The sequence below is a fragment of the Jaculus jaculus genome, chromosome 9, assembly GCF_020740685.1.
Source record: "Jaculus jaculus isolate mJacJac1 chromosome 9, mJacJac1.mat.Y.cur, whole genome shotgun sequence".
NCBI classification, from domain to species: domain Eukaryota; kingdom Metazoa; phylum Chordata; class Mammalia; order Rodentia; family Dipodidae; genus Jaculus; species Jaculus jaculus.
Window position 1 is genome coordinate 134,854,824 of NC_059110.1, and position 120,580 is coordinate 134,975,403.

A 120,580-nucleotide genomic window follows, 5' to 3' on the forward strand; every position below is an offset into this window, starting at 1 on the left:
AGCCGCGGCGTCCGATTCAGTCTTGCTTGTTCTGGACATCGCACTGACCGCACCTGATTCCAGCTCAGGGCCCTGGGAAGGCTCAGCGTTGGTCTCAGAGCCGTCTCCTCATCCCCTTCTCTCTCTTCTCAACAACCTGCGACACGAAGGCAAAGTGGGCATGTGTCTTAGAAGCCAAATCGGGTCAGATGCAAGGAATCCACATGTCCACAGCCGTGTCCTGGGTTCGCCCTGGGCCTCCAGGACGGCCTCATCGGCTGCTGATGGAAGGCCACGTTCCCCGCCCCACAGCCCTGCACGCCGCCGGTGACTCAGGGCGCCTCCATCACTGAGCAGCTTCTTACCTCTTACCATAAAATCTACTCCCTGCTGGGTGTGGTGGCGCACGCCTTTAATCCCAGCACTCAGGAGGCAGAGGTAGGAGGATTGCTGTGAGTTCGAGGCCAGCCTGAGACTACATAGTGAATTCCAGGTCAGCCTGGGCCAGAGTGAGACCCTACCTCAAAAAAAAAAAAAAAAAAATCTACTCCTTGGCCTGCCCTTGCTCTCTTTTTGGCTGTCTTGCTTGTTACGCACCCCACTCTTTCTCTTCCCTCTCCCTTCTCTCTGTCTCTCTCTCTCTGGTGCATACATCCTCCTTTTCTCTCTCCTTCTCTTTCTCTTCCCCACCTTTCCCCTCTGCCCTATTAATAAAGTCTTAGATTCAAGCTTTGTCACTCCCTTGAATCTCATATATGTATTTTGTCAACATATCAACCTGCCTATAAAATTTTCCCCAAGCTTAGCATTTTGTTTAGGTAGGCTCTAGCCCAGGCACTCACTCTGCAGTCCCAGAGCAGCCTTGAGGTCACAGTGATCCTCCTACCTCTGCCTCCCCAGCCAAACTTAGCTTCTTGAGCTGTTTCCCCTTTTGCCCCATACTTTTCTGACTGCTCTTTCACAGCTGGCTTACATAGGTACCAGGGAATTGAACCTGGGTCCTTAGGCTTCACAGGCAAGTGTCTTAACTGCTAAGCCATTTCTCCAGCCCTCGGTTTTTTGTTTTTTTTTTTTTTTTTTGAGACAGTATCTCACGTAGCCGAGGCTGGCTTGGGATTCCTATGTATGTATGATTACCTTGAGCTCCTGAACCTCCTGCTTCTACCTTCCCAGTGCCATGATTACAGGGGTACACCCCCATACTCAACCGGGGATTGAACCCAGGACTTAAGAGTAGGAAAGCACTCTACCAATGATTTATGGGCTTCCTACATGCTAAGCAAGCCCTCTACCAATGACTCTGCCCCTAGCCCCAAATTCCTCCTGCCGATATTTCTCCTCAGGGTTGGGGCCTTGGTAGCTCTCCTGCCCTCTCTCCCTTCTTTTTGCCCCATTTTCTCTTTCATCCTCTCTTCCTTCCCCTTCCTTCTTTTTCAGGTACTAAGGTTTGAACACAGGGCCTTGCATATGCTAGGCAGACATTCTATCATTGAAAGACACGCCCTGCCTTGAAAAGTTAAAAAGTTAATTTGTTTGTGAGTAGAGAGGTTGAAAATCAATATTGGTGTGGTAAGACAAAACCTCCAGCCACTACTCATGAACTCCAGAGGCATGTGCCACTTTGTGCGTCTGGCTTTGTGTCGGTATTGAGGAATTGAACCTGTCAGGGTTTGCAAGCCAGAGCCTTTAACCACGGAGTCATCTCCCCAGCCCTAAATTTTTTTGAGACAGAGTCTCACTAAATTTCTTAGGCTGACTTCAAACTTTTTTATTTTTATTCATTAGAGACAGAGAGAGGGAGAGAGGGGGGGTGGAGAGAGAGAGAAGAAGTGAGAATGGGCATGCCAGGGCATTTAGCCACTGCAAACAGACTCCAGACACATGAGCTGTCATGTGTATCTGGCTTATGTGGGACCTGGAGAATTGAACCTAGGTCCTTTGACTTCTCAGGCAAACGCCTTAACCGCTAAGCCATCTCTCCAGCCCTGTTTTTAGACATCGAGTGTCCTATAGTCACCCACTGGCAGTATTTAAGTTCCGTGTCCATCATACATTCAGCATCCTGTAAAAACTGACCGCTGGGGCGTTTAAGGTATATTGTGCCGTGATGGCTTCGGTGCAATGTCAGGTTACCACCAGTAGATGGCAGAACCGCAGCAGTGTCCTTTCAACAGGAGGTGAAGTGTAGGACCAGTGTTCCCAGGATTCCAGGAAAATGGATTCCCAGCCTGGGTTGGAAGGAAATTTTCAGAAGTCATTTAGTTTATCTCTGTGTTGTCAGACAAATGAGGATTTTGTTTACTTTCAAAGATGCACAGCAATTAGTTAGCTTGCTTCAGTACAAGGGTTTTGCAATGAGGGTCACAGAGAGGACACGGCTGTGGACATGTGGATTCCTCACGTCTGACCCAGTTTGCCTTCTAAGACACAAACCCACTTGGCCTTCGTTTCACAGGTTGTAAAGGAAGGAAGTAGATTGGATCACCTCTGGCCCCTCCCAGTTCTGACACTGGTCATTAGAATACCTTAACCACCTCTTGGTCCCTCATTTAGTCCATTATCTTGTTTGTGTTCGAGGTAGGGTCTCACTCTAGCCCAGGCTGACCTGGAATTTGCTCTGTAGTTCCAGGCTGGCCTCGAACTCACAGATCTTCCTACCTCTGCCTCCTGAGTGCTGGGACTATAAACATGCACCACCACACTTGGCTACTTTTTTTTTTTTTTTTTAAACAGCACACTTCTAGGTGAGCTAGGAGCCGGAATACAAAGTCATCCATGGTGTCTCCTTTCATGAGCTTATATTCTACCTGAGGGAAAGTAACATATGTGAAAAGTTAAAAGATGTTACACAAAACAGAAAGCCAGGTGTGGTGGTGCATGCTTTTAATCCCAGCGCTCAGGAAGCAGAGGCAGGATATTGCTTTGAGTTTCAGGCCATGCTGGGGCAACATAGCCCAGGTCAGCCTGGGCTAGAGTGAGGCCCTACCTGGAAAAAACAAGAACAACAACAACAAAGACAAAACAGAGTATGTCTGAGGATTAAAGGAGAAATACTGAGCAATAGGAGATCGGAGCAGGGGAGGTCAGGGAGGGCCTCGTGGGAGCAGTACGGCAAGCTGGGGCAGAACAGGTAGGGCGCAGGGCGCGGCGCCTGCCTGCAGCTCCAGTTACTCAAGACGCCGAGGCAGGTGGATCAAAAGTTCAAGGTCAGCCTGGGCGGAGTAAGAGGCTGTTTCAAAAAAAAAAAAAAAAAAGTGGCTCTGTGGAGATGGTTTAGCAGTTAAAGGTGCTGTTTGCAAAAGCCTCATGGACCAGGTTTGATTCCCCAATATCCATGTAAAGCCAGGTACACAAAGTGGCACATGGGTCTGGAGTTTGTTTTCAGAGGCAAGAGGCCCTGGGGTGTCTATTTTCTCTTTATATGTAATATAAATATAAATATATGTATACATATATATATACACACATATATATAAATACATATATATAAATACATATACATATAAATACATTATATATATATATATATTTCCATTCATTAATTTTATTGAAAGGTATATCCCTTAGTACCAAACAAAAAGGTAATTGGTTAGGTTACCTCTCCCAACTCAAAAAAAAATTTTATTTTATTTTTATTTATTTGACAGAGAAAGAGAGAGAGAGAGAGAGAATGGGCACATGCCAGGGCCTCCAGCCACTTCAAACAAACACCAGACGCATGTGCCCCTTATGCATCTGGCTAATGTGGGTCCTAGGGAATCGAACCTGGGTCCTTTGGCTTTGTAGATGAATGCCTTAGCCACTAAGCCATCCTCCAGCCCATCAAAAAATATTTTTAAAAAGTGAAAAGCCATGGGCTGGAGAGATGGCTTAGTAGTCAAGATGCTTGCCTGCAAAGCCAAAGGACACCAATCCTATTCCCCAGGGCCCATGTAAACCAGATGCACAAGGTGCCACATGCATCTGGAATTTGCAGTGGCTAGAGGCCCTGGCATGCCTATTTTTTCCTCTTTCTCTCTCTCAAATATATCAATAAAGAATTTTTAAGAAGTGAAAAGCGGGGCTGGAGATACTGGTTAAGGTGCCTTCCTGCAAAATCCAAGGACCCGTGCTTCATCTCTCTCCAGATCCCACATAAGCCAGATGCATAGAGGTGAGGCAAGTACAAGGTCGTACATGCCCACCAGGTGGCACACGCGTCTGGAGTTCAATTGCAGTGGCCGAGACCCTAGTGTGCAAATTCTCTTTCTCTCTTGCTCTCTCTCTCTAAAAAAAGAAAGAAAGAAAAGGTGAAAAACAGCCGGACATAGTGGCTCACACCTTTAATCCCAGCACTCGCGAGGCAGAGGTAGGAGGATCATCAAGAGTTCGAGGCCACCCTGAGACTCCATAGTGAATTCCAGGCAGCCTGGGCTAGAGTGAGACTCTACCTGGCCAAAAAAAAAAAAACAAAAAAAACCAAAAAAAAAAAAACAAACAGCTAGGGATGTAAGTCAGTAGAGCGCTTGCTGAGCATGCACAAGCCCTAGGCTCAATCCATCATCAGTGAGTGTGGGGGTTGGGTGGGGGGTGGGACAAGAACCCAGAAAGGATTCCAGGCTGCAGGCATAAGGTGGCTTTCTTTCTGCCAACTGCAGTCACAATGTCTGACTTTTAGGATTTGGGTAACAAGAAAACAAAATGTTACCTGAGAAAGGGACTTGTGTGGCAAGGAGACGGGAAGAAAGAGGAGGGAGGAGCAACCCATCGCTTAGTAGGTGCACACACTCAGAAGTAGGGAAGAGAAACCAAAAACTCTGAAAGCAGGCTGGGAAGTACTCCTTCTTGTGTCGCTTGGTCTTGCTGGAGCGCAGAAGCTTTCAGAGATAGAAGACATCTAGCTCAGACCTTTCCACAAAGTCCCCATCATACATCTGGGAGTGGTGGCTCACACCTGAGTCTGAGGTACACCTGGGCTGCAGAGCGAGTCCCAGGCCAGCTTGGGCTGCAGAGCGAGACCTTGTCTCAAAACAAAGCAAAATGGAAACCCCTGCAACACGACTGCCAGCAGTTTCTTGCATACCGTGAGGCCATTCCTGGAGAGAAAAGGCTCTGAGTAATGTTCCTAGTAAGGAAGTGATACCTACATCCCTGAAACTTCTATTTGCTGCTCTGGATTTGTCTTCCAAAGTGACCCAGTAAAAATAAGACCATTTCTGGGGCTGGAGAGGTGGCTTAGACGTTAAACGCTTGCCTGTGAAGCCTGAGGACCCGGGTGGAGGCTTGGTTCTCCAGGACCTACGTTAGCCAGATGCACAAGGGGGCGCACACGTCTGGAGTTTGTTTGCAGTGGCTGAAAACCCTGGCGCGCCCATTCTATCTCTCTCTCTGTCACTCTCAAATAAATAAATAAGAATGAACAATTTTTTTTTTTTGCCTAAGTCAAAAGGTAGGCTGGGTGCAGTGGCAAACATCTTTAATGCCAGCAACTTGGGAGGCAGAGGTAGGAGGATCTCCATGAGTTCAAGGCCACTCTGAGACAACATAGTAAGTTTTCCAGGTCAGCCTGGCCTAGAGTTGGGCCCTACCTTGAAAAACAAATCAAAACAAAACAACAACAACAAAAAAGTTGGTATTTCTTCTTTTCTCACCAAGTACCAGGGCCGTGCCTGTTCTAGGCTGTGCTGTTTGGTTCGTGTGGGCACTTGCTGTCCAACTTGTTCTGTGTTTTGTCTCAGGTCCCCCTAAGCAGTGCATTTTCATGTTTCAGAGCCAAAAATCAATCTTGATAGTGAAGATAAAACTAAAGTCCAGGACTGGAGAGATGGCTTAGCGGTTAAGCGCTTGCCTGTGAAGCCTAAGGACCCCGGTTCGAGGCTCGGTTCCCCAGGTCCCACGTTAGCCAGATGCACAAGGGGGCGCACGCGTCTGGAGTTCGTTTGCAGTTGGAAGCCATGGTGTGCCCATTCTCTCTGTCTCTCTTTCTCTCTCTGTCACTCTCAAATAAATAAATAAAAATATTAAAAAAAAAAACTAAGGTCCAAATAGAGGTTGGGGGGTCCTGCTAATGTCACACTGCCAGTACAAAGCACTATGCTGGCTCCTTCCTCCGTGGCACTGGACATAAGTTAAATTATGCCTATTGGTTTTAACATTTATCTTTTAAAATCTCATTTAGGACTTAGGTCTTACTTGTTTTTTAAAACTATATTCATTTATTTTTATTTAGAATATATATTTTATTTTAGCAAAAGCCAGTGAGTGTGAGAGAGAGAATTGGCATGACAGGGCCTCAACCATTGCAATTGAGCTCCAGCGGCTTGCACCACCTAGCAGTTATGTGCAACCTTGTACTTGCCTCACCTTTGTGTGACTGGCTAATGTGGGATCTGGAGAGTAGAACATGGGTCCTTAGGCTTTGCAGGCAAGCGCCTTAACCGCTAAACCATCTCTCCAGCCCATATTTATTTATTTATTTGTAAGCAGAGAGAGAGAGAGACAGAGAGAGAGAGAGATTGAGAGAGGAGAGAGAAAATGGGCATGCCAGAATGCCACATACCACTGCAAACGAACTCCAGATACATGTGTAATTCTGTGCATCTAGCTTTTAAATAGGTCCTTGGGAATTGAACATGGCTTGTTAGACTTTGCAGTCAAGCACATTAACCATCTCTCCAGCCCTGTATTTTAATTTATTTGCCAGAAAAGAGAGAGAATGGGCATGTCAAGGCCTCTAGTTGTTATAAATGCAGTTAGGCTTTGCCTGCAGGTGCCTTAACCTTTAAGGCATCTCCCAGCCCTTCTCGGCTTGGTTTTGCCGCTCCTCTCACCGTTTAAGTCCACAGGTAGCTCAGCTGTCCCCCTCCCTGCGCATCTAACGCGGTGCCGCCACACCGGCTTTCCGCAGCCCCTCAGCCGCTCTGGATTCCATCCCTCACCTGCTCCCTGTTTGTTTGCTAATTACACTGTTTGAATTTCACTTGAAAAAATATTTGTTTATGTGTGTGTGTGTTTGCACCAGAGTCTCTTCCCCTGCAAATAAACACCAGATGCTTGTGCCATTTTGTGTGTGTGTGTGTGTGTGTGTGTGTCTGGGTTCATGTGGGTGGCTGGGGAGTTGAGCCTGGGTGGGCAGGCTTTGTAAAGAAGCTGTGTTACCCAGTGAAACATCTCCCCAGCCCCCGACTTTCCTTTTTCAGAACCGTTTCCTCTTTTCCCATTAGGAAGAGGTTCTTAGCCCGGAGACACTTGTAGGCATATTTATGCTCTTTGTCCAGAAAAGGGTTAGTATTTGTTATCATGGTTCTCAAGGGGTCAGAGACACCAAAAAAGGTTGGGAAAGGGCTCTTTAGAGCCTTTGTGGGGTTCTGTTTATCTTTTCAGTGAATGTTTTGACATTGCATCTGGTGAGGCCAGTCTTCCTCCAAGGCTACCATGAACTTGACAGCTTCCCCCTGCCTTTCCCTGTGACTCCATCGCACCTCCCTCACCCCATTCCTTAGAGGCACCCTTAGGGTTAGAGGGACAGGGCCATTAATTACCTCTGCATTGCCTGTGGCACCACTTTTGACGCCATGAGCATACTCACCAACTTCCTTTGAATCATTTTGTGGTAGTTTGCTTTTTTGTTTTTCAATTTTAATTTAATTTAATTTTTTTTCTTTTCACAATTTTTATTAATATTTTCCATGATTATAAAAAATATCCCATGGTAGTACCCCCCCCCCCCCGCACTTTCCCTTTTGAAATTGTGGTCGTTTGTTTTGTCTGAGATGGAATCTTACAATGTAGCAAAGGCTGGTCTGGAACTTGCAATCCTTCTGCTTCCGGTTCCCGAGTGCTAGGACCTCAGTGGGCCCCGCCACAGGCGAGGAGGGTGCAGCACCATCCTCAACGCTGTGGTCACCTCCCTCTCTAATTTCCCGTCGTCAGATTCCAGAGGCTTCCACCCTTAGGCAGGCGTGTTTCTTGCTCATTTTCTTTTTAAAATTTTATTTTATTATTAATTAATTTGTGAGAAGGGAGAGGGAAAACAGGTGCACCAGGGCCTCTTCCTGCTGCAAATAAAACTCTAGATGTGTGCACTACTTTGTGCATCTGGCTTTATGTGGGTACTGGGGGACAGAGCCCAGGCCAGCAGGCTTTTCAAGCAAGCATCCTTAACTGCTGAGCCATCTTTCCAGCACCCTCTGCTCACCCTCTTCTTGGTCAGAAACTTACATGCACCTTCTCCAACCAGTTTCAGTTTTCTTTAGCATGTAGTCCATTGTCAAATGAGAACAGGCCTGCCCTGCAACCACAGTTGCACTGGGCAGGTTCACATAGGCAGAATTCTAAGCATTTAGGGGGTGGCCGTGAAGGTCCCGAGGTCCGCGTGAGGACCCAAGAGGCAGATGAAGGGAGTAACTCTGCTGGATAGCGAACTCAACCCCTGTGGAGGTTCCGGGAGTCTGAGCTCCAGAGGGGGAGAAGGGCACGACGTGGAGGAGAGGAAGGGATGAAGGGGTGAGGCAGAAGGGCTCTGGTGGGGGAGCAGGAGGGGCAGGCATGCGCCCCCGTCTGTTCCTTCCTCAGCTCTAGCTCTGGCTTCCAGGCCAGGGCTGAGCAGGGCAGGTCTTCCTGGGCTGGAAGTGGCCAGAGCCACGGGGAGGTGAGACATGCTGCCGCTGGCCCCGCTCCCAGTCAGCCCCCCGCTTTGTCATCTCAGGGAAAAGCTGAATCCAGGGACCCGGTGTTTTACCCAGTGCTTGGTCCAATGCCCAGCTTTTTCCGGTGCTGTATCAGGATCCAGCCAGGCATAGCTGGTGACTTCTTGTAATAGCCAAGACAGGAAGTGGTCAAGACCTGGAAATAGAACAGTCTGTGGGGGCGGGAGGGTAAGGGCTGAGCCAGCCCTGGGTGCCTTCTGGGGCCCCTGGCAAGGAGTTCTTGGACTTGGCTTGGGCTTTGGGGATGCCTGAGATCACTTCTTTACGGACTTTTCAGTCTTATCTCAGAAACCGGAAATCTAAGGGTGCTTTATCCTTCATAGGAACTTTCCCCACTGCTCAGCAATGCTGACTTGAATTATTCAGGGTTGCCTGGAACCCTGAATCCACACTTTACAGTGAGGGAGACAATGAGTTGTAGGGTCAACACTGAGTCAGACTGTACCACCTTTGCCACTAACTACCTGAATCCTCTTCAGCTAATTATCCGCTCTCTCTGAGCCTCCATTTTTGCTCATGTAAAACCAAGACTCACTTGTTTATTTTTATGTTCACTATACCAAATGTAACATAAAAAATATTCAACATAGAATCTTGCATCTAGTAACTGCAAAACATGGTAGGCAATATCATAATAATAACAATGTCTTTTTATCCTTCCAATCCTCAACTTCTACTTCTACAAAGTGAGTTGTAATTAGATTAAGGGAGATGATCATTACTATGTAGCGACTAGTTTATGTTAGATGCCCTCAAATTCTAATTCATACCCTCAGGAGAAGCTCCAGCAAAGAGAACCTGGGTGAGGAGCTTATTACGGTGAGGGAAGTAAAACTTCACGATGAGAGAACAGGAGGCGGTTCCTTGCCTAGGGGAATTCTGTGGCGCTTTTTTTTCATTTTATTTATATATTTCATTATATATATAATTTATTTATTTAAGAGAGAGAGGAAGAGGCAGATAGAGAGAAGGAAAGAATGGGCACGCCAGGGCCTCCAGCCAATGAACTCCAGATACATGTACCCCCTTGTGCATCTGGCTTACGTGGGTCCTGGGGGATTGAATCGGGGTCCTTGGGCTTTGCAGGCAAAAACCTTAACCACTAAGCCATTTCCCCAGCCCTTTTGTGTTTTTCTTTTCTTTTTAAGGTTCCGAGGGCCAAACCCTGGCCCTTGTGAAGTCTAGTGAAGTGCTCTACTACTGAGCATACTGCCCAGCCCTGGAGACTACTCCTGAAGGGATAGAAGTGTCAACGAATTGGGGAGCCCACTGAGCAGGTCCTGCTTGCATGCAGAAGCTGGCGAAGTGGGCTGTGGGCGTGGCTTAGTGGTCAAGGGAGCTTGCTTGCGAAACATGCCAGCTTGGGCTCAATGTCCAGCACCTACATAAGGCTAAAGGCACAAAGTGGCACATGTATCTGGCGTTCACTTGCAGCAGCAAGAGGCCCTGGTGCATGCCCATACTTACACATGAATAAATAAAATATGAAAAAATAGCCAGGCATGGTGGCACATGCCCTTAATCCTAGCACTTGGGAGGCAGGGGCAGGGGGATCCCTGTGAGTTTGAGGCTCACCCTGAGACTACATATAGTAAATTCCAGGTCAGGCTGGGCTAGAGAGTGAGACCATACTTCAAAAAACCAAAGATATATATATATATATATATACCAAAAGCTGGTGTAGGGTCAGAAAAAATAATGCATCCTGTAGATAGTGGCTACAATGAGGCCTTTTGTTTTTTTTCAAGGCAGGGTCTCACTTTAGCTCAGGCTGACTTGGAATTTTCACAATGTAGTCTTAGGGTGGCCTCGAACTCACAGCAATGCTCCTAGCTCTGCCTCCCGAGAGCTGGGATTAAAGATGTGCACCACCATGCCGGCCTCGGCATTTGTTTTTAATTAACCCCTGGGATCACTGACTCATTTGAGAGGCTAGTGAAAGCTAATGACCATTTTCATAGTAAAAATATACATTACATGAACTTTTGCATGTTAGAGGGGTTCACAGATATGAAACTCATCCAGGGATTTCAGGTAAATATATAATAATAATAATAATATTGTTATAATAATAATGATGTTGTTGTTATTATTTTCGATTTACCTGAATATTATTATATTATTGTATGTGGTTCAGGAAGTATAAGTAGTCTCCTGTTGGGACCTTGGGATGAGGACGGACTTGTCTCAGCAGCACTAGCTAAGCCTGGGGAGCAGCTTGGTTGGCAAAGGGGCGAGGGCCCTGTCAAGGGGCGGTCAGCTTGGCCAGGAGGAACAGTGCTGTAGTCTAGTCTACCCCCCTCCTGCCTCAGTTAAGCCAACATTGGTCTTGAGGGGAGGGGCAGCTAAGGATGGGCGACAACGCAGAAGCAATTGATTTTCTGACTCGTAGGCAGAACCTGGGGCTAAAGTGAGCATTGTGTCTGTCAGCTTCTCATCACTCTAAAGAAATGCCCGAGGCAGGTAACTTTATAAAGAGAAAATATTTATATTAAAGTTCCCAATGATGTTATTTAAAAATATATCTTTTAAATTGAAAAAAAAAAGGATAACATAATGGTAACATGACTACTGTCTATATGCTCATATATTAAAGTTCCCAATGATGTTATTTAAAAACAAATCTTTTACCATGGGATATATTTTATAATCATGGAAAATGTTAATAAAAATTAAAAAATAAATAAATAAAATAAAATAAACAAAAAAAAACAGGAAGCATTGAGAAATAAGGAAATTAACACCAAATGATCAGAGATTAAAATTATTATGAGGAATAAGAAATGACTAAATTATGTTAATGTAAAACTGACAAGTAGAAAAAATAAATTTAAGCAAACACTAAGCTACAACTGTGGATCCAGTCCTTTTTCAAAGCCAGCCAATGGACTGGAGAGATGGCTTAGCACTAAAGGCACTAGCCTACAAAGCCTAAGGACCCAGGCTTGATTCCCTAATACCCACATAAGCCAGATGCACAGGGTGGTACATGTGTCTGGAGTTTGTCTGCAGGGGCTGCAGGCATACCCATTCTCTGTCTATCTGCCTCTTTGACTCTCTCTCTCTCAAATAAGTAAATGAATAAATAAATAAAATATTTTTCAAAGCCAAAAAAAATCTTTTAAATTGAAACAAAAAAAAAAAAAGAGAGAAAATATTGCCGGGCAGGCATGGTGGTGCATTTGGGAGGCAGAGGTAGGAGGATCGCTGTGAGTTGGAGGCGACCCTGAGACTACATAGTGAATTCCAGGTCAGCCTGGGCTGGAGTGAGATCCTACCTTGAAAAACAAAGAAGATATATATAGAGAAGATATCTTTATTTAGTTCATAGATCTAGACCTTCAAAGGCATGGCGGCTGCCTTTGGCTTGGTTCTAGTGAGGACCTGGTGGCGGACAGTAGATGGTAATGGTGAAGCACCTATCAGAGTGAGCAGACATGTCTCCAGTGGTGAGCTCTGGGTGAGCCCAGGCTTGCTCCATTTGTAGCAATCCTCAGGGAGAAATACCAAAGGGGCTTCAGGAGAACTGGTCACATGTGAAATGCCACATGATCCCAGTGACCCAGTGACTTCCTCTTCAAGGACTACACTGCCCCCCAATAGCACAGAGCTGAGCACCAAACCTTTAACACAGGACCCTAAGGGTAGGGGCACAAGTACAGAAGCCATAGTTCATCGTAGGAGGAAGGAACTCAAGTTTGTTGAACATTTACTGCACAGCAGTTGCTGTGCTAAGTGACTTGCATTATTTTATTTATTGTTTTCACTCCAGCCCACATTATACAGAGAAGGAAACAGAGAGTTAGGGTTCTTAAGTAACTTGGTGAGGTAACTTAGCTAGCACATTGTGGAGCACAGATTCAAATTCTGTCATTTTCAACTAGTGTGTCTTTTTAAACATTTTATTTATTCCCACGTGTGTGTGCATGCCAGGGCCTCTTGCCACTGCACCTGATGCTTGCACCACTTTTTGTGCCTGGCTGACGTGCATGGCTTGCCAGTTGAACCCAGGCAACAGGCTTTGCAAGCAAGCATCTTTAAGCACTGAGCCATTTTCTAGCCCCTAGTCTGTCTTTTTTTTTTTTTTTTTTTTCAAGGTAGGATCTTGCGGTAGCTCAGGCCATCCTGGAATTTAGTATTTACTATGTAGTAGTCTCAGGGTGGCCTCGAACTCACAGCGATCCTCCTACCTCCTACTTCTGCCTCCCGGGTGCTGGGATTACAGGCGTGCGCCACCACGCCCGGCTAGTCTGTCTTTTAAGAAGGTGAATAATGAGTGCTTAAGAGGTCTAAAGTACAAGTTTGGATTCACTGTGGTAGGGACCTAAGGAGAGACCAGGGATTGAGAGAGAGCAGTACAGGAATTCGGGGGCCAGAAGCTAAGCGGCAGCCCCGTGTCAGAACGAGGCCTGTCCTTGGCTTGGGGAATGAGTGGGGAGGAGGAGTAACTGTTTTGGGATAGCGCACGCACTTACGTACTCATAGCTTGAATCCTGGCTTGGCCAGTGTGGTGGTTTGAAGGTGAAATGTCTTATAGCCTCATGTTTCTTTTCTTTTGTTTTTTTCTTTTGAGGTAGGTTCTCACTGTCGCCTAGGCTGACCCGGAATTCACTATTTAGTCTCAGGCTGGCCTCAAACTTGCAGTGATCTTACCTCTGCTTCCCAAGTGCTGGGGTTAAAGGCATGTGCCACTACGTCTGACAATCTCTATATTATTATTATTATTATTATTTGAGGTAGGGTTTTACTCTAGCCCAGGCTGACCTGGAATTCATTATGTAGTCTCAGGGTGGCCTCAAACTCACAGAGATCCTCCTATCTCTGTCTCCCGAGTGCTGGGATTAAGGGCGTGTGCCACCACGCCTGGCTTCGTGTATATTTTTAATTAATTAATTAATTTGACGAGAGAGAGAGAGAGGGTGGGGGGAATGGGTATGCCAGGAGCTTTATCCACTGCAAATGAACTCTAGACACATGCACCACTTTGTGCATCTGGCTTCCGTAGGTACTGGGGAATTGAACCTGGGTCCTTAGGCTTTGCTGGCAAGCACTTTAACTGCTGAGCTATCTTTCTAGCCCTTGCCCCTTGAGTGCTTGTTCCCCAGCTGGTGGCAGTTTGTGAGGTGGAACCTTGTGGTGAGGTGTATGACTGGGGGGTGGACCTTGCCGTCGATTAGCCTAGCCCTGCTTGGTGTTCACAAGCTCAGCTCACTCTCCCTGCTGCTTCCCTTGTTGATATGTGACAGTGTGAACCAGCTTCCTGCTCATGCTGTGCTTTCCCTACCAGATGAAGCTTCCTGTCAAAACTGTAAACTAGGGGCTGCAGAGATGGCTTAGTGGTTAAGGCGCTTGCCTGCAAAGCCAAAGGACACAGGCTCGATTCTCCAGGACCCAAGTAAGCCTGATGCACAAGGGGGCGCATGCATCTGGAATTCATTTGCAGCGGCTGGAGGCCCTGGCATGCTTCTCTCTCTCTCTCTCTCAAAAAAAAAAAAATAAAAATAAATAAATAAAATATAAAAAAACCCTGCAAGCTAAATAAATCCTCTTCAGGAGCTCCTTCTGATCAGGTGTTTTGCCCCAGCAATGAGAAAGTAACTGCTACAGTTTTTTTTTTCTTCCCAAGGTAGGGTCTGGCCCTAGCCCAGGCTGACCTGGAATTCACTATATAGTCTTAAGGTGGCCTTGACCTCTTGGCAATCCTCCTACCTCTGCCTCCTGAGAGCTGGGATTAGAGGCGTGTGCCACCATGCACAGCTACTACAGTCTTTTCTTTTCTTAAATTGAAGTCGTAGGGTGCACGGTGAGCTCAATAGGTAGAGCATAAGACTCTTAGAATTGAAGTTGTGTCATGGCTTTCCTGTTTTATTTATTTGAGAGTGACAGAAAGAAAGAGAGAGAGAATGGGTGCACCAGGGTCTCCAGCCACTGGAAATGAACTCCAGATACATGTGTCACCTTGTGCATCTGGCTTATGTGGATACTGTAGAATTGAGCCTTGAACTGGCGTCCTTAGGCTTCACAGGCAAGTGCTTAACCACTAAGCCATCTCTCCAGCCCTGCTATAGTCTTTTGAATAAGGAGCTGGGATAGACAGTTCTGTGAGTTTCGCTTCTTTTCAGCAGGGCAAGGAAGGCCCCCTAAAGATGGGGGAAGAATTGTGACTTCACTGGGAGACCGCAGCTGATTCCCCAGGCTTTGCTACTTCATCTTGAGCGTCCTGCGAGCCACCCGGTACCCAGCAGCCGCTGCTTAATGATGCTCGCCGTGAGCGACTGTTCCTGCTGAGCCAGGCTTGCCACTGCCAAGCCTTCTTAGACAGACTCTGGAGCCTCGAAATCCCAAGCTGTGCCATTGTTAATCAGCCCATTCTTCCACAAGCCCAAGGAACAGCCGGGTCGTTTCAATGGACGGAAGCAGAACCCGTGCTTCGTGTAGACGAAGTCGGGGCCAAGAAGCTCCGTCTTCTCGGGCTCCTTCCCCCGAGGGAAGGCCTTGCGCTGAGAGGCCTGCGCTCTCTCCGCAAGCCGCAGCGACGATGAAAACATACTCTTCGTGCTTTCCAGGTTCCAAAGGGCTGTCCTTAGCCATGGTTTCACAGACCCTTACAACCGTGTGTGTGTGTGTGTGTGTGTGTGTGTGTGTGTGAGAGAGAGAGAGAGAGAGAGAGAGAGAGAGAGAGAGAGAGAGAGAGAGAGAGACAGAAAAGTTCAGAGAGAGGGTGGGGAAAAGGGCAGAAAATAGGTAGCTATTGGGCTGGAGAGATGGCTTAGCGGTTAAGCGCTTGCCTGTGAAGCCTAAGGACCCTGGTTTGAGGCTTGATTCCCCAGGACCCACGTTAGTCAGATGCACAAGGGAGCGCACGCTTCTGGAGTTCATCTACAGTGGCTGGAGGCCCTGGCGTGCCCATTTTTTCTTTCTCTCTCTCTCTGCCTCTTTTTCTCTCTCTGTCACTCTCAAATAAATAAAAATAAACAAACAAAAAAATAGGTAGGTATTTTTATAGATAGGGAGACTTTTTAACTTTTTTTAAAAAATAGATCTTTAAATTAAAAAAAAAATTTTTTTTAAATTTATTTGAGAGAGAGATACAGAAATAGGCAGGGAGGGAGAGAATGTGCACACAAGGGACTCCAGCCACTACAAATGAACTCCAGATGTGTGTGGCCCCTGTGCATCTGGCTTACATGGGTCCTGGGGAGTTGAACCTGGGTCCTTTGGCTTTTCAGGCAAGCACCTTAACCGCTAAGCCATCTCTCCAGCCCCTAGATCTTTTCTGTTGTTTGTTCATTTTTATTTATTTATTTCAGAGTGACAGACAGGTAGAGAGAGAAAGAGGCAGAGAGGGAGAATGGGCACATCAGGGCCTCCAGCCACTGCAAATGAACTCCAGATGTATGTGCCAGGTTGTGCATCTGCCTTATGTGGGTACTGGGGAATCGAACCTTGAACCAGGGTTCTTAGGCTTTACAGGCAAGTGCTTAACCACTAAGCAATCCATCCAGCCCACCTTTTTACCTTTTTTTTTTTTTGAGGTAGGGTCTCACTCTAGCTCAGGCTGACCTGGAATTCACTATGTAGTCTCAGGGTGGCCTCGAACTCACGGTGATCCTCTTACCTCTGCCTCCCAAGTGCTGCTGGGATTAAAGGTGTGTGCCACCATGCCTGGCCTCCTTTTTACCTTTTTTTTTTTTTTTTTTTTTTGGTGTGTGTGTGTGTGAGAGAGAGAGAACTGGCAGGCCAGGGCAACTGAAATTGAACTCCACATGTGTGTGCCACCTTGTGCACCATCACTTTGTGCGTCTGGTTTATGTGGGATCTGGGAGATTGAGAGAGAGAGAGAGAGAGAGAGAGAGAGAGAATGAGAATGGGTGTACTAGGGCCTCCTGCCACTGTAAATGAACTCTAGATGCATGTGCTACCTTGTGCGTCTGGCTTGGAGACTTTTTCAAAGCCTCCAACTAGTCAGAAGCAGGGTGAGGACCTTCTGCCTGTGCAGAGGGGGAGGTTTGTGGCGGTTTGACTATAAAGTGTTCTCCATGGACTCATATATTTGAATACGTAATCCCCAGTTGGTGGCGCTATTTGGAAGATTGAGGAGTCTTTAGGAGATGGAGTCTTGCTGGCGGAAGTGTGTCACTAGCAACAGGCCTTGAGGTTTTAGTCTAGCCCAACTGCGGTTTTCCTCCCTGTGAATATGATGGTGCACTACTGGCTGTCTGCCCTGCCATGATCACTTTCTTCTTGAAACTGTGAGCTGAAATAAGCCCTCTTCATTCTGTGAGCCGCTTCTGGCTAGATATTTTGTCCCAGCAACGAGAAAGTAACTGATACACAAATTAAAAATGGCCTTGAGGGTAAGAAGTCCAAGAAAGAACCACAAAACTGGTTTCTCCCACTTACAGTGAGGACCGTGGGGAACTGGAGTCGGGCGGCCTCAGTGGGGACAGGAGGGGACATGTATCTTGGTGTCAGCCGGGCTGGAGTTAGGTAAGCTGTGTTATGTGACTCTTGCCTCTTCAGTGCATTTTGGGGTGTTGTCTCAAAGGACGTGGATGGGGTTCCTGAGAGTGACACCTGAGATTGCCCTTTGGCCTCCACATGCGTACACACATGCACCTGACACGCACACGTATGCATGTACACACACTCACACACACACACAAATACGAGATTCTTTTACTTACTGAGGTATTGCTAGGGGATACAGAGAAGTCTGTGTACTCACGGCCTCTCATTTAGCCGTGGCAGAAGAGAAGTAAATGAATAATTACAGAATCTTGCCGGGCGTGGTGGCACAGACCTTTAATCCCAGGACTCAGGCGGCAGCGGCAGGAGGATCACTGTGAGTGTGAGGCCAGCCTGAGACTCCATAGTGAGTTCCAGGTCAGCCTGGGCTAACCCCCACCTCGCAAGAAAAAAAAAGAGTGTTAAGGGCTGGAGAGATGGCTTAGCGGTTAAGCGCTTGTCTGTGAAGCCTAAGGACCCTGGTTCGAGGCTCGGCTCCCCAGGTCCCACGTTAGCCAGATGCACAAGGGGGCGCACGCGTCTGGAGTTCGTTTGCAGAGGCTGGAAGCCCTGGCGCGCCCATTCTCTCTCTCTCTTTCTTTCTTTCTCTGTCTTTCTCTCTGTGTCTGTGGCTCTCAAAAAAATAAATAAAAAATTAAAAAAAAAAAGAGTGTTAAAATCTTGGCTTCTGACTCTGACAAAGTGAGCAATAGGGGATTTGCTGTCCCGCCACAGTAAATAACAATAACATTTGACAAAATATTTGAGGAACTACTCTTAGGCACTGAAATGAACCACAGTCCTGCAGGGAAGGGAAACGTGAGAAGAGAGCCCTGTTTGCCCAGCTCTCTGCCTCGGGTCGCTCTTTCTGGATTGCAGTGCGGGAGGGTGGGGCCCCAGAAGTTCCTGGTGGTCCACTGAGCCCAAGTGGAGATTTCAGTGCTGCTGAGGGCGGTGCAATTTGAAGGGAAGGCTTTTTAGAAGAGGAAGGAGCTAAGTGGAGAGGTGCCCTGAAGTGTTTCTCGTGGTCTTGGAGCCGGGGGGGGGGGTGGTGGTGGTGGTGGACTGGACATGCACAGGAGAACTTCCCTGTGGCTTACTGGAGGGCACTTGAGAGCCCTGCAGAGCACTAGGATTGACCCCTGGCTTAGCGACATTAGAGTTTCAGCCTGGCCACAGCGAAGAGTTTTCACTGAGCTTCTAGGTACTTACAGAAGAGCAAGAACCACGTTCTACAATACAAGTCATCCCCTGAAGCTCTACAGATGGTGAACAGGCATATGAAAGCGTGCTCCACACCAGATGTGATCATGAAAACGTAAACTGAAGCACCAGTGAGACTGGGCTACCTGGTGTTATGGTCAGAATCCCGAACACGTCTATCCACCAATGCTCATAATGGGGAAAGCTCTATGTATGGGTGCAGGGAACATATGTGAGCTCCGTACTTTCCATTCAATTTTTCTGGGAATAAAACTGTACAATTTAAAATTAAAATTTCTACAGGGCGTGGTGGCACACGCCTTTAATCCCAGCACTTGGGAGGCAGAGGTAGGAGGATCTCTGTGAGTTCGAGGCCACCCTGAGACTACATAGTGAATTCCAGGTTAGCCTGGGCTAGAGTGAGACCCTACCTCAAAAAACCAAAAAAACAAGCAAACAAACAAATAAAATTACAATTTCTGGGCTGGAGAGATGGCTTAGCAGTTAAGGCACTTGTCTACATAGCCTAAGGATTCAGGTTCGATTCTCCAGGCCTCATGTAAGCCAGATGCACAAGGTGGTACATGAATCTGGAGTTTGTTTGCAGTGGCTGGAAGCCCTGGTGTGACAATTCTCTCTCTCTCTCAATCTCTTTCTCTCTCTCTCCTCCCTCTCCCTGTCTCAAATAAATAAATAAATAAATTTAAAAAGTACAATTTCTGAAATGAAAACTCCCCTGGATAAGTTTAACATAATATTAGAGGCAAAAGGATGGATTAGAAAGCTTGTGAAGAGATTAATGATGGTTTAATGTGTGAGACAAAACATTAATAAAAATTGGATTGACTGAGGTTTGGAGAGGTGGCTTCCTGTGCAAGCACGGGTGCCTGAGGCAGCTGAGGGACTGCCTGAGTTCTGTCTCCAGGACCTGAATGAACAGAGGGCATGACCACACACATCTGCAATTTCAGACCAGAAGGGAGAGGAGAGACCTGAAAAGAGAACTGCCAGAGCTCACGAAAACCCAGTAAGCTTCAGGTCAGTAAGAGACTCTGGCTCAAATAAGAAAGCAAAGGCTAGAGAGATGGCTTATCTGTTAAGGTGCATGCTTGCAAAGCCTAAGGACCCAGGTTTGATTCCCCAGTACCCACGTAAACCAGATGCACAAGGTGGCACATGGTTCTAGAGTTTGTTTGCAGTGGCTGGAGGCCCTGGCGTGCCCATTCTCTTGCTTTCTATCTTCCTTTATCTCTCTCCCTCTCTCAAATAAGTAAAAATAAATAAGAAAGGGAGCAAGAGCGATGGAGCAGGTCACCCAACATTCTGCTCTGGCCACCACAGGAGAATGTGCCCCACTGCAGGTGAGCTCATGGGGTGCTGCATGGGCACATACCTGTGTATCCAACACACACACACACACACACACACACACACACTGAAAAAAGTCTAGGGGAAGCACTTACCTAGAATTTGTAAGACCTTGGGATCAATCCCCAGCACAAAAAAAAAAAAAAAGAAAAAGAAAAACTGTACCCCAGTGGTATATCAGATAATATCACATAATCTAAAATATGTTAATTGGATCTTGGTGTGGTAGTGCACGCCTTTAATCCCAGCACTCGGGAGGCAGAGGTAGGAGGATGAGTTTGAGGCCACCCTGAGACTCCAGAATGAATACCAGGTCAGCCTGGGCTAGAATGAAACCCTACCACGAAAAACAAAATACAAACAACCAACCATATATATATGCATATAATATATTGCTGGAGTTTTAGTAGAAAAAACAAGAGAATATGAGCAGAAAACGGCTATGAATTTCCTATATGTGTAGAGAAAAATAAACCACTTAAATAACATAAATACAAAAAACCCCATCTACTCACTTTAGACTAGAGTGAAGAAGTTAAAAGGTGAAGGGAAAGGCAAAAAAATGTAAAATATAAAAGTAGTCAGGGAGAATGTGGGATAATTTGAGCAACTAAATAATAAAAGTATTCGTTTACAACCCATAAAATCAAATAAATATCAGTGAGTTTATATAGATATGAATACATCAATTTAAAAAATGGAAACATAAGGGCTGGAGAAATGGCTTAGCGGTTAAGCGCTTGCCTGTGAAGCCTAAGGACCCTGGTTCGAGGCTCGGCTCCCCAGGTCCCACGTTAGCCAGATGCACAAGGGGGCACACGCGTCTGGAGTTCGTTTGCAGAGGCTGGAAGCCCTGGCGCGCCCATTCTCTCTCTCTCTCTCCCTCTATCTGTCTTTCTCTCTGTGTCTGTCACTCTCAAATAAATAAATTGAAAAAAAGAAAGTATTAAAAAAAAAAGTTAAAAAAAAAGGAAACATAAGTAACATATTTTCTCTACATAAAACAAACACTAATTTCTGCAGAAGGAAAAAAGGAAATGAAGAGTCACTACCGAATAGCATGGTAATACGTGCTGCAGTTAAGAGCCACGGACCACGGGGCTGGGGCGGCGGCCCGGAGGACGGAGCCCGTGCGCACAGGCAGCAGTACCAGGTTTGACTTTCCAGACCCCACGTAAACCTGGAAGCTGTTGCAGGCCTCTGCACTTGCAGAATGTAATTATAATTCTTATTATTATTGTTTCTAGGTAGGGCTTCACTCTAGCCCAGGTTGGCCTGGAATTCACTATGTAATAGTCTCAGGGTGGCCTCAAACTCACAGTGATCCTCTGACCTCTGCCTCCCAAGTGCTGGGACTAAAGGTGTGTGCCACCACACCCAGCTTTTTTAAAAAAGTATTTTAAATTTTTTATGTTTTTCATTTGACAGAGAAAGAGGGAGAGGAAGAGGGAGAGGGGGAGAGAGAGAGAGAGAGAGAGAGAGTGAGAGAGTGAATGGATGCGCCAGGGCCTCCAGCCACTGCAAAGGAACTCCAGATGCGTGCGCCACCTTGTGCATTTGGCTAATGTGGGTCCTGGGGAATTGAACTTAGGTCCTTTGGCTTTGCAGGCAAACGCCTTAACCACTAAGCCATCTGTCCAGCCCCCCTTTTTTCAGGGAGGGTCTTGCTCTAGCCCAGTTGACCTGGAATTCACTATGTAGTCTCAGGGTGGCCTCAAACTCAGTGACGTTCCTACCTTTGTCTCCCAAGTGCTGGCAGAATGTAATTCTTACAGCAAGATGGGAGATGGAGACAATTTCCCAGGAACTCAGGGACCAGCTAGCCTGACCAGCAGAGTGGTGACCAGCAATGAGAACGAGAAACCCTGCCTCAATTGTGGAAGGAGAGAACCCCTCCCCCCCACAAAAATGCCACATACAAACAGCCATTGATAGATGCTAAAGTTATTGGGTGAAATTATGAAGAGATACATTTGCACAGAATTAAAATACCTCCCCATAAAATATGTGTTAATAATGAAGAGAAAAATGGTTTCACTCTTTGAGAATTTGCTCTTTACAGATAGCAGAGAATACCAGGGAGACCCAAGGCTCATCATAGTGACAAGAAGAGAAAGTCAAGTGCCTGCCACTGAGAGAGTGTCTCTTATCACACCCACCATGGCACAGGAAACATTGCAGACGAAGCTGCAGATTAGGTATGAGTGCTGCTCTCGTGGCTCTCTTGAGAACCTCCTCCAGGGAAATGGTGGTATACACTGAGGAGACTCAAAACTCAACAAAGCAGGGCTGGAGATTTGGCTCAGTGGTTATAGGTGCTTGCCTGCAAAGCCGAGTGGCCTGGGTTCAATTCCCCAGTACCTACATAAAGCCAGATGGACAAGTGGCACATGCATCTGGAGTTCCTTTGCAGTGGCAAGAAGCCCTGGCACACCTGGACTCTCTCTTTCTCTCTCTCTCTCTCTTTGCTTGCAAATAAATAAATAAATCACAAAAAACATCAAAGCGGAAAGTAAGAGGATATCAAAAAGTTGAACACTTAAAGAAGTCTTCTAACATGTCCCCCGAGGCTCAGGAGCAGAAGAGGGGTGTAAAGTATGTAAGAGACACAGGGTGGGAGTGTGGGACACTGTCCCCCCAACATGAAGCACCTAGTGCACTCATGACCACAGTGATAACTTACAGTGTTCATACACTAACATTCCCAATAAAATTATATAAAACGATAGTTTTATAATGAATAGGCCTGGCAAACACTTCTTTAACTATGCCATCAAAATTAATCTTACGGGCTGGAGAGATGGCTTAGTGGTTAAGCGCTTGCTTGTGAAGCCTAAGGACCCCGGTTCGAGGCTCGGTTCCCCAGGTCCCACGTTAGCCAGATGCACAAGGGGGCGCACGCGTCTGGAGTTCGTTTGCAGAGGCTGGAAGCCCTGGCGCGCCCATTCTCTCTCTCTCCCTCTATCTGTCTTTCTCTCTGTGTCTGTCGCTCTCAAATAAATAAATTAAAAATTAAAAGAAATTGTATGAGTCTTGTGTGGTGGCACACATCTTTAATCCCAACACTTGGGAGGCAGAGATAGGAGGATCATAGCTAGTTTGAGGCTAGCCTGGAACTACAGAGTTCAGTGCCAGGCAGCCTGTGCTAGAGTGAGACCCTACCTAGAACCTCCCCCCACCAAAAAAAATTAATCTTATAAATAATAGACATGTCAACATCACTGTGCCCCACCAATAAGATGTAGCGAGAGGACCCATACTTTTTTAATGGTACTCTTGTCCAGAACATCTCTATAAAAAATCATGAGAAAACAGGAGACAAACTCATCCCGAGGGACAACCTTACAAAACAAGTGGCCTCGACTTTTCACGAGTGTCTAGGTGATGAAAGAGAGACCGGGACTGTCCAGCCGCCTGACCAGTCTCTTAGGCAGTTGTACAGAGCGTCTCTCTGGCCTGGAATGCTGAGATGGCCCCCCCCCCCTCCGCACTGTTGGAGCGCTTGCTTCTGTCTGTGCCTGCAAGCGCTCATTCATGCCTGCTTCACAGTGGCTGCTCTCTCCTCGGCCCCCCAACAGCTGGCAGCTCCCAGGCTCACAGTGGCCAGACCTTGCCATCCAGAATCGTGTGCCCTCCCAGTTCAGGTTTCTGGGAATAGGCTGTAATTGGAGTAACCTACAGCGAGTGCACACACACATGTCTGTTCATCTGTATCTAGAAAGCATGTCACAGGCAGAGGACACGGCCACCAGGAGCTGCCCTCGCCTCCTTAGGGCTTGGAGGGCTGGGGAGAGCGAACAGTTCTCAGAGGAGAGGAGCTGTCCATGCACACCAGGCAGTGGCTCTGCATCTCTGCCCAGCCTTCACTGTGCGGGGTTGTGCAGCCGTATTTAACCACTGGGAACACTACCCTTTCATTTTTCCAATGTTTATCAAGAAAGCAAAACTGTCACAGATTGAAGGAAAGTTACAATTATGTGATATTGCATTTGGGATCAGAAGGACATTAGTGGGAAAATGGGAAAAATTCAAATTCTATAGGTAGATTTGTTCATTGTGTTGAATCAATATTCTTTTCCTTTGTGTGGTAATAGTCATGTGGTAATATAAGATGTGGACATTCGGGGGATGCTGCTGAAGGGAACTTTTTTTTAGTATTTGTAACTTTATTTATTTATTTATTTATTTATTTGAGGTAGGGTCTCACTCTGGCCCAGGCTGACCTGGAATTCACTATGTAGTCTCAGGGTGGACTTGAACTCAATGCGATACTCCTACCTTTGCCTCCCGAGTGCTGGGATTAAAGGCGTGCGCCACCACACCCGGCAGTATTTTGTAACTTTCTATAAGTATAAACACTTCCAAAATAGAAAGCTTGAAGAAAACACAACCAGAATGAGAAGACAGGGAAAATAATATCAGTGATGGGAGACTTGTTATGGAGAAGGGGGCCAAACCGTGGGCCGTTTTAGTTACGGCTTGAATGTGCAGGGCCCCATGGGCTCAGATGGTGGCTCACTCTTGAGAGGCTATGGGATGTTTAAGAGGTAAGGCTTGCCTAGGGGTAGTGGTTTGATCCTCCCTCTGGTCTAGCTCTTTGCTTCATGTTCAGTGTTACCAGTCGTCTCGTGTTCTTTCTTTGCTATGGCGGACTGAAATTTCCTGAAATCATAAGCTGAAACAAACCTCTCCTCTATGAAGTTGTTTCTGTCAGGTATTTTGTCACAGCCACGAGAAAAGCAATAATGCAATCTTAATGTACTGGGAAGGGAAAATACCCCTATTAATCCAGGAATCTATAAAAAGTATTAAAATAAGAGGAAGTAGGGGCTGGAGAAATGGCTCAGTGGTTAAAGGCTCTTGCTTGTAAAAAAACTGATGGCTTGGGTTTGATTCTGCAGTACCCATGTGAAGCCAAGCTGCATCTGGCTTTATGTGGGTACTAGAGAATTGAACCTGGGTTCTTTGGCTTTGCAGGTAAGTGCCTTAACCACTAAGCCATCTCTCCAGCCTTCTTCTGCTATTTTTGAGACTTATCTTGGTATTTAAGAGGTTTTAGGAGGAAATGCCCACCTCTGCCCCAGGATGAGGCTGAAGGAAAGGAATGTCAGACAGGACTTCATGGGAAAGATGACATTTGAGATGTTGTGAAAGATAAGTGGAATTTTCCAAGTGGAAAAAGGAAGGAAAGTCGGTCAGATGGAAGGTTTGGGGGTGACAATTTTCTCTTGGGTTAAGGGTGAGTGGCGATGGATCGTGGCTATTTGTCATGCTTCAGAGAAGGCCAGGAGCTACAGAGACTTAAGCTTTTGGCCTCACATTTAAAATACATCTTTTAATTTAAAAAATTAATTTATTTTATTTGAGACAGAGAGGGGGAGTCAGAGAGAGAGAATGGGCATGTCAGAGCCTGTAGCCACTGTAAACGAAGTCTAGATGCATGCGCTACCTTGTGCATCTGGCTTACATGGGACCTAGAGAACTGAACCTGGGTCCTTAGGTTTTGAGGGAAGTGCCTTAACTGCTAAGTCATCTCTCCAGCTCTAAATTTTTTTTTATTTTTTTTTGTTCATTTTTATTTATTTATTTGAGAGTGACAGAGAGAGAGAGAGAGAGAGAGAGAGAGAGAGAGGCAAATAGAGAGAGAGAGATTGAATGGGCGCGCCAGGGCCTCCAGCCACTGCAAACGAACTCCAGACGCGTGCGCCCCCTTGTGCATCTGGCTAACGTGGGTCCTGGGGAATCGAGCCTTGAACCGGGGTCCTCAGGCTTCACAGGCAAGTGCTTAACCGCTAAGCCATCTCTCCAGCCCCAGCTCTAAATTTTTTAAAAAGTATATTTTATTTACTTATTTATTTGAGAGAGAAAGGGAGAGAGAGAGAGGAAGATTGAAAGAGAATGGGTGTGTCAGGGCCTCCAGCAAACGAGCTCCAGATGCATGTGTCCCCTTGTGCAACTGGCTTAAGTGGGTCATGGAGAATTGAACCGGGATCCTTCCGCTTTTCAGGCAAATGAAACGCCTTAACCGCTAAGCCACCTCTCCAGTCGCACCCCCCAATACTTTTTATAAACATTTTTTGAGGTGGCATCTCATGAGTCCCAGACTCACTTCAAACTCGACAAGAAGCTGGGAAAGATCTTGAACTGCAGATCCTCTTTGCCCCAACTTCCCAGACACTGAGATTACAGATGAATACCCCAAACCAGGGTTTATGTGGTGCTATACGGATGGAACCCAGAGCTTAATGTCTGCCCCGTGACACAATCAGCTTTGGTCTCTGCCTTTCTTACTTCCAGATCGACCATTCTGGCCGGCTGCACTGGTCGGGCCTCCTCCAGGATCCTCCCATACTCAGCCTTGAATATTTTGTACTTTTTAAGGATTGCAGTCTGAGGAACCAGCGGGCAGGTGACCTCAGAGAAAAATACCGTCAAGCTGTGAATTGGAGCTTTGGAAAGGAATACACTGTCCAGAAACGTTTCTCACTGACACCAGCTGTGTGCAAGCAAGCGAGCATGTGCAGAGAGGGGCAGCTCTTCATAGACCCCTCACTTCCGCAAACTCGAGATGGGGGGTCTGGTTCTCAGGGGACCCTACAGTCTCCCCACCCCCACGCGGGAGTAATAAAAGGCTCGGAGAAAGAATTCAACTAAATGAAGGTGGGCGGGGGGCGGGGGAGGTCGGAAATGAATGGAGCTCGCCTGCAGGTTAAGTGGAAGAGAGCCTCGTCGCAGAGGGGCTGAGACTGGAGGGCTCCGGGGGCGGCGCGGGGGGGCCGTGAGAGCCGACGAGAAGAGCCCGGGAGCGGACAGCCCCCGGGGAGGACCGGGATGCGCTCGTGACCCGCCGCGGGCGAGCTGGCCGGCGGGTGCCCGTGGGAGGGGGGCGGAGGCCGGGAGCCGCGGTTTCCCCCCCGCGCCGTCCCGGGCGCAGGGTCGGGCGCAGGCCCCGCGGGGAGGAAGCGCGAGCGCGCGGCCCGCCCCAGCGTCCCACCCACCGCGTCCCTCCCGCCCCCCCTCCCGCCCCCCTCGGCGCGGGGAAAAGCGGCCGCGGCTCCCGGGCTCCCGGGCTCGCGGGGCGGCGGCGGCGGCGGGCGCGGCAGGTAGAGGCATGCGGGCGCGGCGGCGCTCCGGGCCGCTCTGGGCGGCCGTGCTGGCGCTGGGGGCGCTGGCGGGCGGCGGCGTGGGCGTCGGAGGTGAGTGCGGCGCGGAGACCCCGGCGAGCCGGCGCTCGGGGTGCGCGAGCTCCGGGCGGGCCGGGGGATGAGAGGCTGGCTCCGCCACCCGGTCCTCCCGGAAGCCGCAGCCGGCAGCCGGGCTGGGCGTGTGCCCCGGGCGCGTCTCTGAGCCCCGAGTTCTCGTGGGGTGCGGGCGGGTGGAGACCCCGGAGGAGGCGACGCGAGGCCACGCGGGGCTCTTGCCGAGCCCTGGCGCGGGGACGCGGTCTGCCCTTCTCCGGTGGGTGACTGTGCCCACGCGCTGGCTTGTCACTTTGCTTGGCATTCTTCTTCCTCCGTGTGCTGGGCTTCTTTTTTCTCCCTCTAAGTCTCTGGATCAGGGGCGCTGGCTGGGGGTCCCAGTGTTGGGGGGCGAGGGGCAGCAGTGCCGCTTCTTCTAGGACAAACTTCTGATGTGTCTTAGGATATGCAGGGAGCCAGGACAGGGGTCCCTGGCTTTGTCTCTCTCCTGCTGCTTCTCCCACCGTCAGCTGCCAACTTCCAGCCTCACCGGTGCTGGGGAAGCCCGGGCAGCCGGGAGCCGGGAGCCGGGAGCCGGGCAGCGGTGCCGTCCTTAGGAGAACTCTTGATGAGGGTCCTAGGCGGCTGAGTTTGCCCCTCCTGCAGAGGACGCACAGCGGTGCATAAGTGTACTTATAATTTTTAAACTTTTTTTTTTTTTTTTTTTTTTACTTATTTGAGAGAGAGAAAGGGGAAAATAGAGACAGATAAGAGAATGGACACGCATGTGCCGTCTTGTGCGAGTCCTGGGGAATCAAACCTGGGTCGTTTGGCTTTGCAGGTGAACACCTTAATCGCTAAGCAATCCCTCCAGTCGTAAGTGTACTTTTTTTTAAAAAAATTTTATTTATTTATTTGAGAGTGACAGACACAGAGAAAGACAGATAGAGGGAGAGAGAGAGAGAATGGGCGCGCCAGGGCTTCCAGCCTCTGCAAACGAACTCCAGACGCGTGCGCTCCCTTGTGCATCTGGCTAACGTGGGACCTGGGGAGCCGAGCCTCGAACCGGGGTCCTTAGGCTTCACAGGCAAGCGCTTAACCACTAAGCCATCTCTCCAGCTCCGTAAGTGTACTTTTAAAAAACAAATTAGACTCCACTTTTTTTTTTCCCCCAAGGTAAGGTCTCACTCTAGCCCAGGCTGACCTGGAATTCACTATGTAATCTCATGGTGGCCTCGAACTCACAGCAATCCTCCTATCCTACCTCTGCCTCTCCAGTGCTGTGATTAAAGGCGTGCGCCACCACGCCTGGCTTCAAATGGGATATATTTTTTTAAGATAAAAATGATTTAAGTTGACTTTTAAAGATAAACTATCTGAAAAATACTTTTGTTGACTTCTGGTCAAGACTCTTCTGGGAAGGTGTAGACATACATACGTAGGGGACATGGCAAGAGAGTTTCTAGAAGGAATACGGTTGTGGTTCTGTGGGAGGAATTGTTGGCAGCACAAGAACAAGCCGACCGACGTCCTTAGCCTGCACCCACCAGCCCAGCAATCACAATCTCCGATTCTGTCATGTGTGCCTTGATCAGCTGCTGCTGGCTGTTGACGGGGGGGGGGGGGGGGGGGGGGGGGGGGGGGGGGGGGGGGGAACCGCGGGGAGGCGGAAGGGTGGGGAAGTTCACCTGACATACTGGTGTTTCCTACAGATATGCTGGCTTTCATGAACTTAAAATATCTTAAAATTTTTCTACTTCGTAACTTTTAAACTGACACATAATGATTGAACAAACTTTGGTCAAGTGTGATAATGCATACAATGTACAATGATCACATGAGGGATAATTGTGTATCCTTGGTGTTGGGGACTTCCAACTCCTTTCTTAGTTATTTTGGAATATGTAATACATTTTTAAAGATGCTTTGATTTTTATTTCTTATTTGTAAGGGGGGCAAGAGAATGGGTGTGCCAGGGCCTCTTGCTACTGTAAATAAGCTCCACGTGTGTCACTTTGTGCATCTAGTTTTTCGTGGGTATTAGGGAATGGAACTCAGGCCATCAGGTTGCAACAAGCAAGTACCTTAAATTGCTGAGCCAGCTCTCCAACCCCAAGATATGCAATGCATTCCCCCCCCCCCCAGGTAGGGTTTCACTCTAGCTCAGGCTGACCTGGAATTCACTCTGTAATCTCAGGGTGGCCTTGAACTCATGGCGATCCTCCAACCTCTGCCTCCCCAGTGCTGGGACCAAAGGCGTGGGCCACCATGCCCGGCTTTTCAATATAATTTAAAAAATTATTTAAAAATGTATTTATTCACTTGGAAGCAGAGAGAACGATTGAAGAGGGGAGATGGAATGGGTGCACCACGCCCCTGCCACTGCAAATGCCACGCACATGTGCCACCTTTTGTATGTGGCTTTATGAACCCAGGCCATGAGGCTTTGCAAGTAAGCAGTGCCTTTCACTGACATTTCTCTGGCCCAAAACATAGGAAAAAAATTTGGGGGAAGGGAGGGCTGTGGAAATGGCTTAGTGGTTAAGGCATTTGCCTGCAAAGCCTAAGGACCCTGGTTTGATTCCAGGACCCACATAAGCCAGATGCACAAAGGCGCACATGTGTCTGGAGTTTGTTTGCAGTGGCTACAGGACCTGCCGTGCCCATTCTCGCTTTTTCTCTATCTTCCTCTTTCTCTCCCTGTCTTAAATAAATAAATTAACTAATTAAAATTTTTTTTTCTAGGTAGGCTCTCACTCTAGTCCAGGCTGACCTGGAACTCACTCTGTAGCTCCAGGCTGGTGTAATACATCTTAAAACGCTTTGTGGGGCTCAGTGGCTAAAGTGCTTGCTGGGCAAACATGAGCACCAGACAGAGTTCAGGCCCAAATCCCAGTACACCCCCGGTGGGAAGGGAGGTGGAGACAGGAGAATGTCTCAGAATTCTCTGAGCCAGCTGGACTGGCAAGTGGGGCGAGGAACAATGAGGGAGCCTCCATCAAACTCCGAGGAAGGTGAGGGCTGACGCCTGAAGCTGTCCTCTGACACGCGGTGGCATGAGTGTGCTTGCACCCCACACATGATCTCTCACACAGCCGAGGACCCATGGCGTGATTTCATTGTTTTGTTTTTCTAATCTTTATTTATTTGAGAGAGACAAAGAAAAATGAGAATAGGTATGCTAGGGCCTCCTGCCACAGTAAATGAATTCCAGACACACACCACTTTGTGCATCTGGCTTTACGTGGGTACTGGGAAATTGAACCCAGGCAGGCAGGTTTGCCAGCAAGTGCCTTTAACTGCTGAGCGATCCTCCTACCTCCGCCATCTATCCATCCATCCATCCATCTTCATCATCATCATCATCATTAATCTATCTGCCTATCATCTATTTGTATGTAACTATAATAGTTTGAGAAGCAAGTACTGAGTTAACAGAAGATTATGCCCAGCATGGTAGTTGGCTCACTGTTAGTGAAGGTGAATCTTATCCATGTTATTTGAGTGTCTTTCCCTCTCTCTCTCCCAACTCTCTCAAATTCCAGGACGTCTTAGGTTGCTCTGGTTCACACAGGTGTAGGGATTCATACAGGATTGTCTGCATTAAAGGTCCTTTAGGACATCTCTTCACAAATCAATTGTGATTGGGTTGCTACAGAGCGGTGGCAGGCCCCCTTCGAGAGGGAGGTTAGGAGCAGGGACTCTATGGCCAGTCTTCCAGAGTAATAAGACCCTGTAAAAGCAGTTTCTGTCGTATTTACATGCTCCATTACAGTGTCGCTGGCAGAGTTGCATATGTCCTCAGTCCCCGGGGAAGCCCATCGTGGCGTGGAAGGAACGCGGAGGGAGCAGCGCAGCAGTGGGACGGCACGGAGGGACTGTCAGGAGGAGATTTGGCTCTGGGGAGAAGAGAGGTTGTGTGAGGACAGTATTGTGTTTCAGATTTTGTCTACAAAGATGATCTTTTTGGCTTTACCAAGAAGCATCGGGTTTTGTGGCTTCCTCATATTTAAGGCTTATTTTAACCTAATTAGGTCTGAGCTGAGGTGCTCATTTCTCTTTCAGACTTTGTATCTTGGAGACTCTCTAGTTGAAGCCCTGAGGGACTCAAGTCCTGGAGGAACATGGAAAAAGAAAGGCTTGTTGGCTGGGAAAGGAATAGCTGGGGTTTAAGCCAGAAGATTGTATGCTGATTCTTGACTTTGCCCCTTATAGATGATGCGATTTTTGTAAATGACCTAATGCCTTGGATCCTCAGTTTCCTAATTTGTAAAGTGGAGGCAGACAACAATGCTTCCATGAATATGCAGGTGAGCTGAGTAAATGTCAGCTTCTGCTGTCTTTGTGCTTTCTGTCCACGGTATCCGCCATGTATTGGAGGCAAGAGCTGTTACTGTTTTCTGCGTGAGGGCAATCCAGGCTCCTAGCATGAGAATGGTGGGGTTCCTTTTCTCACACCTATGTGAGAGCAGGCTTCTCTTATTTTAACTCATTTCTTTTTGGTGGTTTAGCACATTTCGGCCCCTTTGGAATCAACAGATGAGCTCCGGGAGGAAAGAGGTCCACACATTTGTTTTTTTTTCATGAGAAAACCTCCAGTCATCACTCCACAAAGCCAGGAAGGTAAAATGTATCCACTAGACGTCAGTCTCCACAAGGAGAGGGGCATGTCTATTTTGTTCAATACTATGCTATGAAAAGGCATCTAGAGGTGATATACTTAAAAATCTTTATTTATTAGAGAGAGAGAGAGAGAGAGAAGCAGATAAATGATAGATAATGTCTGCGTGTGCTCCAGGACCTCCAGCCACTGCAAATGAACTCCAGATACATGTGCCACCTTGTGCATCTGGCTTATGTGGGTCCTGTGCAATCTAACCTTGGTCCTTTGCTTTGCAGGCCAGTGCCTTAACTGCTAAGCCATCTCTCTAGCCCAGAGGTGATATGCTTTAAGAAACCCAATACTTAAATATTGTATTCGTTCTTAAAAGATCCTGGAGTATTCCACCTGGACATTCTGGGGAATATGGTGTGTGTGGGTGTTGTTGCCATGAACCCAGGGTCTTGCGTATTCTAAACATGTGCTGTACACTGAGCAGTCATCTCAGCCCTGGAGGGTATTAAGATACGGCTGAGGGCTGGAGAGATGGCTCAGCAGTTAAGGCGCTTGTCCGCAATGCCTAATGACCGGGCTTCCATTCCCCAGTACCCACTAAAGCCCAACGCACAAGTGACACGTCTGGAGTTCCTTTGAGGTGGCTAGAGGTCCTGGAGCACCCTCTCTCTCTTCCTCTCTCTCTCTCTCTTCCTTTCTCTCTCTCCTTGCAAATAAATGAAGGAACTATTAAAAAAAATAGCTGAGTTCTTTGGGCATTTGGGCCTCTGCACAGTTGCATCATTTGGACCTCTGGTCTGAGGATGCTGGAAACTTGGGGCTTTCTATGTATCTCCCTCTCTCACTTTTCTGAGGAGCCACCACAAGAAAAACCTTTTTCCTTCACGCTCCTCAAATTTGTGAGTGTGAGGGCAGCGGCAAGAAGCGGCATAGGTCTTCTGAGGGTACCATAAGATGGACAAGGAGGAGACAGTGTGAGGAAGGGACACTGGGTGTGACTTTCCTGATAGAAATTCTTCCTCCGCAACTCCCCACCCTACTCGAGATCTGTGGTAATCATCTCCTCCCAGCCGCGGGAATCCTCCCCTTGCTGCAGGACCGGCCAGGAAGCATGCCCGCAGGAACCACAAGTCGTGAATCAGCAGACAGATAACGAGCTGGGCAGAGGGGGCACCGCACAGCTTCACGGATGAACGCTTGCCTTGTCCCTGCCCTCTCTGCTGCCCGTCCCCTCATTCGCTTTCGCCCTGCGTGGGAAGGGCTTGGTGCCTGTTGCAGCTCAGGTCGCTCATGGAAATGAACCGGGAAGAGAGGAATTCAGGGTTCAAGCAAAGTGCCTGTTCCTTCTTCATACTGTTAGCAATCATGGAAACTTTAGGCTCTCCAGCAAAATTGTTAAAATCTACCTTTCTTTTTATGTACGCATTATCCCTAGGGGAACCCCCTTATCATTATTATTATAGAAGTTGAGATCATTAAATTTTAGTCTATATATCATAAATTCACCCTGTTTAGTGTGAAAGTCCATGTATTTTGACAAATTCATAGAGCCAAGCAATTGTCACCATAATCAAAAGAGAATATTTTCAACACTCCCGAAGTTCCCCATTCCTTCATCATTCTCACCTGTGGTCCCTGGCAATCACTGATTTTTTTTGCCTGTCCCTACATTTCTGCTTTATAGAATGTTCTAGAAATGAAATTATACAGTGTATATAGCCTTTTTCACGTCTGGCTTCTCCCATTTACCATTATGCACTTAGGATTCATGCATGTGTTGCATGTATCAGTAACTTTTTATTTTATTTTATTTATTTATTTGCAAGCAGAGAGAGAAATAGAGAGGAGATAGAGAATGGGAGCACCAGGGCCTCCAGCCACTACAAACGAACTCCAGATGCATGTGTCCCCTTGTGCATCTGGCTTACATGAGTACTGGGCAATTAAACTTGGGTCCTTTGGCTTTGCAGGTAAGCGCCTTAACTGCTAAGCCATCTCTCCAGCCCATATCAGTAACGTTAAAAAAAATTTACTTATTCATTTATTTGAGAGGGAGAGGGCGAGAAGGAAGCAGATAGAGGGAGGGAGGGAGAGAGAGAGAGGGAGGGGGAGAGAGGGAGGGGGAGGGAGAAAGAGAGAATGGGCATGCAGGGTCTCCAGCCACTACAAACAAACTCCAGAACCATGCGCCACCCTGTACATCTGGGTTATGTGAGTACTGGGGAATCGAACCTGGGTCCTAGGCTTTGTAGGCAAGTGCCTCAACAGCTAAGCCATCTCCCCAGCCCCTGTATCAGTAACTTTTAGGAGGTTCCACTGGGCTGGTCTATCCTCCCAAGCTGAAATATCACCTTGAAAGCAGTGGGGCAGGAGCCAGTAAGCCCTGGAGACACCTCACCACCTGTTGAGGAACAGTTATTTAGGGCGGGGACCCAGTTTCTTCAGTGGTGCAGCTACTGGCCATTCTGTAGTAACCAGAGTAATCCTCACCAGTGCTAGAGCAGGCAAGTACATACAGTGGGACACACACACACACACAAGGATACAAAAGAGCCGGCAGTGGTGGCACATGCCTTTAACCCCAGCACTCGGGAGGCAGAGGTAGGAGGATTGCTGTGAATTCAAGGCCACCCTGAGACTATGTAGTGAATTCCAGGTCAGCCTGAGCTAGAGTGAGACCCTGCCTTGAAAAACCAACCAACCAACCAACCAAAAAAGACACAAAAGTAAGAGGGAGAGGAGATAGAGAGGTGGTTCATCAGTTAAAGGCACTTGCTTGCAAAACCTGAAGGCTTGGGTTTGATTCCCCGCATGTGGTCTGGAGGTTGTTTGCAGCAGCAGAAGACCCCAGCATGCCCATTCTCATACCCTCTTTTGGCTTGCAGATAAATAAAATTATTAAAAAAAAAAAAAGAGAGAGGAAGTAGTTGGAAAGAAGGAGGTGAACAACAGGAAGGGTAGAGGGATAAGAGAGGGGGATGGGGCAGGAGAGGTGGCTGAGTGGTTAAGGCGTTTGCCTGCAAAGCTGAAGGACCCCTGTTCGATTCTCCAGGACTCATGTACGCCAGATGCACAAGGGGCGCATGCATGTGGAGTTCATTTGCAGCGGCTGGAGGCCCTGGTGCTCCCTATTCTCTCTCTCTCTTTCTCCCCTTCTTTCTCTCTCCTGCAAATAAAAATAAATAAATAAAAACATAATCTTTAAAAAAAACCAGGGGAGCCGGAGGTGAATATGATCAAAATATATTATAAACATATATGAAATTATAAACTAGTAAGAAACTAACCCCTGGGAGATGCCACCCAGCTCTCAGGTTCTAGATTTTCTAATTGGAGAGATGCATCTGAACTGTTTAAGGCATTTAATTTTTTCAGTTGCTACATAAAGACTTGATTTTGCAACAACGAACACTTAAAAATTTTTTTTTCTCTATCCTAAGTGTAACAGACGATTTGTGGCCAAATATGGTATGTCACATACTCTGAAGTCAAAAGGCTATTAGGTAAACCTGGGGCTATTCTACTCTCTCCCTCTGTCTCTGTAATAGCTCTGACAGAAGTTACCCTCTGGGAGGGGATATGATGGAGAATGAAGTTTCAAAGGGGAAGGTGGAGGGAGGGAGGACATTACCGTGGGATATTGTTTACAATCATGGAAGATGTTAAAAACAAAAAGTTACCCTCTGGAAGTCTTAAATTCTGTTTTAAAAATTTTTTTATTTATATATTATGAGAGAGAGAGAATAAGAATGAACACACCAGGGTCTCTAGCCACTGCTAATGAACTCTAGCTAGACCATGCACCACCATGTGCATCTGGCTTATGTGGGTACTGCAGACCTGAACCCTGGTCCTTAGGTTTCACAGGCAAGCACCTTAACCACTAAGCCATCTCTTCATCTCCTGTTCTGTCTTTATGTTATGTTCCCTCAGAAGATTACTCTCTTCCTCTTGCTCCCTTTTTCAGCAGGTCGTTTTTTTTTTTTTTCTTTGTTCAGTTGATGAAAATGCTCAAATGTTTAAGGAGAGAAAGAGTGGGGCTCATCCTAAGAAAGCCAAACATTGGCGCCCTTCTAATTCAGGTGGTCACTGTCAGTCAGGCAGTGTGTCCCACTCAGACATCTTCCTGTCCTATGTCATCATGTGTGCATGCACATGCATGTAGATCCTTCATCTATAGTTGTGTTATATGTTACTTCCTTTAATGTAGAAAATTCTCAGGAAGAGAGCTGTGGGTCTGGCACTTAAAAACCCACATTGAGGGCCGGGTGTGGTGGCGCACGCCTTTAATCCCAGCACTTGGGAGGCAGAGGTAGGAGGATCACCATGAGTTTGAGGTCACCCTGAGACAACATAGTTAATTCCAGGTCAGCCTGAACTAGAACTACTTATAAACGAACAAAAACCCACCACATTGAGGGCTGGAGAAATGGCTTAGCAGTTAAGGTGCTTGCTTGTGAAGCCTAAGGACTTGTCCACTACTTTTGAGGGGCACGTTTGGTTGACTCACCGGACCTGGAGGGGAGTCTTAACTGGGACTTCACAGTTGTGAATAGGCCATACTTTCCCCTGTGTTATTCCAGAAGGAGCGCTCTGGTCAGAATTTATTTATTTATTTTTGTCCTTTTCTACTGTTATCATCAATCAGCAAATAAAAATTGCTTATATACGTAAATATAAAATATGTTTTAAAAGATATACACATTAAGGAATGGTTAACCAAAGCTATATGACACGTGCATTACTTCAGGTAGTGATTACTTACTTCTGGTGAGAACACGTGGATCTACTTGTTTCTTTTGCTTGTGTGTTGATGTGGTGTGGTGTGGTGTGTGTGAGGCGTGCACACATGTGTGCATGTGGTGCCCCATGTGTCGGCAGTGGCTTGAGCTGGATGTTGGGCGTCTGGCTGCTCCATCACTCTTCTGCCCATTCTTTCCTAAGCCAGGGTCTCTTAGTGATACAGGAGTTTGCTTTTTTTTTTTTTTTTTTCCACTTTTTTTTGTGAGCTCCAGTGATTTTCTGGTTTCTACTCTCCACAGGTCTGGGGTTACACGTGCACATGGTCACACCGGGCTGTTTACGTGGGTCCTGGGGATCAAACTCAAGTGATCTCTCAGGCTTCCTCAGTCCCTCTTGCTTGTACGAGGAGGTGTTCTTAACCACTGGGCATCTCTTCAGCCTGAAAGTCGACTTCTTTTGAAAAAGTGATTTTCAGGGCTGGGACAATGGCTCGGTGGGCAAAATGCTCGCCACGCAAGCATGAGGGCCTGAGTTCAGATTCTTGGCACCCATGTCGGAAGCTGGGTGTGAGCGGGGTGTGGTGGCACACACCTTTAATCCCAGCACGTGTGTGGTTGAGGTGGAAAGATCGCCGTGAGTCTGAGGACAGCTTGGAGCTACAGGATGAATTATTCCAAGTGAGCCTGGGCTGGAGTGAGACCCTGCCTTGGAAACTAACAGCTGCAGTGACAACAGCAACGACAAGGCTGAGTACGGTGGTGCAGGGCTGCCATCCCAGTGCTGAGGAGGCGCAGACAGAAGGATCCCTCGGGCCTAGTGGCTGCCTAGTCTAGCAAGACTGGTGAGCTCCAGGCTCAGTGTCTCAGACAAACAAACAAAGAACCCAGGGGGGGAGGGAGGGTCTGGCATGGTGGTGCCTGTAATCCCAGCACTGGGGAGGCTGAGGTGGGAGGATTGCTGTGAGTTCAAGGTCAACCCTGAGACGACATAGTGAATTCCAGGTCAGCCTGGGCTAGAGCGAGATCCTACCTCGAGAAACCAACACAAGGGGGAGAGAAATGGAGGGTACGCCCAGCATTGGCTTCTGGCTTCCACATGCACACCCTTGCGTGCACGCCCACACAGATAGGCACCTGTGCCATATGAATACTCATACACTTGCACACACAAACACGTACGCGCACAGAAGGTGACCTTCGGGCAGATGATACCTTGTTAGTGACTCTGGTCAGTATGTTGTATGACCGACTGCGTTCTGCCTCCCAAAGTGCTGGGATTACAAAGAATGACAGGCGTGTGCTGCCACACCTGGCTTACATTTTAATAGATGTTGCCAAACGATCTTCCAAAAGCAGCTGCACCCATTCGCCTTCTTACCGGGCCTTGCTAAGCAGTCGGAGCTGTCACAGCCCTGTTGCTTGCTGTTCTCGCCTTGGAGATAAGAGCTGGGGAGGAAGGGCCCAGAACTGCAAACCTGCATGCCAGGGTCACCTCCGGGTCACCACTGGACTGGGCCTCAGTCGGAGCATGGTACAGGCCTGCCTGTTCTGTACAGTGAATGAGTCAGATGGAAGGTGGGGCTGGTATGAATAAAATCTTCCAGAGCTCTGAAATGCAACATTTGACCCAAATCTCAGGCCATTAGGAAGAAATGGCCACTTGCACATTACTTGAGGAACCGAAGGCCCCGGGATGCTGTGCTTCCTGGATTATTTGTGGCCTAGTGGACACTTTCTGGGGGAATACACATTGCCAGGGATTGCATCTTGAAGATCCTGTAATCTGAAACAATTCAGAAAAGTGAAAAGGGCCGGGCATGGTGGTGCATATCTTTAATCCCAGCACTTGGGAGGGAGGCAGAGGTAGGAGGATTGCTGAGAGTTCGAGGCCACCCTGAGACTACATAGTGAATTTCAGGTCAGCCTGAGCCAGAGTGAGACCCTACCTTGAGAAACAAACAAAAAGCAAAAGGAGTTCTTGAGAGGTGAAGGGACATCCCAATATCACGTGACTAGTTCCGCGGCATGAGTGGGCTCCAGTGCTGGGGTTCCAGGCTTCTCCTTCCCATCAGAGACAAGGCTCCTCTTATGTGTGACCCCAAGGTAGAGGGAAAGACCAGGGATCTTCCTGGAGCTGGACGTGACCGAGGTGAAAAAAGGGATGGCAACTGTGCCCGTTGAGCATCTACTGTCCTTGACTCTTCCACCCGTCGTCCCAGTTCCTCCTTGTAACTCGTGTGGCAAACCTTGTGCCTATGTTGGGGAGCAGGGGGAGGGAAACACCTGTCCGGGGTTCTCAGAGCTGCTCTGATGCAGCTGGAGTAGACCTGCTGAAGAACGGCCGCAGTTATTTATCTCGAGTAGGGATATTATGACTAGGCCTCAGAGAGCACCAGAGAGACGGAGGGTGTCCTGAGGTCGAATGGCCCGCACAACGGCCAGGTGGTGCTTTTAACCTGCCGTGCTGCATGCTTTCCCCACCACGTCTGAGTCTCTTATTTTCCTGTCCCACCCTATTTACCAAGTTTCCCCCGGGCTAGGTGTGCGTTTTACACCACAGCCACTCAGAAGATGGGATTCTGCCTACAACTACCCAGAGGGTGGATTTTGTAGTCTTTAGCACATGGGTTCCCTAATTGCCCCCATTAAAGGTGATAACCAGGGATGGAGAGACGGCTTAGCGGTTAAGCGCTTGCCTGTGAAGCCTAAGGACCCCGGTTCGAGGCTCGATTCCCCAGGTCCCACGTTAGCCAGATGCACAAGGGGCGCATGTGTTTGCAGTGGCTGGAGGCTCTGGTGTGACCATTCTCTCTCTATCTGCCTCTTTTGCTGTCTAACACTTTCAAATAAATAAATAAAAATAAAAAATATATTTTTTTAAAGGTGTTAACCAGACATGATCTAGCTTCATATGTAGGGGCTGGACTACTGTCTAAAAGGCCAGTGAAAGGGGGTAAGTCTGTAGTCAAGACATTTGAACCTTGTTTAAAGGAGATCCACTTGCTCAGGCCCAAATCCTTCCTGTCCTTCTCTCATGTCCCACAGGCCATTAGCAAGTCCTTGGAATACATTAGAGTCTAAACACACCACGGACACCACTACCACGTAAATCCAAACCACTGCAGCGGTTGCCTGGGTTATTTAGTAACCTCCTACACTGGTCCTTCCCGCTGTGGCTTCCTTCTGTCTGTTCACCACCTGGCAGCTGTGCTGGGCTCTTTTTATTTTATTTTATTTTGCACATGTATATGTGTGTGTGGTGTGTATTCATATGCATGTGGAGATGTGTGTGTGTGTGTGTAGACCAGAGGTCAATGTTGGATGTCTTCTTCAATTACTCTGCACCTTTTCAAAAAAAATTTTTTTTTAATTTTATTTTTCCAGGTAGGGTCTCACACTAGTTCAGGCTGACCTGGAATTCACTATCTAGTCTCAGGGTGGCCTTGAACTCACTGCAATTCTCCTATTTCTGCTTCTCGAGTGCTGGGATTAAAGGTGTGTGCTACCACGCCTGGCTTAAATTTTTTTTTTTTTTCAAGATAGGGTCTCACTCTAGCCCAGGCTGACCTGGAACTCACTATGGAGTCTCAGAGTGGCCTTGAACTCATGGTGATCCTCCTACCTCTGCCTCCCAAGTGCTGGGATTAAAGACATGCACCACCACGCCCGGCATATTTTTTTTTAAATTTGAGATAGGGAATGGGAGGAAAGGAGGGAAAGAGAGAGGGAGGGAAGGAGGGAGGGAGAGAATGGGTACGCCAGGGCCTCTAGCCACTGCAAATGAACTCCAGACACATGCGCCACCTTGTGCATCTGGCTTATCTGGGTCCTGGAACCTGGGTCCTTAGCCTTCGCAGATAAGCGCCTTAACTACTAAGCCGACTCTCCAGCCCTGCACCTCACTTTTTGAGACATTGAACCTAGACCTAGAGCACACTGATTTGATTATTCAAGCTAGCCAGCAAGCCTGCGGGATCTTCCTGTCTTTGCCTCTGCAGTGCTGGGGTTATAGGCAAACCCCACCATACCCGACATCTTCTGTGGGTACTGGGGATCTGAGCTCAGGTTCTCCTGCCTGTGCAGCAAGCACATTACCCACTGAGCTGCCTCCCTAGCAGAGGCTGAGCTGCTTTTGGTCACTTCTGCTCACGTTCCTTCAGTGGGTGCTCCGCACAGTGAATGGAGCTCGTGCTCGCTGTGCGGGACTTCTGGCTCCCAAGGGCTGTCTGGTTCCCTGGGCCACTTCTCTCTTCTCCTCCTTTGCCTATCTAACTGTTGTCTCTCCAACAGGCTGAGGTCCACCTGGATCTGGCTGTTTTTGGAATGTTTCCCACGATTCACTTCTTGACATCAGTTTGCAATGTCAGCTTCTCAGACAGACCGATCCTGACCCCTTTCTCTTTTGCTTGCTGATCCTTTGTCCTGCTTTCTTTTCTGTAAGAGTCCACGCTTGTGTGTGTACGTGATAGGTGCAGATGCGTGTGCATACGTGTGGGAGTCCAAAGGAGGGTGTCGGCTGTCCTCCTCCATCACCCTCCCACCTTGTTTCCTGGAGGCAGTTTCTCACTCAACCTGGAAGCTCGCTGCTTCGCAGTGAAGGCTGTCTGACCAGGGATATCAAGCGATGCCTCTGTCTTCTCTGCCCAGCCCCCCAGCCCGCCACAGCACTGGGGTTACAGACATGCTCAGCCATCCTGGGCTTTTTATGTGGGTGCCGGGAATCGAACTCGGGTCCTCATGCTTGTGCAGCACGTGCTCCTACTCACCGAGCCACGTCCCCAGCTCCGGAATAATGCTTTCTTTCTAATTAATTAATTAGTTAATTACACACAAATAAGACTTTAAAAAATGATTTAGAATCTGAAATCAGATACATCCTACATCTGAAGTCTTAGAGCAGCTGAGATATGGTGGATTGACTTTTCTGCTGCCTTGGTGAGGGTCCCTGGAGCTTTTTGCTTCAGAGCATAGAAGTGTGTGCGGTCTTGAGCCTCAATCTCTCTCTCTCCTTCCCCTTCCTTGGCTTACTGAACTACTGCTACCTTCCAGGAAGAAATGAAAGCAAAATAAACTCCCATTTGCTCGTTGTAGATAAACCACGTGGGCACACGTAGAGCACTTAGCCTGAGATGTTTTGTTCTTTCATGACTCAGTCATCCAGGTGACTGCAAGGGAAGATGAGGCACCCCTGAGTCACCCGTTGTCCCGACAGACCTCATTGGCAAGTGGCCAGAGCCCAGTGGCGGGGCTGAGGCTCTCTGCTAGATGCCAGAATTCTTCTCCTGTCAGGCAATAAGAGAGATGTCAGGGTGGCCTGAGCCTTCCTCCTTTGCACTCTGACATCCTGCCTCATTGGATGATGTGTCCTCAAAATATCCGTCATTAAAAAAAAAAAAGCCGTCATTGACGCATTATGACTTCCCATGGTTCTAAATCCTTTCCTTGTTTCCTACTTTTGTTTTCCTCCATTTTTCCCACCCTGATTCTTTTCTGGTTCTGCGAATCAGGCAGATGTGCCAAACCACAGCCTTCTACTACTTTCCAGGCAGAGCTCTTGGCTGGCCTTGTCTCTCTTTATTGCTGGCGCTCCTTTCTCAGCTACTCTTCCTAGATTGGAATTTCGAACACTAATAATCCTAACTCCATTTGTAAGACAGATGTGAAAGTTGGTCATTTTGCCTCAGCTGGATACTTTATGGCTCCACGCTCCCATCTTTAACCCCTCCTTAGAGTTTACTGTTTTATACCTAGTGTCCAAAAAAATGGTATCTTTAAAAAAATATTTATTTATTTTATTTATTTGAGAGAGAGATTGAGAGAGAGATTGAGAGAATGGGCACGCCAGGGCCTCCAACCACTGCAAATGAACTCCAGATGTGTGCCCCCCTCGTCCATCTGGCTTACGTGGGTCCTGGAGAGTCGAACTGGGATCCTCAGGCTTTGCAGGCAAACAAATGCCTTAACCACCGAGCCATCTCTCCAGCCCCCAAAATGGTATCTTCCAGGAAGTAAAAAAAAAAAAGAAAAGGTAAAACATCACCAGCTTGAGGCTGAGAATAAAAATAGCAATAACAAAAGCAGCAGCCGCTCCAGCAGCTGCATTTACTGAGTTATTCTTGTGTGTGTATGCTATTGTAGTCAAGTGGGTTCCAGGGCTGGCTTATGTAGTGAACATTTATAACCAGCTGGTGAGGGACCCGCACCAGGACCAGTCCACCTTGCTTCTGTTCTGGCTGAACTGTCAAGGGTCGGGGACGGTGGGGGTTTCCTGTTGTTTTCACTGGCATTCTACTGAGGATGCCTACTTCTCCGGCAACACTGTCTGGGCCTCAGAGGCTGAGAAGAAGTACAGTCTTTATGAATGACTGGAAATGGAGGCCCAGATGTGGTCCACATGTTCAGGAGGGAGAGATGGCCTGGGAGCAGCTTCCCTTTGAGTCCGCCTTGGTCTAACCCTGGGACTTCTGATGAGTCAGCTACTTTCAAGCACCGAACTCCATAAGACTTGATTGCGGGGTGGGGGGGAGTGGTGGTGGTGATTAACGGGGTATCGTTGGTTCTTACAATGTCAACCTGTGATTCATTATAAAACAGGGATGACTCCCAGGCATGACTTCCTCAAGAACAAATCGCAGCAGCTCGGCCCGCGTCCTCTGGGGTCAGGGACTGCTTGTACACTGGGGGAGGCCTGCTGATTTTAGTTCACATTTGGCAAGGCTTTCTGTTGTTGCTACGAGTGAACAACTCATAGGAAATGCTAAGTTGAGGATGAATGGTTGGGTAAAGGGATGGACTTGGAAAAGTTTTGAAAAATAACTCGACAGTGCCTGTACCCCCCACACCTTTTTTCTCTCTTAACTTCTACCTTCTTTTGGACTTCTCTCTCTAGGGAACATTGATGGGTTTTATGTCCAGAATTATCCTTGGATGTCAATCTCCATGGAAACTCCCAAAAGGCAGGGAAATACCTCGGGCTAGGGAGCTGGCTCAGTGGCTGAAGCACTTGCTTTAAGGCATGGGGCCTCTACCCCTGTGAAGCCAGATGCGCAAAGTGGTGCGTGCATAGGACTTCATGTGCGGTAGCAAGAGGCTGTGGCATTCTCTTTCTTTCTCTGTCTGTCTCCTTCCCTCCTTACAAATGCATAAATAAAAATACTTCTTTTTTTTAAAAAGAGAGGGTGATACCTAAAATAGTCCAGGGTTAGGCTAGTGTGTAAGAGGAGACTGTCCAGGTCTTCCTGGGAGGAGAGTAACTGTGAGGCCAAGATCTGGCTAAGCAGCTCTTGAAAGGAGAGCCTTGGCTGCCACTGTTGGTTCTGAAGGCTAAGACTCTGGCATCTTTGGAAAAGTCAGCCACCTTTCGTGTATCTCAGACATCAAATGGCTGGGAACTGTCCCACTTTGATGCATTGGAGCCAGGCTTGGAACCAATTCTAGAATTGCTATCTCCACAGTTTAAACACACGCACACGCATACACACACACACACATTCTCTCAGTGGCATCATATTGGTGGTATTTTATTTTTTTCAAGGTAGGGTCTCACTCTAGCCTAGGCTGACCTGGAATTCACAGTGTAGTCACAGGGCAGCCTCGAACTCATGGCGATGCTCCTACCTCTGCCTCCTAAGTGCTGGGATTAAACGCGTGCACCACCACACACAACTTGCCCCACCTTTTTTGAGGCAGGATCTCTTGCTTCCAGTTCTTATGGCTCCACCTCCCGTTGTCACAGGGATGATGGGGTCCCTGGGACAGGTGAGTTTGCAAGCAAGTCTGTGGCTGCTGAGCAGAAGTGTTAATGTCAGTGTCCTTGGGTCTTAGATCCTCTGTGTAGTGGCTGTGAATATCATGAAAGCAATTGAAAAGGACAGATGGCCATGACGCTGGGCTTCAGATTTTCGTTTGCACAATGTAGGTATCCAACCAGTCTTGTACTTAAAGCCTTTCTGTCAGCTAGGATTGGACACTGCAGCCTGTGGCTCAGGCCTCTCACCTGCTGTCGCCAGGGCCTCGTCCATTGATGGTAATGAGACTCTTCCCATCCTCGCCATTCTCTTTCTTCCTCTCCAGTCGCCCGTGTTTAAGGTGTTGATGGTGTGGCTAGGGTAGGCTTGTGTGAGCACTTGGGAAGGTTGGGGAGGATGGGGCAGGACGATAACTTCCTGGAGTCCAATCAGGCTGACGTCTTCCTCTGTCTGTTGTAGGATCCAACATCTGTGCCACAAGAGGTGTGAGCTCCTGCCAACAGTGTCTGGCTGTGAGTCCTGTGTGTGCCTGGTGTGCAGATGAGGTAAGGAGCCTGCACCGCACCTTGCTTCCCTAGCCTCCGTGCTTTTGTGTAGGAACAGACACATGGGGTTATTTCCTTCCTTTTAAATATTTCTATTTATTTATTTATTTATTTATTTATTTGAGAGAGAGAGAGAGAGAATGGGTGTGCAGGGCCTCCAGCCACTCCAAATGAACTCCAGATGCATGTGCCCCCTTGTGCATCTGGCTTATGTGGGTCCTGAGGAGTTGAACCTGGGACCTTTGGCTTTGCAGGCAAACGCCTTAACCACTAAGCCATCTCTCCAGCCCCCCTATTTCCTTCCTTTTATTTTTTTATTTATTTATTTATTTTTTTTTTGATTTTTTTTTGAAGGTAGGGTCTCACTGTAGCCCAGGCTGACCTGGAATTCACTATGGAGTCTCAGGGTGGCCTCGAACTCATGGCGATCCTCCTACCTCTGCCTCCCGAGTGCTGGGATTAAAGGCGTGCGCCACCACGCCCGGCTTTTCCTTCCTTTTAAATACACAGTCCCTTGTCCCTTCTGAGTTGGACTAGGTGGAGCCTTACTGTTGATGGATGGTGGAGAGCTGTCACGGCGTATTGCAGTAATGACATCCAGAGGGTACTGTGACCCTCTCACAACCATTTTGGTTGTGCCTCTGGGCTTGTTGTGACCATTATTTTCTTTGTGTTGGGATAGACTATTCTAGTGAAGACAGGCCTCGGGTTTCAAAAGGAGAAATGGGAGGGGTTCTAGGTGTGGTGGGATTGCCAGCTTACTTTTTCTTCAAAGTGTTAATAGGGCAGACAGAAGGGGAATCTCACCCTTGGGAGGTGTTTAGTCAGAGATCTTTTCTCTGTTCCCTTCTCTTGGATGATTAGGCCTATATCTCTTCTGAAATGCGGTGAGGGAAGGAGCCCAGTCGGTTGGTGAGGACGAGAGGGTGAGAGGAAAGGGTTCCCTGTGTCTAGGCAGAGGGTTTGTTGTGTCTGGGGCCCTAGGGAATGAGTGTGTCTGAGGGAATGGCTATATTTGTGGCTGGGCTGGGAATTTGGAGCTGGCAAGGGCTGGTGGGCAGGGGTGGGAGCGGGCTTGGGAAGGGTGAATGTGGCCAGAGGGATGTCCAGCAGTTACAGTAGGCGGCTGAGTCACTGGCCCCAGCAGGTGGCTGGTTACCTGAGCTCCTGACCTGACTCTTCAGCTTCCCGAGCCTCTGCCCTCTACAGACTCATGACTGCTCCAGCCGGCCCTTGCTCCTCTTGTCTGCTTCTCTTCCGGATCCGCTGAGTTTCCTAAAAAGGCAACCTCCCCAGCAGACAGGGGAGGAGGGGAGACTGTATTTCCCCCCCCCCCTCGCCCCCAGCCTCAGAGGCCGGCTCAACACATTGCTCTGGTCTCTGTGCTGTTCAGCACGAGGTGGGGGGGGGGACTGAGTCCAGATGCAGCTGCCCAACATCTGGGCCACATTGACTTCATTTAGTAAATGAAACATTCCCTGAGGCTGGGGGAGGGCGAGGCCTTCTTTCCCACCCCCGCAGGTGCCCCTCCCCTCTGGACAGCAGTCAAGTGCGCTGAGTCCTCCCTTCTCGTCACACCCTCCCGCCTTTGGTCACTGTCGTGATTCTGTTAAGCTGCTTTTCTAAGGAGGCTGCAGTTTTGCAAGCATCCTGGAAGAAGGAGTGGGCTGCAGAGGGTGTCTTGTTTGGATCGGATGGCCTCTAGCTGGCTGGTGTAGAGAGGATCCAGGGGCAGAAGCCCCGAGTGCGATTAGTTAATCTAGTTAGTCAACTTGATAGAATTTAGAATCAACATGACAGCGAATCTCTGGGCATTGTCTGAGAGAGATTTTTCTAGATTAGGTTAATTGAAATGGGAAGACTCACTTTAAATGTAGGCATCACCATTCCACGGCTGGGGACTTAGAATGCACAGAAAGGAGAAACTGGCTGAGCATCAGTATTCCTATCTCCCTCTTTCTCTCTCTCTCTCTCTCTCTCTCTGTCTCTGTCTCTGTCTCTCTCTCTCTCTCTGTCTCTCCCTGCTTCCTAACTACAGCAGCACATTCATGCTCCTTCTACCATGCCTCCCTACTCCTTCCCCCATCATGATGGATTGTAACCCTTGAACTGTAAGCTGAAGTCAACCCTTCCTCCCTCAGATTGTTTTTGTCAGGTATTTGCCACAGCAATACAAATACCAACAAGAAAAGGAACTAATAAGCCAGGTGTGGTGGCACACGCTTTTAATCCCAGCACTCAGGAGTCAGAGGTAGGAGGATCTCCTTGAGTTCGAGGCCACCCTGAGGGGGGAAAAAAAAGAAAGAAAAGTAACTAATATACCTAATGTCATTCAAAGGCTGTTTCCACTTCCTCCTTCCCTCCTTTTAAACCCAGAGCCAGGAAACGGTGGCCCACAGAATCTTGGGCAACAGGGAGCATTCCTGGAGAGTGCTGTAGCCCCTCCTTCCTCCATTTCTTTTCCCTCTTCCCTGATCTGACAGGGACCAGCCAGAGCCATCATGTGAACAGACTTACAGAGATGTGAGTGTGGAATATTTATGGGTCACCATGGTGAATTTTGTCTCTGGGGCAGGCTGCACAGGGCGAGGTGCTGGCTAAGATCAAAGCTTGTGCTGGGACCAGCCTGGGGATGAGGGTGGGGTCAGGAAGTGGGCGCAGCTAGAACCAAAGCAAACTAGTGAGGGGAGGTCGCAAGCCCGCGTGAGATACTTCCCTAAGACTGGAATATAGAGAAATACTACAGTTATCAGTAAGCTGGAGGGAGGAGGGATTAGAGGTGGGTGAGGAAGTCGTGTGTGTGTGTGGGGGGGTGCTGAGGGGTGCATAATGTGTTTCTGAGCCTGGGAGGAGAAAGGTGAGAGTCCTGGACTGTAACCAGAGCATGACTGCTGTTTTTGTCCCGAGGGAGCTGGACATCCCCTGCCCAGGCTGAGTTTAACTGTTGAATGTGCTTTGGCCCTTGACATACAAATACCAAAAGTGGGGCTGGGGGTGCACCCCAGCTCTCGGCCTCCCCGGAGTTGACTTTCAGGCAATGCTGGCAGTGCCTCGGAAAACAACTGGTTGGGCTCAGCTGTCCCCGTGGTCCTCAGCGGAGAGCAGCTCTTGGGTGTGTATAGCAAGCCCTTGGCTGCGTAGTAGGAAATCATAGCCAACGTGCATGAGTGGCGTGTTTTGGGCCCATCTGTATAGGGTGTGTTCTTGGAGGATTAGATAGTAAGTAACACAGATTGGGACAGCGTGCTGTCTCTGATCTGTATACATCTAGCAGAGAGGCGGCCTTCACGAAGAGGTCCAACCTGCCATCTTGGCTGATGTGGCGCCATGCTGGAGTCTATATGCTTCGTGGTAAGGATTGCCTGAAATGCTTGTTAAAAAATAAAGGCAGTCAGGATAGACCTTGGACCTATTGCATGAGAATGGGTTGTTATGGTGGCAAGTTGGACAAACATTGCTACTGAAAGAACCTGGTGTTTTGGTCAAGGTGGCTGGAGGTAGAGTTAAGGTTGCCAGATAAGTACAGAATTAGATTAAATCACAATTTCTCATTTGGTATGCCCCAGATATTTGCTAAATTTGGCAACCCTATGGCAGAATGAAATGCTAGGGTATGGTGTATAGGCAAGAATACACATTGGAAGGTAGACCAGCTCGCGATCCAAGAATGGAACAGGAAGAATGGGGCTTGGCTCCAGCAAGTAGAAGACTCCAGCAGAACTTCCTTCTTACTTTCTTTTCTGCATCTGCAGGGAAAAGGTTTGGGGCACTATTTATAATTCTTTTTTTGTGATTATCAGAATTTCACTTTTTTTTTGTTTTTGTTTTTTCAAGGTAGGGTCTTGCTCTAGCCCAGGCTGACCTGGAATTCACTATGTAGTCTCAGGGTGGCCTCGAACTCATGGTGATCCTCCTACCTCTGCCTTCCGAGTGCTGGGATTAAAGGTGTGCACCACAACGCCTGGTCAGAATTTTATTTTTCACTTTTCTGCTGTTCTCTTTTTTCCATTTGTTTTAAACCTTGAGCACAGATAATCATCTTGAGAAATTTGCCCCAGCTTGTCATTGTAAAAAACAGTGAACATGTATAGCAATATTATAGTTACCTTCTAGTTGCTGAGTCAAAACACTCAACCAGAAGCAAGTTATGGGAGGAAAGGATTTTATTTCAGGCTTACAGTTTTTAGGGGAAGTTTTATCATGGTGGAGAAAGCATGGCAGGCCGGAGGCTGGGTATCACATCTTGGCCCAGCAGCTGGGAGGTGGAGCAAGAGTGAGCTGGCCAACTAACAGTCAGTCAGGATTGATTAACGAAGCTTCAAGGTCCGCCTCCCGGCGGACACCTCCTAAAGACTCACTCCCCACAGACTGCCACCAGCTAGTGGATAAATATTCAAAACACATGGGCCTATGGGGAACATTTCATTCAAATTACTACAAACAGTAGTGAGTGCATTTCTCCTTGTAATTAACAAAGCTGTGAATGGCGATAACTCCGAACTAAAATACCTTCTTTCCAGGCTGAGGAGATCTGGCTTAGCGGTTAAGGCGCTTGCCTGTGAAGCCTAAGGACTCAGGTTCAATTCTCCAGTATCCACGTAAGCCAGATGCACATGGTGGTGCAGGCATCCGGAGTTCATTTGTAGTGTCTGGAAGTCCTGGTGTGCCTATTCTTTTTCTCTTTAATAAATAAAAATAAAAAAATTTAAAAAGTGGTTATCAGATACCTTCTTTCCTCTGTATACATGTGCTGCATGCATGTGTGTGTTCTATGTGGTGTATATGCATGTATGTATGTGTTTGTATATACGTGGATACACATATGCATGCGTGTGAATGGAGGCCAGAGGACAGCTTTGGGTGTCACTCTCTCTGGAATGCTGTCTACCTATTCATTGGCCTGGAGCTCACCAATTAGGATAGGCTACCTAGCAAGTGCTCTCTAGGGATGCTCCTGTGTGTACCTCACCAGCGCCAGCATTGCCAGTGTGTGCCCCTGTGCCAGCATTTTGTTTGTTTTTTATTTATTTATTTGAGAGCGACAGACAGAGAGAGAAAGATTGGGCACGCCAGGGCCTCTAGCCACAGCAAAGGAACTCTAGACGCATGTGCCACCTTGTGCATCTGGCTTATGTGGGTCCTGGGGAATCAAGTCTCTATCTGGGGTCCTTAGCCTTCGCAGGCGAGCCCTTAACTGCTAAGCATCTCTCCAGCCTCCCTTTTTTTGTTTGTTCAAACGAACTCTAGATGCACGTACCACCTTGTGCATCGGGCTTATGTGGGTCCCGGGGAATTGAGTCTTGATCCGGGGTCCTTAGGCTTCACAGGCAAGCCCTTAACCGCTAAGCCATCTCTCCAGCCCCCCTTTTTTGGTTGTTTATTTTTATTTATTTATTTGTGTGCCAGCATTTTGCGTGAGTACTGAGGATTAAGCTCAGGTCCTTATGCTTGTTGGACAAGTACTTTGCTCACTGAGCCATCTAGCCGGTCCCTATACTTTTCTGTGTGTCCAAGTTATTTTTCATCCTTATCAGACTAGCCAGTTAAGACAACGCTGTCCATTTATTTGGAGCTGGGGCATGGCTCCGTGGCAGAGCACTTGACTGGCATATGGACGCCCATCCCCAGCACTGGAAAGAGAAAAAGACAAGGTTCCGAGGGCATGCTTCCCCTTCCTCCCCCTCTCAAGAGTCTACAAGAACAGTAGGTAGTTATACTTGACTTATCTTGAGACTGCATGTTGAAGTCATTTCACACAGTTTTATTTTAGTCCCTGTCCAGCCCTTTGAGTGAGATAGCACAGTGACAATTATTCATGCTGTACTTTCCCAATTCTCAGAACGGGATTAGTGGGGACTAGTATTAACAGCATGTGTCACTCCCCCAGGAATGGGTGGTAATCCACAGGCTCGCACAGCTCCCGGCCTGGAGCCTCCCACCTCTGCGTGGGATCTTCCCTTGGGTCTGGGCTATTTTTGCTTTTTGTGTAACATCCGGTCACCGAGGACTAGAACTCTCATATCCACCCGCTTTCTCGTCATCTCTCTGTAACCTGCAGACTTCCCTTTTGCTGCCTTGGTCTGGGTTATTCAGGAAGGGGACGTGGCTGCGTGTGTGGAGGACGCTGCCCTCAGGAGGCCCTCAGGGAGAGCTGGGCTGGGGAGCAAGCCTTGCTATGCGTTTGACCTCTGACGTCAGTGACCACAGAGGGAGGGAGCGAGCCAGGTTTTGTTTCTCGGCATTTAGTTGTCTAAGGAAATTTATACAAAACCTAAGGACTGTCAGCACATCTCAGCACTTCAAACCCTCTTCTAATTAAGATTGCCGTATTAGAAAACCGGAGTGAAGAAACTCCCCCATCCCCCCCTTTCCCCTCACCTCCGGGGGCTGAAGCTCTTTTGGCTGAGTCTGAAGATACCTGATGGCTCGCCGTTCTTCCTCAATGCCCCTCCCGTCCAGCTGCACCCCTCCCCCAACTCCTTTAGCCTCTCTCTTGTTCTGGAAAGGCTCAGCTTCTCTGGCATCTTGGTAATCCAATCACTGTCCTTTTTGGGAAGGTTTTCTCTGGGCTCTCAGGGCAGCTGGAATTAGGGATAAGCTATTTATTCTTTTTTCTTTTTTTTTTTTTTAAGAAACACTTCCTGGAAGTGCTTCCTGGAAGAGAAGGCCTGAGGAGAGATGGGCACATACCATGGGTAGCTGGCATGTCCAGAAGTTCTTTCCACTTGCTGTTCTGTCCCTAGCTGGAATGATGAGATTTTCCTTCTTCAGAACCATGGAGACTCTGATGTTCCTTTTGAGACATTTGTAGCCAGGAAGGTTAAGTCTCGGGCGCTGGTTTCCCTCGCGGAGGCCATTTCTCTGCCTCATACCTGAGAAGTCGAAAGAGAAAGAAGGGAGCTTCTGGCTTCTGGAAGCTCTTTTCACTTTTTGCTTTTGCTGGGTGATGTTTGGGGAGGGGGGTCGGCTTGCGCTGCGGTTCATGTCTCCTCCACGTGGACAGGGCTTCCGCTCACCCGAGGAGGACTTTCTGGGCCTCGGAGTGTGAGTGGCTCCCTGTGGCTCAATCTGTTTGCAGGCATTGTGGTGACCAGGTCATGCGCGCAGCTGAGGAGAGAGGACATTATCCATCCTTCCCCACACTTGTCACGTCCCAGTCTTGGGTCCTGACCGACCCTTGTCTGCTGTGGCTCTTCTTAGGACTGTCCCTTCCACCCCTGCTTTTCTGCCTTTTATTACATTCTTTGCAGTAAAACTTACTCTATGAGGGTAATTACAGGCAGACAACTTCATTGGCATCTTAGCTTGTCACTTCCTTTGCTCTGCAAATCACATAACTTCTCTGAGTCTTAGATTTCTTCCCTAGATGATAATGTTCCTCGTTTGTGAAGGTTCCTCCCTTGTGAAACACACGTTCTAACCTCAGCATCACGGAGCTGTCAGGGGATCGCACTGATCCATGAAAAGTGCCTTTCACAGCGCCTGCGCCCACTGAGCGCTCCGTGAACGTCACCGTTAGTTGTTCTGAGATGTTGGTGTGGACGGGTCATCCAGTGGCTTTTCGAAGGGCTTGGGCAGGAAGTAGATCCAGGGAGGTTGTTTCTAGCCTACTACATGGAGCCCTTATGGCCGGGCACACGCGCAATGCCAGCTAAGTTTGCTGAAGGTCCGAGTAGGAAGAGACTTGAAACATCATGCTGTCTAACTCCCTTTATGAAGCAGGCAAGGAAACTGAGGCCCAGAGTGACTAACGTGAGGTCACACGGCTAGCTGGCTACAGACTCCGTAATTTCGGTGCTCTTTCCGGCGCAGCATGTCTCCCATTCAGTGTTTGTGCGTTAGTGCACATGGGGCCCCGGAGGGTGGGGACGCACATCACTGCTCTTAGTCCAGAGGAAGAGGGGGGTGCTAGGACAGGCTCTGTTCGCCATCCTGGCCTTAAGCTGGTTTATTCATAACTCATTCGTGGGCTACTTATTAACATCTCGTAATAACAACTAGCATTTGCTGAGCACTTAGTGCATACCAAGCACTGTGATGTGTCTTTTATATTCATCACCTTATTTAGCCACACGTGACATTCCTATGAGGAAGGGGGTATTACTATTATTATTAATTCTGTTTGCTTTTTTTCTATGTTCTTTGACAAATTCATATGTACATATTATAAATTGATCATGTAGACCTTCCATTACCTTCTCTTATTTCTCTCCCACTCCTGCCAAACCCCCTTTCCTCCCTCATTCTAGTGGGTACACGGTTGAACAGAACAACGCCTCCTACGCCAGTAACCCTTAATGATCAATACATTCCCTGCAAGGAGCAAGGACTCAAGCCTCTCCCTCAGCCATGATGGAGTGGTAACTGGCTTTCTCTTCTGCAGCTCTCGTGAGAGTACCCACAGCTGCTGTGAGTTCATAAGTACAGTGCATATGTCATATCCAGGCGAGAGAGTTCCAGAGTCTTCCTCTCCACCCTCTAGCTCTTTCTCTTCACACTTCCGAGATGTTCTCTGAGCCTTGGGGGAGGTTGGTGTAGATGACCCATATAGGGCTGAGCACTCAGTAGTTACTTGAAAAATATGTACTGTCACTGGGCTGGAGAGATGACTTAGTGGTTAAGGTACTTGCCTGCAAAGCCTAAAGACCCAGGTTTGATTCTCCAGTACCCATATAAGCCAGATGTACAAGGTGGCACATGCATCTGGAATTCACTTGCAGTGGCCCTGCCGTGCCCATTCTCCCTCTTTCTGCCTCTCTTTCTCTCAAAGTAAATAAATAAAAGATTTTTTTTTAAAAAAAAAGGACTGGAGAGATGGCTTAGCGGTTAAGCGCTTGCCTGTGAAGCCTAAGGACCCCGGTTCAAGGCTCGATTCTCCAGGACCCACGTTAGCCAGATGCACAAGGGGCCGTACATGTCTGGAGTTCATTTGTAGTGGCTGGAGGCCCTGGCGTGCCCATTCTCTCTCTCTCTCTCTCTCTCTGCCTTTCTCTTTGTGTGTCTGTCACTCTCAAATAGTTAAATAAAGATGAACAACAACAAAAAATTAAAAAACTATGCGCTGTCTCATGAATTTGCATGTCACCCATGCTCGGGGGCCAGGCTGATCTTCTCTGTATCATTTCAGTTTAAGATGTATGTGCTGAAGTGAGCATTATTGGTTCTTTTCTTTTTATTTTTTTTTGGTTTTGGTTTTTGTTTTACAAGCTAGGGTCTATCTCTAGCTCAGGCTGACCTGTAATTCACTAGGTAGGGTGGTGATCCTCCTACCTCTACCTTTCGAGTGCTGGGATTAGAGGTGTGCACCACCACACTCGGCGTTAGTTTATTTTTAAAAAAATATTTTCACTATATATATTTTATGAGGGAAACGAAGAGAGAAAGAGAACAAACATGGGTATGCTGGGGCCGCTTGCCAAGGCAAGATTCCAGATGCATACACTACTTTCTGTGTCTGGCTTTCTGTGGATACTGGGGACTTAACCCCTGGGCCGGTAGGCTTTGCAAACAAGTGCCTTTAACTGCTGAGCCATTCCTCCAGTCTACTAGTTCTTTTTAAACTAAATTTTAGTGTGGTAAAATACATAGACCAGCATTGACCATCTTAGCCATCTTAAGCATGTAGGTGAGTGACATTAACTACACTCGCAGTGTGCCGTCCCCACCATCCATCTTCGTCACTCTTCATGACACAAAACTGGAACTTTGTGTCAATTGTGCGACTCTCCTCTTTCCCCTTAACTCCTGGCAACCACCTTTCTATCTTCTGTCTATGGTTTTGACTGATGTATGTGCCAAAGGAGGGTCCTTTTTTGAAATTTACCTGATAGAAAGAGGCTGAGAGAGAGAAAAAGAGAGAGCGAGAGCGAGTGAGCGAGAGAGAGAGAGAGAACAGCTGCGCCATGGCCTTGGGCCATTGCAAATGAACTCCAGACACACATGCATCACCTTGTGAATCTGGCTTATGTGGGTGCTGGGGAATCGATCCTGGGTCCTTTGGCTTTGCAGACAAGTGCCTTAACCTAATGAAGCCGTCTCTCAAGCCCCCAAAGGAAGGTTCTTAAATTCATGTTACAGACGAAGGAACTGGGCCTCAAAAGATGGGTGACTCGTTCTGGTATGCAGTCAGTTGGTGTTCAGTCTCAGCCAGCCCATCCGTGCATTCTTTTTTTTTTAAATTAATTAATTAATTAATTTATTTGAGAGCGACAGACACAGAGAGAAAGACAGATAGAGGGAGAGAGAGGGAATGGGCGCGCCAGGGCTTCCAGCCTCTGCAAACGAACTCCAGACGCGTGCGCCCCCTTGTGCATCTTGCTAACATGGGACCTGGGGAACCGAGCCTCGAACCGGGGTCCTTAGGCTTCACAGGCAAGCGCTTAACCGCTAAGCCATCTCTCCAGCCCCCATCCGTGCATTCTTTATCCTTTGTACCTCACTGCCCTCCCAGCTCCCAGTGTTGCCTTCCTTCTGTCACCTTGGTCTTTAGCCCCAGGTTAAGTGCTGGGATTAGAAAGGCAACAGGATGTGGCACGGTAGCACACACCTTTAATCCCAGAACTCGGCAGTAGAGGTAGGAGGATCACTGTGCATTTGAGCCCAGTGAGTTCCAGGTCAGCCTGCACTAGAATAAGACTCTATTTCAAGAAAACACAGACAAATAAAAGAAAGCTAATAGGGTACACACAGTGATGCACTTCATAAAGTAGCTAGTGTCTAATGTAGCAGCTTCCAATCATTTTGACCTTGACCTACAAAAATAAATACATTATATTTACACATCATTATTTATGTTATATTCATGCATTATATGCCATTCTCCAGTAAGTAAAAGTTTCTCAAAATAACACTTAACATTTATCGTGTATATACTTGGATATTTTCTATTTTGTTCTATTGCATTTTTATTTAGTAACCTGATTTTGAGAGCCAAGAAAGAATTATATTTCACAGTTTAAAAAATATTGGTCCAGCTGGGCATGGTGGCACACGCCTTTAATCCCAGCACTCGGGAGACAGAGGTAGGAGGATTGCCATGATTTTGAGGCCACCCTGAGACTCCATAGTGAATTCCAGGTCAGCTATGGCTAGAGTGAGACCCTACCTTGAAAAATCAAAAAACAAAAAAATTGGTTCAGCCATGCATGGTGGCACATGTCTTTAATCCCAGCACTTGGAGGCAGAGGCAGGAGGATCACAGTGAGTTTGAGGCCAACCTGAGACTACTCCAGGTCAGCCTGGGCTAGAGTGAGGTCTTCTCTTGAAAAACAAAACAAAACAAAACAAAGCAAAACAAAAACCCTGGTTCACCAGGCATCATCCTATATATTTCCTCTTCCTTGTTGCCAATCCCAATGAACAAGGCACTCATTTAGCTCATCTGATGCCTCAGTTTTCCCTTCCTATACATGTTTCTAAGGAATATATATATATATATATATATATATGGCTATTTTAGCCCCAAAGTGCCGAGTAAGTTCTAAGCCGTTGGGAGGGGCCAGGGTGTACAGGAGACGCAGAGCCGCCCTCCCTCTGACTTCAGCCCTTCCCCCTGGGATCCTGTCTTACAGGCCTTGCCTCTGGGCTCAACCCGCTGTAACCTGAAGGAGAATCTGCTGAAGGAAAACTGTGCCCCTGAGTCCATCGAGTTCCCAGTCAGCGAGGTCCAAATCCTGGAGGCCAGACCACTCAGCAACAAGGGCTCTGATGACAGCTCCCGGATTACTCAAGTCAGTCCCCAGAGGATTGCTCTTCGACTGCGGCCAGGTAGACATGGGTTCATCTTGGAGAGTGACCTGGGACATGAGATAGAGGTCTGAGTGATGTCGTGGGGATAAAGCTGGGTGCGATGCTACGCCTTTAATCCCAGCACTCGGGAGGCAGAGGCAGGAGGATCGCTGTGAGTTCGAGGCCACCCTGACTGCATACTGTATTACAGGTCAGCATGGGCAAGAGTGACACCCTACCTCGAAAAACAAAAACACAAACAAAAATCTTGGGGTAACACAGAATAGAAGTGGGGTGGGAGCGAGGATGTTGGGAGGGCTGTGGGTAGGGGGATGGAAGAAAAGGAGAGGTGTAGAGATTTGAGTCAGAAGATCTGAGTTTGAATCTTAATCCCACCACGTCCTAGATGTCTGGAAAATTACTTAACCCTTCTGACAGTAGGTTCTCAAAAAAAATGCTTGTTTCTTCTTTTTGCTAGTACCAATTTTACATAATTTACAGCTTCATTTTGAGGTGCAAAATTTAAAATGGAAGAGGTTCAAGAGACTAGAAGAGGAATAGAATTTTAGGAGGAGGGGAAAAGAGATCAAGGCTTCTTCAAGTTGTAGTTTGATCACTTATTGTTAGTGGAGAGAGAAAAAAAAAACCGTGAGACTGGAGAGATGCCTTAGTGGTTAGGGTAGTGGTTTGCAAAGCCTAAAGACCCATGTTTGATTCCCCAGTACCCACATAAGTCAGATGCACAGGGTGGCACATGCATCTGGAGGCCCTCACATACCCATCCTCTCTCTCTGCCCCTTCCTTTCTCTTTCTACTCCCTCCTAAACAAATAAATAAAATCGAGCCGGGCATGGTGGTTCATGTCTTTAATCTCAGCACTCTGAAGGCAGAGAGGTAGGTGGAACGCCGTGAGTTTGAGGCCACCCTGAGACTACATGGGGAATTCCAGGTCAGCTTGGACTAGAATGAGACCCTACCTTGAAAAACCAAGCCAAACCAAACCAAAACAAATAAACAAAAAAGGAACACAACAACCTGAAACCTTTTTGCCTTCCAGATGATTCGAAGATTTTCTCCATCCAAGTGCGGCAGGTAGAAGATTACCCCGTAGACATCTACTATTTGATGGATCTGTCTTACTCCATGAAGGATGACCTGTCAAGCATCCAGAACCTGGGTACCAGGCTGGCCTCCCAGATGCGCAAACTTACCAGTAACCTGCGGATTGGCTTTGGGGCCTTTGTGGACAAGCCTGTGTCACCATACATGTACATCTCCCCACCAGAGGCCCTCAAAAACCCCTGTTATGAGTAAGTCCCTTCTCAAGAAACCTGTGAAATAGGCAGGTTCCAGGAAGGGCCAGGTCTGGGTTCCTATTCCCATTTCTAGCTCTAGGCTTGCTTTGTTGGCCACCTTGGTGTCTCAGTTGGTAAATGGCTGTTGACCTGGAGTTTTGTGTCTTGGGATCTTTAAGAGAAAATTCATCAGCTTCTTGGTCTTTGTTACAAATACATGGAAGGCAAGAGGAAAATGAGAGGAACGTGAGGTCAAAGGCAGAGAGAAGTCTGCGTGCTTTCAGAGGACTGGCTTGGTTATCATTGTTGGATTTTTATCCTTATTACCAAGGACACAGAATTTTGGGGTGAAGCTGCAAGAAATTCAGTCCTGTTATATTGAGCCCTCTGATTGCATAGAAACTGATAAGCTCTCTGTCCTTTTTTTTTTCCCCTGAGGTAGGGTTTCACTCTAACTCAGGCTGACCTGGAATTCACTATGTAGTCTCAGGGCGGCCTTGAACTCACTGCAATCCTCCTACCTCTGTCTCTCGAGTGCTGGGATTAAAGGCATGTGCCACCATGCCTGGGGGTGGGGAGAGAGCCAGAGAGAGGGAAAGGAAGAATGGGTGTGCCAGGGCCTGTAGCCACTGTGATTGAACTCCAGGCACATGCACCACTTTGTGCATCTGGCTTTACCTGGGTACTGGGGATCCAAACTCGGTTGTTAGACTTTACAAGCAAGCACCTTAACTTCTCTGTCCTTTTGAGACATGGTTTTGCTATGATGGAGCCTAGACTGGCCTTGAACCTTCAGTCTTTCTGCCTTAGCCTCCCCAGGTGTTAGGGTTAACAGGCAGGAGCTGGCTCTTTTCTTTTTCTTTTTTTAAAATTTATTTTGTTTTTGTTTTTTTCAAGGAGGGGGTCTCACTCTGGCCCAGGCTGATCTGGAATTCACTCTGTAGTCTCAGAGTGGCCTTGAACTCATACCTCCTACCTCTGCCTCCTGAGTGCTGGGATTAAAGTCATGCACCACCACGCCCGGCTCTTTTCTTTTTTCTTCTGTGGTGCTGGGGGTTGAATCCAGGGTCTCATGCATGCTAGCCAAGTGCTCTTCTGCTGAGCTGTTTCTCCTGTGTCTCTGGCTTATGTATTAGTTACCTCTCTTGTCCCTATGACAAAGTGTTTGATAGAAGTGACTTAAGAAGTATGAGGTAATTTAGCTCATGGTTTATTAGGGGATACAGTCTGTGGTGGTTTGAATGTAACATGCCCCCATAACGTCCAGTGTTTATGATTCAGCCTCTTGCACAGTCCCCAGCTGCCGAAAGCTGTGGGAGGCGGAGACTCGCAGGAGGAGGTGTCACTGGTGGTGGCCTCGAGGCTTCTCCATTTCTGGGTGTTCACAGCCAGTTCACTCAGACTGCTTCTATCCCACTACTGTGACAAGACGTGACAGTCTTGCTACCTGCTCTGCCATGTTTTCTGTATCATGGTGAAACCTTACCACAACACTGTAAGCCAAAATAAACCTTTGCCTCCCATAAGCTGCTTCTGGTCAGGTGTTTTGTCTCAGCAGTAAGAAGGTAAGAGTTGGGCTGGAGAGAGAGGTGGCTTAGCGGTTAAGGAGCTTGTCTGTGGAGCCTAAGGACCCGTGTTTGACTCTCCAGGGCTCACGTAAGCAGAGGCGAGGCAAGCGCAATGTTACACATACCCACTAGGTGGCGCGAGGGTCTGGAGTTCGATTGCATCGGCCGGGGCCCTGGCGTGCCAATTCTCTCTTCTTTGTCCCTCTCTCTCTCTCTCTCTCTCTCTCTCTCTCTCAGTCTCTCTAAAACACACACACACACACACACACACACACACACACACACACACACACACAGACGTATATGTATATATATTAAAAAAGAAGGTAAGAGTCCATCATGGAGGTTGTTAGATGTGTCATGATTAGTAAATGAAGGGGTAGGATCTGAACCTGCTTACTCTGTTTCTTTTTTTGTTGTTGTTCTCTCTATTTTCTCTCTTCTTTTTAAATTTTTTTTGTTTATTTTTATTTATTTGAGAGTGACAGACAGAAAGAGGCAGATAGATAGAGAGAGAATGGGTGTGCCAGGGCCTCCAAGTCACTGCAAACAAACTCCAGATGCGTGCGCCCCCTTGTGCATTTGTGTTACGCGGGTCGTGGGGAATCAAGCCTTGAACTGGGGTCCATAGGTTTCACAGGCAAGTGCTTAACCACTAAGCCACCTCTCCAGCCCTGTTTTCTCTCGTCTTCTGTGTGAGTGTAGGCGTGTGCATGCTATCGTGTGCAAGAGGTCAGAGGACAGCCCTGCCCTCCACCTTGTGTGAGGGAGGGTCTCATGTTGTCCGTTGTTTCGTATGTGGCGGTGATTCTCCTGTCTTCCCCTCTTATCTTGTCACCGGAGCACTGGGCTGAGTGACGTGCACTGTGGTGTCCAGCTGTATGTGGGTTCTGGGGTCTCACTGCAGGTTGTCACACTTTATCCACTGAGCCGAAACCCAGCTCTCATTGCTCCCTTCCTTATTTTCTAGGCTGCTGGAGGTACGGTTGATGTGATGCTTCAGGTAGTTTGAAAGGCTTGGAGTCTGAATTTTCTGTAGTTGTGATTCTGTGGGGCTGGAGGTACACCTGTGTGGCAGAGCATCTGACTAACGTGCCTGAGGCCTTGGGTGTGATGTTGTTCATTGCAGATAAGAGACTAATGTGACTGTGTGACCTGGCTGGGGCACACCAGTGACTGTATTTGCCCCTCTCTCTTTGTCTCCCAACCTCATACTACATTGTGCATCTGCATGTTTACTTAAATAGTCTCTCATTGCTCCCCAGTATGAAGAATATCTGCTTGCCCATGTTTGGCTACAAACACGTGTTGACACTAACTGACCAGGTGACCCGCTTCAATGAGGAAGTGAAGAAGCAGAGCGTGTCACGGAATCGAGATGCCCCAGAGGGTGGCTTTGACGCCATCATGCAGGCTACAGTCTGTGATGTGAGTTTGGAGGGTGAGAGGGTGCCAGGAACAGTTGGTACAAATCAAAATGGGGAAGGAAGTGGCTCACGCTGGGGATTTCTTGTTGATAAGAGATAGGAAGAATGAAGCAAGGCTTTGTGCAGTATGAGTAATAAGTCACGCCCGAGGTGCAGCCCATGTTCATATCCACCCTGGGTCAGAGCTGCCATCTCCTTTGAAACATAGTCAGTCTCAGATCCTTCTTGGGGAGAATCCTACAGTCTCCCAATCAGTCTGGGTTAATTTAACCTCAGCAAAGTGGGCAGATGCTAAGGTGGCATTTCTAGCCCTGCCCCGCTGTGGATGCAGGCGGGGCTCTGGATGGGCCACGTGGCTGGCATTGGAAGAGTTACGTTCGGAGCTGAAGAAGGTAGGCCTCAGCCTTGCTATCCAGTCAGCTAGGGGCAGTGGAACAGAGAGAGTGGAAAGATCTGAACTGGAAAGTTCGCTCATGTTCCAAGGTCCCTCTCCAGGCAGGGAAGTCCTGGGCAATTTTTTCTCTACCAGTGATGTAGCTGAAGTCACTTTGTCTCTTCTCCCCTCATCGCTCCCCCCCCCCACTTTGTTGAAACAGGAAAAAATTGGCTGGAGGAATGACGCGTCCCATTTGTTGGTATTTACCACGGACGCCAAGACCCATATAGCACTGGATGGAAGGCTGGCAGGCATTGTCCAGCCCAACGACGGTCAGTGTCACGTTGGCACTGACAACCATTACTCTGCCTCCACTACCATGGTGAGATCTCCAGCGACATCCGGGGCTCCGTTCAGCACAGCCGCTGCGTCCAGGCGGGGCCTTTGCGCGAAGTCCAGAGCAGCAGCTCTCCCTCCGGGCAGGGCGCAGGGCGCGGCCCCAGCTTGCTTCTGCCCCTGGGCAAGACGTCCTCACCCCGCGTACGGCTTCGTGACCGTTAGAGATAGCCGTGCCCCCGGCACTGTCGCGAGCCCCAGCGACAGCACTGTGGCATCTAGAACAGACCCAGAGCTGCTCGCGTGGCTCAGATGGGAGGCAGCCCTTTCTTCCCCACTCTATGGATGGGCCTCTTCTCAGACCCATGCTCACTCGTGGCTCCTGGAAGGCAGAGAGAAAAAAAGACCATGTTTGTGAAAAACACAGAGAACAGGCCTGTGAGGAAATGCCAAAGGGTTCAGAGTCATTTAGCTTATAGAAGGGAAGGTCTGTGGAGAATATGGGATCATACATGAGAAGACTTCTTCTGAGTTGTTTTGTATTTTTTAGTTAATTAACCGTAGACAGTTAATTGCATAAGAGGAAGAGGGTTTACGTTGAAATAGGAGAAATTACTGTGAGCCATAAGACAAACAGCGATGCTCAGAATGCTGGCATTTTGGGTGTGTGGGGGAAGTGGGAGGTCTTCTCTTTTCTTTCCTTTTTTGAGTTTAGAGACAGGGTCTTGCTATGGAGCCTGTAACTCGATCTTCATACTGCCACCTCCTAGCTGATGGTGTTACATTAATATGCCACACTGTGCTTGCTTTTCTTCTTTCTTTCTCTCTCTTTCTTTCTATCCATCCTTCCTTCTTCCCTCCTTCTCTCCCTTACTTCCTTCTTTCTGTTTTATTTCTCTTTTTTCCTTCCTCCCTTCCTTCCTTCTTCCCTCCCTCCCTCCCTCTCTCCCTCTTTCTTGCTGCTGCAAAGCAAAGGAACAGACACCTCTTGGTGCTTCTCGCTTTGCATGGGGAACCAAACTTGGGCTCGCAGGCTTTGCAAGCAAGACCCTTTAATGGCTGAGCCACGTCTCCAGCTCTGGAGGTCTTTTTCTTCAAGATAACTGGGATGACAGTAATGATGGGGAGCAGGGTCAGGGCGTGGTGGTGCATGCCTTTAATTCCAGCACTCGAGAGGCAGAGGTCAGAGGATCACTGTGAGACAAGGCCACCCTGAGACTGCATAGTGAATTCCAGGTCAGCCTGGGCTACAGTGAAATCCTACCTCAACAAACAAACAAACAAACAAACAAACAAACAAACAGACAAAGAAGAGGAAACCTAAGCAGCAGTTGGCTTTCTTTTGGTTTCATATCTTCCTAGGCATTTGGTCCTTAAGTGAGATGAGAAAATGCTTATGGACTTGAAAATCTTAGTATTCTGAAACCAAGCATCCTTCCATTACCTCTTTATTTTCAAAACAGTCACATCAAGCCAGGCGTGGTGGTGCACACCTTTAATTCCAGCACTTGGGAGGCAGAGATAGGAGGATTGCCGTGAGTTTGAGGTCACCCTGAGACTACATAGTGAATTCCAGGTCAGCCTGTGAGACCCTACCTAGAAAAACCTATCTATCTATCTGTCTGTCTGTCTGTCTATCTCTCTCCCTCTCTCTCTCTCTCTCTCTCTCTCTCTCACACACACACACACACACACACACACACACATACACACACCAAGATATCTGCTGCCTCCTCTGCTGCTTTTCTGTTTGGCTGACTGATGGATTTTGTAAGCCACAGAGAGTAGAGGATATTGCATTGTAGTTGACTGATCTCAGTTAGTCTTGCTAAAGGATGACAGGGAAGAATTAAGGGAGACATTTTGAATCTTTCGGGAGGAGTTAGATGAGGGAAAGGGAAAGGAAGAACCTCAAGACTTTGCCATTCTTATTTTTGGGACATTACCATACGAACCTGAAAAATGGGATTCAAGTTCAACTAGGAACTGCAAATAAAACATTTCTCAGCCTTTAATCCCAGCACTCACTTGAGAGCCTGAGGTAGGTAGGAGGATCACTGAGTTTAAGGCCAGTCTGAGTCTACAGAGTTCTAGCCTGGGCCAGAGTGAGACAAACACACAGACAGTAAATAAACAGACACCTCTCAGAGTTGAGGAGATGTTCACCTTGCCTGCTTGCAAGGATTCATTCATTCAATTTCCCAGCACCCACATAAAGCCAGATACAAAAAGTAGCGCAGGCCTCTGACATTTATTTGCAGAGGCAAGAGACATTGCCTCCCCCACACACAAATAAATAAGTAAATAAATAAAAATAGTATAGAATGCGTCAGTGCTAAGTGGATGACATACCAAAGGCAATGGGCAGCCAAAGTGGGAAAGCTCATTGGGCATTGGGATGGTCAAGGAAGGCCTTCTGCTGGAGGTGGACTTGGGCTGGGGTCCCAAGGAAGGGAGAGGATTACCAAGTAGGTCACTCCGGGTGGGAGGAAGACTAAGCTGGGTCAGTGCTGAGTGGAAGAGGGGGAGGGGCAAGCAGTGGTTAGAACGAGAGCTGGGCTGAGGCATTTGCAGAAGCTCTGAAACAGCAAGGACCAGCTGAGTGCGTAACCCACAGGGCTGTGTTAAATCTGAGTTGTTTGTTTTGTTGCCAACAGCCCAGGGTTCACAACTAGGCGTGTGTGGCTGCTTTATCCTTGTTTTTAATTTTTAAAATATTTCTTGTTTATTTATTTGAGAGCGACAGACAGAAGGAGAAAGAGGCAGAGAGAGAGAGAGAGGGAGAGAGAGAATGAATAGGTGCTCCAGGGCTTCCAGCCACTGCAAATGAACTCCAGGCGCATGCTTCACCTTGTGCATCTGGCTTACGTGGGTCCTGGGGAATCGAGCCTTGCACTGGGGTCCTTAGGCTTCAGAGGCAAGTGCTTAACCACTAAGCCATCTCTCCAGCCCTACTTTATCCTTTATGCTCATTTTCTGTGGTTAGTAACACCATGTCACACACTGGGTAAATTACAAAGAACTTTATTTTGGCTCTTGCATCTGGAGGTACAATGTTGAATGACCATATCTGGGGATAGTCATCTTGTTGGCTGAGTCCTGAGACTTCAGGATATCATTTGGCAGAAGTTAGGGAGCATGTGTGTAGGGGGGTCTTTTCTGGTCAGTCTCCTCCTTTGTAAAGCCAGAAGGATTCAGTCATGATGACTTCACCCTTACAACCTTTAGCTTCCCAAAGTCATCCCCTCTACACTACAGTTGAGTTAAACTTTCTCCCTCTTTTTTAAAATTGAGAACTTTAATATGTGAACATATTGAAAATTGGTCATGTTCTCATTGGGTTATATTCTTTTTGTGTGTGTGTGTGTGTTTGTTTTTCAAGGTAGGCTCTCACTCTAGCTCAGGCTGACCTGGAATTCACTATGTATCTCAGGGTGGCCTTGAACTCACAGCGATCCTCCTACTTCTGCCTCCCAAGTGCTGGGATTAAAGGCGTGCGCCTCACGCCCGGCATGAGATGAATTTTCCTGTGCTAGGCAGTTGGCTTTCTTTTGTTGTCCTACTGATGGGTCTTGGGTCTCCCTGGTATTTACCACCATCTATAAAAAGCAGACTGTCTAATGAAGAGTAAGAGCCCATAGAGCAAAGGAGATAAATGTAGGCACTTAGAAGACTTTTTTTTTTTTGAGGTAGTGTCTCATTCTAGCTCAGGCTGACCTGCAGTTCGCTATGTAGTCTCAGAACTGGCCTTGAACCATAGTTATCCTCCTACCTCTGCCTCGAGAGTGCTAGGATTAAAGGTGTGTGCCATCATGCCCAGTTTTTTGACGGCATACATTCTCCTTTAGCTAAAGAACAGTGGGATATGCCCTCTAGGATCTATGACCTTGCAAGCCATAGGCTTCTGACTTGGTTCTCAGCACCAATTACAACATTCGGTTACCCCCGTAGCCTGTGTGCCGCTATTTCACTGGAGTGTACCTCTTGCCTGGTTGGTTGTAAATCTCTTCCCCTTTAACACACAGTCCCAAACCAGCCATTTTCACAGAGTTAGAATCCAGGGATGCATGTGAGTTGTCTCTATTAACCTTCACCTCCTCTCATTCCCTAGGATTATCCCTCTCTGGGGCTAATTACTGAGAAGCTATCCCAGAAAAACATCAACTTGATTTTTGCAGTGACTGAAAATGTAGTCAATCTCTATCAGGTAACTATGCCTTTGGGGCTTCCTGGAGTGTTTCCTGTGGTGGATGGACATGTCTTAGGCAGCCAGGCCACGCACACTTCGATTGATCAGGGCCCTAACCAGAAAAGATCGTCTTCCATCCATGTTGCGGGTGTTAAGTATTTCTCCCTGTGGCCTTTCCCCTGCAGACTCTAACCTACTGGATGGGGTGTGTTAATGGTGGTGGTGGCGGGGAGGTGCTTCAGTGAAGGTGAAGAGTATGAAAGGTTTCCTGTAATTTTGTTCCGGGAAGAAAGCCTGCCATATCTATTCCTGGCAGTGACAAGTGAAATATCCCATCCCCTCCTCTGATCTTCAGTTCTAGATGGTGTGATTTAGGTGAAAGGCCACCACCTTCTGTCAGTTACCTGTAACATCTTTGTTTTCTTGTCTAGAACTATAGTGAGCTCATCCCAGGGACCACGGTGGGGGTTCTGTCTGCTGATTCCAGCAATGTACTCCAGCTCATTGTTGATGCCTATGGGGTAAGAGTTTTGTACTGGCAATGAGCCTGCCAAGTCCACTGGGTGGCTTACACAGCAGGGCTCTGATTTGGGGGTGTAGCTGCCAGCCTTCTGGGTGGACTGACTACTGCCTTCCTGGGAGGGAGACTGCCTTCTGAGAAGGAAGGTCAGGGAGCAACGGGGCAGTGAATGGGGAGCTTCAAGGTGGAAGGGGTGGGAATGGGGAGTGGATGGACAAGCGGCAATTGTGGGGGCAGAATGAGGGAAAGCTGGGCTCCAGCCACACAGGGGAGGCGAAGTTGAGTAAAAGTTCGGAAAGAGGTTTTACTGCTTGGGGTGACCTATACGGACACTCCCCTATTACTCAGCCATGTGGCCTGTGGAAGGATGTAGGTAGCTGGTTTGGATTTTAGCCAGATTCATCTAGATACAAATGAGGGGAGAAACAGGAAGTAGCTTTCTGGAGAGTTGTGACAGCAGCTGCCAGGTAAACCTTAGCACCTGGCATTGCCAGGATGAGTCCAAGGTCACCTGATCAACTTTGCTTGGGATAGAATGGTCTTTTGATCATTTCTTCACATCCCTTTTTGTCCTTTTCTGCTCAGAAAATCCGCTCCAAAGTGGAGCTTGAGGTGCGTGACCTTCCTGAGGAGTTGTCTCTATCCTTCAATGCCACCTGTCTCAACAACGAGGTCATCCCAGGGCTCAAGTCTTGTGTGGGACTCAAGATTGGAGACACGGTGAGGTGGACTGGGCAGGGGTTGAAGCTACGGAACATCTGTGGGCACCCTAATCTTTTTCTCTCTAGCCCTTTCTTCCTGGTGGTCTTTGGAAGCTAGATCTACTGGGGCTGTCAGTCTTTTCCTCTAAGGCTTCTGTTGCCTAAGCTTTCTGCACCTGCTGAGAGAACCTCATAATCATTTAAGAGTAACCCCCACCGTGGTCCCTGGGATGAGCTCAGTATAGTTCCAGACAAGAAAACAAAGTTGTTACAGGTAACTGAAAGAAGGTGGTGGCCTTTCACCTAAATCACACCATCTAGAACTGAAGATCAGAGGAAGGGATGGGATATTTCACTTGTCACTGCCAGGAATAGATATGGCAGGCTTTCTTCCCGGAACAAAATTACAGGAAACCTTTCATACTCTTCACCTTCACTGAAGCACCTCCCCGCCACCACCACCAACATTAACACACCCCATCTAGTAGGTTAGAGTTTGCAGTTGCAGTGGCTGAGGCCCTGGTGTACCAATTATCTGTCTCTAAAAAGTAATAAATAAATAAGTAAATATAAATAAATAAAAAGCAGGAGGCAGTAGTGAGTGTCTGTAATCTCAGCCCTCCTATAGTGAAATGGAAGGCAGAGATAGGAGACTGTCCTGCAGCCCTCGAACCCATTAACCTGGTGCGTGTAGGCGGTGATGACACTGCCTCAAACGAGGTGGACGGTGAGGACGACATCGTCAGGTGTCCTTTGACCTCCATGTGCGTGGATGGCACGTGTGTTCACGCTCACATACATGAACACATATACACAAACATGAATACACATCACCTACATGCAAAGATAATAATTTAAAAAACCCGTTTTTTTTACCTTTAGCTACTAACCAGCCTTTCCCAGAGTAATGTCTTTCTTTTCTCTGCAATGTAAAATGGCAGCTTCATTTACAGAATTAAATTGAGACGTAATTTTGGCTGCTGAAAACTCAATAGCACCTGGAACAGGCAAAAATACCTACGTGCTTAGAGTCTGAGAATGTGAAATGTGAATTTTGCCCCACCGCTCCCTGCATGGTTTTCCCGACTGGTTGGTTCTCGTTGCTCTGCCTAAGGGAGGAGGGTTGGTGGATGGTAGGAGGATGGAGGGAAACAGATCTTTCTTTTTTTTAAAAAAATTTTATTTATTTGAGAGACAGAGGAAGAGGCAGAGGGAAAGAGAGAGTGGGCGCGCCAGGGCCTCCAGCTGCTGCAAACGAACTCCAGACGCGTGCGCATCTGCCTTACGTGGGTCCTGGGGAATCGAACCAGGGTCCGAAGGCTTCACAGGCAAATGCCTTAACCGCTAAGCCATTTCCCCATCCCGGGAAACAGATCTTTTGGTAGATCCCCTTATCAGTTAATTGTCTAGCCCGGGTGCCCACAGCACTTGTTTTACACCCTGCGATGGAACGTTACACAGAAAGTCCTCAGCTGCTCACACCGCGCGGTGCTGTGAGGTACAGGGGGTGCTTTGCTGAAGTTCATCATCAGTCTGGCTTGCCTAGCTGGCCAGAGAAAAGTGTGCACAAAAATCATAGGTTTTTTTTTTTTTTGAGCTTATTTATTTCATGCGCAGGACGAAAACAGGCTATTTCTAGTCTGGAGCCGTGTCTTCGTCGAGCCAGCTATGTGACCGTCACACAGCTTCCCTCGTGCAGTTTTTGCCCTGCGCATCTTGGAAGAGGGGAGGGGAGGGGAGTTCCCCGAGCAGGGAGCTCAGACCCTCAGCGGTGGGGTTCCCTGCGGGCGGGGCAGAGCTTCCTTTCCTTCAGGGCTGGCTGTGAACTCGCGCCCCGAGGTCTGAACGTCTCTCGATCCCCGTGCAGGTGAGCTTCAGCATTGAGGCCAAGGTGCGTGGCTGCCCGCAGGAGAAGGAGAGGTCCTTCACCATCAAGCCCGTGGGCTTTAAGGACAGCCTCGCCGTGCAGGTCGCCTTCGACTGTGACTGCGCGTGCCAGGCGCACGCGCAGCCGTCCAGCCCGCGCTGCAACCGCGGCAACGGCACGTTCGAGTGCGGGGCGTGCCGCTGCGGCGCGGGCTGGCTGGGGCCGCGCTGCGAGTGCTCCGAGGCGGACTTCGCGCCCTCGCAGCAGGACGCGTGCTCCCCCAGCGAGGGCCAGCCCGCCTGCAGCCAGCGGGGCGAGTGCCTGTGCGGCCAGTGCGTGTGCCACGGCAGCGACTTCGGCCAGGTCACCGGCAAGTACTGCGAGTGCGACGACTTCTCCTGCGTCCGCTACAAGGGCGAGATGTGCTCCGGTGAGCAGCCGCGGCCTCGGGGAGCCGGCGCGGGGCGCGGGGCGCGGGGCGGGCCCGCTGCGCAGGGCTGAGCGCGCTCCCTGCGGAAGAGGGGAGCGAACGAGGGAGGGAAATAGATGGTAGATGTTCCCCCCGCCTTGCCTGCGGTACAGCAAAGCTCAAAGGAGAGTAGGAAGGCGTGAGGAAGTGTTGAGGTCATGGGAGGTTCTTGTGCTTTCCTTTCCTCTGCTGAGTCTGATAATGTTTCAAGTTCCTAATGGTTTTTTTTTTTTTTTTTTTTTTTTTGAGGTAGGGTCTCACTCTAGCTCAGGCTGACCTGGAATTCACTATGGACTCTCAGGGTAACCTCGAACTCTCAACGGTCCTCCCACCTCTGCCTCCCGAGTGCTGGGATTAAAGGCGTGCGCCACCACGCCCGGCAAGTTCCTAATGTTTTTGAGTATAAGGATCAGCGTCTGTTTTGTCTTAAAAAAAAAAAAAAAGGTCAGCCTGATGATAATTAAACATTTAGTATTTATTGACAAAAAAACATGATGTGAGACTTATGGCAAAGTTAATAATGATTTTACTTGAATTTTTCTTTTTATCATGAGATTTAGCAAGTAATAGTATATGTGCAAAATATTGGAGCACATTTAACTTTTTTACAAAGATTTTTTTTTTATTTATTAGAGACACACACACACACACAGAGAGAGAGAGAGAGAGAGAGAGAGAGGCGCACATCAGGGCCTCTAGCCACTACAAACAAATTACAGATGCATGCCACACCATGTGCATCTGGCTTATGTGAGACCTGGAGAATTGAACCTGGGTTCTTAGGCTTTGTAGGCATGTGCCTTAACAGCTAAGCAATCTCTTCAGCCCACATTTAAATATTTTTTATTATTATTTATTTGCAAGCAGATTGAGATAGAGAGAAGAGAAACAGACAGAATAGGATGGCTGCGGCTGGGCCTCCAGGCACTGCAAACAAATTCTAGATATATGCGTCACTGTGTGCATCTTGCTTTAAGTGGGTCCTGGGGAATTGAACTGGAGTCTTGGCTTTGCAGGCAAGTGCCTTAACTCTAAGCCATCTCTCCAGCCCTGGAGCACATTTAATGAGTTAGTATGCTTAGAATGATATTTGAAAAAAGGTTAAATGTTCCATTTGTTTTGCCACTGATTTTGTTTCTGTTGGTGTTTGTATTCTGTGATTTAATTCATTTGGGGACAGACTCGTTGCAGGCATTTGCAAGTTGGTTGGAACTGGGTTCTAGGTATAATATGTGGTCCTCCAACAGAGAGGTTGTTTTCTGTGGTGATCTAAGACCCAGATTGGCTTCCTTTGCATTGGGGTTTAACCACTTGAGCTGATCAGTTTAGACACTCTAACATGGTGTAAATCCTAGCACTCGGGGTGGAAACAGAAGGAGCAGGAGTTCAAGGTCAGCCTCAGCTATATAGTAAGTTTGAGGCTATCATGGGCTATGTGAAATCTCATTTTCCCTCATGTTGGGAAAGAAAGAAAGAGAAAAAGAATTCAACAAGAAAAAGAAATCAGGGGTCCAGGGATTTCTCAGTGGTTAGAAACACTTTCTTGCAAAGCCCACAGCCCAGGTTCAATTCCCAAGCTACCCTTATATGCCGGATGAACAAAGCGGCACAAGCGTCTGGTGTCGTTTGCAGTGGCAGGAGGCCTTGGCACACCCATCCTCTCCCTGCACGAGCAAACAAATAAAATATTAAGTTTCAGTGTCGTTCTAAAATATGTCCTGGAAACATAAAACTGATGTCGTTTCATTGTTTGCAACATTGTTTACTTATGTCAGCAAAGCTTAGGAAAGTGCTTGCGGGGAGTGATAGCAATGTAGTGAGATGAGGAGACAGAGATCAGGTCCCCAGTGGTGAAACCAGGAATACGACAGCAGTTTGAAGTAGGATGAGGCAGGAGTCTCGTCGCATTTTAGTGTTTATTTATTCATGTCATATTCAGAGCACCAAGAAAACAGGTCAGCTTTTTAAAAAAGATTTAATTTAGAGTCGGGCGTGGTGGCACATGCCTTTAATCCCAGCACTCGGGAGGCAGAGGTAGGAGGATTGCTGTGAGTTCGAGGCCACCGTGAGACTACATAGTGAATTCCAGGTCAGCCTGAGCTAGAGTGAGACCCTACCTTAGAAAACCAAAACCAAAACAAAACAAAGATTTAATTTAGTTATTTAACAGAGAAACTGGGGGCGGGGGGGGAGAGTGAGAGAGAGGGAGTGGAGAATGGGCGCACCAGGGCTTCCAGCTGCTGCAAACGAACTCCAGACGCTTGCGCCCCCTTTGTGCATCTGACTAACATGGGTCCTGGGGAATCATACCTGGGTCCTTTGGCTTTGCAGGCAAACAACTCAATTGCTAAGCCACCCCTCCATCCCCGGAGACAGGTCAGTTTTGACTGGCAGATCTAAAGGATCAGGTTGGGAAGGCTGGGAGAAGGTTGCCCTTCTATTGGGCACTCCCACTCCTCTGCCAGAGCTGGCTGGTCCTGGTGTGGTGTGGGGTCTGTGGGAGGGATTCCAGCCCGAGTGCATTTGCTCTGGCTGCCAACCCTGCAGAGCCACAGAGGAAAGCTGTCTGGCTTGGCCTTGGGTTCCTGTGGGTTCCCTCCTCCCACAGCGTAGGGAAAGCTCGTTTCCAGTGTGCTCCGGATTTACTATCTAGTCCACCGGGGATCCAGATGGCTGTAGCACGACTTCTGCTACTTCTCCGCACTGTGTCAGGGGCTCAGCTGGCTTCACATGTGTGCCCTGTGGCGCTGCCAGCACGCCCTCAGTGACAGACAGCGTGTAGGGCACGTGTTCATCCAGTACGTGCTCTGTGCCGCCACTGAGTCCGCGTTGGTGGACAAGGGGTCGTGCCTTATTCCCGACCTCTTAGTGGGATAGCCCAGTTTATCATGGCCCCTCGTGTCGGCTGCTGGCCCGTGGTCTGCTGTCTGGTCTGTTCCCGTCTATGTTGGCCCTTCTCTTTCAGGTTGTCCACTGTCACCAGCCACCTCACCCCTGTGCCCCAGACAGCAAGTCGTACATCCTTTCTTTACCTCACACTCTTTCCCATCTGTTGCACACCTGCCTCCACGTACATCAAGTCCCCCACTGTGGGCGAGGGCCTGTGCTGTTCGCCACATGGAATAGTTACTGCTCATTAATATGCCAAAGGGTTGTTTACAACAGGAGTCAGAATCTGTGATCCCGGAGGTGAGGTGTACCAGGGAATGCCCAGAATGACCAGACCGTCCTTGGACAGTTGAGTCCTGGGCAGTTTCATGGAGGTGGTAAGACAGCTGAAGGACCTCAAAAGGAAGGCTGGTTCCCACAGGAGAGGAGTGGAACCATGAGTCAGCCTGGCTTTGGAGTAAGAATAATCACATGCCCTGGGACCTGAAACACTCCCTTCCTTCCCCTCTTCCTTCTTCCCTCCTTTCCTCTTCTTCCACGCTTTTCCAATTTTGCTCCTTCCTCTGACTTTCCTGTGAACCCAGGCCTGGCCTCCCTTTTGCTGGAGAGGCGCCAGTCCTGTGACATTACTATACTGTGGTTTCCTTTTAAGGGCTGACTCTGCCAGGACTTGGGGTCAGCCTGCTGCTCTGGCTGCCCATTCCCACTCCAAACCTCACTCCCTGCTGCCCAGCAGATATGCTGTCAAAGATCGTTTTGTTTTCCCTCACAAAGGAGACACTCGGGGGCAAGGGTCCTGAGGAGGCTGAGACCTCTGGCTGCTGCCAGGCCTCTGTGCATTCTTCTTTCCCGTCAGGAACCAGGGTAACAACGAGGCACATTGAATGCTACGGGCCACTCTGTTGGCACCCAGCTGCTGTCTGTGAGGGTTGGCTGATGATGGCTCATAACTGCCCCTTCTCTGAATGCTGATCCCAGGCTCACAGAGTTGCATTGCCCTCAGATGTTGACCAGTGACTGATAGAAAAAGGGTTACACAAGGCCAGTCCCTTTGCCTCAAGATGTGGGGGTATAGCAGTTTGCTTCTTGTTGTTGGGACAAAACACCTGACCAGAAGCAGCAGCTTATGGAAGGAAAGGGTTTGTTTCCAGCCTACAGCTATGAGGGGAGGTTTCTTTAATCATGGTGGAGAAAGTATGGCAGGAAGGACAGCCAGGTGTCATCTTCATATATCAGCAGGGACGAGGTAGAGAGAGTGAGCATATTGAGTGTGGCCAGTGGGGCTGGGCTGTAGCACCCCAAGCTCACCCTTAGCAACACATTTCCTTTAGCAAGGCTCCACCTCCCAAAGGCTCCACAAACTTCCGGAACATTGTTTAGTCACGCACACATGAGGCCATGGGGGATATTTTACATTCAAAACACCACAGTGGGGAGATATCTTAGAATTATCTGGGCATAGGATCAGACTGGGGTCAAGGGTTGAACATGTTTTCAGCGAGATCTAGAAATAACAGCAGTCAGACACTCCCTTCTGGTCCCATCTATACTGCTTAGCTTTTCATTACTGTGACCAATGCACTGGCATACATAATTTTAAAGAAGGAATATTTATATGGCCTCACAGTTTCAGAGGGTTCAGTCTATGGTGGTTTGGTCCAATATGCACGGACAGAACATCATGGCAGCAGAAGTGTGTGGTAGAGAATTGTTCACATCATGGCAGACAGTAATCAAAGAGTCTATGACAAGGAAAGGGCCATTGTTCTATTTCCTCTTTCTTCTCTTCTCTTCCCTTCCATCCCTTCCCCTTCCTTCTTTCCTTTTTCCCTCCCTTCTTCCCTCCCTCCCTCCCTCCCTTCCTTCCTTCCTTCCTTCCTTTTTAAAGGCAAGACCAATAGACTGCCTTTTTTTATGTCAGAGCAAGTGGAGGGGAATTGGTGTGCCAGGGCCTCCATCCACTGCAAACTCCAGATGTGTCTGCTGCCTTGTGTATATGTGTGGTCTTGCTTGCTTGTATCACTGTGCTTCTGTGGGACCTGGAGAGTCGAACATGAATACTTAGGCTTTGCAAGCAAGCGTCTTAACTGCTAAGCCATCTCTCCAGCCCCTATTTCCTGTTTCTGGGTCTCACCTCCTACAGTTAGTTCCCAGAACCTCTCAAAAGTGCCACCGGCTAGAGACTATGTGAGCCAATGGAGGACATTTCATATTCAAACCATAGCACCATCTGCTTCAATAATTCAATATATTTAAGTTCCTAAAATGATCTCTTCTAGAAAGTTCTTAATTATTTAAAGAAAATTTATTTGCAAGCAGAAAGAGAGAAAGAGAGAGAGAGAGGTAGAGAGAAGAGAGACAGACAGAGAGAATGGGCACGTCACAGCTACCAGCCACTGCAAACTCCAGGTGCATGTACCACTTTGTACATCTGGCTTTTAGTGGTTACTGGGGAATTGAACTCAGGTCATTAGGCTTTGCAGGCAAGCATCTTAACTACTGAGCAATCTCTCCAACCCCCTCTTCTAGAAACTTCTCACTGGTGTCAAGCCCAGTTGTCAGAATTTCCATGGTTTCTTTCTTCGTATTTTAGCCTCTCCTCTTCCGCTGGTCAGACATAAGAATACTTAGTTAAAACTGGCTTCATCTTTTACTAATTAAGGCCATTTTCTTTGTAAGTTCCAGATGTCTTTTGGAAAGATCATATAAATATAAATGGAGAAAAGAATTTGTATTGGAGGTCAGAGTGACTTCACTTTGAGCTTTGTGGACTTGGGAAAGTTATTTAACCTTTTTGAGCTACAGAATTATTGTAAGAAACAAGCAGGTTACATGCTAAAGATTGTTGCATGTATTCAGTGCTCAACAAATGTTCACGGGTATCACAATGTTGTGACTGTTGTTGGTACTCCTGGCATTGGGAATGTTCACTTGCTTGGTTGTTTTGGATAGCATTATTGTCAGTTCTCTTTAAATATTTTTAATGCTGTCTCACTGTGCTCCCAGGACCATATATGGTAATAAGGTTATTAGTTCCTCTTCCTGTTGCTGTGACAAAATATTTGACAGGAACAACTTAAAGGAGGAAAGGTTTACGTTGGCTTATGGTGAGGTCTCAGTCAATAATTGCTTGGTCCCTTGTGTAGGCAGGACATGATGGCAGCCAAAACCATGTGGACTGTTCACTTCATGGCCAACCAGGAAGTAGAGAGAGCAAGCCAGGAAGTGACCAGGGATAATATACGAAATGCAGTCTCCAAGGGATTCCCCGGTGATTCACTTGCTCCAATTATGCCTCATCTCTCCAAATTTCAAGAGGCTTGGGGAGATGGCTCAGCAGTTAAAGGAGCTTGTTTTCAGAGTCTATTCTCCTGGGTTTAATTCTGCAGCCTTGCATAAAGCCAGATGAGAAGTGTGCATGTATGAGCCCGAAGCCAGGAGAATCCCAGGCGTGCACAGCACTCGTGGGGCGTTTGTTTGCAGCAGCGGGCGACCCTGTCTCAAAGAAGGTGGTGTGTAGCCACCATCAAGCTGTCCCCTGACCTCCACACATGTGCTGTGGCACGTTTCACACCCTCTCCCCCGAATAAATTTTATTTTTTTTCGAGGTAGGGTTTCGCTGTAGTCTAGGCTGACCTGGAATTCACTATGGAGGCTCAGAGTGGCCTCGAACTCATGGCAGTCCTCCTACCTCTGCCTCTTGAGTGCTGGGATTAAAGGTGTGCGCCACCATGCCTGGCTTTCTCCAAATAAATGTTTAAAAAGTCTCAATAACTTCAATGCATGAGCCTGTGGAAGGCATTTCAGATTCAAATTTAAAACATGAGGCCAGACTGAGAAGAGTACAGGGACAGGAAAGACAGGTCGTGTAAGGCAGTCGAACCATATGCTCAACTTCAAAATTAATCGTGCCGGGCGTAGGGGTGCACGCCTCCAATCCCAGCATTTAGGAGGCAGAGGTAGGAGGATCGCCATGAGTTTGATGCCACCCTGAGACTACATAGTGAATTCCAGGTCAGCCTAGGCTAAAGCAAGACCCTACTTTAAAAAAACAAGCAAAAAACACCACCACCACCACCAACAACAACAAAAAGCAAACAATGCTGGGCATGGTGGCACATGCCTTTAATCCCAGCACGTGGAAGGTAGGTTAAGAGGATCACCGTGAATTCGAGGCCACCCTGAGACTACATAGTGAATTCTAGGTCTGTCTGGGCTAGAGCAAAACCCTACTTCCAAAAAAAAAAAAAAAAAAAAAAAATTGTGATAAATGTTTTTGCAAGTTTCTTGCTCTTTTTGTTTTTTGGTTTTTTGGTTTTTGAGGTAGGGTCTCACTCTAGCCCAGGCTGACCTGGAATTTACTATGTAGTCTCAGGCTGGCCTCAAAATCTAGGCAATCCTACCTCTGCCTCCCAAGTGCTGGGATTAAAGGTGTGATTCTGCAAATTTTGAGTGCAGATGCAGAGATAAGGATGAGTCAGCAGAGGCCTGGTGGAGGCCATGGGCTTTTGGAGTAGTTGCTAACCAATTTACTGCTGTTCATCTTTGGAAAAAAATAAAAGTCTTTCTTCTCTTTTCTCTTAGCTTCTGTCGCTTTCTGCTGTCCTCTCTCTATGACACTCTTGGGATTTGTTTAACAGCACTGGCCCTCAGAAAGCTGGCGGTAGGCTGTGTTTGTTCTCTGAGCTTCCTTGGCTCTGTGGGCTGATCCACGGGCTCCAGGGCCTTCTGTGTTTGCGCAGTCAGGGCCTCTGTGCGGCTTCCCTTTCCAGCGCTGGGCCCGAGGCTGTGCGTGGACGTCTCTGCGCCTCCATCCCCTCTGGAGCGCCGTTCAAGTCTTAGGCACTCTCCCTCAGGCTCCGCTTTACCTTTTGCAAGGTGACCCTCAGAAGAGGTAGAAACAGAATAATGGAGCTTGGTAGCTGGTTTATTGGTGGGCGGGGCCAGCTTGTCCAAATCAGATCCTGTGTATTGTTAGGATGACCTCAATGATAGGCTTCTCGGGTCTGGTTGGAGAGAGGTCAAAAGAAAGAAGACAGTTTGGGGGCTCGAGGCCCCTCATCAAAGCTCCTGACTGCCCTGTGTGGGGTGCAGGACATAGCTTAGTGTTGAGCAAGACCTTGAAGCTGAAGAGCTGACTTTGGTCCTCAGTCTGATGCTGGAAGAGAAGGAAGAGGGATTCAGGATGGGCTGGAAGGTCAGGAGGTCTGGGAGACTTAGAGCCTGACGCTCTGGCTTTCCAGATCCCACCTGGGGACACCCAAAGGGCTGACTTTGTTCCCAGTGAGTAGGGCTCCCCTTGTAATGAACCAGTTCCCACTCACCTGCAAGATCATTGTCAGTCTGTTTGGGAAGGTATGGGTTGGAACCCTCACCAGCTGGTCTGCCCTCCTGGGCTCTGTGCCTGCAGGCCACGGCCAGTGCAGCTGCGGGGACTGCCTGTGTGACTCGGACTGGACCGGCTACTACTGCAATTGCACCACGCGCACTGACACGTGCATGTCCAGCAATGGATTGCTGTGCAGCGGCCGGGGCAAGTGTGAATGCGGCAGCTGCGTCTGCATTCAGCCCGGCTCCTATGGGGACACCTGTGAGAAATGTCCCACCTGCCCGGACGCCTGCACCTTTAAGAAGTGAGTGGGCAGCTTGGGAGACGGGAGGGAGCAGAGGCCCTTTGGATTAGAACCCCTGGCTTCTCAAGGGTCTGCCTCGTACTCACCAGAGTTTCGTGGAGAGGAATCTGTTCTAGCCAACGGGCTGCTTTCCTCTGTCCCATGAAAGCTTTGTTTTGGGAAAGGTGGATGTACAGTCAGGTGTGACAGGGCTGAAACAGTACCAGCTGGACTCCAGCTGGGGCAAACCTTTTCCTAGGGTGCCATCCTGGATCCCTGTGAGTTGGAAGGAAGGTGTGGTGGTTTAAATCAGACGTCCTCCATAAACTCTTCTTAGTTTTGAGTGCTCGGCTCCCAGATGTGGCAGTGTGGGAGGTGGAGCCTTGCTGGAGGAGGTGTTGTGGGGGGACAGACTTTTGAGAGGTATAGCCAGCGCCACCTTGCCAGAGCTGGGCTCACTTTCTTGCTGCGGTTTGCCACCTGCTGTAGCAAGGAGGTGATATCCAGCCTTTGCCCTCCCATCTTGCCCCGGCCACCATGGAGTTTCCCCTTGAGACTGTAAGCTGGAGTAAACACCTTTCCTCCCGCCAGATGCTTTTGGTGGGGTGCTTTGTGCCAGAAAGGGTAGGTAACTGCAGCAGAAGGCTAAATCGGATTTACCCTGGAGCATTCCGGTGTGATGTTCTGATTTTGTGGGAGTTGCAGGAATACTGGAGTTACAGAGGGCGTTAGGTGAAACAGACATTTATTTGCCAGAATAAATTTCTCCTTTTGGAAGTCGGAGGAAGCCTCTGTCCGCCCAGGCCTGTGGCTCTGCTCCCTTGCTACAACAGGCAGAGCTAAGTTCACTGGCGTGCATCTGTATCGGCCTCATGCCTAGGAGGGCCCTGGGGTGACATAAGTGCTTTATTGGACCGGGGATGCAGCTCAGTGGTGGAGCGCTTGCCTAGTATGCACAAAGCCTTGGGTTCAGTCTCCAAGACCATATAAAGCAGGAATGGCGATTCATGCCTACAGTCCCAGCACTTGGGAGGCAGGAGGAGGAGAAGTTCAAGATTATCCTTGGCTACACAGAGACTTTGAGGCCAGCCTGGGATATATAAGACCCTGTCTGAAAACAAACAAACAAAAATCTCTGTTGTTACTGTCTTGACGTTCTTAGCAATTTTGAACAAAATTTTTTGTTGTTGTTTTTTCGAGGTAGGGTCTTGCTGTAGCCCAGGTTGACCTGGAAGTCTGTAGTCTCAGGGAACTCAGCGGCGATCCTCCTACCTCTGCCTACTGAGTGCTGGGATTAAAGGCGTTCGCACCACACCTGGCTTGAATAAAATTTTAATGTTTGCACTGGACCTCCAGTCACCTGGCCAGTTCTGACTTTAAGGCTCCCAGAAGTGATGGAGGGCTCACGGTCATAGCCACTGAGGCTTAATGTGGCGGTGCACCCCTGTGATCTTAGCTTAAGAGGCCGAGCCAACAGGATCACAGCTGAAGGCCAGACTGGGCTAGATCATAGCAAGACCTTGACCAAAAGCCCCCCCCCCAAAAAAAAGACTGTCTGCCAGGTCTAGTGTGTGGGCGAGGGGAGGTGCCACGCCTAGGGGCGCTTCCCCTTGCTGAAGTTGTTTCGGCATTCTTTCTCCTCTAGGGAGTGCGTGGAGTGTAAGAAGTTCGAGCGGGGAGTCCTGCATGAGGAAAACACCTGCAGCCGTTACTGTCGCGATGACATCGAGCCTGTGGGTGAGCTCAGTAAGTCCAGCAGGTCCTTGAGTCTCACACACCCTGGCTATAAATGGTCCCAGGTCAACCCTGGCATCTAGAAGCTCCTCTCTGTAAGGTGGAAGAGTAGTCCCCCCCAAGAGAGGCCGTTCAGGCCTGGTCAGCAGTCAGCCTGTGGCAAAAGCTGGCTTCCTGAGAGTCCCTCTTCACCCCTGTGAACGCGGGCAGCAGCCCACCCTTTCTGCTTCCTGGACACCCAGACTCAGCCAGAGCCTGTGCATAACTTGTTAAGGGTTCCTAAATTAGATAATTTACTCTACAAGGAAAGGAAGATAATGGTCTTGACTTTATAGATGAAGAAACTAAGGCATAGACCTGGAATACGGTGCCCATCATAGCTTAGTAAGCATTTGCTAAGTTTATTAAGAATGCTAAATAACACTGGGCACACACCTGTAATCCTAGCACTCAGGTGCCTGAGGTTGGAGGCTCTTGACTTTGAGTCCAAGTTGGGCTGCATTGTGAGTTCTAGGCCAGTCTTAGCTTCAGAGTAAACCCCTTTCTAAAAAAAAAAAAAAAAGAATGCATTTAAAAAAGCTTTGGGCTGAAGAGATGGCTTCACAGTTAAGATGCCTGCCTACAAAGCCAAAGGACCCAGGCTAAATTCCCCAGGACCCATATAAGTCAGATGCACAAGGTGACACATGTGTCTGGAGTTCGTTTGTAGCAGCTGGAGGCCCTGGTGCACCCAGTCTCTCTCAAATACACGAAAATAAAATATTTAAAAAGTGATAATGCCACTGGGAGTCATTGTGTGTGTGTGCGTGCATGCATGTGTGTGCCCATGTAGCACCCAACACACTTGCCTGGGCGTCTGGAGGGGATGTCAGGTAACACCCTCCAGCACCCTTTGGCCCATTCTTACTTGAGTCATAGTTTCTTGCTGATCTTGGAGCTTGTTGTCTTTAAAAAAACAAAACAAAACAAAAAACCCAAAACAAAAAACAGGCCCTGGTGATTCTGGTTTTTTGGCTCCCCATGAGATTGGGGTTTTAGACATATATGGCCGTACCCAGCTATTTATCTGGGTCCTGAAAATTGAACTTGATCAGTCTCTTAGGCCTCTTCAGGTCTTCTTGCTTGCACAAAAGTATTCTTAGCCACTGAGCTCTCTCTCCAGTTCTCAGTTTTATATTTTTATTTTAAGCATATATTTATTGCTTTGAGAGAAACAAAGAGAACGGGCATGCCAGGGCCTCCTTCTCTGCAAGTGAACTCTAGATGCATGTGTCACTTTGTGCATCTGGCTTTTTGTGGGTACTGGGGAATCAAACTTGGGTTATCAGGCTTTATAAGCAAGTGCCTTTAACCACTGAACCATCTCTCCAACCCAACCCTCAATTTTCTTTCACAGAAGAAGAAAGGGAGACTCAATGAGGGCAGATAACTCACCTAAGATCACACAGTTGGTGGGTGCTAGAAAAGGCTTTGAAACGGAATATGTAATACTGTTATATCATGCCTCGTTCATTGGAAAGAATTAGAATCAGAAAGGACCTGTGAGGGACAAAATACATCATTGAGGGCCAATCAGTGGCAGTTACCAGGAGTGACTGTTCCTTCAGATTTAGGCATCTTGCCTGATGTTAGGCAGTGTCGGGTCTCACACTTCCTCAGAAGTCCTGTAAGTTGGCTTTGGAGAAATCCTTTCTAGGAATTGACCTGTTTCTCATTCCTCCTCTGTCTCCCCCCCCCCCGCCCCAATCCCAGAGGACACCGGCAAGGATGCAGTAAATTGTACCTACAAGAATGAGGAGGACTGTGTGGTCAGGTTCCAGTACTACGAAGACTCCAGCGGAAGGTCCATCCTGTATGTGGTGGAAGAGCCAGGTGAGCGAGCCGTGAGGCTTTGTCCTGCCTTGGGGGTGGGGCGGGAGGAACTGTGTCAGGTGGGAACTTCTACCTCTCACCCAGATTGATAAGAGCTGCTGGGGTGTGGTGGCACACTCCTTCAATCCCAGCATTCAGGAGGCAGAGGTAGGAGGATTGCCATGAGTTCGAGGCCACCCTGAGACTCCATAGTGAATTCCAGGTCAGCCTGAGCTAGAGCGAGACTCCACCTTGGAAAACCAAAACAAGCAAACGAACAAGAGGCTCAAGAGCCATCTTCACGGGGAGAGACGCCAGTGCTGGTGCTAACAGCACAGAGACTTGCTAGCTGAGGAGAGGAGAGGAAGCGGGAAGTCAGGCAGACTGTCTTCAAGGAACAAGCTAGATATGCCATGGCAATTTTCAAAAAAATATTTATTCATTTGTGAGCAGAGAGAGAAAGAGAGAGAGAGAGAGAAGACAGACAGAGAAGGAATGGGCATTCCAGGGGCTCCAGCCACTGCAAACAAACTCCAGATGCAGGCACCACCTTGTGCATCTGGCTTACGTGGGTCCTGAGGAATTGAACCTAGGTCCTTTGGCTTCACAGGCAAACGCCTTAACCGCTAAGCCATTCCTCCAGCCCACTATGGCAATTAAAAAAATGTATTTATTTATGTTATTTAATTAGAGAGAAAGATACAGAGGTAGAGAGAATGGGCATGCTAGGGCCTTCAGCTGGTGCAAATGAATTCCAGAAGCATGTGCTACCTTGTGTATCTGGCGTACGTGGGTCTTGGGGAATCGAACCTGGGTCCTTTGGCTTTGCAGACTAGTGTCTTAACAGCTAAGCCATCCCTCCAGCCCCATCATGGCAATTTTTAAAGTGATACCAAGAAATGAGGAGCTTAGCAGCATGTGGCATATACCATGACATATCTAGGACTTTATAGGACATGGCATTTATCCTACTGTGAGACGTCCACTGTGAGATGTCGTCTACTGTGAGATGTCTACAGTGAGATGTCTACTGTGACATGGCTCCCATGAGTGAGCTACCTGCCGCTGCAGAGGAAGGCCTAGCTGTAAGAGGCATTGACCTTGAAGATGTATGCCAGGATGCAGTGATGGGTTTGGGGGTGCGATTCAAGCAAGGCTGCCTCGAGCCCTGAAAAGATGTTGCTTGCTCTCCAGGCCCTCTGGAAACAAGAGGCGTGAATCCATGCCATCATACACAGACCAGCCAACCACAGACTTCTCACTGACTCTAGATTTAGTTGCATCCACTGTAGCCCATCTTTCTCCATTTTCTGTTGCTACAACAGAATATCAGAAGCTGAGAGGTTTGTTCAGCTGCGTTTTGGAGGATCAAAATCCAAGATCTGGTATCCCCCCGCTTCGTCCTCTGGTGAGGAAGATGGCATCATGGTAGGAGTGTGTGTGAGAGGAAGAGAGCGGTCAAGTTGGCAAGAGGGACCAGTTATACCTTTTTTCTTTTTCTTTTTTTTTGGTGCTGGAAACTGAACCCAAGGCCTTGGCCATACCGAGCGCATACTGTTCTACTGAACTACAACCCCAACCCAGGCTTGGTTTATTTTTGAGTAACAACATGCCATTGTGAGAACTAATGGGAGTGTCATGAGATCTATGTCAATTCCTTCTGAGGGCCCTGCCCCTCCCCCGTTGACTCAGTTACCTTGTTCCAGGCCTCACTCTTAGTTTAGGGTTACTCACATCCGTGTCACCCGGGGTACTGCTGTCTCGGTGTTGTGGGGTGAGGATGGGGTGCTCTGTGTGGGATATTGTTCATCACTTCTTCCCAGAGCCCTCACTAAAGGCACCATCTCAATTTTTTTTTTTTTAGTGACTCCCAGGGGAGTTGTGGGGAAAGACGGAGTGGACCTGGGATGTGTCTGTGAAGGAGCAGATGAGAAACAGTTTGGCCACAGCTTGCTACATATTGCATAGATTTCTCCACCCCCGCCCCAGGCATACATTTGCCGCTTATTTCAGGGAGCTAGTTCCTTCTTCTTTTGGCTCGCCTGTTGCTTACCTCTTTGCTATAACAATGTTTGCTGGTGCTCTCACACAAATTATTTGGCCTAGCTTTTTAAAAAAGATATTTTTATTTTTATTTGCTAATCTGGGATGGTCTAGACAATGCTGGGGGATACTTTTCATGTTCCCTGTCAAGTACATCCTTTCTTTTTTAAAATAAAGGTTTTTTTTTTTTTTTTTTTCCGAGGTAGGGTCTCACTCTAGCTGAAGATGACCTGGAATTCACTATATAGTCTCAGGGTGGCCTCGAACTCACAACAGTCCCCCCACCTGTGCCTCCCAAGTGCTGGGATTAAAGGCATGTGCCACCATGCCCAGCTTTGATAAAGTTTTTTTTAAAAATTATTTATTTATTTATTTGAGAGCGACAGACACAGAGAGAAAGACAGATAGAGGGAGAGAGAGAGAATGGGCGCACCAGGGCTTCCAGCCTCTGCAAACGAACTCCACACGCGTGCGCCCCCTTGTGCATCTGGCTAATGTGGGTCCTGGGGAACCGAGCCTCGAACCGGGGTCCTTAGGCTTCACAGGCAAGCGCTTAACCACTAAGCCATCTCTCCAGCCCCAATTTTTTTAATAATTAATTAATTTATTTATTTATGAGACAGAGAGAAAGAGGCAGATAGGGAAAGAATGGGCATGCCAGCCACTGCAGACAAACTCCAGATGCATGCGCCACCTTGTGCATCTGGCTCACATGGGTCCTGGGTACACAAACCTGGGTCCTTTGGCTTTGCAGACAAGTGCCTTAACTGCTAAACCATCCCTCCAGCCTCCATATTTCCTTTTTCTTGTGTCGTGGTAGAGACAGAGCCCAGGGTCTCATGCTCTGGGTCAAGGTAGAGGCCCGTGTTCTGCTTCTGAGCTATGCCCAAACGAGATATTCACACGTCTTACCTAACTGTCCTGGCTCACGTCCACTTCCAGGCGTTCTGGCTGGGAGCTGCATGTACTTGCTGGGGTCCTGAAGCGAAAGGAGATTATTCTCTTTTTTTCTTCCCTAATTTACAACCTTGTGGAAGCTATCTCTGCAGAGCTGAACATGTCAATAAAGGGAGCATTACCAAAGGGCTAGGCATTGGCCAAACCTATGGGGTCAACTGTATGGAGTGAATTTCTGAGGCTGGCCCTCTTCACTTGCAGATAGGGTTGCCAAAACAAAGCAAAACAGAATCAACCCCCTCCCCTCCCCCCAAACACACACACACACACACACACACACACACACACACACACACACACACAGTATGTTCCATGCAATAATTAGTACAGGCTTAAAATAGCAATTTGTTTATCTGAAATCAAATTGATCTGGACTTCCCATACTTTGCTAAATTTGTCAGCCCTTCCCAGACTCTCCTGATCTTGGGTCGCTGTGCGTACAGCACTGTGGTTGGGAGGGGTCTCCATAGGTCACTGATCTTATATCCTGCTTCCGGAAGTCTGCCATCCACCCTGTCAGGACTGATGGGTAACAGATTGCCCCGGGAAACCTAGGATTCCATCTCTCCTGCCCACGCCACCGTGTAGAATTGAAGAGATTTCACCTTGGGGTTTGAGGGTCAGCCTTCCCCCAGTCTTCCAAAAATTTCAGTGTTTTTCCCAGAAGAACAGGGGATCTTCACTCCTGGGAATTTGGACCCTGGAACCTCACAGTCTCTCTCCAGGCGCTCCTTTAATTATACACAAGTTGTAATTTGGTGGCTTGGGAAATGGCCAGCTTGGTCTGTGGTGGAGGTTCTTTGTGTGTAGTGTGTGGTGAGCCAAGGGTATATGTTTAGAGAAGAAGGTGGGAGACAGTGTGGAACGTGGGTGTGACTTCCTCTCCAGACTCACCATCAGTACCCGAATATACCAACACCGGCTTTCTTAACGCTCAAGGTTGCCAGAGTGAGCTCACGTGTCACCCACCTGAGGGTTGTGGGAAGCCGAGCTCTACACAGTGTAATCAGCTGACCCTCAAAGGGGTAACCCAATGTCTGTCTGCTTTGGTTGTTGACTGGGTTGAACAGGAAGTTAGCTTCTAATAGGCTTAAGTTTTTAGATGAGTAGATATTGTCTTGGCTGATAGGCCTCTGGGTCTCTAAGAATGATGAAAAGGTCATTAAGTTCACAGCCCTTGGTGGCACATGCCTCTAATCCCAGCACTTGGGAGGCAGAGGTAGGAGGATCATGGTGAGTTCAAGGCCAGCCTGAGACTACATAGTGAATTCCAGGTCAGCCTTGGCTAGAGTGAGACCCTACCTTGAAAAACCAAGCAAACAAACAAACAAACAAAACAACATAAATTCACAGCCCTCTGGGATAGACATATCTGAACTAGGGCAAAAGACACAGACGCCGGGGGAAGCTAGTGAAATGGCCAGATATAAGAACAACAACCGCAACAACGGCAGCCAGTGTTTGCTGAATCTTATTCTGTGCCAGGCACGGTTGTGAGTTCTTTAAATATATTTAGCTTAGTCATTCTTCATCAAAAGTTTTTAAAGTGAGTGTGGATACATGCTCCACTTTAAAGATGAAGAAACACGGGATGGAGAGATGGCTTAGCGGTTAAGCGCTTGCCTGTGAAGCCTAAGGACCCCTGTTCGAGGCTTGGTTCCCAGGACCCATGTTAGCCAGATGCACAAGGGGGTGCAACGCATCTGGAGTTCCTTTGCGGGGGCTGGAGGCCCTGGTGCACCCATTCTCACGCTCTCTCTCTTTCTTTGCCTCTTTCTCTCTCTGTCTGTTGCTCTCAAATAAATAAATTAATTAATTAAAAAAAGATAAAGAAACAGAAAACAGGTACCCAGAAAGATTAGTTTATGAAGGTCAGACAGCAAAATATTAAGTCAAGGATCAAACCCCAGGAGTCTTGGCTCTGGAGTGAGTAGTAGCGTAGACTCAAGGACAATCACACTTTGCCATTTTTCTTTTTTTGAGGGTGGGTATGTGGGGGAGAGAAGGGAAGGCTGATGAAGACTGAAGTAGAAAACATGTTCCAGCAAGAAGAGTTAGCTGCTCCCAGCTCGTGCCTTGACGGTGGCTGTTCTGTAGCTGGAGAAATGTGGTGTTGGTAGGTGTGTGCGCGTGCGTGCGCGTGCTCATGTGTGTTTGCAGAGCTGGAGATAGAACTCGAGCCCTGCATGTGCAAGAGATTTGCCCTGAGCTACATGCCCAATTCCCAAGTCAATTTTTATTTATTTTTAAACTTTAAACTATTTATTTCAGAGATAGATAGAATTGCCGTGTCAGGCCTCCAGGCACTACAGATGAACTCCAGACACATGCACCATCTTGTGTGTCTGGCTTACATGGGACCTGGGGAATTGAACCTGGGTCCTTTGTCTTTGTAGGCAAGCACCTTAACGGCTAAGCCATCCCTCCAGCCCTATTTCTTTATTTTTTTGTGGCAGGGTCTCACTGTAGCTCACGCTGACCTGGAATTCATGGCATGCTTCCTACCTCCTCTGCCTTCCAACTGTTGGGATTAAAGGTGTGCACCACCATGTCCTGTTCCAAGTCAAGTTTCAAGTTAACACTTGGGTGAACCTTGACTGACTGGACTAGATCCAGTTTGGGGGGTTCTAGTTTAAGAACTCTGATTTAGACTACTAAAGACAGATTATTGCTGTCCTAAATATTGTTCTTTTAAAAAGAAAAATCAGGGCTGGAGAGATTTCTCAGTGGTTAAGGCACTTTCCTGCAAAGCCTAATGACCTGGATTCGATTCTGCAGTACCCACATAAAGCTACATGCACAAAGTGGCACATGCATCTGGAGGTGGGTGGCAGCAGCTAGCGGCCCTGGTGTGCCCATTGTCTCTCTCTCTCTGCTTGCAAATACGTAAACAAAATAATAAAAATCAATGAATCTGTTGCTTTAAGATTGTCTTGTTCCCTTTTGAGGCCTCTCCAGCTCTTTATTCCTTTGTCAAGACCTTATCATAACCAGTTCTGGTGGCTTCTGCTCTGCTCCTGCCTTCTAGAATGTCCCAAAGGCCCGGATATCCTGGTGGTCCTGCTGTCTGTGATGGGAGCTATTCTGCTCATTGGTCTTGCGACTCTGCTCATCTGGAAGCTCCTCATCACCATCCACGACCGGAAAGAATTTGCCAAATTCGAAGAAGAACGAGCCAGAGCGAAATGGGACACGGTAAGAGGCGGCTGTGCTGTGTTGGGCGTTTTCTTCAGTCTTTGGTTCAAGAGCCTGCAGTGGAGGCAGCAGTGCCCGTGTGGCTGGGCCCGCCCTGCACTGCTGTTTGTCATTTGCTCTGTGCTCTGAGCAGTCAGGGGCTGCTCTGACACCCCTGTCTTTATGCTTCCTGAAAGATCACCCGATCTTACAGTAACCACAGGCCGTGTAATGAATACTGATGGAGCACAAATAGGACACTAAAGAAATGAGAAGTTCATTTTCCAGTTGAGGGAAATGGGAGAGAGCTACGTCAACAACATATAATACATCATACGGTGGTAACGAAGTCAAAGCATTCTATACACAATAGAAAATTTCATCATAGCTAGCATATACCGATTATGTGCCAAGAATTGTTTTCAATGTTTTTGACATACTAGCTTATTTTATCCCTGTCATAGGCCTATGCAATGTATAATATCATTACTACCATTTTATAGGTAAGGAAAAAGTAGTTTTTGTGATATGGGAAGGGATTAGGTAACTACAGGAATTATTTTTGGGGTCAGCATCATAGATCTAGTAGTAGTAATATGTCCTCCTACTTCATTCTCTTTTCCCCAAATGAGAGCTTCCAAATTAAACTCCTGAGCCCTACCTATTTAACTCAAATTGATGTAACTCAAATGAGCACTTACTGAGAACCTTCTGTATACTTGAGTCTGTTATGCTTTTGGTTCATCTTCCACATTTTGGACATTTTTTGGATCTTTCAAGTGGTCATTTGGCTTTCCGAGTGTCCAGGGTTAAGCTGAAATTTTGCTCCAATTTGATGGTGAGCCCAGGCTTTTTGCCCAACGGTCTTAATAACCTGGGATGTTTCTGTTAGGATCGTGGAGACTATCTGCAGCCACTGTGGGACACAAGAATGCACTGGATCTTTTAAATTAATTTATTTATTTATTATTTATTTGAGAGAGACAGAGGAAGAGAGAGAGAAAGCAGGGGCTAGAGAATGGGCGCACCAGGGCCTCCAGCCACTACAAACGAACTCCAGACGCATGCGCCCCCTTGTGCATCTGGCGAATGTGGGTCCTGGGGAATTGAGCCACGAACCGGGGTCCTTAGGCTTCACAGGCAAGAGCTTAACTGCTGAGCCATCTATTTTGAAGCTACCATTATGGGACTACCTGACTTATGGGATTCATTACTTTTTTGTTGGAAAATAATTTGGGAAACCTAGTGAAGGGCCTTTTTCCCTGACAACACAGCTGTCTTGTGGATAATGCACTGGAGAGATGGAAACAAATAGGGAATTATTTCAGTGAAAGCTGGTCTTTATGTTCTGACCACCGTCTACTCCAGTCTCCTTCCTGACCCTCACTGCCACGCCCTGCCAGATGAAGGAAAAGAAAGAGTAGGGGAGGAAGGAGGAGGCAGAAGAGACTGGGCCAAAGATATTACTGTACAGCGTTTTGGGGCTGCCAAGAAGTGATGGGTGGAATGAAAATCCTTTTAGAAACACTGGCAGGATGGCATTCCTTCTCATGTCCCCTTCTCTTACTTCCTGTCTATGCCTATCCTAAGCTCCAAAGCCTAAGTGAGCATTAAGCTAGTTTCTGTAGTTTGTTCCCGAGAAGGGTGTTTTGGGGTCAGCCTCTCAGATGAAATTTAGCCATTCAGGGTAAGGGAGGAACCAAGGAGCTCACTGTAAGATTCTCTTCTGTTCTCTCTGCAGGCCAACAACCCGCTGTATAAAGAGGCCACCTCCACCTTCACCAATATCACCTACCGGGGCACTTAATGACGGAAGGTTGTCCTCAGATCTTCATTGCATTTCGCCAAAATTGCAGGGGTCTCTGCCGTCATGTTTACGGAGGACAGTGCTTGTGGGTGGGGTTTGGGGGTGGGGTGGGCTGGAAAAATGTCAGTATGTGGAAGTGTGTCCATGCATCTGTGTGTGTGTCGAGTGGGGAAATGTGTTAATTTAAGACTTGTGATGTGTCCCCACAGGCAGAGACCTTTGGTCTTTGCTCTCAGAAGGCTTCCTGAAGGGATTCCTCCTGCTTAGCTTGAGGGCGGGGGCATGGATCTGAGTAGATGTTCACATCACCTCCGTGAGAGACCAGCTTTCCTCATGGGGCCGTTCTCCCGGAAGAGAAGAGCAGGGCGGGGACGCCTCATTCCAGAGAAGGGTGCCAAAGTGTTAGCTCGCTACTGAGTTTGTCAGTTCATGGTTCTTGGGTCTGACTGTTAGCACCTGTGGTGGGAGCGGTGGACTTGGGAGCCCAGCTCTGTCGCCAGCGCCCCCGTCGCCTCCCGTTCCCTCAGGCCGCAGGTGTTCAGGGAGAATGAAGCCTCAGAGCTGCCGGTGTCTTCTGCCATCACCTCAGTCCAGCTCTGGTTCTCTCATAAGGAAGATCCTCGCCGCCTCGTTCTTTGACCCACTGAGAGCAAGGATGGCAGAGCCACTCAGGGGTCACGTGCGGCCCGGGAGACGTGCCAGAGCCCCCCCCCCCCCCCCAATCATAATCCACAGGATTTGTCTCAGTGGCAGCTCTACCTTAGAGGTTCGTGAAGAAGTGCCATCCTTAGAGCAATGCCAGGGCTCCACCTCCTGTTTCCACACTGTCATGGTTGTAGACATTTGTAACGCACTGGGGATTTCACTCGTGATCGAAGGCATTTCCTTCGAGGAAGAGTGCTTTCTCAGAGCTGGGGGTCTAGCTCTGCTCTTCGGTCCTTTCGCTGCTCTCCCGAGGCACCGCCACAGCCCAGGCCCGCTCTGTGTGCTACACCCATCCACAGGGGTGACTGCGTTACTACCTCTTTGTGTCTTGGAGGAGCATTCCCACGAGTCTGCCAGGGTGGAATGATAGGCCGTTTGGATCTACTTGTGTGGCCTATTCTCCTGTGGGCTTGACCACCTCATTCGCCAGTCTTTAATTTGGGAGGTCACATGAGCAGCTTTATCTTTTTTCTCATTGGGGTACTTGAAATCATTATGAGGTTCGCTTAATCTAAAGCACATGTATATAAATATACTTACATTATGCTTATAATTTTATTTGATGACAAAGAAGAGCATAAAAAAGCCCTGCACACTTGGGCAGGATACAGATGCTCCCCCTTGGCATCATTTTTAGTAAGTTGCTGCCCAGTTGTTGGGTCTGTAAGGGGCTCAGTCTTCCTGGAATCCTGTGGGGATGGATCTATGACACATTGGATCTTTCCTGAGGACAGACTGTTCTTTTGTCCCAGCAAGAGCAGTTGCTCCGTTGGCATTAACTTTGATTCCACATTGAATATCAACCTCCATGGCCCAAGAGAAAGAGAAAGAGACTGATAAACAGCGATCTTGCTGATCAGAAATTCTCAGCCCTGATCTCAATGTTGCAGCCAAAAACGTCTTTAATATTAATTAGGGAAAGCCACTTTCTCCTCTCTCGATTTCATTTTTCTACTTTGAAAAACGATGGGTTTGGACCAGCTGATCTTTCGGTGTCACCGTTCTAAGATGCTGGGACTTATCGTGGTATTGACCATGGAGTTGAGTGTGTGTGTCACGCCCACGCGCTCTCACACTCACACAGGGGACTGAAAGGTGTTGCTCAGAGGCAGAGCACTTGCCTAGAATGTGTGCTGCTCCGAGTTGATCCTCAGCTTTGAAACCAGACGTGTCAGCTGTTGCCAGTGTGTGGTGTCAGGTGGGCGTTGGTAACAGCAGATGTCATTCTTCCTCATTCTTAATGAGTCTCATCCCACCCCCTCAGCACCTCCCTCATCTTCTCTTCATGGGCGCATGCCCTGATGCAGCACTTCAGCTCCGATCAGTTCTTAGTTCACTTTGTACAGTGAGAAGATGAACCCCGGTGTTAACATTAGAGAGCAGGCGTGAAGTGAGGTCTGAGGCACGCGACTGAGCCCTGCCTTGCCGTCGGGTCACACTTGCTGTGTGAGGTGGGTGTACGCTACGGGGGGAATGGACAGTGGGAAGGGTGATCACAGACCCCCCCCCCCCATTTTAGATGTTGCCTATTGTGGAAGCTTTCCTACGGAGGTGGTCATGAGAGTAGCATGGAACATTTTCTTTAGATAAGGTGGTTTCTATGAGGAAACTACATCAGGGGAGGAAGGAAATGTGTAAAAAGGATGAAAAATCCAACAGAAATCTTGTCTGGCTTCTGGAATGAGGGCCACAGGCCTTGACGACCCGCTTGAGGGTAACTGTCGTGGTGTTCCCCGTGAGTGAGGAGCAGTCAGCTTTGCAGCCATGTCGGGTGAACATCTGCATAGTGGTCTGGCGTCGGGCAACGCAGTGCCAAGGGATTGTGCCCAGCTCTTGTACAGATCGTTTCTGTCCAGTCTCAGGGTCCGTGGACAGTAACAGGAAATGGGAGTCAGGTGTTTACCTCTCAGACATTCCTAGACTACCCACAGTGTTAAGATGTTTCTCTCTGTTAAGTATTCCTGGTTGAAATGACTTAAGTGCCTTCCCGACTTCCTCACCACCTCCTCTGAACTGTGCCACAGCGAATTAAATATGCGCTCGAAAAAGAATCGGCCCAAGGCTGCCCGGTGATTCCTGTGTTGTTATTTCTGTTTCCTCTGGGTTAAGAAGGGTGTCTCCATGCATCTGGCGTGCCCATTAACACCCCCCCCATGTATGTATGTATGTGTGTGTGTATATATATATATATGCACACACACACACACACTCCATGTGTGTGTGTGTGTGTGTGTGTGTGTATACTCCTCTCCCTCCCTCCTTTTCAAATAAATAAATGAAAAATCTTTTTAAAAAGCAAATAGCAGGCTGGAGGGATAGCTTAGCGGTTAAGGTATTTGCCTTCAAAGCCAAAGAACCCAGGTTCAATTCCCCAGGACCCATATTAGGCAGATGCATAAAGGGGGACACACACGTCTGGAGTTTGTTTGCAGTGGCTGGCATGCCCATTCTCTCTCTCTCTCCCTTTTTCTCAGTCAAATAAATAAATAAATAAATAAATAATATTTTTTTAAAGCAAATAACATATGCAGAGAGAGAATCACGAGTAACTATATTCAAGGAACTTGAGGATCAGTTTGACTGAAGCACCAAATGTAGGAAGGACAGCAGAAAAGATGATGTGAAAATGACAGGTAAGCTCTACATAGGAGCCAGAATTGTCAAGCTTATGTTCAAGTATGAAATACTAAAATAAAATAAGTAATTGAAAAAAAAAAAAAGAAGGGTGTCTCTGCTCTAATGGGGTTTTAAGAAAAATATTTAGAAAAATTCAAACTGTGACAGAGCGGTGACTACAGTGGGGATGGGACGAAGCGAGCTTCAGAATCCAGAGTTCTCTTTGATTTAATGTTTGTAAAATAAGAATGTAAAAAAAAAAAAGTAAATAAAATAAGAAAGTAGCCGGGTGTGGTGGCGCACACCTTTAATCCCAGCACTCGGGAGGCAGAGGTAGGAGGATCACCATGAGTTCGAGGCCACCCTGAGACTCCATAGTGAATTCCAGGTCAGCATGGACTAGAGTGAGACCCTACCTCAAAACAAAACAAAACAAAATAAATAAGAAAGTAATTCTTTTTCTAAGTTTTTTTTTTTTTTTTTTTAAACGGGGCTTTAGGAACCTGTGCAACTTCAACAAAAGACTGACAGTGTAGCTTAGGTTTTGTTTGTGGGAGTCATGAATGAGTAAAGGCTTCATGGCAAATTATTTGCAGGACCAATGACATGCCCCATTTAAGGTAATGGTTTCGAAGGTATAATCCTGGGACCAGCAACAACAATAATGCCTGCAAATCTTTTAGAAATAAGAATGAACAGGCCCCACCCCAGAACCACAGTCATGGCTTCTGAGGAACGTGGTCGGCAGTCTCACTGTGGGAACAGAATAGAGTGCGCAGCGCACCCCGCAGGTCAGCTGTCTCCTGAGACCCCTGGGTGCGGCCAGGCGGCGCAGCCAGTGAGACAGGAGGCTGCTGCCGGGGGCGTGGCATCCTGTTTTACAGTGAACTTGAAAAACAATTAGGAATGCACTCTAAAGTCACGATAAAGAAGAAATCTGGCAATTGTATAAACCAGCATGGTTGTTGTCAAGTGTTATGTACTGTGTGTGAATCTACGGGCTGTCCTTTGACAACGCAGCACGCGCTGTTTACATGCGAGGAACGTGTTGCACTACAGCATAATGGCAGTTAGGATGTCACCGGATGACAGGAACTTTTCATTTCTTTTATAATCTTACGGGGCCACCGTCATATGTACTGTTTTTTACTCATATAATTACTGAATAAGAAAATCTAGGGTGGAGCCTAGCAATCTGTAATTTAATAAACACTGCTAGTAATTCTGCTGAATGCTGTTTGAGAATAACTAATAATAAAGAAGTCAGAAGATAGACACACACACACACACACACACACACACACACACACACACACGTCCTTCCAACCTAGAAAGACATATGTACTCAGCTCACTCCATTCTGACATTCAGTGATGGCTGCGATTCAGAAAACCAAATATTCACTCGCATGAATGTCTACTTCTGATTCATTTTACAAGTCAAGTGACTGGTAGTTTGAGAAGAAAATGTCCCTCCCGCCTCATGTGTTTGTGACTAACCCCCAGCTGGCACAGCCTTTGCAGGGCAAGCACTGCTGGCAGTGTCACGGGGGTGGGCCTTGGGGCCTTTCTAGTCCAGCCCAGCTTGCCAGTGCCAGCCTGCTCGCTCTCCTTCCTGCCTGCTGGTGGGTGACGATGGGAACCGGATTACTGCTCCTGCCAAGCTTTTCCCACACTGATGAAGCTACCCTTACAAATTGTAAACCAGCTAGACGTGGTGGCGCACGCCTTTAATCCCAGCACTCAGGGGGCAGAGGTAGGAGGATTGCCGTGAGTTCAAGGCCACCCTGAGGCTACATAGTGAATTCCAGGTCAGCCTGAGCTAGAGTGAGACCCTACCTCGAGAAACCAAAGAAGAAAGAAAGAAAGAAATTGTAAGCCAGAAATAAAGCATTTGCTGTCATAAGCTGTTTCTACTTAGGGGTTTTGTTCCAGCAGTGAGAACCTAACTAGTGCTACAGCGATCTTGGAATTCTTTTTGTTTGTTTGTTTTTTTGAGGTAGGATCTTGCTCTAGCCCAGGCTGACCTGGAATTCACTGTGAAATCTAAGTGGCCTTGAATTCATTGCAATCCTCCTACCTCTGCCTCCCAAGTGCTGGGATTAAAGGTGTGTGCTACCTCTCCTAGCTAATAATGGATTTCTTGAGTTTACTCACAGTCACAAATTCCTATTAAAAACTATGGCTGGAGAGATTGCTCAGTGGTTAACACCCTTGCATGCAAAGCCTGACACCCTGGATTCGATTTTCCATTACCCACAAAAAGCCAGATGCACAATGTGGCCTCAGAGGCTAAGGTAGGAAGATCACTGTGAGTTCAAGGCCAGCCTGAGACTACATTGTGTATTCCAGATCAATTTAGGCTAGGGTGAGACCCTACCTCAAAAATAAATAAGTAAATAAATAAATAAATAAATAAAAGAATTGGGAAAAAAAAGAATAATTTTGAATGGAAATTTTACCTAAAAGCTTCAAAGTTTTTTTCTGAATGCTGCTTTCTGTGTGCATTCTTTGATGGACTGTCAGAAAATGTACAGCTGCATCAAGGAATTTTCTATTTTAGAGGTGAGGCCTTGCTAGATCACTCAGAATGGCCTCAAATGTATGATCTTCATGTCTCATCTCCTGAGCAGCTCGGGTTACAGGTATGTGTGATCATGCCCAGTTTCTGCAGCCTCTCAATGCAGACTCTTAACAGTGACTGACCAGGGAGCTTCCAAAACATCAATCTTGGGTTAGGGATGCATCATTGGTCCCTCTTCTGAGGCATCTCAGCTTCTTGGACTGAGCAGTTACTGGGTTCTCTGGTTTTCCACCAGTTAAACAGCCATTATGGAACTGCCAAGCCTTCAATCATGTAACCAGGTCTGATAAGTTCCTGATAATAATTATATATGATCTTATATGTGAATATTTATTCAATTAGTTCTGTTACTCTAGAGAGCCTGACATATAAAAACATTTGGTATCAAGAAGTGATGTCATTGCAATGGTTCCAGGAGCCACTAAGAAGCAGGGTTGAAATCCCTGTATGGAGATTCAGTAAGGCCATTGTAAGGAGCTATGAAGATGAACTGCACATTGCAATGGAGATCCAAGGAATATGGAGATGCCAAGGCTGTGGGATATCTTCCAAGGAGAGCTTGTGGCTCAGGTTAGAGTCTTCCTTAGTACTGTGGACTGTGAGCAGCCCAGCTAGAGGGGCAAAATTGGAACCCCAGAGATTTTGTCACTGGTTACAGATGCTGGACTAGGATCTGTTTGATGTTTTCCTACTGGTTATTGATCTTGCATTGATCCAGTCTCTTCTTGGTATGCCTTTTTTTTTTTTTTTTTTTTTTTTTACAATAGGAATGTTTACTTTGTGCTATTAGATATTAGAATATATAACTTGTGTTCTGATTTTACAGGGTTCACAGTTAAGAGACTATCTTGAAACACAGATGAGACTTATTTTGAAAAGCGTTAAAATTGGTAAAGACTATGGGGACTTTGGAAGTTGGACTGAATGCATTTTGCACCGTGGGATGGCCATGGAACTGGGGCCAGGGGAAGAATGTGGTGGTTTGAATATAAAATGTTCCCATAGCCTCAGGTGTTCATGATTAAGTTTCCTACTTAGCCCTCAGCCTGGAGCATTTGGGAGGTGGAACTCTGGTGGAAGAGGTGTGTCACCAGGGCCAAATATTGAGTCAAGCCCTAAGGTATGTTCTGAGCCAGCTTGAGCTCTGGCTGTTTACTCTGCTATGAAATTTTTTTTTAATTTATTTTAATTTATTTATTAGAGACAGAGAAAGCATGGGTAAGCGAGGGCCTTTAGCCACTGCAAAACAAACTCCAGACGCATGTACCGCCCTGTGCATCTGGCTTACGTGGGACCTAAAGAATCAGACCTGGGTCGGGCGGGAAGGAAGAAGGAGACCAAGCGGAGGTTTTGTCAAGGTCTCTGCTATGAAATTTAAGCCTGGAATAAACTCCCACAATGTGTATAGTAAAGACTGTATTCATGAAGTTTTATATAGAAGTAACGATTTTGTTGGGAAGTGGACATGATGCCATTCATGTGAAATCCTGTCAAAAAAAGTTTCCACATTTTATCCATCTCCTGAAATCTGAGACTTTTTATGAATCTGAGTTTAAGGATGATGAAGTAGTTTGAGTGATGGATGAATTTCAAGGCAGCACAGCACTCAGTTGGTGTCAGGAGTATTGCTGAGTTTATAGCCAGATTTAGTGATAACTTCAACAGAAAGTAGAGCAGAAGGATTTGAAGAACTTGCATTTTGGCCAGAAAAGGAACATATTTAAAGTTGAGGACATGGTTGCCAAAGGAAAGAATAAAAAGTGTAATTCAGAAGAAGCCAGGGTGAGCCTGGCGGCTCAACTCTGAAGTCCTTGCCACTCAGGAGGCTGAGGCATAAGGGTGGCAAGTAGGGCCACCCGTGGAACTTGGAGATACTTTGTTTTTTGTGGGTTTTTTTTTGAGGTAGGGTCTCACTCTGGCCCAGGGTGACCTGGAATTCACTATGGAGTCTCAGGGTGGCCTCGAACTCAAGGCGATCCTCCCACCTCTGCCTCCCAAGGGCTGGATCAAAGGCGTGTGCCACCACGCCTGGCCTTGGTGATGCATTATCTCATCATAAGAAGTAAATGGGGCCTGGGGATGCTGCTCACAGTGGCAAAGCGCTTGCTTACCTCAAAGATCCTAAATTTAATCCCTGTTATAACCCCTCCCCCCCAAAAAAAAAACAAAAGAGGAAAGGAGCAGGATGTGGTGGCGCATGCCTTTAATCCCAGCACTCGGGAGGCAGAGGTAGGAGGATTGCCATGAGTTCGAGGCCACCCTGAGACTACATAGTGAATTCCAGGTCAGTCTGGGCTATTGCAAGACCCTACCTCAAAAACAAAAAAAGAAAGAGGAAAAGAAGACAAGAACATGTAATTGGAACACTAGGAAAGATGTTTTGCAGACATCTCAGGAACTGGCTGGGCCCCTCCACTGCAGGCTCAAGGATGCAAAGGTATAAACATTTGAAAGACTGAAAAGACAGCTCTGTGTTGTCCTGCCTGCACAGGACTTAAGGGCATGCTTCCCCAAACTCATCATCCAGGGCCTCAGAAGCCGCCACAACCCTGGTTCATGGGGACCCATCTACTCAAGCTGGCAACAGACACTGGTCTCATCCATGTGATTCAAGAGTTGTGGTGGTGGTGGGCAGTGCCAGGGAAACTTGCGCTGGATTTCAAGGAAAGTCTAGGAGGCCAGGCGATGTGTGGCAAGACCCGAATCCCTACAGGGAGCCCCTGAGAGCGTGGAGCGGTGAGAGTGAAGCCAGGGCTGCAGCGGAGACCTGAGGAAGCTCGAGATGCCCGGGATACAGGCTGCTGAAGAAAGCTGCAAAGAGTAAAGCCAGCCATAGAGAGAGAGGTCAGCTCGTGTTTAGTGCACATGGCACGGCTGTGGAGCACATTCTAGCGAACAGCACAATGCTACTTAACCCCAGGTTCGGAGCGTGGAGCCGCAGGAGTTACTGTTTGCCTTGCTGGGTTTCCATCTCGCTTTAGTCCCCTCCCTCCTTACCGTACAGGTAACAACGGTCACTCTGAGCTCACGAATAGAACGGCTGCATGTCCAGGAGACAGCGTTCCAAAGCGCTCTTTCCCGCTGTCGCCACTTCCGCAATGTTCCTAGAGCTCTGGAGGGGATGGTGTCGATGTCTGATTTAGCTCTATGCAGCACTCACTTTTTCTCAGCACTTGGATGAGTTTTGAGTATCAACTAAGCAAACTTGCACACAGATTAACTTCGGCGTTAGAAAATGGACATGAGCCTCTGTAGTGTGGGGGCAGAGTGCTACGATTTAGACACAAAATACCCCCTGGAGCTCCTGGGTCCACAGTTTGACCCTGTTGCCATGGTGAGAGATGGAGCTTTGAGTCATGTTTGCATCATAAGGGCTGTGACTTAACAGATAATCCAATTGGTGGATTCATAATTTGGAGGCGTTACTGAGGAGGGGAGGGCTCAGTGGGGGGACACCCGGGAATGGTGTATGGAACCCCGCTCCCTCTCTCTCGCTTTGCTTCCCGCCCACCATGAGGTAGACCTCTCTCCTCCATCATGCCTTTCCACCGTGATGTCTCCGCTTTGCCATGGTCCTGAAGGCAGTGCAGCCGGCCAGCCAGGCTGAAACCTCAAAGGAGTTTCCTAAAATAAATCTTTCCTCCTTTAAGCTGATTTTTCTCAAGTCTTTTGTCACAGAGACAAGATACAAACACAGAAGACCTCCATTTTTCCAGACACAGTCTCATAAGATTTCTGCATAAAATCCTTTTATTTTTAATTGTGTGTGTGTGTGTGTGTGTGTGTGTGTGTGTGTGTGTGAACCACTAGGGTCTCTTGCCACTACAAATCAATACCAGAAGCTTGTACCACATTTTACATCTGGCCTATGTGGGTGGCTGGGGAGTGAACCTGGGCTAGCCAGTTTTGCAAAGAAGTGTCTTTAACTGCAAAGCCATCTTCCCAGCCCACCACATAATCTTTTTACGTTGTGTATCGTTTTGTTCAGAAAATGTTTATCGGGCTGGAGAGTTGGCTCAGAGGTTAAGTAAGGCCTCTTCTGGGATTAAAGGCGTTTGCCACCACACCCGGCATAAATTAATCTTTAACATTGCCTTTGAAAAGAACTTTAAGGAAAATGTTTATAGTTAATTGTTTGACATGTTAGTTGAATTCTCCCGTGACTCATGCACAATTGGCAGGATTATTTGGAGAGGTCAAATAATGTGATGGGTGTCTAAATATCTCTTGGTTGGCCAATGGAAATTACTAGCTAAGAAAAAGGAACAATGTTGATGGGTGTGGGCTAGACTTAGCTTTTTCTGACCCATATAACAGGCATTGAGACAGACCGACCTGCTTTCTCCTCAGTCTCTCCCATAGCTGGATGTGCTGCGTCCACCTTCTAGACAATGAGGTGCAAATGAAAGCAGTGCGTGCGTAGCAGGAGGGGCCAAAACCAGACATTGGACGTGAGGCTGCTGAACTGCACCCAAGTGGACTTCAGAAGCACTGTGGGCCATTTAAGGGAAGGAATGTGACTTTTCCTAGCCTTCTCCTTCCTGCAGGAATAGTATACAGGAAACAGCTAGAAGTTATGCAGCCATCATAGATGAGCATGTGATCTACAGGACTGCATTATTTATTTTTGCTGTATAAAAGGTTACTCCACAATTTAACAACTTAAAAGCATTATGTAGCTTCTGTAGTCGTGAATTCAGGAATGGCATGGGTAGGTGGTTCTGGCTCAGTCTGTCCAGAGGTTGGAGGTCAAACTATTTGGCTAGGGCTACAGTCAATTTAAAGCTCAAAGGAGGTGGGAGATTTTTCTCTTTTTCTATGAGGCTTACTCAGATGGCTGTTAACAGGAGGCAATTTTGTGTTTGATACTGGCAACAGATGGGCTTTAGTTTTTTTTTGTTGTTGTTTTGTTTTTTTGAGGTAGGGTCTCTTTCTAGCTCAGGCTGACCTGTGGAATTCACTCTGTATTCTCAGGGTGGCCTCGAACTCATGGTGATCCCCTACCTCTGCCTCCTGAGTGTTGGGATTAAAGGCATGTGCCACCACGCCTGGCTTCAGTGTTTTTCTTTTAATTATTTTTGTTTATTTATTTGAGAGTGACAGACAGAGAGAGAAAAGAGACAGAGAGAATGAGAATGGGCATGCCAGGGCTTCCAGCCACTGCAAACAAATTCCAGATGCATGTGCCACCTTGTGCATCTGGCTTACGTGGGTCCTGGGGAATCGAGCCTCGAAAGGGGGTCCTTAGGCTTCACAGGCAAGCACTTAACCACTAAGCCATCTCTCCAGCCCCAGACTTTAGTTCTTTACAACTTAGATATCTCCATAAGACTGTTTGAGTGTTCATGGAGTACCAGATGATTTTTTTCAGAATAAATTTCCACTCGAGAACAGGGAAGTCACAGTGCCTTTTATGATTTCAGTAAGAAGCTCACTGAATCCAAGCAGTACGTAAGAGAAGGGGAATAGTTTGCTGTTTTCAGTGTTACACCTTTTATAGGGAGAATAGCTGTCCCTTCCCAAAGATATCTACATCCTACTACTTAGAACCCGTGACTATATTACTTTGCAGGTAATAAAGGATTTTGTCTATGTAATTGATCTTGAGCTAAGGAGATTTTTCCTTCATTGTCTGGATTGGCTCAATCTAGTCAGAAATATTCTTGTAAGAACCAGGAGGGTCCAAGTTAAAGTCAGAACAGGAAAGATGATGAAAGTAGGTCAGACTGATTGACCAGAACTCAAGAAACAGATTGCATAGTTTGATTTTTTAAATTAATTTATTTTGAAAAAGAAAGAGGGAAAGAGAGAGACAGAGAGACAGAGAGAGAGAGAGAGAGAGAAAGAATGGGTGTGCTAGGGCCTTCAGCCACTGTGATTGAACTCCAGATGTGTGCGCCCCCTTGTGCACATGTTCAACATTGCATGCTTGCATCACTGTGTGTCTGGCTTACTTGGGACCTGGAGATTTGAACATGAGTTCTTAGGCTTTGCAGGCAAGTGCCTTAGCTGCTAAGCCAGCTCTCCAGCCCCACTCTTTGATTTTTATCCCTGTAAGACTCATTTTGGACTTCTGACCTCCTTATATGTAAGATAATAACTTTGTGTTATTTATGCCACTGTGTGGTAATTTTTTTTTTTTTAACAAAGAGCAAGTATTTGTGGATGTATTCTAAAACTATCACTGCCAATCCTCTGGCCACAAATTATTTATAGTTCTCCCACACTTAAACTCACTCTGGATGGATGGCTTAGTGGTTAAGGCATTCGTCTGCAAAGCCAAAGGACCCAGGTTCTATTCCCTAGAAGCCACGATAGCCAAATGCACAAGGGGGTGCACCTGTCTGGAGGCCCTGGCATGCACATTCTCTCTCTCCCTCTCTCCATCTTTCTCTGTCAAATAAATAAATAAATAAATAAATAATTTACTCCTTTGACAACTCCAAAATCTTACCCAATTATAGCATTAACTCAAGTTTAGAATCTTATTCTCTACATAGGTGCAGGAAAAGACCAATTTTCTTGGGTGTAATTCCTCCTCTACAGCTACTTAAGTATAAACCACCCAATTTGAAGTTCTGTGAGCTAACAAAAAATTATATTCTCTTTTCCAAAAACAGCTAATATAAAATTATGGGACAGATATAGAACTATAGAGACTCATGTTCCAATAGGTGGCAATAAGAAGGTACCCAGACGTCACTGGTTCAGAATACTTCTGATACACATTTGGCTACAATTTTGCAGTTGTGCATTCAAATCCTGGTAATAATTCTGTATAATTTTCTTGTTCCACCCTTTATGTCATCCTTCTTTCCTGAAAGGTAGAATATATTTACAATTGAATCATTTTCTCAGTCTGCTTTCTGTCTGTGGAAATGTGGGAACCCAAACGCCTATTTCTTGCTTGCATTTTCTTAAGTGTTTCTGACAAAATTCTCAAAAACTTTTTTTTTGTCTCACTTAAATGTTATTGGGTTTTAGTACACAAGATAAAAGCTATATCCACAAGTCCATCTGAGACATGTCTTTCTTTACCTTGTGCTTCTACTGAAGGATAAAGACTTTAAGTTTCTTGGAAGACAACTGTTTTGGGGGAGCTAGTGAGATAACTCACTTTGTGCATCTGGCTTTACATGGCTATTGGGGAATTTAACCCAGGCCAATTTGCAAGCAAGCACCTTTAACCACTAAGCAATCTCTCCAGCCCTAGTGAGATAACTCAGTCAGTAAAGTGCTTGCATTGCAAGCAGAAAACCCCAATCCGATCTCTAGTACCCAGTGTAAAAATGCTGTCTCGTGTGATGCATGCCTGCAATCCCAGTGTTCGGGAGGTGGGGGAGGACCCCTGGGGTGCATGGCCACATAATCTATCATAATAGGTGAGCTCCACATCCATAAGAGACCGTTTCAAAAAAACAAAAAAGAGAGGGGTCCTGGAGAGATGGCATAGCAGTTAAGGCATTTGCCTGCCAAAGGACCCAGGCTCAACTGCCCAGGACCCAAGTAAGCCAGATGCACAAGGGGGCGCATGTATCTGGAGTTTGTTTGCAGTGGCTGGAGGTCCTGGCATGCCCAGTCTCTCTCTCTCTCTCTCTCTCCCTGCCTATTTCTGTATCTCTCTCAAATAAATAAATAAAAATAAAATACTAAAAAAAGAGTGAGCCAGACATGGTGGTGCGCGCCTTTAATCCCAGCACCCGGGAGGGAAAGGTAGGAGGATTGTTGTGAGTTCGAGGCCACCCTGAGACTGCATAGTGAAATCCATGTCAGCCTGGGTTAGAGCAAGACCCTACCATGAAAAACCCCCAAAATAAAAATAAAAAACAGTGTCCTGGAGAAGACACTCAAGGTTGTCCTCTGGCTTCTACATGCATGCATACATGTACACCTTCCAGCATACACATGAATACACACATAAAAAATAAAACCCAAACCCTAAGATAACTGATTTTTGATGAACGAGCCAAGAATACACAAAGTGGAGATGACAATCTCTTTAATAAATGCTGTTGAATGACAATTTTTTTTAAAATAAATGCTGTTGAGGAAATTGAACATCCACAAGAAGAAGGAAACTGAGTCCTTATCTCACACAATGTACAAAAATCAAGGGACTGGAGAAGTGGCTGAGCAGGTAAGAGCATTTCTTGTGTAAGCCTTATAAACAGCTGGGCATGACCACACACATCTGTAACCCCAGTCCTGTGCAGAGCAGAGACCAGAGAGAGGCTGGGGCTCGTGAACATCACAAACTCCAGGATCAGTGAAAGACTCCATCTCAAGGAAACATGTAGATGGGCATTGGAGGGGGACACCTGACATTCTCTGTCCTCCCCGTGCAAGCACATGGGGTGCATGCATCTGCACACAGCACACCACACATTCCACATGTAAGGTTCAGGAGTGACCAAGACCACGGAGACCACTCTGACACAAAGATGGAAGCTTTTATTTCGGGGGATGGGGTGGGGGGAGAACCCGAGCTATCAGGACTGACTCAAGAGCGGAGCAGTCAGCTTGGGGTTACAGATTGTGGGCTTTCTAGGCTCTTTAGTTGGTGGAAGGTGAGGAAGGGAAGGGATTTCTTCATTTGGTACATTAGTCATAGGTTGAGACCAGAAGTGACCTGGTGAGAGAGATAAGGGGCAGTAAATCAGACCTGGGGTGTTGTTCGGCAGGGAAGGGATAATGGCTGGGCAGTTTCTTGAGGAGTGTGGGTGACCCTCTGCCTGGTTTCTGTTGCCCTCCTGCTGTGACTCCATTTTTGTCCTGACCTAACACTGCAGCCTTTTGTTAATGATAAGAGATGAAGGTTAATTTTTCCATGCTGACCACAGGGGCGATGAGTTCTCGTGGGAGAGTCTGCTGGATAATGCAGTCAATGAGTCTCTTCAGGGCAGGTGGCGAGGCGGCGGTTTCATGGGGCTAGAGTGGCAGAGTGGCGAGGTCAACAGCACCAGCGTAGCACGTTGTTATTGGTCCTGAGAGAAGCGGAGACTTCTCTCGTGCAGTCCCGGTATCGAGCTGGCTTCAGGGCGGTCGCTGGCAGACACCTGTTATAGAGAAGGTGAGGGAGATGGGCCCTGTGCGCCCCATGAGAAGACAAGGGGGAATAAAGGAGCTTGCTATCTCTTATTTTTATTTTTATTGTTTTTGGTTTTCTGAGGTAGGGTCTCACTCTAGTCCAGGCTGACCTGGAATTCACTCTGTAGTCTCAGGGTGGCCTCGAACTCACAGTGATCCTCCTACCTCTGCCTCCCGAGTGCTGGGATTAAAGGCGTGCACCACCACACCTGGCTCAAGCTTGCTATTTTTGTCCACAGCTATGACATCAAAATGCCTGGTGTAAAGGGAGGATGAGCATTCAGAGGCAAGGGATAGAGGGCTTGGGGCAAGAGAGAGGAGGCAGAGGGGCATTTTGGGCTTAGGGGAAGAGTAGGAACGCAAGAGAGTTTAAGTTTGAGAGTGCCCATTGGGGGTGGCAGTGTACTTATCCTTGGATGAGATAGGGTAAGGGCGAAGGACGGAGGGGTCCCAGGAGTAGCTCTGATTCTAGCTAAGGCAAATGGGAAGAGCTGGGGTCAGGGTAGGTGAAGTTAATCAGGGACAGGCAGAGGCAAAAGGCATGAGTTGTTGTTAGAGTTTAGTATTGTAAGTCAGCAGCAGACAGGGGAGCTTGTTAAGCTGACTCATTGTTTACTTGTAGTTATGTTTCTCTCATTGCCAGAATTTACTGTACACTTTGGAGCTCAGTAGTGGCTCTGGAGGACTTCTGTGCCTCTCAGCACTGTCAGCTGCTAACTCATATCTTCATCTGCGTACTTACTCATACCTCCATCCACATATTTTTACCTTTCAATCCATGTAACCACTCTAACAATCTTTCACATCAAACATTTAACATCCAACTGTTAAAGTTTACTCTCCAGTTTATCTTTTTCAGTCAATTCATCTCATAACTACCAACAAAAACTTTTATTGTTCTTACCACAACACTTTTTTCAAAAAAAATTTTATTTATTTATTTATTTGAGAGCAACAGACACAGAGAGAAAGACAGATAGAGGGAGAGAGAGAGAATGGGCGTGCCAGGGCTTCCAGCCTCTGCAAACGAACTCCAGACGCCCCCCTTGTGCATCTGGCTAACGTGGGACCTGGGGAACCGAGCCTTGAACCGGGGTCCTTAGGCTTCACAGGCAAGCGCTTAACCGCTAAGCCATCGCTCCAGCCTTTTTTTTTTTTTTTTTTTTGAGGTAGGGTCTTGCTCTAGCCCAGGCTGGCATGTAATTCACTATAAAGTCTCAGGGTGGCCTCGAACTCACAGCAATCCTCCTACCTCTGCCTCCCGAGTGCTGGGATTAAAGGCGTGTGCCACCACGCCCAGCTACCATAACACTTTTAATATCACCATCTTTTCCTTTCAAAAGGCCTTTTGAAATAACTTTTTAAAAGAAATTGTAGATCAGATTTGACTTGTGCTGGTTACCCAGAATAAACATGTAGAGTTTGGAACTTTGTTTCTTATAACTTTCCTGGACCACATTTTTTTAAAATATGAAAGCAGATTTAAATATTATTAGAAATTTTAGAAATCTTTTTAAAAAATTTAGTATTGAGTACTTTTAAATTTAAATGTAAATCTTGAAGCTATCATCTGTGAGCAGTTTCATAGAAGCATAGAAAGATAAAGCAAACATAAAGCAGTTACAAATTTCCTGTAAGAAGTCCCCATGGCGACTCGGCATTCATCATCATGCTGGGCCAGGATCCCGAGGTTCCCTGTGCTTGCACTTCCCTGGCTCTGCAAGGCAGCGACGCTAAGAAAGAGCCCCCCCGCCCCCCATACTCCAGGGAGAGTTTTGACCTTCCCTCAGGGCTATAGGCTGCTTTCCAATCCTGCCATTTTACAACTCTTTAAGAGTAGGAGAATCTTGCATATATTTTTTTTGTCTATAATCTTAATTACTTTTAGTGTTCCTTCTGGGGGACACTCAGCAGTAACAATTGGCTATGCCATCTCATACAGTGGGCTTGGTGGAAAACATCCCCACAATGAGGTGGGACTGCGCAGAACAGAAATCATTCTGCTGCCTCCACGTACATCCTCGAACACACTCATTTCAAGTGCACTTTTCATATAGATGCTAGACAACCATTTCCCTTTCACACATTCATTCATTTATTCGGAAGTTATACATTCCCATTTTAAATTTCTATTTTTTTTTTTTTTTACAACTCCGGAGATTAAAATCAAACCTTGTTACCAGGCAGGGTGTCAGGAGAGGCTGAGGAAGCTGGAGGAATCAAAGGCGCTATTGGGGGGAGGTCCCCTATGGCAGCAGGGTCAAAAGCAGAGAGTGAGGATGAGTATGGGGGAAGGGCTGGAAGGATCTGATAAGAAAAGCAGGTAGGGCAGAGAGAAGGCCATGCACACAGAGTGAAAAATAGAGTATTTTAGACCGTTTGCCTGTGCATTGGCAGAAGTTTTTAAAAATCAGTGAGAATTTGGAAATCAAAAGTATCATTTCAGGCCATCTGGACCCATTTGTCCAGCTTATGGATGTGGCCAAGCAGAACTGCAGAGAAAGATAAGATGTTGTCCATGAATTGCAGAGAAGACAGGGAAAGAGCAAAACAAGGGTGAGAGAAAAATAAACCAGCGCTGAAGCTGGGTTTACACAGAACACCAACATGACCCCCTGGCCCGTTAGGGTGGACGGGGCCTGCAGTTCCCACGTGGGCAGAGGCCGCACAGGTCGCAACTGTTGGCTTTTTAGCCTGTTAGTGGGCAAGGAGGGCCACTGTGCTCCTGATGGCAAAAGCAGCTGGCAGTGGAAGATGAGAGTTCGAGAGGGAGAGGAAGAGGAGAGAGAGGGAGAGGAGGTGTCCCGAGATGGTGCAACTGAACCAAAGGGACCCAAGGTGTCCAGAGTGCATCTTTCTGGAGACCTGGGGTTGGGGCCTAGCAGCTGAGGGGTGTAGCCTGGCATGCCAGCACTGCTTCCAGGAGGAGGGGTGAACCCTGAGAGCAGGCCAGCCCGAGAGGGACACCTGTTGACTGACAAGGGAGGAGACAGGGAAGGGAAGAACAGCGAGGCCGAAAGGGGTGGGTGTGAGAGCCAGTATCAGACAGAGATGGTCTGAGGCCTTCAGAGGGTCGGGTAGCTGTGCGGTGGTCTGGTCAGAGGAAAAGGAGGTCTGGTCGTCTAAGAGGGCCATCAGAAGTCTTCCTACCCGAGTCAGGCACCAGATGTAAGGTTCAGGAGTGACCAAGACCATGGAGACCACTCTGAGGCAAAGATGGACGTTTTTATTCAGGGGGGAGGGGGAGGGGGGAACACGAGCTGTCAGCTTGGGGTTACACATAGTGGACTTTATAGGGTTTTCAGTTGGGGGAAGGTGAGGAAGGGAAGGAATTTCTTTGTTCGCCACATTAGCCATAGGGTGAGACCAGAAGTGACCCGGTGAGAGATAAGGGGGCAGTGAATCTAGACTTGGGGTGTTGTTAGGCAGGGAAGGGATAATGGCTGGGCAGTTTCTTGAGGAGTGTGGATGACCCACCACTGCCTGGTTTCTGTTGCCCTCCTGCTGTGACTCCATTTTGTTCTGACCTAACACCACACACATGCAGTGAGGGGCTGGAGAGATGGCTCAGTGGTTAAGGTGCTTGCCTACAAAGTCAAAGGACCCAGGCTTGAACCCCAAGACCCAAGCCGGATGCAGAAGGTGGTGCATGTCTGGAGTTCGTTTGCAGTGGCTAGAGGCCCCGGCATGCCCATTTTCTTTGTTTCTGTCTCTGTCTCTATCACTCTCTCAAATAAACATAAAAAATATTTAAAAAGAGGGTCAATGACTTAAATATAAGACTTGAAATTGAAACTATTAGGAAAAAAAAACCCAAAAGCCCAAAGACACCCCATGACGTTGGCCTGTTAAGTATATTGGATATGACCAGGAAAATATAGGCAACAATAGCAAAAACCAGACAAACAGGAGGTCATTAAGTGAAAAGCTTCTGCATTGCAAAGGAGATAAAAAGGTGTACAGGCAACACACAAAGTGGGAAAACATGCATCTGATAAGGGATTCATGTGCAAAATATACAAGCAGCCCAAACAACTCAGCAGCAAGAAATAAACCCAATTAAAAAAAAAAGGGAAAAGAGGTTAGAGAGAAGGCTTATTGGTTAAGGCACTTGTCTGAGAAACCCAAGGACCCGGGTTTGATTCTCTAGGACCCACGTAAGTCAATGCACAAGGTGGTGCATGCATCTGGAGTTTGTTTGCAGTGGCGAGAGGCCCTAATGTGCACCCATTTTCCTTTCTATCTGCTTCTCTCTTTCTCAGATAAATAATTTTTTTTAAATGGGAAAAGGATCTTAATACATATTTAATGAAAAGAGAGAAGAGATACAAATGATCAATGGGCATATAAAAAATGCTGAATATCACTACCCATCTGCAAAAATTAAATCCACAGTGAGAGATCACTTTATATGCTAAAATGGCTATTTTTCTTAACATTTTTTGAGGTAATCCCAACAGACTGGCCTTTTTTTTTTTTTTTAACTTGAGAGAGAGAGAGAGAGGGAGGGAGGGAGGAAGGGAGGTTGGGGAGGGGGAGAATTAGTGTGCAAGGGCCTCCATCCACTGCAACTGGACTCCAGAAACATGCACCCCCTTGTGCATATATCTGACGTTCTGCATTTGCATCATTGTGTTTGGCTCACTTTGTGCATCTGGCTTATGTGGGACTTGGAAAGTCAAGTTCTTAGGCTTCACAGGCAACTGTCTTAACCACTAAGCCATCTCTCCAGCCCTTTCTTAACTTGTTATTGACTACTTCCATAAGTATAGACAATAAACCATGATAACCCCTTCCACCACCTCCATTTAAAAATAACTATTTTTTTTTTTAGAGGAGAGAGAGACAGAGAGAGAGTGAGTGATGGAGAGAGAGAGAGAGAGAGAGAGGGAGAGAGAATTGGTGTGCCAGGGCCTGAGCCACTACAATCGAGCTCCAAATGTTTGTGCCACCTGGTGCGCATGTACAACTTTGTGCTTGTGTCACCTTTGTGTGTCTGGCTTATGTGGGATCTCGAGAGAGAAGGAGGATGAGGAGGAGGGCTGTGAAACACTATCTTCTGGGTAGACATGGCCATTACACTCATGAATTCATACCAGCTCTGGTTTCCTGTACACGAATGAACTTGACAATATTTCACCATCGTTGGCAGGTGTCAGTGGTGGAAGGTAGCTAATGGTTGCTGGAAGAAGTGAAGTCAGGCTCATCAGTGACATAGCCATTGGTAAGCTGCCTGTCCACAGAAAATAACCTCTCATCCATAATCATACAAGAGACCCTAATTTAACTCAAGAGATTTTCAAAATGTATCAAAGTAAGATGGGGATTAGTAGGGAGAAGAGATAGGGGAGGAGGAGGATAAAAGAGGGTAACTGGGGAAAATAGGATCAACATACATCATATAGGTTGGAGAGATGGCTTAGCAGTTAAGGCACTTGCCTGCAAAGCCAAAGAACATCGGTTTGATTCCCTAGGACCCACATGAGCCAGATGGGCAAGATGGCGCATGCGTTTGGAGTTCATTTGCAGTAGCTGGAAGCCCTGGTGTGCCCATGCTCTCTCTTTCTACCTCTCTGAAATAAACAAATAAAAATAAAATATTTTTTAAAAAATTATATGCATATGTGAGGACATAACCAGTGGAATAAAAAAGAAATAAAAATGTCTAGTATGGTGACTCATGTCTTTAATGCCAGCACTCCAGAGGCAGAGGTAGGAGGATCTCTGTGAATTAGAGTCCAGTCTCATAGTACAGAGGGATTCCAGGTCAGCCTGGGCTAGAGTGAGACCCTACCTCAAGCCCCCCACAAATAAATAAATAAATAAAAAAATTTCCAATTGTATACGGTAAAGACAGAATCTGAGTTGTAGTGATCTACCTAAATCCTGTGCTGTTCACCCCAAAGTAAATATGAAATAATTCAAGTTGGGTTAATTCATATAAGCAAATTTACCTGTATGTTTACACGTATACTTCAGGTCATACATGTATTAGCAAAACGTTCTTTACTTGATAGCACATCTGCGTATTCAGTAAGGTCAAAACCTAAATACATCATCAACAACAAAAACCTACTGATGCAGAATTAAGATTGATACCTGGGGCTGGCGAGATGGTTTAGCGGTAAGTTGCTTGCCTGTGAAGCCAAAGGACCCAGGTTTGATTCTCCAGTACCCACATAAGCCAGATGCACAAGGGGGCGCACCTGTCTGGAGTTTGTTTCAGAGGCTGAAGGCCCTGGTGTGCCCATTCTCTCTCTGGCTGTCTCCTCTCTCTCTGCTTGTGAATAAATTAATTAATAAGATTGATACCTGAGGAAAATCAGAAAACACCGTATTTTGTGTCTTCTTGGCCAACACCTTTTCATGTGTAGGAGGGAACCAATGAGCCCACCCACACAAACCTCTCTGCCAAAGGACTCAGGAAGGCAGCCTGGGTCTAATTCAGGGACACGTTTGACCTTCGAGGCAGCAGCAGCGAAGAAGCAAGTCCGCGCTTTAGGAGGACAGGAGTGCGAAGAATGGATAGAGGACAGATCCCAAGCGGGGAGTGCGGGCTCAGGCTGCAGGCGAGCAGTGAAGGGGGAAGAGCGGCAGGACCGAGGCGCGGGAGCGGCGGGGAGCGCGGGCGACCGAGGAGAACCCTGGACGGTCCACGGTGAGGTCACAGGCCCTTCCTTATGAGGTGAGGGCACAGCGCGGCCTCGGGGCCTTCGGAGAAGGAGCGCCACGGCGGTGGCCGGCAAGCTGCAGCCGATCACCCGCCCCGGCCGGAGGAAGCCCGGGCCGCGGACCAGGCACGCGCTTGGGCAGGCGGCGGGGGCCAGCGGGGCCCGGGTCACCGGGGGCGGAGCTTCAGGCGGGCCGGGGATTTGGGGGGCGGGGCCTCGCCCGGCGGGGACCAGGAAGGGATGGGGAGACCGGGACCGCGGGTGTGGAGGAAGCGATGGGGAGACGGGGATCGCGGGCGTGGAGGAAGCGATGGGGAGACGGGGATCGCGGGTGTGGAGGAAGCGATGGTAAGACGGGGATCGCGGGTGTGGAGGAAGCGATGGGGAGAGCGGGATCGCGGGTGTGGAGGAAGCGATGGGGAGAGCGGGGATCGCGGGTGTGGAGGAAGCGATGGGGAGAGCGGGGACCGCGGGTGTGGAGGAAGCGATGGGGAGAGCGGGGATCGCGGGTGTGGAGGAAGCGATGGGGAGAGCGGGGATCGCGGGTGTGGAGGAAGCGATGGGGAGAGCGGGGATCGCGGGTGTGGAGGAAGCGATGGGGAGAGCGGGGATCGCGGGTGTGGAGGAAGCGATGGGGAGAGCGGGGACCGCGGGCCTGGAGGAAGCGATGGGGAGAGCGGGGACCGCGGGTGTGGAGGAAGCGATGGTAAGACGGGGATCGCGGGTGTGGAGGAAGCGATGGGGAGACGGGGATCGCGGGTGTGGAGGAAGCGATGGTAAGACGGGGATCGCGGGTGTGGAGGAAGCGATGGGGAGAGCGGGATCGCGGGTGTGGAGGAAGCGATGGGGAGACGGGGACCGCGGGCGTGGAGGAAGCGATGGGGAGACGGGGACCGCGGGCGTGGAGGAAGCGATGGGGAGAGCGGGGACCGCGGGCGTGGAGGAAGCGATGGGGAGAGCGGGACCGCGGGCGTGGAGGAAGCGATGGGGAGAGCGGGGACCGCGGGCGTGGAGGAAGCGATGGGGAGAGCGGGGACCGCGTGCGTGGAGGAAGCGATGGGGAGAGCGGGGACCGCGGGTGTGGAGGAAGCGATGGGGAGAGCGGGGATCGCGGGCGTGGAGGAAGCGATGGGGAGAGCGGGGATCGCGGGTGTGGAGGAAGCGATGGGGAGAGCGGGGACCGCGGGTGTGGAGGAAGCGATGGGGAGAGCGGGGATCGCGGGCGTGGAGGAAGCGATGGGGAGAGCGGGGATCGCGGGCGTGGAGGAAGCGATGGGGAGAGCGGGGACCGCGTGCGTGGAGGAAGCGATGGGGAGAGCGGGGACCGCGGGTGTGGAGGAAGCGATGGGGAGAGCGGGGATCGCGGGCGTGGAGGAAGCGATGGGGAGAGCGGGGATCGCGGGCGTGGAGGAAGCGATGGGGAGAGCGGGGATCGCGGGTGTGGAGGAAGCGATGGGGAGAGCGGGGACCGCGGGTGTGGAGGAAGCGATGGGGAGAGCGGGGATCGCGGGTGTGGAGGAAGCGATGGGGAGAGCGGGGATCGCGGGTGTGGAGGAAGCGATGGGGAGAGCGGGGATCGCGGGCGTGGAGGAAGCGATGGGGAGACGGGGACCGCGGGTGTGGAGGAAGCGATGGGGAGAGCGGGGACCGCGGGCGTGGAGGAAGCGATGGGGAGAGCGGGACCCCGGGTGTGGAGGAAGCGATGGGGAGAGCGGGGATCGCGGGCGTGGAGGAAGCGATGGTGAGACGGGGACCGCGGGTGTGGAGGAAGCGATGGGGAGAGCGGGACCCCGGGTGTGGAGGAAGCGATGGGGAGAGCGGGGATCGCGGGCGTGGAGGAAGCGATGGGGAGACGGGGATCGCGGGCGTGGAGGAAGCGATGGGGAGAGCGGGACCCCGTGTGTGGAGGAAGCGATGGGGAGAGCGGGACCCCGGGTGTGGAGGAAGCGATGGGGAGAGCGGGACCCCGGGTGTGGAGGAAGCGATGGGGAGACGGGGATCGCGGGCGTGGAGGAAGCGATGGGGAGAGCGGGGATCGCGGGCGTGGAGGAAGCGATGGGGAGAGCGGGGATCGCGGGCGTGGAGGAAGCGATGGGGAGACGGGGATCGCGGGTGTGGAGGAAGCGATGGGGAGACCGGGGATCGCGGGTGTGGAGGAAGCGATGGGGAGAGCGGGGATCGCGGGCGTGGAGGAAGCGATGGGGAGAGCGGGGATCGCGGGCGTGGAGGAAGCGATGGGGAGAGCGGGGACCGCGGGCGTGGAGGAAGCGATGGGGAGACGGGGACCGCGGGCGTGGAGGAAGCGATGGGGAGAGCGGGGATCGCGGGTGTGGAGGAAGCGATGGGGAGAGCGGGGATCGCGGGTGTGGAGGAAGCGATGGGGAGACGGGGACCGCGGGCGTGGAGGAAGCGATGGGGAGACGGGGACCGCGGGCGTGGAGGAAGCGATGGGGAGAGCGGGGATCGCGGGCGTGGAGGAAGCGATGGGGAGAGCGGGGACCGCGGGCGTGGAGGAAGCGATGGGGAGACGGGGACCGCGGGCGTGGAGGAAGCGATGGGGAGAGCGGGACCGCGGGTGTGGAGGAAGCGATGGGGAGAGCGGGGATCGCGGGTGTGGAGGAAGCGATGGGGAGAGCGGGGACCGCGGGCGTGGAGGAAGCGATGGGGAGAGCGGGGACCGCGGGCGTGGAGGAAGCGATGGGGAGACGGGGATCGCGGGTGTGGAGGAAGCGATGGGGAGAGCGGGGATCGCGGGTGTGGAGGAAGCGATGGGGAGAGCGGGACCCCGGGTGTGGAGGAAGCGATGGGGAGAGCGGGGATCGCGGGTGTGGAGGAAGCGATGGGGAGAGCGGGGACCGCGGGCGTGGAGGAAGCGATGGGGAGAGCGGGGACCGCGGGCGTGGAGGAAGCGATGGGGAGACGGGGATCGCGGGTGTGGAGGAAGCGATGGGGAGAGCGGGGATCGCGGGTGTGGAGGAAGCGATGGGGAGAGCGGGACCCCGGGTGTGGAGGAAGCGATGGGGAGAGCGGGGACCGCGGGCGTGGAGGAAGCGATGGGGAGAGCGGGACCCCGTGTGTGGAGGAAGCGATGGGGAGAGCGGGACCCCGGGTGTGGAGGAAGCGATGGGGAGAGCGGGGATCCCGGGTGTGGAGGAAGCGATGGGGAGAGCGGGGACCGCGGGCGTGGAGGAAGCGATGGGGAGACGGGGACCGCGGGCGTGGAGGAAGCGATGGGGAGACCGGGGATCGCGGGTGTGGAGGAAGCGATGGGGAGAGCGGGGATCGCGGGTGTGGAGGAAGCGATGGGGAGAGCGGGGATCGCGGGCGTGGAGGAAGCGATGGGGAGAGCGGGGATCGCGGGTGTGGAGGAAGCGATGGGGAGACGGGGACCGCGGGCGTGGAGGAAGCGATGGGGAGAGCGGGATCGCGGGTGTGGAGGAAGCGATGGGGAGAGCGGGTATCGCGGGTGTGGAGGAAGCGATGGGGAGACGGGGACCGCGGGCGTGGAGGAAGCGATGGGGAGACCGGGATCGCGGGTGTGGAGGAAGCGATGGGGAGAGCGGGATCGCGGGTGTGGAGGAAGCGATGGGGAGAGCGGGGATCGCGGGTGTGGAGGAAGCGATGGGGAGAGCGGGGACCGCGGGTGTGGAGGAAGCGATGGGGAGACGGGGACCGCGGGCGTGGAGGAAGCGATGGGGAGAGCGGGGATCGCGGGTGTGGAGGAAGCGATGGGGAGACGGGGACCGCGGGCGTGGAGGAAGCGATGGGGAGAGCGGGACCCCGGGTGTGGAGGAAGCGATGGGGAGAGCGGGACCCCGGGTGTGGAGGAAGCGATGGGGAGAGCGGGGACCGCGGGCGTGGAGGAAGCGATGGGGAGACGGGGACCGCGGGTGTGGAGGAAGAGATGGGGAGAGCGGGATCGCGGGTGTGGAGGAAGCGATGGGGAGACGGGGATCGCGGGCGTGGAGGAAGCGATGGGGAGACGGGGATCGCGGGCGTGGAGGAAGCGATGGGGAGAGCGGGGATCGCGGGTGTGGAGGAAGCGATGGGGAGAGCGGGGACCGCGGGCGTTTAGGAAGCGATGGGGAGAGCGGGGACCGCGGGTGTGGAGGAAGAGATGGGGAGAGCCCGGATCGCGGGTGTGGAGGAAGCGATGGGGAGACGGGTATCGCGGGTGTGGAGGAAGCGATGGGAAGACGGGTATCGCGGGCGTGGAGGAAGCGATGGGGAGAGCGGGGATCGCGGGTGTGGAGGAAGCGATGGGAAGACGGGTATCGCGGGCGTGGAGGAAGCGATGGGGAGAGCGGGGATCGCGGGTGTGGAGGAAGCGATGGGAAGACGGGTATCGCGGGCGTGGAGGAAGCGATGGGGAGAGCGGGGACCGCGGGCGTGGAGGAAGCGATGGGGAGACGGGGACCGCGGGCGTGGAGGAAGCGATGGGGAGAGCGGGGATCGCGGGTGTGGAGGAAGCGATGGGAGACGGGGACCGCGGTATGGAGGAAGCGATGTGGAGAGCGGGGATTGCGGGTGTGGAGGAAGCGATGGGGAGAGCGGGGATCGTGGGTGTGGAGGAAGCGATGGGGAGACGGGGACCGCGGGCGTGGAGGAAGCGATGGGGAGAGCGGGGATCGCGGGCGTGGAGGAAGCGATGGGGAGAGCGGGGATCGCGGGTGTGGAGGAAGCGATGGGGAGAGCGGGACCGCGGGCGTGGAGGAAGCGATGGGGAGAGCGGGGATCGCGGGTGTGGAGGAAGCGATGGGCAGAGCGGGGATCGCGGGCGTGGAGGAAGCGATGGGGAGAGCGGGGACCGCGGGCGTGGAGGAAGCGATGGGGAGAGCGGGGACCGCGGGTGTGGAGGAAGCGATGGGGAGAGCGGGGATCGCGGGTGTGGAGGAAGCGATGGGAAGACGGGGATCGCGGGCGTGGAGGAAGCGATGGGGAGACCGGGGATCGCGGGTGTGGAGGAAGCGATGGGGAGAGCGGGGATCGCGGGCGTGGAGGAAGCGATGGGGAGAGCGGGGATCGCGGGCGTGGAGGAAGCGATGGGGAGAGCGGGGACCGCGGGCGTGGAGGAAGCGATGGGGAGAGCGGGGATTGCGGGTGTGGAGGAAGCGATGGGGAGAGCGGGGATCGTGGGTGTGGAGGAAGCGATGGGGAGAGCGGGACCGCGGGCGTGGAGGAAGCGATGGGGAGAGCGGGGATCGCGGGTGTGGAGGAAGCGATGGGCAGAGCGGGGATCGCGGGCGTGGAGGAAGCGATGGGGAGAGCGGGGACCGCGGGCGTGGAGGAAGCGATGGGGAGAGCGGGGACCGCGGGTGTGGAGGAAGCGATGGGGAGAGCGGGGATCGCGGGTGTGGAGGAAGCGATGGGAAGACGGGGATCGCGGGCGTGGAGGAAGCGATGGGGAGACCGGGGATCGCGGGCGTGGAGGAAGCGATGGGGAGAGCGGGGATCGCGGGCGTGGAGGAAGCGATGGGGAGAGCGGGGATCGCGGGCGTGGAGGAAGCGATGGGGAGAGCGGGGACCGCGGGCGTGGAGGAAGCGATGGGGAGAGCGGGGATTGCGGGTGTGGAGGAAGCGATGGGGAGAGCGGGGATCGTGGGTGTGGAGGAAGCGATGTGGAGAGCGGGGATCGCGGGCGTGGAGGAAGCGATGTGGAGAGCGGGGATTGCGGGTGTGGAGGAAGCGATGGGGAGAGCGGGGATCGTGGGTGTGGAGGAAGCGATGGGGAGACGGGGACCGCGGGCGTGGAGGAAGCGATGGGGAGAGCGGGGATCGCGGGCGTGGAGGAAGCGATGGGGAGAGCGGGGATCGCGGGTGTGGAGGAAGCGATGGGGAGAGCGGGACCGCGGGCGTGGAGGAAGCGATGGGGAGAGCGGGGATCGCGGGTGTGGAGGAAGCGATGGGCAGAGCGGGGATCGCGGGCGTGGAGGAAGCGATGGGGAGAGCGGGGACCGCGGGCGTGGAGGAAGCGATGGGGAGAGCGGGGACCGCGGGTGTGGAGGAAGCGATGGGGAGAGCGGGACCGCGGGTGTGGAGGAAGCGATGGGGAGAGCGGGGACCGCGGGTGTGGAGGAAGCGATGGGGAGAGCGGGGATCGCGGGCGTGGAGGAAGCGATGGGGAGAGCGGGGACCGCGGGTGTGGAGGAAGCGATGGGGAGAGCGGGGATCGCGGGTGTGGAGGAAGCGATGGGAAGACGGGGATCGCGGGCGTGGAGGAAGCGATGGGGAGACCGGGGATCGCGGGTGTGGAGGAAGCGATGGGGAGAGCGGGGATCGCGGGCGTGGAGGAAGCGATGGGGAGAGCGGGGATCGCGGGCGTGGAGGAAGCGATGGGGAGAGCGGGGACCGCGGGCGTGGAGGAAGCGATGGGGAGAGCGGGGATTGCGGGTGTGGAGGAAGCGATGGGGAGAGCGGGGATCGTGGGTGTGGAGGAAGCGATGTGGAGAGCGGGGATCGCGGGCGTGGAGGAAGCGATGTGGAGAGCGGGGATTGCGGGTGTGGAGGAAGCGATGGGGAGAGCGGGGATCGTGGGTGTGGAGGAAGCGATGGGGAGACGGGGACCGCGGGCGTGGAGGAAGCGATGGGGAGAGCGGGGATCGCGGGCGTGGAGGAAGCGATGGGGAGAGCGGGGATCGCGGGTGTGGAGGAAGCGATGGGGAGAGCGGGACCGCGGGCGTGGAGGAAGCGATGGGGAGAGCGGGGATCGCGGGTGTGGAGGAAGCGATGGGCAGAGCGGGGATCGCGGGCGTGGAGGAAGCGATGGGGAGAGCGGGGACTGCGGGCGTGGAGGAAGCGATGGGGAGAGCGGGGACCGCGGGTGTGGAGGAAGCGATGGGGAGAGCGGGGACTGCGGGCGTGGAGGAAGCGATGGGGAGAGCGGGGACCGCGGGTGTGGAGGAAGCGATGGGGAGAGCGGGGATCGCGGGCGTGGAGGAAGCGATGGGGAGAGCGGGGATCGCGGGCGTGGAGGAAGCGATGGGGAGAGCGGGGATCGCGGGCGTGGAGGAAGCGATGGGGAGACCGGGGATCGCGGGTGTGGAGGAAGCGATGGGAAGACGGGCATCGCGGGCGTGGAGGAAGCGATGGGGAGACCGGGGATCGCGGGTGTGGAGGAAGCGATGGGGAGAGCGGGGATCGCGGGCGTGGAGGAAGCGATGGGGAGAGCGGGGATCGCGGGCGTGGAGGAAGCGATGGGGAGAGCGGGGACCGCGGGCGTGGAGGAAGCGATGGGGAGAGCGGGGATCGCGGGTGTGGAGGAAGCGATGGGGAGAGCGGGGATCGCGGGCGTGGAGGAAGCGATGGGGAGAGCGGGGATCGCGGGCGTGGAGGAAGCGATGGGGAGAGCGGGGACCGCGGGCGTGGAGGAAGCGATGTGGAGAGCGGGGATCGCGGGCGTGGAGGAAGCGATGGGGAGAGCGGGGACCGCGGGCGTGGAGGAAGCGATGGGGAGAGCGGGGACCGCGGGCGTGGAGGAAGCGATGGGGAGAGCGGGGATCGCGGGCGTGGAGGAAGCGATGGGGAGAGCGGGGACCGCGGGCGTGGAGGAAGCGATGGGGAGAGCCGGGATCGCGGGCGTGGAGGAAGCGATGGGGAGAGCGGGGACCGCGGGCGTGTAGGAAGCGATGGGGAGACGGGGATCGCGGGCGTGGAGGAAGCGATGGGGAGACGGGGACCGCGGGTGTGGAGGAAGCGATGGGGAGAGCGGGGATCGTGGGTGTGGAGGAAGCGATGGGGAGAGCGGGGACCGCGGGCGTGGAGGAAGCGATGGGGAGAGCGGGGACCGCGGGCGTGGAGGAAGCGATGGGGAGACCGGGACCCCGTGTGTGGAGGAAGCGATGGGGAGAGCGGGGATCGCGGGCGTGGAGGAAGCGATGGGGAGAGCGGGGATCGCGGGCGTGGAGGAAGCGATGGGGAGAGCGGGGATCGCGGGCGTGGAGGAAGCGATGGGGAGAGCGGGACCGCGGGCGTGGAGGAAGCGATGGGGAGAAGGATGGGTGAGGCTGGCTCTGGAAAGGACTAGGAAGAAGCCCTGAAACAGCCTCAGAGGCTGAGGGACCAGGGTAGCGCTGGTCAGTGATTAAGGAGAAAACAGAACTCTAGTACCTAACCCGAGGAAGATTCCAGAAACAATCAGGGAGGTGGCAAGAGTGAGACATGACCTGGGCTGAACACGATGTCCCTGGGAAATGCTTGTCTTAGAAAGATGGGACAGTCTCTGTGAGACCATGTCTTTTTTTTTTTTTTAATCTTCAGTGTTTGTTGGTGTTTCGTGTGTGTTTACGTGTCTGCTTTCTTCCCAAAGCAGTTGTCTACCTCACAAAGGCAAAGCCTGGAGGACTCCTCCACAGCATCAGTTCCTGCATGAAGGTGGAGGCTGTGCATTTGTTAAGCTAATACAACTGGGGGCGGTTACTGTTTGAGCGTTGGTTCATGCCACTGGGTGCAGTTGGGTTGTATCTGCCAATGCTGTGAAAGGACACCTTGTGAGGGAAGTGTGGTGTGCGGTGAAAAGTACTCTTGATTGAAGACTTGTCCAACATAGTCATTCTTCAGTGAAGATACAACTGGTTTTCTGAGGTAGGATCTAGCCCAGGCTGACCTGGAATTGACAGTGATCCCCTACCTCAGCCTCCCCAAATGCGGAGACTAAAGGTGTGTGCCCACCACCCCAGGCTCCTGCATTCTTTCTTGTTCCCTCTACAATGACTCTGTCGCCTTACCATAACACCTAAGTGGCTCTGCATTGTGGATGTCCCCTTGAAATACTCAAGGAGCTATTTAGTACATATCCTAACCTTACAGTAGCATTTTACCAGCACTGATTACTCAGGCTTTGAAGTAACTTTTCTTTGCTTAGCATCCAGGAATGCAGAGCCACCTCATATTCCTCCTCACAGTAACCAGTGGAAGGAATCTGTTCAGAAAGGACTTGAGAGCATGACACCTGGGCTAAGAGCTTTTTAATATTTCCAATCCCTTCAGAGTCTAAACCAAAGTCCTGCTTTTATGCAGGTGACTTCTAGTTCCCCAAATGATGTTGCCAGTCCCAGTCCTTTAGAAGTTTTGGATGTAGCTAATATAAGAGTGCTCCATGTAAAAAATTAAAATACAAATGGTGAGGACAAGTTAAATAGTGAAGACAATAAAGAGTAATAAAGACACTAAGTGTTTAGAGGTAATTGAGCCTTAGTGCTTAGAGAAGATGTAGAAGATGCTGTATTAAAGTGGATTGCTGGGAGACCTGTGTAAATTTCTCATGCCTTATTGAGAATAAATACTGTTAATGCGGTTTTACTTTATTTTTAGTGTATTTTGAACTTCAGGGGTGTAAACATAACACTCAACTTTAATTACTGTAACATTTCAGAACTCCAGCTCTTAAAATATTGTGTCTCCATTATACAGAATGTTAATACTTAATATGAAAGAGAATGATAGTTATAACCACATTAAATATAATGTATCAGATCCAACAATGTATTTATTAATAAATAGCTCATCAAATGTGGCATGGATGTGAGAAAAAGTGTGAAAATTTTGTGAATTTCACAAAACATTGGTTATTACCCTTGCATCATGTGAAAAGCCTTTGGTGTAAATCCGGGTCAAAACATCTTTTGTGTCAGTAGTATTGTATTGAGAAACAGTGTTGTATGGTATCAAAGACCAAGGGCTTTGGAGTGAAGATTGCCTTCTGATTCCTTTATTTGTTGGCTCTGTGATCTCAGGAAGCTCCAGCTCTCTAAGTCTTTCTTCTCATCTTATAGTAGAGATAGTGACAATTCCTCAAAGGATAGTTA

General features: G+C 49.0%; 1 protein-coding gene and 1 non-coding gene across 3 annotated transcripts; one reads left to right on the forward strand and one right to left on the reverse strand.

Annotated features, from left to right (window-relative positions):
- The first annotated feature begins 26,856 nt into the window (after positions 1 to 26,856).
- On the forward strand, positions 26,857 to 89,210 carry Itgb3 (integrin subunit beta 3). Of its 2 annotated transcripts, XM_045158563.1 has the most exons (15): positions 26,857 to 26,941; positions 44,488 to 44,573; positions 56,144 to 56,339; positions 57,358 to 57,610; positions 60,429 to 60,591; positions 61,187 to 61,348; positions 65,414 to 65,509; positions 65,923 to 66,012; positions 66,597 to 66,731; positions 68,580 to 69,009; positions 77,348 to 77,570; positions 79,195 to 79,295; positions 81,036 to 81,155; positions 87,163 to 87,329; positions 89,050 to 89,210. In XM_045158563.1, exons 1-15 carry the CDS (start codon positions 26,857 to 26,859, stop codon positions 89,113 to 89,115), a joined length of 2,373 nt encoding a protein of 790 aa, XP_045014498.1. In that variant the 3' UTR covers positions 89,116 to 89,210. The 2 variants fall into 2 exon arrangements, with proteins under 2 accessions (XP_045014498.1, XP_045014499.1); XM_045158564.1 differs by lacking the exons at positions 26,857 to 26,941; positions 44,488 to 44,573 and having other exon boundaries at positions 56,213 to 56,339; positions 79,195 to 79,286.
- LOC123463797 lies at positions 53,624 to 53,728 on the reverse strand. The gene has a single exon (XR_006639180.1). It is a non-coding gene; the product is annotated as a U6 spliceosomal RNA (small nuclear RNA).
- Positions 89,211 to 120,580: the final 31,370 nt, after the last annotated feature.

Excerpts from the sequence above, each read along its gene's own strand:
- Itgb3 (XM_045158563.1), top strand. The coding sequence starts at position 26,857 with ATGCGGGCGCGGCGGCGCTCCGGGCCGCTCTGGGCGGCCGTGCTGGCG. Across the intron at positions 26,942-44,487 it reads CGGCGGCGTGGGCGTCGGAG|GATCCAACATCTGTGCCACA; the intron begins GTGAGTGCGGCG and ends TGTCTGTTGTAG. Across the intron at positions 57,611-60,428 it reads CTCAAAAACCCCTGTTATGA|TATGAAGAATATCTGCTTGC; the intron begins GTAAGTCCCTTC and ends ATTGCTCCCCAG.